Here is a 139,576-nt window from a genome sequence, read left to right as displayed (position 1 = left end):
CTCACAGGTTCACATACACACCGATACTGAGGCTCACTGAAACATCTCGCTCTCTCTCACATACACACACGCACACACGCACAACCACTCCAAACACCAGTTTACGGAGATCAAAACAAATTGATTTCACAAACAGAAACAGATCATTGACACTCGACAGAGAAGCGGCACCAGGAGATGAGCAGCGCTGCACTGATATATTCATGGCCTGACTTTGCCAGATGTGAAGTATCTCGTTAGAGTAGTCGATAGTGAGGAGGGATTGTGAGTGTGGGTCCTTATTAGCTACAGGATGTCCCCCCAGTAGGAGAGGAGAGGTTAGGAGGCCCTCATCGATGATCCAGAGTGTGTGTGTGTGTGTGTCTGCGTGTGTGTGTGTGTGTGTGTGCGTGTGAGGGTGTATTGGGTGTGAAGCTATCGTTCGGATCGATCTCTTCTCACAATCATAAGCTCCCATGACCCCCTTAGACAGCAGGAATTACACCAGAGGCCGGTGGACTCCAGGGGTGTGTGTGAGTGTCTGTATGCGTGGGTGTGGGTGTGTGGGGGGTCCTCTTTAATTACCACAGATGGAGAGGCTACCACAGGGACCCTCACAGAAAGTTGGATGAGAAGTAGATGTACTGTAAGAGAGACAGAGACAGAGACAAAGAGACAGGCAAATGGAGGGAGCCATTGTGTGTCTCCTCTCTCAGTTGTCCTCTGGTCCCCCTCAACCCCTGTCCTTCCCAGGCCTTCAGGCCTCCCAGTTCATTCTCCTGGAGAGGAAAGGTTAGAGTTATGTGAAGGTTGTCATATGAGTCAACTCATATATCAGATGAATGACCTTAGCCTCTGTGGCATGGAGGATAGAACTCTGTGTGTGTGTGTGCTCTCACAAATGGGAAGGGAAGGTTGTGTGTGTGCATGTGCGTGAGAGAAAGAGAACATGACCTCAGAGATGTCCCCCAGACCCCTCAGGCAGCTCATTCCCTCCACACTGGCAGCCATCTTGTCAACACCAGCGACGGCGATCCACGTTCGTGCCAAAACAAACAACAATCACACCAACAATGTCTCTCCGTGTCCTGTCCCCACGATCACCTCCACTTCCCGTCCACATCTGACGTGTGTCGAGATGACCGGTTCTGTGGGATGGTAAATCACCCGACCAGGAAGCCACAGTTTTCACTGAGGGTATTCTGGGGTTTGTTCCCACCGACGGGCGGTTATTATTATTGATTGGCTCCCAGAGCTGTCAATCATGGTTGGCTGGTAGCCGGGTCAGTGTGAGTGACAGGGACAGGGTTGGACAGTCAGCGACTAACCAGAAGAAACCATCTCCAGACTGAGCTGGGGAGATGTGAAGAGATGGACTGAGAGATAAGAGAGAAGGATAAGGGTAATTGATGATTGTTTCAACATGGTGGGAGGAGGAGGGGAGAGAGTGGAGAGAGAGAGAGAGAGAGACAGAGAGAGAGAGAGAGAGAGAGAGAGAGAGAGAGAGAGAGACAGAGAGAGAGAGAGAGAGAGAGAGAGAGAGAGAGAGAGAGAGAGAGAGAGAGAGAGAGAGAGAGAGAGAAAGAGAGAGAGAGAGAGAGAGAGAGAGAGAGAGAGATGGGAGATGTTGAAGGGGTGTCAGGGGGAGGGGGAGAGAGCGAGATTCCTTTGTGGCTGTGGGTGCAGATATTCTCTCTATAAGGATTATCTCCCTAGCCCAGCAGAACAAATATGCAGGACCTTCAGAAGGAAATGTCACTGTGTGTGTGTGCGTGCCTGTGTGTGTGCCTGTGTGCGTGCCTGTGTGTGTGCGTGTATTTCTGAATATTTGCGTCTATAAATGCATGCATGCACATGTCTGTGTCGACGTATGGACCTGCATGTGTTTGTGTGTCCCTGTGTATTTGTGTGTGTGTGAGAGTGTGCTTGTGTGTTGTGTTTACGTTGCATTGATTTCTCAGGCTTCCGGTGCCAGAGAGTGTATCCCAAAACAACCCCATTCAAATCAGCCAATATCACGCACCCCACATCTCCAGACTTCCAGACACGGTACAGTAGAAGACAACTCTCCTAAGTAGACCTGCTTTCATACACGCCCATCAACTGTGTCTCCAGTCTCTGTTTGACGCAGGCCTGTGGTCTGGCTCTGGTCTGGCATGGTCAGTTGCTTGGTATGACAGCCAGGGGTGTTCTGGGTCACTGGAGATGTCTGTGTTGCTGGCTGTGTGTTCTGCTGCCGTGAGCCTGACATGGGAGGGCAGACACAAGCATCTGCTCTTCATCTGCTGATTGGGAGTGTGTGTGATGCCGTGAGTCTTCCTCTCTGTGCGCGGTCCAACACACACACGCACGCTCGCTCGCGACGCTGAGAAAACCACTTTAATCAGGCAGCATTCAGCGATGAGCCCTAGCACTGCATACACAGGCAGAAACACTGGACCTCGATCAACACACACGCGCCCACACTCCCACACACGTGTTCGCAAACATGCTATTTCATCCACACACACATGCACACGCCCCCCCCCCCCCCCTCCCCACGCCAGCAAGGCGCCAGAGTGCACACACAGGCAGAAACGGGAGCTCTGGCGTTATTAGATATGGCACTCTGAAAACTCTGATGATTCATGTTTTTATTTGAAAACTATAAAAGTATAAGGTGTGACTGTTCAGCATCGTGCTGGCGTGAAGTGGTGTCAGAGAAGAGCGGGACTCTAATAAATGACAGAGGTGATTTCTGCTCCAGCTCTCTTCTAAAACACGTAAAAATATTAGTATTCACTAGTATGTGGAGGGATGAAGAATTGGAATATTGCGAGACTAACTGTGTGCTTTATTATGTGTGTGATGTGATCGTGTGAGTGTGTGTGTGTGTGTGTGTGTTCATGGCATCAGGAGGAATGGTGTCATCGGAGGACAGGAGATAGGAACACTTCTGATGCCTGGTGTCTGGTGAGAGAGAGACAGAGAAGGAAAGAGAGAGAGAGAGACAGAGAAGGAAAGAGAGAGAGAAAGAGAGAGAGAGAGAGAGAGAGAGGTAAAAAAATGGTGGTTGTTTGGTAGAGAGGTGTTTGTGAGTGAGTGTGGGTTTGTGTGTGTTTGTGTCTGTGTGTGTGTTGTTGGGATGAGTAGAAGTGTGTATTTGTCCAGGTTTTGACTCGCCCCATCTCGCACACATTATTTACGGGCAGCTGCTGGCTGTCAGCCACACCTAAAGGTGTTTCTGTCACCGCAGAGCACGCACACACACATGCGCACACACACACGCACCCAGACCACCTCTCTCGCCTTATCGCCCCTGGCACAGACAACCCCCACCTTCTGTCCCTGTCTCCTTCACACACTCGTCAGACCTCCCCTCCCTCTTTCCCTGTGTTGTCCCCTCCACCCCTCCACACCCCTAACCCCCCCCCCCCCCACACACACACACACAGCACTGTTCTCCTCCATCCTCCCCTCCAAGGCCTCTGTCTGTGAGTCCCTCTACCAGGGTGAAATATGGCTGCGTATATCAGGCCTGTAGATCAGCCAGTGGAGTCTGAAGCCTGTCCACTCCAGCCAGCACACATCCTTGGGGCCCCTGATGAGACTCACAGAGGTGCAGGTAGACAGACAGGCTGACAGACAGACAGACAGACAGACAGACAGACAGACACAGGCAGGCAGGCAGGCAGGCAGGCAGGCAGGCAGGCAGGCAGGCAGGCAGGCAGGCAGGCAGGCAGACATGGACATGCACTGCTAGTGGGCTCTGTGTGAACCGCTATGTGTGAGTGAATGTGTACTGTGTGTACTGTGTGTGTGTGTACTGTGTGTGTGTGTGTACTGTGTGTGTGTGTGTGCGTCGGTGGAGCAGGGAAGTGTCCATGTTCATACTCGTGTGTTTTGGTGTCTTGAGTTTCTATTCCTCTGTATGCATCCTTCTCATTTACACTACAGACTATGGGGGCTCTGTTCAAGAACACTTTACTGTTCGGGGAGCGTGAAACAGTAATGAGGGGGTTGCCAAATAATCTCCGGCATGTCGTACACAGACTCTCCTGCAGCGAAGCAATAGCTGGAAAATAATGGAGGAGGATCATGTAGAAAATAGGGCCACTCAGGTAGACTTCCAATCCTGTCTCTCCACCTGAAGGAGGACAGCATTGTAATCGGATCAAATCAATTACAAGTTAACACATTATAATGTCAGAGTGTCTCTGGTGGCTGAGATACAAACACACACTCAGACACACTCACACACACTCAGACACACTCACAGACTCCAGAGAGAGAGAGAGAGAGGGGGGGAAGGTATACGAATGTATGATCCCTTGTCACAGATTATTCTATATCGAAGGCAAGCTATAAAAGCCCCCCCAAAACATGTCCTAAGAAGCATCGCAAACACTCACTGTACACACACACACACACTCACTGTACACACACACACACATTCACCAACACATACAGTTCTCATTCTAGTGCTTCTAGATATCAAGCCAACGAGGTCTCTCCACGGACGTGTACTGAAACAGGACCTAGCAAACAGCCTCGGGCTGTAGTCTGTGTGTGTCTCTCACTGTGTGTGTGTGTCTCTCACTGTGTGTGTGTGTGTGTGTGTGTGTGTGGGGGGGTGTGCGCGCTTCTGTCTTACAAGGAGCTGTCTGAAATGTTGTTTGCCACGGCTTCTGTTGTTACACGTCGGTGATGCTAGAGGGCGCTGCATCCCTGCTCTCTGTCCCATGCAAAGCCTCCCGGCAGGTCCACAGCCCAGCAGGCCCACAGCCCCGCTCCCCAGCCTGCTGGGCCCCCATCAAGAAGCCCTCAGCCGGCCGCAGGGTCGGCGCTAGGGCCGGGTCAGGGTCAGGGTCAGGGTCAGGCCCAGTCCCCAGAGGCCATAGCTGCGGAGGTGGTCAGCTGCTGGACAAAGAGATGCTGGACATCAACTGACCCTGTCATTCACACAGAATGAAGGGTGGGGAGAGAGAGAGAGAGAGAGAGAGAGAGAGAGAGAGAGAGAGAGAGAGAGAGAGAGAGAGAGAGAGAGAGAGAGAGAGAGAGAGAGAGAGAGAGAGAGAGAGAGAGAGAGAGAGAGAGAGAGAGAGAGAGAGAGAGAGAGAGAGAGATGAAAAATCCTTAAGTTTGCACACGTGGAAATGTGATTGTGGATTCAGACAGAGAAACAGGGAGACAGAGAGACACAGATAGAAATACAGAGAGATAGAGAGACAGATGGAGAGACAGAGAGACAAAGAGAGACAGAGGGAGTGTTAGAGAGAGATAAAAAGAGAGAGGCAGATATGAAAAAAAAATCCTTAAGTTTGCACACGTGGAAATGTGAATGTGGAAAGCTTTTCAATTTGCTTTCTCTGTGGCTGTCAGTGAGCAGGGCCAAGGCCTGGGCACTGATGCTGTCTGGGCCCTGAAAAGCAGATTTCAGAATTCTGTTCTTTAAATGAGAGGAGAGGAATATTGATCTGGCTCAGCTGGCCCTAGCAATGCTCTGTTTGTGTGTGTGTGTGTGTGCACGTGTGTGTGTGCACATGTGTGTGTGCGCGTGCACGTGAGCATTTTCAAGCCTTTGTCTTTTTTGTACCTCACAGACCCCAGTGTGATGTGTATGTGTGAGTGAGGGAGGAGGGGGGGTGTAACCATGGATACTGCCTAACCCCCTACTGCCCCCACAAGCCCCTGCAACATGGCCCAGACGAGGTTGCAGTTGGGGGCTTTACACTCGAACACACACACACACTAAAGCAGCACAGCATATAGGCCTTGGTTACACACTCCCCCAAATCCATTGACACACACACACACACCTTCATGCAATCACAAGCTGTACAGGAAGCATGTTTTGAGACCCATTTGAAAGCCTCACAAAAATACTGTGTTTTTAAGTGTTTTTCTTTAGTCACAAATCAGGGTTCTCGTTTCATGTGTTGGTTTCACCTCCACAGAACATGCACACACACACAGTCTGAAATGAGGGGGACCAGTGAGACAACAGAGAAGCATGGAGAACTCCAGAATCACACTAATGCACAACACAGACTCATCCCTCATAATTTCCTTTCAATTTACCCTCTTTGTCTCTACCACCCCCACACTCCCCCTGCACACACACACACACACTCCCCCTGCACACACACACACACACTCACACACACACACCTCTAACATACACACCTCTCCTCCAGCAACTACCCACACACTCACACACACACCTCAAACATACACACCGCTCCTCCTCACACACACAGACACCTTCTTATGGGAATGAGACATGAGGCTGGGAGATCAGAGCGTTTTACTGCAGTGTAACTGATACAAATACTCCTCATTACCACAGTGACAGGCATTTCTCCTCTCGTTTAGGAAAATAGCATCATTACCCCACACACACACACACACATACACACACGATGCAGAGACACACTCATCTTCCTCTCTCAGCAAAGGAGGAAGACGATGATAGATGGCGGAGGGTTTCATAAGGTCGTTATTCGGCAGGAAGCCGCAGCGCTCACTGGCACAGGGGGAATCAATACGCCCAGGGTCAGTTACAATATTTAGGTCACATGATTCGTAGACCAAAATAAATCTTTAGTCTCTGAAATGTTGGTTCTGTTTTAGACTGCGGGAACTCGTGGACTAGGAAGAAGAGATGCAGGCTTGGTGTTCAGGCCTGTTGAGATAGTGGAGAAAGTGGAATACGTTTTCAACATAAAACAACAGGCCCAATGCACAGAACAAGTCAAGCTGATGGCCTTCAAAACCTCCACAAACACGATCAAACGCAAGATACACCTAGAGTAAATATACATCGGGCCGCTTGTCTACTTTTACTGTTACTTGCTTCTTGATCGTCTTTAGGTCTACGTCATGTGATTGTTTTCCATTTCTCTAACAGGGAGAGAGAGCAGTTTTGCTGAGTAATGCAGCCACTGTCTAAACAGATGACAGAAAATGACAGAGAGAAGACAGATCAGCAATGAAGGAGAGCAATTGCATTTCCGTTTCAAATCAAAAGCTTTAAAACTTTTAGCTGATTCAAACGGCCTTCCCCCAATCCCCTCTCAGTCTGGGTCGTAAGGATGGGTGGAGTGAGGAGAGAGTGATGGATGGAGCGAGGGAGGAGACGATTTAAATTAAAGGAGTGGAAGACACTCGCAGAGAGAACAAAACATGTGCCCAATCGTGTAAGACTGAGATTCAGTTCCAAAGTTGCCTCTCCGTCTACCCTGCTCAGAAGTGTGTGTGTGTGGTTTGTGCATGTGCATGTGTGTGGGGCGTGCACGTGTGTGTGTGTGTTATTAATTGAGGATTTTGGGGCCTTTACAAACCATCTGACCCTTCACCTCTTTAACAAGCAGCAGCGCCGCCCCCTCTGGTCCAGGGACTCTTAATCTCACACCGCGTTAGAGGGAATTAGTCACAGACACACACACACACACACACAAATACTTAACCAATGACTCCCCCTGATCATTGTTAAGTGGGACCAGAAGTGTGTCAAAGAGGTGTCATGGTTATTCTAAGTAGGTCTCAGCTTCAAGCCTCACTGGCAACACTCAGGTTAAACACGCCCCTTCAAAAGACGATAGACCCGAACACGACCCTTAAACACCCCCTTGAAAGTGTGTGTCTGTGCGTATACTTGTGTACGTTTGACCAGGCTGACTATTGATTATTTTAAAACGAAGTTGCTAAAAGTCTTGGTGATGAGTGGTTTGGTTTGACATAATATACATAAACTGGGTGAGATAATGACATGCTGAAATATTTAGTAGAATATTAGCAAGGTTAGACTCTTAGAGGTTAGGGAGGTCACTGTTAGGCTGTCTGAGAGATGCTCCTTCGATTACTGACACCCAGAAGTCTCTTCTTCATTGGCCCCAAGAGCTGGTGCCAGAAATCAACAGCTGCCTGTTTGAACACGCACACACACACACACACACACACACTCACACACTCACACACTCACACACTCACACACACAAAGAGAGAGCTAGAGAGACTGAAGAACACCTCTCAGTATTAGGAATTGGACCATTGATCGGTCAGCTTTTAAAGGACTGACCTTTTAGAGAGGGCCGTATTGGCCCTGATAAATCTGATCTGGGGCCATCTGTGTCTGGGAGGGGAGAGAGAGAGAGATATAGGACCCCAGAGGAACAGAGGAAAGGAGAGGAACGAAGGAGAGGAGAGTAGAGGAGAAGAGAGAGAGAGGAGAAGACTGTAGTGAGGGTTTGACTTGTATTATGCAAGCATTTGTAGTGAATGTGTCTCTGCTGTCTTAAAGACAACTGAACTGGAGTTTATAAGGCAGCATTAGAAGACTCATTTAATAGGCCATCAATACAAGGGCTTAATTGCAGAAGGACCATTGACAATGGCTTTAAACAGCTCTGAGTTAGCCAGAATGACCTAATGGAGATTGGATTGGCTAAGTTGCCACTTCCGCGGGTGTAAATCCTAGTCTTTCTGCTACTAACCCCAGGCAAAGGGCTGTCAGGGTGGAGGGAGGAAGATCCGGTCTTCCGTTCCCTGTCCTTCAACCCCTCCCATAACACGCCCATAATGCACCCTGCTCTATCGGGGGGGGGGGGGGAATTCTTATTATTTTTCTTTTGCCGCTTCAATAACAAGCTGGTAATATTGTACAGCTGCAGAATTGTGTTTCATTCCTGTCACCTGAGCCAGTGTAATTACTCTACTCAATAAGGGTCGGAGAATTCTGTGGAGACGCCTCCACATGTGATAATTAAATCTTCAAGAACCAAGCTTTTATTGTGTATTGTGGCAATAATGCCTTTCTCATAACTTAAACACATTCGTGTTTAGATCAAAAGCACTTAAACTCCAACTGTGGTGTGATTCTTTGATGCAAGATGGATAGGCAGTTGGAGTGAGTAGTGTTTCACAAATACAAACACAGGGGTTGAATAACATTTTTCTTGGGATGAATCTGCAGAACAATGGACAGAAGATGCTAAGCAACTATCTGCTTCTCATTCACGTTGAAAGCACACCTCAAACACCACAGATAGCAGACACACATACAAACACACATCACACTCACCTGCTGCAGATAAAACACACACTGCCGATAACAGGCGGTGCTCTGTGCACACACACACACACACACACAACACACACACACTGTTGACCAAACCCCCAACACAAAACGAGAGCCAGAACGGAAGATTAACCAGAATTCCCCCACACACACACACACTCACACACAAAAACCTTAACCCTGTGCTTGCTTTCACCACACACTCACAGACTATTACGCTTTCTGCATGTTGATGTTTCATTTGCTTTCAAAAAGACAGGGGGCAAACGTTGATTGAGCCAAAGCCAAATCTAGTTCAGGCTCTCAAGGGGAGTTCAGTTATAGAATCCTGCTTACTGAGATCGATGTTCAGCCAGCCAGCCAGCCAACCAGCCAGGTCCTGGTGGGTATAGAGGTCTAAAGCTCCCCAGCTGCAGATCCAGCCATGCTTCAATGAACCACACACAGCAGGGTAGAACCCAGTGCCAAGCCCAATCACGGCACCACAGAGGCCGGCTTCAGACAGACCAGAAGGGGTAACCGGCCTTCTCCACTCCCCTCTCATTCCTCCTCCATCCAACCCTTCTTTGTCCCCGCCCCCTCCTCCCCTCTTCCTCTCGTCTTCCTTCTCCACTCTGCACCATCTTTCTCTCTCAACGTGCTCCCTGCTCCTCATATCTCCCTCTTTCTCCCCCCCCCCCCTCCTCCCTCCCCTTCCCGCTTCCTCTCCCCTCTTTCTCTGCCCCATCCGTCTTGGAGCAGTTTGACTCTGGTCTCTCTCTCCCTAGCCCCAGCCTGAGTTGCTCTCCAGCCAACCACAGTTTCCTATTGATTTATTGATTGCTGTCTGCCCATGGGGGGAGCGGCCACAGCCTCCCCTTCTCTCTCTCTTCCTCTCTCCTCTGCATGGATTTGTCTTCCCTTTTTCTCTCTTTCTTTCTTCTCTCCCTTCACCCTTTCCCTCTATCCATCCATGTTAGGGGTTTGAAACAAGAATTAGAGAAAGCACAAGCCCAATTTACTGAGAGAAATCGGTCTCTCTCTTTCTGTCTTTCCCTCTCCCTGTCTCTCGCTGTTGTTTATCTGCTTCGCGGTCTTTCCTCCTCCCTCCTTCAAGCACCTTTTTTCCTTCTGCTGTTTCATCTATTTGCAGTGTTGGCATTTCATACACTGAGCCCCGATCTATACAGCTTCTGACGAGTCAGCTGTCTATCGCTGATTCGCCCTCATGCTAAATAAAAGACACCAAACCTCCTGTATATTAGGGTACCAACACATAACTTCATTCTACCTGCATTTTCAAAGCATTTCGGGGCGTTTTGTAGACCTAACCTGCAGGATTTGAATCTTCTGGTTTACTGTTGGTCAATCTGGGCTTGCGGTTCTGTCAGACAAATGCGGGGTGAGGAGAGCCTTCTCCCCCTCCCCCTCCCCCTCTTGCTCCTGGTCAGGGTGATTGGACGAGGTCACCGGCTGAAGCATATGATTATCTAACCTCTCAGGTCAACTGGCCTCTCTGTGGGTCTGTGGTAGGATCATATTAATACAGACCAGAGAATGGGAGAGAGAGACAGAGAGAAAGACAGAGAGAGAGGTAGAATGGGGAAGGGAGATGGACAGAGAGAGAGAGAGAGACTGAGGACAGGGAGGAAAAAGGAGAGGTTGAAAGAGAGCCTTGGTGCCTAGTTTGTTCTCTCAGAATTCATTGGTACTCCTTCCACCAGCACACACACACACACAAGCCACACCACACATTTGCGCACACACGGTTGAGTGCAACCCCCCCACAGAGACAGTGTTTCCCACCTCGGTTTCCCGGGTGTGGTGGAGGCAGGGCTCCGAGGCTCCCCCAGAGACGTCACTCCACACCTGGGACACGGGATGACACAGAGCACCCCCCCCCCCATACACACACACATGTGGACACACACATGAACAAACACACACAGCTCCTTTTTCTCTCTCTCTTTCTTGGCCTCTCTCTCTTGCTCACTCACAGACACACATGCATACTTATGCACACACAGCGTATCACAGCCCCCCTGTCTGACGCCAGCACCTAGCAGAGGCGGGGTGGGGGTGGGGGGTGGAGTGAGGTTAGGTGTCTGCAGGTCTGAGAGTGGCATCATAAGGACAGACGTTTCCCTGCCTGCCTGGCTGACGACAGGTCTGATAGATCAATACCCTGACTCTCTCTCTCTCTCTCTCTGTCCGCTAAAGAGGATGGCCTGTGGAGCAAAAAACACACACACACACACTCACAGTCCCTTTGTACGTGAGAGCACCATCCTCTTGCTCTCATCACCCTCTCTGGTTATATCACACGCACACAAGGTCTCACTCCACCACTTGCCCTCTCATAACCGTGCCTGGCTTGACTGCCAAACTTATTATTCCTCGACGCCCCTATTGAGTAGCGCAAGTACCTTCTCCACTCTTCTAATGATACAAACTTTTTTTTTTCTTCCTCTGGTGTTTTCTCTTTTCCCCTTCCCTCTCTTTGGCCTCCTTTGTTTTGACGTGACAAGGTGGCAACGGTTTGTCGTTCAGCTCGTCTTGTCCCATCCTGACACTTTGACAGGGCTTCCTCCGCAGCCTGGTTCCTTCCTTGTGTGTTTGGAGCAGGTTGTGAAGTCTGTCGTCAGGGGAGTGGTGCGAGGACGTCGTTAACAAGCATCCAAAACCACCACTGCGTCTGGCCCTCGTTACCTCGCACAGACCATGAACAAGAACCTTGGGTGAACCGGCAGGGGACAAAGTCACATTTAAGTCGTGAGGAGAGAATGGAGAAGAAGCAGGACATTTTGAGGTTTGAAGTGTATGTGTGTGTGTGTGTGTGTGTGTGTGTGTGTGGGTGTGAGATAGAGGGAGTGTAGATTTGGGATGACCTCACACTCTGAAATGTGCTCCTGTAGCCCTAATCTCTTTTAGATAGGATGTCTTTTTCCCATCATGCCTTTTCCTAATGGCCCTTGGGTAATAAATCTAATGGTCTTTCTTCCAAACTTTTACTAGGGCTAATCGCCATCTCTCAAAAAAACTATGTGTTTTATGTCCTCTTGAACTTAGTTAGAGCGGAGCAGAAAGGAATGATTTCACAGGAAAATGTATATTTTGCCTTTGGTTTTTGTCTGCTTTCTCGCAATGCGGGTCGGCTTTAGTGGGATAAAAATTGATTTTTAAGCTTTTTGTGCATTAGCTTTTAAATTTGAAATTGTATTTGCACAAGGCCATTTGTGATCAATGAGGGAAATCTAGATTTATAGCTGTGATGTAATAAAAGTGCCACAGTAAGAGCAGTTACAGCATCTCCTACCAGAATGTTTTGACCTTTCCCTGAGTACCTGCCACTGTCTCAACCCAATCGCCAACGCACCGCAACCTCACTTTCATATGGGTTGTAGGTACTCTTCCTGCTCACTATGGAGACTGTAATACTCTCACTGTCTGTCTATCCTCTCACTATTTCTCTGTCCTCTGGTTCCAGTCGTTTTTCCAGTTTTTCTAGCATTTTTACTTTCTTTTGTCTAATTATTATTATTATTATTGTATTATTATTATTGTACAGGTAGTCAGAGTTGGTCTACGTGCAATTGTACCTTGCTGACATTTTATTTAATATTATTTTGGTGTGTTTGTGTGTGTGTGATTAATGCACTTCCACAAACTCTTAAGTCTTAAGAAGCAGGATAGATAAAAGCCTTACATCCATTCCAGCCTCATCCTCCTCTTCATCCTCCTCTTCATCATCAACTTCACTTATCTATTGTTTATTTTCATGAAAGCCCCTTTAATGACTGAGTTTCATGTCCTCTCTGCCTCCATCCTCAAGATCCTTTGAAGACCAAGGCTCTTGGAGTGAATCGGGCTGTGTCCAAACACACACACAGCACATCCTGTCGGTCTGCAGGTTTTCTTGGCCTTGAAGTAACTTGAAGAGCATCTTAAAAGCCTGAAAGTGTGTTTAAGAGGGGACTCTGGTTGAGCACGCTCACACACACACACACACACAGGCCAACTAATGGCCCTCAAACTGTTGTCAAACACCGGCAGAGGACACATTCTCTCTTTCTGCACTCCGACATTCTTTCTTTCTCCTCTCCTCCGCGGAGTGCGGTTAGCCCATCAGAGGACATGGCCTGATGTTTCCTGTGTGGTTTCCCCCATGGGAGCCAGGACACATACAGTATGAAGGGGAGTCAGGCTTGTTCAGGTCTCCTCTGCCTTCCATTGGAGCCGGGCTGAGGTGGAGGAAGCCGCTGGGGCTTCAGTAAACCCCGGGGCTCTACTCCACCCACATCAGGACACGTGGAAAAACAAATCAGTTCTCTCACACTGAATGACAGAAAGAATATCTGTGTCTCTACAACAGGATTGGATTCTCTCGTAGCTGGGATGACACCCATGTTTACTTATGAGTACTGTTGTTGCTCTGTGTTTTGTAATTTAAAAAAATCAGTTCCTGGGTAGCTAACTCGGTCATGCAGCAGTAACTGAGCTGTTTGGTCATGGTCCTTTATTATCTGGTCCTTTATTATCGACTTCACAATATTTGGATAAATGCAAAATGCTGAATGGCTAACATGTTAATGTATAACTGTGCCTGTCTTTCCAAGGAAGGTGGTGTTTGATCTGTTGCGGTAGGGAAGAGAAGTAGGTATCTCAGGTATCTAATGAATGCTAACTCATCACTCCCATACATTCTTGTTCCTAACATCCTATTAACATATGTACTAAAATTCAACGTTTTCCTTTCTTTGGAAATATCTCATGACTGTCTCACTCTTTCTTGCTTTTTCCTTTGTCTGTATTCCTTTCTCCTTATTTTCTAGCAGTATTTACAGTCTTTTCTGTGTTTTACACTCTGTGTGTGTGCGTGTTTGCGTATTTGTGTCTTTTGTGTGTGTGTTCATGGCAGTAGCCTGCTAGGCCCGAGCTGTTGTCGGAGGGGGAAAACATTGATTTTTTCTCCCCCCTCTTATTTTCTCTAGGATTTTGACAGAATCATAGTGCCATGGAAACAAAGAAAGCGCTCTGCGACAGAGAAAAAGCTTTCATTTCAGTTTGAGCGAACATCGGCTCACCAATAGCTACATTGCGGATAATCACACACACACACAAACATTTACACACTAAAAGTCGGCTGAATTTTGTGAAAACGAACAAAACGAAAGGTCATGGTCATGGGGCCTCTTATTCTACAGGCACTAGCTTCTTTCCTAAGGAACGTGTTGCCAACCAAAATGCAAACACTGGATGCCTGACCAAGAAAAGGAGAGAGATGCAGAGAGAGAGTGAACGAGAGAGAGGGAGAGAGATGCAGAGAGTGAGTGAACGAGAGAGAGGGAGAGAGATGCAGAGAGTGAGTGAACGAGAGAGAGGGAGAGAGATGGAGAGAATACAGTATTTCCTATCAGATTGCGTGGACCAAGCCACAGACAGATTGCTCCTCATTAAAACATTTGACCCCGGAGATTAGATTTCAGAGATTCTATTGCATTTAGCATCTTTTTATCATTATTGAGATGGCAGGGAATCAAATCGATTCTGTGTCATATTAACTTGAGCCTCTCCAGATTGTCAGCAGTGTGTGTGTGTGTGTGTAACTCAGACCCACAGCTACAAAATACTGAAAAATGATGTGTGTGTATGTGTGTACTGAATTTGTGTGTATGTGCAGGCACATGTGAAAATGTCTGTGTTCGTGTCACCCTGGACTGGAATATGCTATATAGAGTTCATCTATCGAGCTGTTTCTGTAATTTGAAGAGAGTTGAGCTGAGAGTCTGTCAAACTGGACTGCTCCCATTGTTTGACTGGCAACCATTAGCCTTCTTTAGGTGTGGACAGTCAGTGGTCATTGAGGGCGGTTTGGTGTACACCCTCCATTTTGTCCTGGTCCCTCACTGCCCCTTTCAGCCAAATGTCCCATCTGCTAATATTTTCACGTCTCTCAGACAAAAATCAATAGCAATAATTTTCCTAAGTTTCTGACACATGCACACACACACACACACACACACACACACAAACACAGATGCATGAAAATGACTGAAAGACAGTCGTATAAAGTCAAAGACAATCAGATGTAAGGTATTCGTGTAATTTAGATCTGTGAAAATGTGATTACATAATTATTCAGTTTGGATTGAAGTATTATGTGTTTTAGATGTGTAAATGATGTAATTTGTAAATCATGTGAAAATGATGTGTGTTATGTATATAGCCCTCGTCAAATCTATGAGAAATGTGTTGCAGGCATATTGTTATGGACAAATATTACATTTAAAATATATTATCTGATGCTTCATTACCGTGGTGGTTAGTGCCGATGTGATCCCTCATGGCTAATGTTTAAGCTAACAAAGACGAGTTGAGACTTACAATCGCAGAATCTCTCACAGATTTACATTTGTGTACTAAAACCTAAATGAACCATGGAGTATCTTGTCAGTACCATTGCAAATACAATTCCCCTTTCAAAAGAGATAAACATCGTTATCTTTCATAGCCCACTTAACATAAATGCTGCTTTCAATTGGAATCTGTGCCGGAATGCTGTGTTAGTATGGAAAGTGCAATATTGGAACTACCATACTGGATGTTGAAACAAATGAATACGTCAATACATCGTTAACTAAAATCCGGGTTCTGGATGTCATCTTTCCACATCATCTGTCCTCTCGGAGGTTGGGTCCAGTGACATTCAGAGAGCAGCAACATGGCTGACTTCCATACTGCACATAGCGTTCTCCCTATTCCAGCTGTAAGACCAACACATTGGCTCAAAAATCCATTGAAGTCCACAACACACACGTGCACATGAAAACACGTATAGTACATGCACAGTGCGTGCTTTGAGATTTCTATTTCGAGGAAACATTGCAGAGCTTGCTGTGAGGGACAATTAATATAAATTCATCTGTCAGACCTTTCTGATTTCCCACAGTCAAACAGTTTGTTAAACATGCGTCAGGGATTATAATGCCAACTGGATTAATTGATCTTCTTTATACACACGGACACACTCCCTCAATAAACAGAAAAGTAATGGGCTAGAATTTGTGTGTGTGTGTGTGTGTGTGTGTGTGTGTGTGGAATCGACGTGTGTTGGTCAGTGGCCGGTTGGGACCCTGGCTGTTGACCTTGAGCTCAGAGGTCACAGAGCAGACGGTCAGCCAGCTGGACATTTCCATCTCAAAGACCCTCAGGACACCCCCCACCACCACCACACACACACACACTCAGAGAGACAGACACACTAACACACAATCTCAAATATCGTTTTTCGCCTTTTACTTATATCTCATTTTCTTCCCGCCTTTGTAGATGGTCTTGATGGTTTATGAGATGGGAGAAGACCCAGTCATTCATTTCTCTCTAACAGGAGGTCTAATGGAGAGGTCTGCACTGGTAACCTGAGCCGTTACTGAGTAATGAGTGTACGTGTGTATGTGTGTGCGTGTGTGTGTGCGCGTGTGTGTGCGTGTGTGACCAGCTCTCTGCGGCCAGGTTCTGACCCTCTAAATCATTGCCCTGCCTCCCTCCCTCATCTACTGCAGCCCTTGCAGCTAATGATGGCTGATCTCATCTAAGATGGCAGTCTGTTGCGAGCACAGCTGAGTACCATCAAAAGTGTGCAGGGGGCGCTATCGACCATCCTCTCAGGGAACCGTCACACCCAAAAAACCCTCCAACCAGTCCGTGCCTCGATCCCCTAGGAGGAGAAAGGGAGAAGGAGAAAGAGAGTGAGGGGTGGGTGGGTGGGTGTGGGGGGAGGGGGGGTTTGAGAGCGGATGGAGCAAGGCAGTGTTTCTCTCTCTAAGAGTCAGCCACTCCTCTGTCTAATGTGGTTATAGCCTGGCCGATCAGTCATCCAGACCAATACTAACCATGTCGCTGGCCCTATCCCCCATCTCCTCCACACACTGAGTCATTGAGAGCACCACTGTACATTTACCTGCAATTAGATTTACCAGAGTATCCTGGGAGTGATGGAAGCCGCTCAGACCAATCTATGGAAACCTCCTCCCCCCCAGTGTGCGTGCGTGTGTGTGTGTGTGTGTGTGCGTGCGTGTGTGCATGTGTGCGTGTGTGCGTGTGTGTGTGTGTGTATGTAGTAGTGTTTACCTGGCCTCTAGTGGAGGTGGTAGATGGGTAATGATTTAACTATTCAGGATTAGCGATCAGATCAGAATACAATGGAGAGCCTGATAGGTGATTCCATCTCTTTACCTTACTCCCTTTGCAAACATAACCCACACACACACACACACACACACACACATGGAATTGGTACTTTCCCAAGGAACATTGATACACTAGCTTGTCCCCTCTCCCAGCAGTGAATTTAATGCAGGCACGCACACAGCAAAGCTGAATTTATGGGGAGTCCCTGCCCATGGTTAATTGTCGACGGCTGATTTCTGTCAAAGTGTGTCAGCGTGTGTGACAGTGTGTGTGTTGGTGTGTGTGTGTGTACCATGCAAACACGACTGCAGTTTGCAGGCTGGGGGACGTGCCTCGTCAGAATGCACACACACAGATTCCATTCCCTCAGCCCCAGCCCTGCCCACCCAGTCCCCCCAGCCCCCCAGCCCCCCAGCCCCCCCCCCAGCCTGCATCAGATTTACAGCAGCCTGGCCCTCCCTACACCTGAGCAGCACATTAAGAGCATTTAAACTGTGGGCGATTACAAAACAGGGTCTTTATGGAGACGCAGATATCTAAAGACCCATCACATCTGCACAAAACCAGGATACCAATGAGTGATGTACAAAGGAATTGATTCTCCCAGATGTATTGTTGTTCGTGCATGCGTGTGTGTGTGTTTGTCTGCGTTTGTGCTGTACCCACCTTTACCTTCCACAGTGTGATTGTCCTGCTGTGCCAGGCTGGGGGCTGCAGCAGCCCTTCCTAATGAAGGTGATGTGCTGAGAGGAGCAGGATAAAGGTTGCGTCCTGTGTTGAGGAGGGGAATGGAGCCGGTGTGAATGCCTGTGGGTAATCCCATAAGAGCAGGTAGACGACTGTGAAACTGGTGTAATCCTCTTTTAACAGCAACTATTGGTGTCCCTTCTCAAACGAAGCTGCTTATCTCTGATACCCACACTGGTACTCACTGCCCCTCTGTATCTGTACTCATATACACAGTAAATTACCGACACAAGCCCACAAAATATAACACTATTTGTGTTTGTTATTTAAAATTGTTTTTACCGCAGACCTTCAGAGGAGAACGACAGAAGCGGTGACACATGCTTGCTCGGTAATAAAGGCCTCCATCTCATGGCTCTGAAAAGAAAATGGCAGGTGAAATGTATTGTCACAGAAGATGGCTTCCAATAACTGACGGGTTAGATTGGATGAAGCCCCCAGTGTCCATCCTGGCCCTTGATTTGTCCAGAGGAAACTGACCTCTGACCCCTGACTCCTGACCCTCTCAGCTGGCCAAACCCTAACTCAGAGACAGATGGGCAATGTCGTCTGGTAGCTTCTTATTTTCCCTATCGCCCAATTTCTCTTCTCCCCTTTTCCTCCTCACCATTATTCCATCCTCTCCCCTACCTCCATATCATCTTCACCCTCTTTAGCACTCGCTCAACGCGTCCTTCTCTCCTTACCTCTGTTCTCCCCTCCTCTTCTCCTTCTCTCCTTACATCTGTTCTCCTCTTCTCCTTCTCTCCTTATCTGTTCCTGTCCTCTCCTCAAACATCTCCTGTACCCTGTTTTCCTCTACTTGCTCTCCCTTCTTCCTTCTTTCTCTCCTCTCACTTTACCCCCTTGCCACCTGCTCTGCTTCCCTCTCCTTTCTCTCCGGTCATTTGTTGTGTGTAGGCCTCTGAGCACAGTTCGGTAGTAAAGGACAGGCTAGGATCATTTCTCTGAGTGACTGCTGACTGCCATTGCCCTGTCACTCACTGCAGCTAAATCCAGGGAGTCCGTCCTTGAACTAGGCAATAAGCCTCCTCTTAAATTCAATATTTATATCATGACATTTATTCAGGCAATGTTATGATGTAAAAATGTATATGTTTTGTGTGAATCTTGATGGTTTCATAGTTTTTTGACAATACATACATCACAAAAAAATTTGTTTTACTTGTTTTGACCCATACGTGTAAATGTATTATGCACACAAAGCGTAAAAAAAATATTCAACGGTTTACTGCTGAAAACATCTGAAACCCTCTGCACGTCGCACGTTTCACAAGTTTGCAAATAATTTTAGATAAGGCAGAAGCTGGCCATAACTTTCTAAAGTACACGATCTCATTAAAACGTGTATACTGAACGGAATCTTGAGCAGAGAGGGCCGACCCCCGCTTACGCGAGCCCGCTAACATGGATCGAACCTTTCGATTGAAACTGAAACAATTTGCATACTGATTCCCTTTCCGTCCAAGCAAGATCCATAACAACACGGGCAGCTATTCAAATGCAAGAGCATATCGAAAAGGACGGAGAGACCGGTTACTGAGAGCTGCATGAGCACACGGAACGGAAGGAATCGGGAGGTTTTGCCCTAAAGAGAGATTTGGTGGCTGAAATGGACGTAGCCTACACGGTTATCTTTACCTTGGATTGAAGAGCGCGTTGAAAGCTTGGTCTACCGGAGAACAGGGCGGGACATGGGATCGGGACATGCAGGCTTTTCGTTCGTCTTGAAACTCGAATGGAACTAAATACTTGTATGTTGATTGAGGCTCTGTTGTTTTATTTAACTGTCGTGTTTTGTAATGTGTTTGACAGGGGCTTGTCTGGGCAGCCGTACAGGCTAAAAGATGCATAAGAAAGTCTCGGATTCTGCGGTAAGGCGCGCGCGTGTAGGCTATGTGTGTGTGTTGGCTTCATTGCTCACGCACGTGCATGTGAACGGAACTCGACTGACTTTTTACCCGGGCTACAGTTATTGCACTCTTACACCTTGTTGAGGTTGGTCATATCAAACACGTTTTGTCACACAAATGTGACAGATTATTTGGTTGTGGCTCTTAATACTTAGGTTAGTTTATTTAGCCTGTCTGTTCTCAACATGATGTTCTTATGTACCAGCTTATTGAAGTAGGCTATGCATACATTACATCGGCTGGACAGGCCATCAATTTATTCACCACAATAATCTTTAGGCCTAAGTAATCATCTAAAATGTAAGGTTTGACGTAGAACTAAAGCAATGTAGGCCAATGTAAACAAACATTGGTTCTCCCTAATGTATAAAATGATCTAGGAATCATCCTGATTCTATTGTATTGCTGCATATGTTGTTATTTCATGTGTTGATACAATTAAATCTAGGTAGATAACCGCTAATTGACACCAATACGTACTCACCAAAAAGACAGAGGCTTTCGTATTTCTACGAGTCAGTAGGCATATTACTACTCATTTTTTTGCATATCAAGGTTTACATTTTACATTTACATTGTATTCATATAGCAGACGCTTTTTATTCAAAGCGGTATACACATGCTCATATAGTAAGAAGGTCTACCGTAGATAATCAAGGACCAGAAGGGCACAGTTCTAATAGTGGCTTATTTCAGTGGTTAATGCCATAAAACAGACTCTATTGTTTTTTTTTTCTTACCAAACACAGCGCAACAATAACATTATCTCAACTACAATATTACACAATTATGGTGATTTGACAGTGCAACAATAACAACAACATCATATCTCAAGTGCAACATGGCCGATTTGGCATGCATCTGAGAAACGCCCCTGTGAATAGGCCACATACACGCAAACACCTTCATACACGCTAACCTGCAGACGTAACCTCTATATATACTCTCAATAGGTCTATCTATATAAGGCAGAATTATATCTTCCGTTTAAAAATTAAAAGGCATGTACACGGAGATTATACAACTATTTAAAAAAGAATATAACCTGCAAACTTTCAAATTAATGTAAATAGGCTATAACTGTGTGACTGTAATTTCTCAATTGTGCTACACAGCATGAGCATACAATAAATATGTAGGCTTATTTTATAGAATGTTGCATAGCCAAGACATAATAGTGGTTATGAATAATGAATGCATCTTCAACTGTTAAATCATGCAATTTAACTAGGCCTATCAGTGGACACATTTTCAATTAAATTGTTAACTTCATCTAAACTAACTAATCGATGTCATCTAAAAATGATTATAGCTCTGAAACAAAGATGTTTGCTTTTGATATAAGAAGATTCTTACAACATCATTTAATAGCATGATGTGCCCATATCTCAGTTAACTACTTCTTTGAAACCAGCTGCAGCAAGCTGATAGGCTGTTGTCACCTATAAGCCTATGTCTTCTTTGTGTTGTGGGTAGCCTATAGGCTAGTTAAACAAAGCAAAGAATCATTCAGCATGAAATGTAAAAGTAGGCTATTTAATATTATGTAAAACGGACACTAAATATCTGCCTATATGTGTACACTTTCATGCATTATTACGTCAGTTTTAGCTTTTCCAGTGGAAGGCTGTTAGCGAATGTAAAATACAGGTTTGTCAGTATACATACAAATATTTTATTTGTAGCTATTGACAATTATATGAATGTATTTCTCATTACCATGGTATGACGGTGAAGGTAATAATATCAGATCTAAGGCTCCTTTGCCCACGAACTGTGGTCACTGGGCCTAAACATAGCCTACTTGTTGGTGAGCTTTGTGTAAATCATATTCCATGTCATTTTAACTTGGGTAGGGTATGTAGCCTACTAATGCAGCGATCTTGGAAAGTTTATCTGCAACGTTTAAATATTATTGTAGGCTAATATTAATCTGCAGTTACTGTGAAGTACAATAGAGCAAGTGTGGCCCCACCATAGTTGCCGAGTGACATGCGACATGACATATGGACATATGGACATATAATGTAACGCGATGCCAAATTATTTTCACATGAATGCACGATTTACAACAAGTGACGCGGAAAACAACTCGTGAAGAGGCAGTTAGTTGATTTCATCCAAAGTTGTGCAATAAGCAGATGTTTATTAAAGCCTCATGATGGCATTTTTGTTTCGTGGTTCGGTGGTCTTAAATTCCTCACTGGGTTAAATTAAATATTCATTTTCAAGTTATCAACGGCCAATAGTTTATATCGTAAATGTATTCATTAAGTTCGTTATATTTCACGAGCTTGGGTAGGCTACCACAGGCGCCTTTGGGTCTAAAACCTGTAGAAACGAAAAAAGATTATCGCCCTTCGGAGACATATAAAGATACTCTGGAAGCTTATTATTTACATGGTCATTTAAATGTTTGGATAAAGAGACGGATGAACTGTGGATTAAACTTTAAATAAAGTGAATAATATGCAACTATGGAAAATGAAGCTGGACCACATGACAACAAAGCGTTTGCCTATCAAATTTAATCAAATAAAGTCATGGCTTATTGAAACACTGTCCTCAATATAGTTAGGTTATGTTCCTATTAAATATAGGGTGATGTATGCCTCAATTTGTAAGATAACGATCAACCTAAATGAATGACTATTTTAACAATTTAAAAGACCTTCAGATTTTTATATTAATATCAAAGGACTGCACGTTTACACTTTGGAAAGTAAAGTAATAGTGTGAGGTCACATGCGCACTCATGCAGTTTATTCAAATAGCATGTCGTTCAAAACTGAGCCAAGGAAACTTAAAACATTTTGCCTAACGTTTGGATTTAGATCATGATATAAAGGGTACGTTTAAGATTTTCGTCTTAGCTTCCTCAGCATAGGTTTTCCAGTGAGTGATTGGTTGAATTTTATTTGGGGCCTAAATGTAAGCCTGTATTGTTAAATGTGTATTATTTAGCCTGTGGTTATGTCACTGGGTGCAGGGTATTGATCTATTCCTCCTCCACAACAGGCATTGCATCATTGCCCATTCCACACCGGATCTGCCTAAAATATTTGTCTTAACAGGACTGAGATCCGTAATGCCCATAAACCGGAGGCTTCTGATTAATAATCAGTGTGAAAAGTCGAACTGCAGCATGTTAATAATTAATAGGCCTACTGCGACTCTCTTTGGGAGCCGCCCCATTGGCCCAAGGACGGAGGGCATTTCCTTAATGACATATTGTGTCAGTTAACTTTGCTTTCTCCATATCTGCATTTACAGTAGTTATGATGGTCAATTACCAGTATTCTTTGCTTCAAAGGTTCCCTAGAGTAACTATTGTGAAGTGTGGAAAAATAGTCCTGTTGTAGCCAGAAACCCTGCATTTCAACGAGCATATTGTCTGCGTTACGAGTTTATTTAGCCAGCCCAATCCAGGTCCAAATACTATTTTTTTGTGAATTGCAGCCTGTCTGGCGTTATACGTCGACACATCTTCTTATCTTTCAGCGCACTTTGAAAGGAATGATGACTGTCTGGTGCCTATTATCTTCTCACATTTCCGACGTGTCCTGAACTGTGTTGAAGGAATATAAAATAGGTGTTATAGCCTATACAACGCGGTTTTCATATTGATGTATGTAGCCTAAATTAATGTAGGTATAACAGAGACAACAATGTAAGCAGGCACGCACAAGAATAGTCTACTCAACGCCCTTCAAAGTGAGGCGGCAGTGCGAATGAAAATTATCGATCTGTATGAGAATGTGTGCAGATGAGGATAGATGGCACATTTCCTCCATCCGCCTTAAAATCTCTCTTTTGAGCATATTGCCTACTTGAGTTCACCTGTATCATTATTTTCCTCACAGTAACCTATACCTTTTTTATTGCTTGAGTTATTTATGATTGAATATTCAATGTGTCTAATAATTGTCGATGCATATTGACACATTCATTGTTTAGCCTATATTCATCTTTAATTAAGGATACACCTTAAGTCGTGTCAATTCACGTGCTTTAGCTATACTCCATCCTTTATACCGTTGGAAAGCCACACGTTTTTAATTAGTTTGCTTTGTCATGGACACACGTCAAGTCACCACGCGCCATTGGCATTGACTTCACATCAGAGACAGTTTAACTTTTTCAGGCTTTTTTCCTTTAACTCGTTCAACCGAACAGCATTGTTGGTGACCCTGACAGATGCGGACCCGTGTCGTGGCGCTAGCAGGTCCGAACAGGGAAAAGTCTGAAAGGTTAATCTGTCCCCCGCAGCTGTTAGCTTTGGGAGTCTTGAAGCGTCACCTTTGACATGTCCCCTATTCAGCAGGGGGGTCCGGAGCAGGCCACTGACCGCTGCAAGCTGTCACCACGGCAGGGTGAAAAGGACGCCTGGCCCAGGCCCTAACTGTCCCCAAGATGTCATCTGAAGTTTGTCAGTCGTGCATGCATGCATTTAACAATTTTTGCAATTATGTATTTTGAGTGAAAGAACAAAATATGTGATTGTCGATTGCTGAATCTTTTACCATCACTGCTGACTCACATAATCCCAAAAAATTTTTTTATGTCATATGTTCTTAGGTACAGTAAATAATGAATAATATCAAAATGATATCAAAAGAATAAATCTGATTCTAACATTTAAAAACAGTTGGTTCGTTTTTTTTGACATATTCAAATTTTAATTTGATAAATGTAACTGTTACTGTTACTGTTATTCTTTCTTTTAAACACACACACACACACACACACACACAGAACCAAATTGTGCCACCCCAGCGTGTGGACGTACACTCGAATACACACGTACACACACACCACACGCACTGGCATACACACTCTGTTGAGCCTGGTTCGTTAAGCATAATGACTGAACAATAGTCACATCTGTCCATCCTTTATCAAAAGAGAATCTGGCCTACAGTCTAAAGTCTCTTGTTTGCTAAACTGACGCATTCTGCTAAGGTTGATATTTCATAATTAGTAATACTGCATTGTGCAAACTCATGCTGCAAAGACATGTTATGGCATATTCAATGTTAACGGCAAGTGTGTGATTTTGAGGTTTAATGCCAAGCCCCCCAGCAGATCAAAGTATCCCTCCCGGAAGTTCACTTCATTTGGACTTCACGATTTAAGGAGGCTCAGAAACATGCTTTTCAATATGCATAGACAGGCTACATTGCTAATGCACCTCGCTGTTCAAATCTTCTATTCGCACCTTTTTAATGCCAAAATATCTGTACCTTATCAAACTTGTGAGTAAGCTGCTGGATACACAAATACAGTCTAGTTTACAGCGGTAACTTCCTTAATATTTGACATCAGAATCAAGAGCGTTGAGCGTTTGTGTGTGTTTGTGTGTGTGTTTGGTGGGAGGGGACGGATGACTGCTATTGCGCATGTGTGGTTCGTGGGAGCTGCAGCGGTTGAGCACTGGTCTGGGGAAACCGAGTTGCTAGAGCCACGGCTAGAGAGATGGCGCGGGACCCGACCGGAGAGCGAGGACTGCTTATAGGCGGCGGGGGGGCTTGACTTGAAATCGAAAAAATAGAAAAATAGAAAAGAAAAGAAAATAAGAAAGGAAAATATAAGTAAAAAACGTACTAAACGACATCGAGGTTATGAAAGAAGACCAAGCGGAGGGACAGAATACAACGAATTTTAAGACATTTTGCAACCAAATAACACAACAAAAGGAAATTGAACTTTTCTTGACGTGCGGACTTCTCAACTCCAGTCAACTGCGCTAGGTAAGATAGATGGTTTGGTCACAGCGGTGCCCGGATCATGAACGCCCAGCTGTCGATGGAGCATATTGGGGACCTGCACGGAGTGAGTCATGAGTCAGTGACCGGTACTGGAGAGCTGCTGAGCGGCCACAGCCCGCATACCCGCCCGGGCCCCCGAGGCCTGTCCCATCGCGCTATGGGCATGGCGACACTGCTGGATGGTGGAGACTATCACCCCGGCCATCCCGGTCATCCCGGCCATCCCGGTCATCCCGGCCATCCCGGTCATCCCGGCCACCTGCACCCTGCCATTAGCATGTGCGAAGCCCCTCCTGGCATGAGCGCCAGCAGCACCTATACCACCCTAACCCCACTGCAGCCCTTACCGCCCATCTCCACCGTCTCTGACAAGTTCCCTCACCATCATCACCACCACCACCATCATCATCCACACCCGCATCCCCATCAACGAATTCCGGGCAACGTCAGCGGCAGCTTCACGTTGATGAGGGAGGACAGGGGTCTGGCGCCCATGAACAGTCTGTATCCATCTTACCATCATAAGGATCCTTGCATGGGGCAGAGCCTCTCCCCACTGTCCGGCTCCGGCCTGGCCAGCATACACACTTCCCAGGCTGGTCTACCCCCCTACGCTCATCCCGGCGCTGCCATGCCCGGAGAGAAGATGCTCACACCCAGTGGGTTCGAGGCTCACCACCCAGCCATGCTCGGTAGACACACCGAGCAGCACATGAACTCCTCGGTGGGTATGGTCCAGCTCAATGGCCTCCACCACCACCCGCACGCCCACATTAGCGTACAAGGCCATGGCCAAGGCCTAGGCAACAATCGGGAGCAGAGTCAGGCCCCAGGGCAGCAAGGTGTCAACGGGGACAGTTCGGGGGCCCAGATGGAGGAGGTGAATACCAAAGAGGTGGCGCAGAGGATCACCACTGAGCTAAAGCGCTACAGCATTCCCCAGGCCATCTTTGCGCAGCGCGTTTTGTGTCGTTCTCAAGGCACCCTCTCCGACCTCTTGAGAAACCCGAAGCCATGGTCCAAACTCAAGTCCGGCCGCGAGACTTTCCGAAGGATGTGGAAGTGGCTGCAGGAGCCTGAGTTCCAACGCATGAGCGCGCTCAGGCTCGCAGGTGAGCGAACCCTCGGTAATACCGTTTCCCTTTATTTCTCTTTCGAAACATTTTCTTGCTATTTGTCTAAAATGTGAAATTTGTAAACGTAGATCAACTGTAACTGTGGAAACAGTGATGAGAAATTCGAAAGAAAATGTGCCCCCCAAAACAGCAGAAGGCCACTTCATCTTCCTGGTGTTCCTTTTTACAGACTTGTTGGGTTATGTCAAACCAGAGCCCATGTTATTTTACCTCAAAATATCGACCGAGAGAATGTGTGCGTAAACTGATCCCTCGACCAAAAATCGTTAGGAATTTGTTTATTTTGGTGTAGATGTATCTGATCAGCTTTTGGTGTCGTTTTGGCTATAAACAGAGCGCGTGCGCGTGCGTATGAGTTTGACATGATGGCTGCATATGTTTATGTTATGCAGGGCTTTCAACCGTGCATTAGGTTTTGAAAAAAAACTCCACACAGTTATTAAATGGAGAGTTACTCTTACCAGCCCGCGTGCCTATCGTGGCTTTAACTAACTTACATATGTTTTGTAAGACAAAGGTAACTGCGTTGTCTTGCTGACTGTGCCATGAGGTCATTTGTTTTTTTGGCGCTGAACTCGTTTGGAGCTGTGACGTATATGGGTATGGTCTGGGTTTGCCTAATTAACTGATAGGTCTCTATTAATTTGTCCCTGGAGAACCCGAGTCTATCCGCGCGCGAATGAGGGGCACAGACAAGGAGCCACGTTCCCGCGAGCGTACAAAGGATTTGTTTTTTTTCTTCTAATCAATGACGCGCACATGGGCTTTTTGGCTTTTGAAAAGTGAGGCCGTATACTGTGTGGAAAGTGTGCTTAATCTCAATTGATTATTTTCAGTTGTTTCCAATTTCCCATCTGTTATACAGTGTGTAAGGGTGCGCTGTACAATATGTCTGTGTGTGTGTGTGTGTGTGTGTGTGAGTGTGTGTGTGTGCACGCGCGCGCGCGTGTGTATATGGACCTTTTTCTTATTATTAGGCAACTACGTTCACCTTATTGTTTCTCATTTCATGGGCTTTCTTTTCAAAATCAAGAACACGATTGATGAGACATGATCCACTCGTTGCCGTTACACCTAAAGCTTTTTGGTTCATAAAGCCTTATACATTTCTTGATCAACCAATTGAAACAGCCAGGACTTTGCAAGGACTGAATAGGAATTAACATTTCCCTGTCAGATAAAATCACATATTTTCTAACTAAGCGGTTAAGAATTCATTTAAATTTCTAGAGGCCAATTTGCAAGCAATTCAACAAAGAGAATGCAGAAAATTAAAATGTGACGGAAGCTTGGGATATTATTGATCCGTTTTTGGGTGAAGTGAATGTGTAATGACAAATATAGGCAGAAATGTAAATTTGATATTGATTATTGAAATGAATCCTGCTCAGTTCCTTACCCTTTTATGAAAGGCCTATACTGTCAGAAATGTGCTGAATAATGCCTTTCACGTAACCAATATTGTTCGGCCAATAGTTAGGCACATAATTTAGAAAAACCTCTAAGTAATGTTAGATTTTTGGGGGGATTCAACCATTTGACCACTGGTTTTAGCTATTTAACGGGATGGTTTGCAGATTTACCTCAGCTACTTTTGTTCACGGGATTTATTTTCCGTTTTTATCCATTTGATCGTCTGGGAGCTGCTCACTGACTTCAAATAATATAGGAAGGCTAATACAAAGGAAATGCAAGAATATGTGAGACGAGCCACACTGTTTCAATGTTTATAGATTTACATATTTTCCATCTGGCACGTATGTTTGTCTCTCTGTGTGTTTGTATGTTAGTGGTGTAATGGAAGTTATGTAAAGATAAGTTGTGAAAATTAGTAGCCTATAGTTGCGCTATCAGTTGTTAGGATAACACAGTGTATAGTTATCTGTGTGTAATTATTAGCCGGGAGCAGAGTCGAGTGATCGGCCGCAACAAGGCCGTTGTTATTTTACCTTATCCTGGGAAACCTCCCTACCTGGCTGGAGGTGCGGTGGTTCCTGCTGTCGGGGTGGCCTTCAACTCGATGATTTATAACCTGAGATACATGTGGAACCGCAGTGGTCTGTTAATATTTACCAGCACTGGAGACATCCGTGCTTGCTCTCTCTACAACTGCTCTCATAGAGAATGCCTAGGACGCTGACGCAAGCCTGGCGGGCCTTGCAATATGCCGCCTGGATAATTTGGGGGAGCAAAGGCTATCCCACTCATGCGGAGATTTAGTTATTGTTATTAACTGATTCAGTTAACTATTCAGTTCATTCAGAGCCATATATTCAAGTATCGTAAACAATGTTCTGATTTGTCTTTGCAATAGCTTAATTAGCATTTCTTTGTGCCAATAGTCTTTGAATGTTGGCTTTATACCTTGTCTAGACAGTAGATAAGTAGACAACGTTTTCTTGAACTATATGTTTGGTCTATACGTATACGTGTTATTGTAAGAAGCAAATGGAGTGTTCTAGGTTTATTGGGAACAGATCAAAGCCAAATAAGTTAAATCATTTGAATGGCTCACTTTGTAGGCAATGTAAGAGTTCAACAACCCTCTGCTGCCGCCTCGCGGTTGTCGCTTGTCATGGCGGACGAAGTGATGTTTTCAGAACCATGGACAGCGGTTTCTTTAAACGGTTTGTTTTGTGGTAGCACTCACTTTTAATTCCGTTCATGGTTGTGGTGTGATGTTGATAATCTATCTAATGCTGATATTCTCCCTTTTTCTTTCCTTCTTTGTCTTTCTGTCTCTGTCTCTCTTTCTCTCCCCATCTTTTCGTCCCTCCCAGCATGCAAGCGTAAGGAGCAGGATCATGGCCGGGCCGAGCACGGCAGTGGGTCTAAGAAGCCGCGGCTTGTGTTTACTGATGTGCAAAGACGGACGCTACATGCCATCTTCAAGGAGAACAAGCGTCCGTCCAAAGAGCTGCAGATCACCATCTCTCAGCAGCTGGGCCTCGAGCTGACCACAGTCAGCAACTTCTTCATGAATGCACGCCGCCGAAGCCTCGACAAGTGGCTGGACGACGGCTCAGGTCACTCTGCCAACTCTGGCCCTAATGCCTGCACCAAAGCCTGAAGACGGACGGAATGACTCGGTGGAAAAGCTTTACTACTAGGAAACAAGGACAACTAGACCTTGAAACAACGTTTTGCCCTTAAACCTGTACTATACTGATATTTATAGTATCCAAAGATGAAAAAAAAACCAAAGACTTCGTTGACCTGCTTTAAAGTTTGTTCTGCAACACATTTTAGTCTAGCATTCTGCAACAACAAAAAACAATTACTCCCTTATCACCGGTCTTACAGCTTTATACCCCCAATCCCAACCTGCCATCCACCGTCCTTATCTTTTATCTTATTGGTAGGTTTGGTCATCGGTGTCTGAATGGAGGTTTAATCAGCCTATCAGCAGTGTTTATTCTGCAGATGTCACAGGGGGCACTCCAGGTGCAAATACCAAAAAAGAGGACCTCCAGTGGGACTAGCCAATCAGCTTTGAGCAGGAACCCCACAGGAGTAACTGGAATGTTTGTGCAGTGGTATGGATTTATGGAAGTCTCTGCGTGTCAGGAACTCTAGGTGGATGTCTTGACCAACAAAAAGACAGAGACTGTCCACAACAGACCACAAAACCTGCCCCAAACCCTAACTGTGGCCCCTCCCTCTCTGTGGTGCTTTCTCCCTACATGCTGAAACATCAAACATGAAAACCAAAGCTTTCTACACTTTACAGCCACCCATGTGCGATTCAAGCATAGAATCTTAGGCTATCAAATGCCATGATATAACCAAAGAGAAGATATATTTTGTTGTTTATCATCTAAAGAGTATTTTTACTGCACCCCTGGACTGTTAAACAAATAGGTATATAAACATAGATTCAGACTAAAGACCAATATTATCTATGATAGTATCTATGATGTCATCCTTACAAAAACAACAATCTGATGGGTCAATGTAATGGGAATTGCTCTTCAGATTGAGGGACAGATTTTATTCAATGGAGACGGTTGCCTTATGGAGGCTGGCCTGGACTGAACAGTCAACCAATGTGGTTTGCAATCATCTTTAACAATATAGATGGAAGATTCTGCATTATATTTCCAGCATCTTCTGTTGAAATGCATTAATGTTGCTGAGAGGTATTTGATCATGTTTTCAGGGATAGCTTATGGATCTATAGTTCTAGCAAATACTTTGAAATGCCAGCAGCTACTAACCAAAGATAAATCCTTCAGTAGAAGCATTTCTCTGTGTCTGCGCTCTATAGTCGAGCTGTGAACATTTTCTTTACCACCCATGCCCGTTTAGCATTCCAATGTCAGTTTTGTCAACGTATTGCCATTACTTTTCTGGGAGCCCTTACAGACACTCTGTTAAGAACAAGGACTGCGACCTTGAGCCATCTCTTAGAGGACAAAGTGCAGCTCCATTCTGTAAAAGCCCTAAATCAGTCATGGTCTCACTTACCAGCCAAGGTGTTTATCTTCAAGTGCTTCGCTTAAAAACCGTTCTTTATAGCTCAAACAGTGACTCAGATATTCATCTTCAAACAAATCTCCCCTCCGGTCTGTTTCTAGCCCTCCGCTAGCCTGTAAACGTATAGAGAGAGGGGTGAATTCAATGCATTTCAGTACTTGGGAGAAAGCACTACACTGGGCTGGCCAAGGGCGTAGGAGCACTCAATCTATCAGCTGGCCTCCCACCCCCATCCGCCTCTGGGCGGGGTCAACGTCTTGATACATGGACAGCAGAGACAACAATGAAGGTAGTTTGAGACAGAAGAAACAAAAGAAAAAGAATGGAGGAAAAAATCATATGTGTTAAGACCTACTGATGTTTTATAGTGTGAACCAAAGATGCTACCTCACTCAATTTCCATTTGTGATCTCTATCACTTTGTTGATACCAAAGATAACCAAAGATTTTCTTAATGCACGGCCTCGACGAGTGATGCGGATTGTTTATGATGTACACCCCCCCCCCCTCCCTCCCCGCCCCCACCCCCTCCTCTCCTGACCCCACCTCCACTCTTCATTCCTGCTATGTGTGCTCTCACTTCATCTGTGCTCTGATACAACTCTGTTTGGCAGACATGCCGACTCAATTCTAGGTGGATATGCTGTTGTAACTAGAGAATAGGCAGACATCATAGCTGTAGGTAAACATGCTGATATGGCCATGGCCTTGACCAGTTGTATGTATCTATAGGCAGACATGACCCTGAAAACTAAAGGTAGATATGTTGCAATCTTTCTAAAACTCCCAGGACGAGTGCCTTGCTTGAACCAAAGTGTTAAACCACTGTTGACCTCTCACCTTTGACTCTGTGAATACCTCAGCCTGTAGAAGTGCCACTACTGAAGAAACAATGATGAATTCTCTCTCTCCTTCTCACCGTGGTGCTTTTGCCAGTGCAACCATGCAATGAAAACATACCAAAGGAATTTCTGTTGTCCACTTCTGCTGATAAACCAAAGCTCTTTTCTCTCCTCTCTTGCCTGCCCCCACCTTCACTCGCCCACACCTTCCCTTCCTCTCCCTTCCCCTCTCTCTCTGTATCGTGTAGGGAGGCCCAGCACTCTGGCCGTGCATGTCTTTACCAGTGTCTCTGAATACCTCATAGTAATAATTCCTTTGGGTTCTGCTTTTAAGAGTCTACTGTATGCGAGTAAGGCAGAACTGAACTAGTTTGCTAATCGTTATTGTTACTTCACACTGCTGAATGATTATTTATTTAGAAGTTTGTTTGTTTTGTGGAAGTGTTCTGTTTCAGTCATGGAAGTTTCAGGGTTGTAGTATGAAACTTGCAGAGGGAACAGATAAACTTTTTTTTATCAGACATTGACTTATGCCAATATTATAATGAAGGTAGACTATTGTTTTTACAGGGTAAAACCAATTGCTGTGATAATGTGTTTATATTTTCTCTTTTATCTACTTCTGTGTTGTGATTTGTTTTAATTTAATTGCATTTTGTATTGTTTAACCACTGCTTTAATTTATGCATTTGTAGTAAATCTAGATTTGTATATAGTAGGTTTTTGAAAAAACAAAAAGACAGTCAGTCAGTTTTATGTTATAGCCTTATTTCCCATGCTTAGATAATGAAGGAGCAGTTTTTATTCTTCTTCACGTAAATCTTAGCCGGCACTTCAATATGTGTTCTGAACACTGCCAGAAACCAAGACTTTTGGTTGTCTACGAAGACAGTTGATTTGCCAACAAAGACAAAGTTATACAGGAGTTACATTGTTTATTAGTTGGCAAAAAGCAGTGTGCGTGTTTTCTATTCTTTAAAACAAATTATTTTATGGGTATCACTGCACATCCAAAGATTTTTAAAACAAACCAAAAAGAGAAAAAAATGAGAAAATACGTATAATGTTAAAAAAGCACTGGCATTCGTGAGATAGACCTGTTGAGTTTTGATTTGCCATTCGCACGGGTATAGAATGTAGAAGGCGTAGGATTCTGTAGACGAACTTACTCTACCATGTGGGGAATCTCCTGTTTTAATGTACAATCTGAAGCATTTGAAACGAGGGCTGCAAGTCCCGCTCACTTTGCCGTCTCGTGCACAGAGTGGGGTGGAGTGAAGGCAGGGCAGCCGGTCTGCCAGGGGCGGTGCCACGGAGCTGGGTCTGTTTTTATTCCCGTGGCATCGCAGCCTAGCTCCATCAAGTATCTGTTCTTTTGGTACGTACTCGTGTAATGACAATGAGCAAAGTCTAATAAATCTGCAAAGAACCTTACTAAGGAATCAGCGTTCGAGTGTGTGCAAAGTCTCATCACCTGGACAGCTCTTCTCTGTTATGGTTTCTGTGTGTGTGAGTGTGTGTGTGTGTGTGTGTGAGTGCGTGTGTCGAGGTTTCTTTGAATTTTTAAATATCTAATTAATGCAGGGTTGTCACAGGCATGAGGTTAAGAAAAGTAGTTCTGATTCTCAGTGGAACAGAGGATTGAAGAAGTGTAAGCAGAAAACACCAAGACTCAGTCATATGCCTCCCTTCTGGTTTGAGATGGTTTCGTTCGTGTATCTTCTTGTGTATATGTGATGAGCGAATGTGATCAGTGAATGATTGCTGTCTTATCGTTTTTCCTATTATGTGACTGGTTGTTTATTGTATAGAAGGAGTTCCCATATGATTGGTAGCTTGGCTACAGGTCTCAGTACAATATGGCGGCGCCAAAGACAATCATCACAACCTCTAATATGAAGGGGCACTTAGTTTCTCAACCAGGGGGGGGGGATCTTCCAGAGATATTCATACAAAGAGGTTTGGAGGGTTTTGATAAACTGAATACATTTTAGAATCAGAGTACACTAGTTGATTGTGCATTTGTAACAGGATCACATGGTTGTAGTTCATCCTATTTATTCTCGTTTCTTTCTTCTTCTTTCTTTCTATTTCACTGTCCTACCATTCTTACGGCTTCTTCAGTTGTGTGTGTGAGTGTGTGTGTGTGTGCCTGTGTGTGTGTGTGTGTGTGTCTTGGTGCTGGAGAGGTGATGCATTAGGTGTTCCTCTCAGGTCAGTAATTCTATGTCTCAAAGGTTGATTTGTGGTGATTTATTTCTTCCCGGTTTCTGCGGCTTTGCTAACGCTCTCTCAGTGCTGTGCAATATCATCTGTTGTGTTTGCTAAGCAAAAAAAGAAAAAAAAAAGAAAGAAAGAAAAAACGAGAAGCAAGTGATGTTATCATCCAGCTTTTTCAGTGTTCAAATATTTCAGCATTTCTGTAGTCACTCAAAAAAGTAGATAATAAAATCTTGGTATTTCCATCACCTGAATCTTGTCTCTTGTTTTTTGGTGCTGTTTTTTGTATCAGATATATATTTAGAAGTCACCTAACACAATAAAAGAATATCACAAAGACACCTGTATATATGGTATTAAGAAAAAAGCACTTATGTTGAATAAATACAAATATCTCTAATGGCATATTCAATTATATTGTTTTCCTTTACATCTTTTCCTAGTTTTATTTCATTATTTTTTATAAAATGTTGGCAACAAAAAAAAAGCACAAATAAACTTGTGTCATGGCACATTGTGTCACTAACAATGTGGATTTCGACTTTTACGCCAAAAGGTGGCACTGTGTTTCTTTTCTAAAACTTGCTGGAAGAGACAAAAGTGCTGAAAGTGCTGTTGCTTTTGCTTCATCGACCATCTGCCCCTCTTTTCTCCCATTTGATCTCCAATATGATTAGATGAAAACACAGGTATGTTCTAGAAAATATCAATTAATCTTCCATCTCGTAAACGTGAACATAAATTATATGTCTAAATAACGTCTTATGACAAAAAGACAAAAACTTAATGGCTTGCTGTTTACAATGTAAATGTAATAATGCCAACATGTGTAATACGCCAATAACCAATGCTTAGAACTACAAACAATAGACAACATATCGACGATAGCATTTGCGAAGTACGTGTCAGTAGCGAAAGGTAGCAGCTGTATCACAGCCCTTAACACCACGCCATGCATAGCCTCACTGACGAGAACAAAATGTTCACGTAAAATAAAGCTCACGTGCCACGTGCACACAAGAGAACGCCGTCAACCCCACCATCCAATCCTGGCTCAGGCCGTTCTCCCTACGGATGTCCGACTGTATCCTCACCAACTTGCTGTGGGTGCATGTGTCAAGTCAGTAATGGGATGTGTCAGTAATGTTTTGAGGGTTTATCATTGACAAACATGTTGCCAAAAAGTTTAGATATGTTGATAATGTATGGTTGTCATGGCAGCAGGTTCACTTGAGGGTTGTTGAGATAGGAAGTGACCAAGAGCTGTTGTTGGGACACGTGACTTGGAGGCTGCACACTGATCTGTTTTGACAAGCAGCGGGGAGGTGAGAGGGGGACAGGCTTGAGAGTAGGCTGTAAGAGTTGGTGGCAAAAGCTTTGTGAGCAGTGATGACGAGAATACTCCGCATTACTTTATCACCGAATTTACATTGGATTGAGTTGGCAAGCTAGTTAACAGTGACTTTGTAGAGTAAACAAGACATTTGTTAGCAAGCTAGCGAGCACTAGCTATGCAGGCTGCTGCGGCCAAGTCTCGAAGATAGCCAGCTAACTAGTTAGCTAGCATGTTTCTGTAAAAGTTGTGATGGTATGAAGCGGACCAAAAGTGGGGGAGAGGTGGCAACCCAACCTAGCTCGCCTACAGTCATTGCTAAATGAAAACCCGGACGATATGTTTTTCATCAACGTCATGCGTTGACATTGTCATTCCAACAGAATGATTCGTTGAACAAGACTCGTCCGTCGTCGTGCAGCGGAGAGTAGGACATTCTGTACCTGCGTGGGGGTTGGGGTGTTTTGACACAAGGTCGTCGTCAACAGATGCCTAGCAAGCTAACTAGGTAGTTATGTTAGCTAGCTAATCATTGTTGAGCAAGCTTGCCACACAGGACGAAGTAGGTAGTTTACAGTCGCTAACATTGCGAGCAATACAATACTGAGAGAGGGATGCTTCGCGAGGTGACTGCTGTGGTTCTTGTGCTAATGCTCGATTCTGAAGTGTATTGTCAGGGTAGCTAGTTTGCAAGTCAGTTGAATTCGTGTTGGCGTATTGATTAACAACCCAATTGCGATAGTTAACCGTTCGTTGCAAGCTAGTCTTCGTCCACCAGTTTACAGTACATCCCGATGGACGTGTACAGTGGCGTGCAAACAAAGCAATGCTTTGTTGGATAGGGAGCAATTGGCAGCATAACGGCTTTTCAGCTGGCATTGTTGCTTAATATATTAAGTCAGCGAAATATTTTCGAGGCTTGGGGTCCATACAGAATTGCTGTCAAGGTTGTGTTTGTCGTGTGTCAGCCTTCAAGAAGAATAACAGACGAAAGACAGAAGACCCTGCGAGAGACGAGGAAGGCATCCCGATGACACTGGAAAACATGAAACCTGAACGAGGTAAAAGTTTAATTCAACATTAGCTTGCGACATCCCATGTTGTGGTCAGTCTCAATATTTCTGCGTGGAATTGCATTTTTGACACCATCACCCTTGACTCATACTGGTTCAACCATTGGAATCTGATCATCTCCTGGGAGAAGAATCGGGGACAGCAATGGAGTGATGTAACAGCTGGTTAACTTCATTGCAGCTTTGTTAATAACAAAGCCTATAACCCTGCGAGTACAAATTGACCGTCAAACATATGAGAGCCTTATTATCTTTCCAAGCACTTTTATATATCATGCTCCAATGTGTCTATGGCATAATATGATTTGAAACGAATCCCTCAGCTCCAGGAAAGCACAACAGCAGCGACAGACCTGAACAGCTGACTTGCATGCTGTGGTATGAGACAGTGTTCCATTGTGCAATTCTGCTCAGTGTTGTTCAGTGCATCTCTGGCAGGAACTGTCACCAAAACCTGTGAAGCTAAAATTGTACGTATGCTAATAACAGTTTGGGCTAAATATAGGCCTGGACAATTCGCATAAAGGATTTCCTACACACTATTTCCATTGTCAGCCATTGTACACAATGTACTGGTTTGTTATTGATTATTAAAAGCTTCAAAACTATGTAGACACTACCTTAGATTAACTATCATGTACCTTATTGACGTCTGCAATGACATAATCATTTACAGATGGATTTCGCATGTTTATCAGTCAGTGATTGAACAATAACCCATAGGCACCAGTCTGCATGGTAGACCTTTATCCTGTCGATCATACTTAGGTTTTTTTGTGATGAGATTATTTTAATCACTTAGAGGGGGTGGGTTAAGGTCATAGCTGTGTTAAAATATTTCTTCAAGTTTGTTCTCAAAGTGTGTCCTGTACAAATTGCACTGACTCTGTGATCCTGGTAACACGACTCCCTAGCACTGAGAGTAAACATGTACACAGGCTGAGATTTAACCCCTGCCTTGCCTGTGTTTGCACGCACTGCCTTTATATGGAAAGCCATGCTCAGACATCTGGGCTATGTGGCTGGCTGTGCTAAAGGGCACACTGACACTGTACACAGTAATTGAAGCTAGGTAGCATTCTGGGGCCAGTAGTAAACAACACTGCTTTTTGTTTTGGTATAAGATTGTCGTTACCTAGTGGCGTTTCCTAGCCTTTCCTTCCACCAATAGAAGCACTTGCAACCGTGGCACATTGACAAGATCCTGCGAATAAAAGATCATCGCAGTAGAGGCTGCTCTGGAGCAGATCCCATTATGACAGCTTGGTGCTCTGTGCTATTGTTATTTGAAAATTGGAACACACTGTTCCTCTAGTGGAAATAGCAGACTGCTCTGTCCAGGACACTCGCTCCTTGCCCAGGACTCAAGAGGGACTTCTACTGGAAGTGCAGCGCTGAGGAGACATGTTTATGTCGATACGCCAGCCCTGGTGCACAGAGCAGCAGTCGTCTGAGGGCCACATGCTGGACAATGGAGTGGAGACTTGGAAGTGGTGGTGCAGACAAGCCCAGGCATGCGCTTTGTTATGATGCTGCTGTGGCTTACTTCAGAGGGAAGATTTGGGTCAGGTAGGTGTCCTATCTGTAATGTGAAATAAAGTTGGACATCTTGCCACAGTTTAGCAGAGGACAGACAGTGGGGTCAGCTGAAGTTGGACTCGTATATGCAAGGCCTCTTTTGTAACCATCATTGCAAACATGTGTCTTTCTGTGAAAGAAAGATCAGGACACTGTTTTGCTCAGAACTAACTGAAGTCGTCTGACCGGTTTGTTTTTCTGTAGGTTGAAGTGATCAGTGTCTCGTGCAAGTGGAACAGAATGCTCAATCTAGATTAGGACTGTTTTCCTTTTAACCATAAAGCTTAACCAACAGCTTTCACAGTCCTCATAAAGGGTATGGAACACTCACAAGGGTGACGTATAGCTAGAGGAGGCCGTGTGGAGACGGGCTTCTGCCAAGAGCCAAGGAGAGTCAAAACCCTCACAGATGAGCTCAGAGTTAGTCAGTCGTACTGGAGTGGAGTGCCTGTTGGGGAGGCAGGGCTGCCTTGGTTTGCAACAGCAGCCTTGGTGCTTTGGCTTCCGCAGCCTGCTGTTATTCTGTTTGTTTGGAGGTTTCCTGCCGCAGTCCTATGTGGGAGTATGAGGGGAGATCCACCCCCCATCGCATGGCCAAAGTAGACTGTTTAGCTGCCTGCTCAGCCAACAGGGCGAGCAGTAGATCACAGAGTGGACTCTGACTGATCCAACAGGCCAGATTGAATGAAAACAGATTCTTGCCCTGGCCCCATATGGCACCTGTCCCCACTGTCTGAGGAAGTGAATCATACTAAGAGGCACAACAGGTGTTCTCTGTCACACCCTGTTTGTTGTAGCTACGACAACCATGTGTCATCGTCAGCTACGGTCATGTAAGGATATTTAGTATCGGCATGATTATTCATGGGCTTGTCTTTTGTTCTTTTTAAGCTGTAACAGACAGTGAAATTATTTCAATTAAATCACATTCTGCTGTAGTTTGAACTTTGCCTTCACGTAGCAAAGATGGCAAACACATCCCACTCTCTGTTGTATGGTTGTTTTAGTGAGACTTCAGAGAGCTATTCCAAAGGCGGTATTCCCTGAAATATTTAACACGTTGGTGAAATCCATCATGGGAACTCAGTACAGTCTACACTGGGCCTTGGGAGGTCAATCGACCCTCATCAAATGCTGTGGTAAAAGCTTTCACTGTAAGTAAACCTAGTGGCTGCACGTGATTCCTCTCCATTTCTCCCAGTAATGCTCTTACCTAACATTGGGGTCTTGGGGAAACACGCACACACACATGCACAGAGGAGGGCTGTCTGATACTTGTTCTGGCTATGGAGGGACATCAACCTGCCCCTGTTTGTCGTCATCTCCTTGACCCCCGTGGTTCATCACAGCCAACCAGCATCCAGCCCCACAGGAGCAGGGTGAACCATCTGGACCTGTTGGGTTTTTGCTGCTAGGAGGTAGAATTCTCCGGGAGTTCTGCTCTAATTCTGCCCTACATGCAGCTAGAGAACTGGCTTGAACTAGAAAAGTTCCCTGCGAACCTTGAATGAATGGGCCCTGAAATTGACAGGCTAGATTTGTGTGAGCCGTAATGGAGTAGGAGACGAGAACGTCCGCTAAACAATTCCAAAGCCGTCACGTTGGTCTCCTAGCTTTGTCTCCCTCCCTTCTCCTCTCCCTCCCTTCTCCTACCTTCTTTTCCTCCTCTCCTGCTTCCTTCTCTTTGTGTCAGCTAGGCAGTCGTAGTGCTCCGTCGGCACGGGGACCGCTCAATCTGTCCTCGGGACTGCGGTCACGAAGTTCAGCGCTCCTCAGAGTCACATCTCATTTGCCTCGCGTTACTGTACTACCTCAGCAGTAACGCCATAGCTACCCCTATCCGCTGATGCTATCAGGGATAAAGGGAGGAAACGCATCACATGTAATAGCCTCACCACGCCACATAGATGGATGGAGAGACAGTGAGCAACAGATTTCTTTTCAAACAAAGGGATCTACGCAACCAGTAGCAGTGTGCGGCCGCCAGTCAGGAATGGCTTGAGGTTGTTGTCACCAGACACCATGTATCTCTGTCTGCTTAGTTATATAAGCTGAGGACTGGGATCTGGTTTACAAACACACACACCTTAGTTTGATTTGTACCTCTAGTCACTACTGCTCTGTCAACTAATACCATCTGAGTAGCAACTCATTAGAAGATGTGTTTTTCACTGTACGTGTATGTCACGGTTGTTTTCATGTTTCCATCATCACTTTTGAACACGCTGTCCCGGTGCAGCCAAAGGCTGGTGACCAGCTGTGTTCTCCTTTTGCAGATGAAGCCGCTCAGCGTGGCTGGGAGAACGGCCACCAGACATGATGGGCCCTGGGCCGTTTGTGTCTGTCTTTTATTAGCCAAGAGCCAAACTCGTCTGTGGAAGACATACTCCAGTAACCAACCACAGCAGGACGACTGACACACTTGTCAGTGCCCTTTTGAGCCATGTTGAGATTGCTCAACCTGCTGTGTGTGTTTGTGTGTGTGTGTGTGTGTGTGTGCGCGCAGATTTTCAGGGGGAAAAGCTTTGTTTGACTCCATTGTACAACTCACCCCTTGTCCTTCTCCGTGTGTGTGTGTGTGTGCGTGTGTTCGTGTGTGCGTGTGTGTGTGTGTGTGTATGTACTCAGCGGAGTGGTTATGCATGCACTAAGGATTACTAGCCTGTGCTGTTCTCCCAAGCACCCGGTTATGCAATGAGCATTAGTGGGACAATGAGTGTACTTCAGCTCTGACGGCATCCCCATGCCTCGGGCACAACCAGGACCAATGAAACGCACTGGGGCTCAGAGCTGACAGGACCTGGTCAGGCCCAAGAGGCCTGGTCACGCCAACCCAGGAAGAGGTGGGGGACTGGGGGAGACGGCAAGGCTGACCATTCCCTTTCCCTTCAATCGGCTCATTGCAGCTGATGTGGACTGACTGCATTAGCACCCAATGGCAGCCAACCATGGGTGCTACACTTCAGTTGTGGCTGAGGTATGCATTTATGCAGTGTTTATCCAATATGTATCTGGCCCTGTGCTAAGAGACGGGTAAATTGTTGCCTTATTTATAGAACTGTCATACAGCTATAGTAAATATTATGGCGTCTCTCTCAGACTCGCAACAAAACATGCTGTTCCTAAACATCCAACAGAATGCATCAGAGCTTAGTTGAGAACTTGACCTTGAGCACCACGACTGACTAAGCCCAAACTTCTGGCCCCAGCGATGAGAACCTGTAACGTAAGAACGATGAAGCGGTGCTTCCCAGAGGAACAGCGTGAGCGTTGGGAGCCCAGCAGCTGTGTGTATTATTATTATTATTATTGGTATACAAAAGGGTATTAAAGATAAGCTTTTGCACCCTCTGAGACGGCTGTACTTTTTGTCAGCAGTTTGTGTGTGTGTGTGTGTGTGTGTGTGATGATGACTACTGTACAGGCTAGGCTACAGGCTGTAAAGGTTCAGTTGCTAATGAGTTTACGATGCCAGGTTTTTGCGTCCGTTGGTCGGTTGTGTCCGAGTTTGTGTCTGATTAAGACAATAGAAAGTTCACAGGAGCAGAAGGAGAGTTATTTTCTGCTGGAACAGTACCCATCCTCTCAGCCAATCAGCACCCAGTTCCTGTTGCTATGTGTGCTGTGAATCTGCCCCTTTGTGTGAAGAGAGCAGAGAGGGAAAGAGAGAGAGAGAGAGGGGCGGTGCAGTGTGGAAGTTAGGCTCACTCAAACAGGCCTGTGGAGTCTGGATAAATGCTAACAAGTGGGATTGAGAGGAAATGGGAAACTTTGAACATGGGCTGACTTCATATTCCCTCAGTGGCATTTGCTCCAGGCAGCCGAACATAACATCGGAAATTGTTCCTCCCTTTTTCTGTCAACAATATACTCTCTCTAAAGAGAGGACTTTATAAAAAAGCCATTTTGTTTAAGTTCTTTTTTTTCTTCTCGTAAACGCAGGGTGATTTACTTTCTGTTGCGAGCTTAAAGGATGGCTTGTTTGTTTGCCTGTCCATCCATTGTGTCTTGTGTGTTGACTGAGATGCTGGCTGAACAGGACAGGTGAGCAGATGAACACTGGAGTGATTCACATGCTGGAAACCAATCCTATCCTATCATTACACTGAATGGGTTGCACTGCTGTTGTGGACAACAAAGCCTCTGCATGATGCACACACACAAACACGTCACAGGACATTGACTAATACAGTGGATCATGCAATCCATCAGAGCCTCTTTGAGAAACATTAGCCTCAATTTACTCCACACACACACCCATCCCTAGCTCATTCCCACACACATACACACACACACACATCCCTAGCTTATTCACACACACACACACACACACACACACACACACACACACTGAATGTCCGTGACGGGGACATTAACGTGATATCTGTGTTGCCTTGGCAACCCTTTGTCCCCATGCAAAATGAATGTACTCCTATGACCAGACACTTAAGTCTGCTTCTCAGAGCTGAAGTGTTTTCGCTGATGTGTTGTACGTCTTTGATTGAGTCCTTGTCTGTTAGAGGGTAGTCTCAGGAGGCAGCCCATGAGAAAGGTTTGCTGATTCGATAGAGGACATTTGTTTCATAGAACTCACCTTAAACTCTCTGTCTGTTTTCTCTCCCTCACTCTCTTTCTGCCTCTTATTTTCTCGTGCTCAATCTCTCTCTCTCCCCTCCCCCCTCTCTGCAGCAGCTGGGTCGTCGTCTTTGCATCTCAACTTGGTTTTCTGTAGGTGACAAAAGTACTAAGACTATGACCACAGGGCCAGAGTGATGGCTCCAACCAGTGAGTTCTATTCACAAAGGATTTTCACTCAGAGAGAGAAAGAGGGGGGGATTAAAAAGGGAGCCTGTGAAGATGGACAGAGGAGAGAGGCACAGTATACCCTTACCATTGTTGTTCCTCCTTCCTGTGTTCCCAGGGGCTCTGCTCTGGGTGAGACTCGGAAACATCACAGGGCCTTACAGGCTGCATCACACGGCCTTACAGGCTGCATCACATGGCCTTACAGGCTGCATCACACGGCCTTACAGGTTGCATCACACGGCCTTACAGGCTGCATTACACGGTCTTACAGGCTGCATCACAGGGCCTTACAGGCTGCATCACACGGCCTTACAGGCTGCATCACAGGGCCTTACAGGCTGCATCTCAGGGCCTTACAGGCTGCATCACAGGGCCTTACAGGCTACATCACACGGCCTTACAGGCTGCATCACACGGCCTTACAGGCTGCATCACATGGCCTTACAGGCTGCATCACACGGCCTTACAGGCTGCATCACACGGCCTTACAGGCTGCATCACATGGCCTTACAGGCTGCATCACACGGCCTTACAGGCTGCATCACACGGCCTTACAGGCTGCATCACACGGTCTTACAGGCTGCATCACACGGCCTTACAGGCTGCATCACACGGCCTTACAGGTTGCATCACACGGCCTTACAGGCTGCATTACACGGCCTTACAGGCTGCATCACACGGTCTTACAGGCTGCATCACAGGGCCTTACAGGCTGCATCACACGGCCTTACAGGCTGCATCACACAGCCTTACAGGCTGCATCACACGGCCTTACAGGCTGCATCACATGGCTTTACAGGCTGCACCATGGGCCTTACAGGCTGCATCACACGGCCTTACAGGTTGCACCATGGGCCTTACAGACTGCATCACACGGCCTTACGGGCTGCATCCCACGGCCTTACAGACAGGTTCTAAGGGCCTCCTAACCAGCCATGGTCCTCTGTGTCTATGTGATGGTCTGTCGTGGCCTTGTATAAGAGGGGAGTAGGGAGGAGCCAGACAGACATAGTTACCATGCTGTGGCTAGGCTATATTTATCTCGCTGGGGGCTGTAGTAAGGAGATTTCGCATAGAGGAGCTGCTTATTTAATCTTCCTTTTCTGCAACTGTGTGTTCATGATTGTGCTAAACAAACATTTCTATGTGACTCTGTTTCACTGTCCTCAGCATGGTGCTGCGCTCAACCTTTCAGTGAGCAGACTGAACAAGATGTACTCTTCCTCTAAACACAGCACGACTGGGTGGGATTTCAATGTTTTGGGTTCCTTGGAAGCATTAGTGAAATGTTATATTTAGATAGTATTGTAGACGAGAGAGGGCACCCGTCAGCTGGTTGAGCGTGTCAGACTGGATCCAGGTTGGGTCGTGGGCCTGGCTGAAACAGGCGCAGGTTGGACCTGCTTGGCTCCCGTGACCAGTCCTATCTCTGTCTCTCTGGTATCTGGGTAGGAAAACGCACGCATCGCTGTCGTCACCAACCTGAAAGAACGGTGTAGTCAGTAGGGGTACATCTTAAGTGCTTTTGTGTAGGTCGCACAAACAAGTCTCCCCCGTGACCTCTGTGGTGTTTTGTAACAGCCCAAGCTGCCCGGTGGACTCTACTCTGTGTGGAAACATGGCTCTGTTGGAGAAACACTCCAGAGTGCGATCGCGGGGCCAAAGAGGCCAGATTACTGTGCCAGCTTATCTTGTCACCGTGGGACGCGAAACAGGCTGCGTTTCCTGTCGCAAATCTGATGAGAATGTCTATCACTGATTTACATGCAACGCTCTCAAACATGTTGAGCGAGTTGTCCTCATTGAATGTCACAGCCTGGAGGAGGCCCCGGGGGAAAGACCTTTGGTTTGAGCTGCAGTGGATCTGGTTCTACCACAGGTCTGGTAGAGAGGCAGGGTGTTTACGCTGGTCTTTGTGATGAAACACTTTTCTCTGCTCTCTCTCTCTCTGTCTGTCTCTCTGTCTGTCTGTCTCGTCTCTCTCTCATGCACGTGACACGACACCCGGTTGACATGCAAAACCTTGAGGTTACAAGGAGGAGACAGCTGATGAGAGAAGTGTGTGTTTGTGTTTGAGAACACCAGCTGATGTGTGGGCTCATCGCCAGCGCTACTCAACTGCTGCAGCACTATTAATACTGAACAAGTGCTTGCACATCTCTACTCTAAATCTGACCTGTTACATAATAACACGCAAACGCTGGGCAGAGTGCTTGGCAAGAGGGATAGCAGAACACGGACAGTAACATGAAACGGGGGGGGGGGGGGTCAGAAGAGGGAGAAGGTGAAGACTCTGTCTGGGAGGACTCGAGGCACGTCAAGTTAGGTCCCAATGTCTGCGTCACCCCAAAGGTTACTGCCGTCTTTTCAAATGATCGGAGGATAGCGAGGTCAGAGGGGAAGGGAGTCGTCACATTAAACACGGTGCTCGGAGACCGAGGCTTCACGTGAAGGAATGTTCCGTTGAGACCCACCGCCCTAGAGAACAGCAGATACCATCAACGTAAACACGGGGCCTCTCAGCCAATCCCAGACAGGGACCCTGACTGGCTCTTTTGTTCCTCCCGCATGCACGTGTGTCACTTTCCCTTATGGAAAACGGGGCAATCCGACCCCCTGAAACGTATGGCTGCTGTACCCTCTTTCTAAGAAATTCCTTTCTTCCTCTTAGCTCCCTCCGTCATCTTCAAGCGGGCCTCCTTTGTGTGTCTTCCTCCAGCTCATACCCTCCCTCCATCCGCTCAGTCTCCCTGTTTCCCCTCTCTCTCTCTCTCTCTCTCTCTCTCTCTCTCTCTCTCTCTCTCTCTGTCTCTGTCTCTGTCTCTGTCTCTGTCTCTGTCTCTCTTTGTCTCCCTCCCTTCCTCCTCCTCCGGAATCTGTTCCCTCCCTCGGGCTGCCCTTCCTCGCCCATCCTTCCGTCCATCCAGAGTGTTACCTTTAGCCCACATCCCTGGGAGCCGGTAGTCCACAACCAACTAACAGTAAACCCTAATCCTAGCAGGGGCTGTGCTAGGCCAGTGAGCTAGCCAGTCAGAACAGGCAGGGTTTGCACTTCCCCCCCCCCTCCCTCCCCCTCTCCCTTAGCTACAGCTGGCAGATCCCCCCCACCCTCCCCTCTCTCTCCCAGCTCTATGTTGTGCTGTTCTCTTTCCACGTGCAGCGCACAGCTCAAAGCATGTGGGAGGAGTTCCCTGGAAGAATGTGTGCGTGACTGCCTCAGACACACACACACACACAGTCACACACACACACCGCCTGAAACTGACACAAAGCACTCACAGTGTACTCACACCCAGAGAGCCAGCTGAGAAAGGCTCTGTTCGGTCTGGGCTAACTGTAACAAGACTGTTTCTATTGTGTGTGTGTGTGTGTGTGTGTGTGTGTGTGTGTGTGTGTGTGTGTGTGTGTGTGTGTGTGTGTGTGTGTGTGTGTGTGAGCAGGCAGCTGGGGGGACTGGGAGTCGTCGTGCATCAGCTGACCTCCTCAGGGTATTCTAAAGCTGTGTCTTAAGGAGGAGCTGTAGTGCAGCCAGGCTTTTTAGCCCCGACACATTGGGTCCTGCTTATACAGCACACTCCATACCATAGGCAAGACATGAATACCACTCAAGGAAATCAACCTAATTGGCACAGAATGACGTTTATAAAACATATGTTGTGCTATTTTTGGCACTTAAGGTTATCACGAACACTTAGGCATCCATGTTTGCAGTGACTGGGTCACCCTGTCTCTCCTGCATTGTGCAAACAGACTGATAGATTCCGTGCGGCAAGCTAATTACTCCTCCCTCTGATCCAGTCTGAGGTATTCCTGGGAGGATAGCTCGGCATGTAGAGGAGAATAAGGCTCTATTCTCTCTTGCTGGTGCTGGGTTGCCAGGTTTGCCCCACCCTAACCCCTAAGGCAAACCCTGCCTCAGCTGACCGGATGGTGAAGAACCAGAGCAGGGTTATTTCTGTCCTAAACTGGGGAGGAGGAGGGGGGGGACTGTGTGTGAGTGAGAAAGAGAGAAGTTAGTCTTGCAGTGTGTTACACCACGCCTGAGCACAGCTGACGTATCAGCGCTAAATTTATCTCCCAACGAGTACAACTGGAAAAGTTGTCTCATTTCTCCTCACCCACAAACACAGGCCCAGTTTAAAAACCAAATGCACGCGCGCACACGCACGCAGGCCTGAAACCCTACGTCCAGGAGATGGTTGTGTTTCGTCAGACCATAGCAGAGATGCTGGAAGTCTGAGCTTTGCCAGATGGGTAACTTATTTGTGTCCCCTGCAGCTTCTCCACTGTAAACATGTGGGGCCCCAAGTGTCCAGGTCTTCGGTCTTCTCTGCTGGCTCCGGTCTGAAAGGTTCCCCTGTGGTTCTAAGCGGTTCTTGTGGGTTCTCCTTCATGCAGACGCGGCCGAAGAGTTCTTCGAGTATGACGCCGAGGAGTTCCTCGTGTTCCTGACTCTGCTCATCACAGAAGGGCGGACTCCAGAATGTTCCGTGAAGGGTAGGACTGAGGGCCTCCACTGCCCCCCCGCCCAGTCCACCCTGCCCCCCCTCCACAAGCATGAGTGCAGCGACAAACTGCCCCAGGTAACACACACGCGCACACACACCCATCTCATTTACACACGGCCTCCATGCAAACCAGCACCAAGTGGTTTCCAGGCTTACATAAATACACACACACACATACAGACACACACACAGACAGGCACACATTAATCGTCCGTGTGTGTGTGTGTTTGCTTTGCCCAGTGTCGACAGGCCAGGCGGACCCGCTCAGAGGTGATGTTGCTGTGGAGGAACAGTATTCCCATCATGATTGAGGTCATGCTACTGCCAGACTGCTGCTATGGAGACGAGTGCCCCCCCAGCGACCCCATCAGTGACCCGGCCATCAAACAGGACGCTCTGCTGCTCGAGAGATGGACCCTGCAGCCAGTACCCCGACAGTACGTGCCCTCTCTCTCTGTCTCTCTCTCTGTCTCTCTCTTTGTGTCTCTCTCATTCTGTCTCTCTCTGTCTCTCTCTCTGTCCCTCTCTCTGTCTCTCTATGTCTCTCTCTGTCTCTCTCTCTGTCTCTCTTTGTGTCTCTCATTCTGTCTCTCATTCTGTCCCTCTCTCTGTCCCTCTCTCTGTCTCTGTCTCTCTTTCGTCTGTCTCTGAAACGCTTTTCTTATTAGTCTTTTTTTATAGCCAGAAAAGCTCAAAGATTTGAGCCAGGATCACTCATGTCGCCGCCTCTTCTTTCTCTTGTTTTCTCTCTGACAAATCTCTCTGTCTTTCTGTCCTTAATCTCTCTCTGTCTCTCTCTCTCTCTCTGTGTCTCTCTATCTCTGTAGGAGTGGTGAACGTTTCATCGAGGAGAAGACGTTGCTGCTGGCCGTGCGCTCCTACGTGTTCTTCTCCCAGCTCAGCGCCTGGCTCAGCGCCTCCCACGGTGTCGTCCCCAGGAACATCCTCTACAGGTAAAACACACGCTCTCCACACTTCACTCTTCACTGTCACCCCCTCCACCCGTCATGTCCGTCAGTAGCTGGGGTTCCCCCCTGACCCGTCCCTTGTCCCTGTGTCGTCTGCAGGGTCAGCGCAGCGGACGAGGAGCTGGTCTGGAAGTTCTCCCAGCCGCCCTCGGAGCATCTCTTCCCCGTCCCTAACGTCTCCCAGAGCGTCGCCCTGCGAGTCCGCGTCCAGTCCCTCCCCCGCCAGGCCATCTACCCCACCCTGGCCTGCAGCATCCACACTGCCCTGCCCCCCCTTTACAGCAAGACCCCCACCCTCCACCCCAGCCAGGGCCTCCCCTCACACTTCAGGAGGGGCCAGGACTCGAAAGAGAGTCTGCTTCACAATGCTCATTTCCCCCTTTATAGCAAGAGCTCCAACGCCCTAGGTCTCCCCATCGCCGGGCTCCCCATCACCAGTCTCCCCCTCTCTGGTCTCCCCCTCTCTGGTCTCCCCCTCTCTGGTCTCCCCCTCTCTGGTCTCCCTCTTTCTGGTCTCCCCCTCCACAACAAGAGGAGCCAGGAGTCTTCAGACAGCCATGGTCACATGTTTCAGAATGGAGAGCTCCCCCAGGTCAACACCCCGCATCGTCAGGGCTCCCCCCTGTTCTCCCGGCCCGCCCGCTCGCACTCCCCCCTCCCCCCAGGGGGCAAGGCCGTCAGGTGGCTGTACTCTGCCCTCAATGGGCCCTCCGACCCCCCCCACACCGAGGACTATGGTCTGTCGAACGGGGCGGACACCTCTCGGGGCGGGGGCTCGGAACCGCTGAGGGCCTTCAAGACCCTGTCCTTGACCGACCCACCACGCTGCCCCTCCCCCAGGCCTATCACCGCAGAGACCAACCCCCTGATTGGCTCTCTGCTGCAGGAGAGACAGGAAGTGATCGCCCGCATTGCGCAGCGCCTCAACTTCTGTGACCCCACTGCGCCGCCCCTACCGTCAGCCCTCTTTACGCCGGACACCCCTCCCAAAGCCTTCTGGGGCAGTAGCCATGACGACGCCACCCTCCGAAAGACCAAAGAGGCGGAGGCCCCGCCCCCTGAGCCCGCCCGCCCCTCCCCGTTTGACACGCCCGTTCACGACACGCCTCCGGGGAAGCGAGAGACGTCGTCCCCGAAGCCCGCGGCCTGCAGGAGACTGAGGCTGAGTGAGCCCGGGGAGGGGGAGAAGGAGAGAGAGCGCGAGAGAGACAGGGAGAGAGAGAACTCCCTCATCTCCCAGGCCGTGCACGACATCGCCAGGCTCATCCAGGACAGGCTGGGCGTCCCCTCTCTGTCCCCGACACACAGCGACGGGCGCAGCAGCAGCCCTCTGCGCCACACACACACCCAGACCCTCACGGTCCGCACGTACACACACACCACGCGCACCACTCACAGGACGCCAGACGTCAGCTGTAGTCCGAGCAATGGCTTCGCCAACGGCCACGCCCCCGGCCACAGGGACCCCGACGCCCCGACCCATGCACCTGTTTGCACAGATAAAGCCAGAACTAACCCGGAGGTAGACCTCTCTGTCCGATCTCAGAACGGCACCTCTGTTACACTTGAAGACCCTCCGATCAGACCCCAGCCCCACTGTTTACAGACCTTTCCCCCGGAGGTCCCCAGAGCCCAGGGCCTTGACCCCTCCAACGCCCCGCGCACCCTCAGAGAGAACGGCCCGAGGATCAGACAGACTTCCACAGACGCCTCCCCGGCCCACACCCTGAACCCCGTCAAGCTCCAGGCCCAGAGCCAGTCCACCACCCTGCAGGATGAGAACCAGGCCCCCCCAGGCTCTGGAGCCTCCGGCCCCACCACCCCCACGACCAAAGCCCCCGGCACACCCACCGTCCTGGTGAGTGACACGGTACATTGCCCCTCTGTGGCACCCAGCGATGCAGGCAGTGAAGAAATCTAATATCCTAGAGACTGGGTTTTTTTTTTTTTCCCACACATCGCAAAAGATCAGTCATTATCATAAAGCAAAGGGTGGACTAGGAGAGGTTAGGTCTAACAATAATCTGTTGAAAACAAATGGGTATCACATGTCTCAACTTCATCTTTCCTTGACTCTTATCTTTGTATCTGTCTTCCTCTTTGTCAGCGGGCCCACAGCCCCTCCCCTCTGCGACCGTGCAACAGCTGGAGGAAGCAAAACCGCCACTCACTAGACGCCACGGCAACCAAGGCCTTCCACCCTTGCACTGGCCTACCTCTCCTCTCCAGCCCAGTAAGATACACACACAAACACCTAATCTCTTTCTTTCTCCTTTTTCTTTTTATCTACTGTATCTTAATATCCCCCTATAGCACCCCACTAAGAACCATGACTCACAGTATGTTACTGTGCCATACAGTATGTGCGAGCAGGCTTTATGACTCGTGTCTATTTACACACACACACACACACGCACACACTCTTCAGACAGTCAGGCTTAAAAGCCATGTGACTCATCTGAACCACAACAGCCACAGATCTCTGACTAACTTCCTGTTTCCTGCCTGATGAAGCGACACTGTTAGAGAGCCCTTGGCTCCCAAGCCCGTTCACTGCTTCCCCCCCTCCTCCCCCTCCACACACACACACACACACACACAGAATGTAAACACATGCTATATGACATTATCCATAATATGTCATACAGCAACATCGCCAGGCTCATTGAGATTTAGAAATATGACTTTGCATGAAGCAATCAGTTTCCCCTGAGTTCACCCAGTTGTGGTGTGGCTGACATCATGTTTTGTAATGAAGTTGAGCTTGTCTCCGTCAGGTTCCCCAAAGGAGAACCCAGACTGGCTTCTTTGACCTGGATTCATCTGTGATCGGCTGTAAAGGCCTGCCCTGGACACCTGGAAAAAGGTACGCATGTCAACATATTGGAACATGACCTCCTCTTAGACCCATCACCGCCTCAATAGAAACACCCTTAATTAAATATATTCAAATAACGTTCCATGTACCCTACAACGTTTTGGATTAGTCATGGGATTAGATGTTAAGCCTAAAAACAGTAAACACAAATAGGTTAGAGATCACAATTATGTTTACTCATGGATGAGAGGTCAGATATAATTCTCATAGCAGTCTAGAGAAATGTGCCAGTCCTGTGGTGCTCTGCAGTGGGTTCCTTTCACACTGCCATCTGCTGGGCTAAAGGTTATACTGCACTCAAAGACCCACTGCTCAAAATGGCAGCCTGGACCTGCATCGTAAAGAATCAGGGCCAGCCCTTCTATAAGGCACAACAAGGTCAAGTTTTCATTGTGTACACATGAATTGAACGATAACGTATGCGCATTAAACAGAAGCAGTTATGTTAAATGAGGTATGGTGAATGAAGATGACCTTTTGTAGGGGTTGTATGTTATCCCTGATCCAGATGCACTGTAACAAGGTGGCTTGTGTTGCCCCCTCAGGGTGGCTCTGAAGAGGGAGGAGGACTCAGAGGAGCATCAGCAGGTCCTCAGTGCCAGCGCTCCCCCTGCCAGCCTCAGCCTCCTGGGCAACTTTGAGGTACATGGGGCGCACGCCATACATCTCTAATGCCTCCAATAGTGGAGCGAAATCAAGTCAATCAAGTGTGTGTGTGTGTGCGTCTCCAGGAGTGTGTGTTGAACCACCGCCTGGAGCCTCTGGGGATGATCGAGGGCTTCACGGCGGAGGTTGGCGCCAGTGGGACCTTCTGCCCCAGTCACATGACCTTTCCTGTGGACGTGTCGTTCTACAGCGTGTCGGAAGACAACGCCCCCTCGCCGTACATGGTGAGACCTTGTCAACCTTTTGGTTTTCCCTCGATTGGGTCAGAGAGGGTGCATTTGTGAAGGCGACCGCGCTTCTGCTCGCTCAGACTACTGGACGTCGTTTCCTGTTTGTGTGACGTTGTTTGCTGTTTGTGTGTCTCCCAGGGCGAAATCACCCTGGAGTCCCTGGGAAAAAGGGGCTATCGTGTACCTCCATCAGGAACCATTCAAGTGGTGAGGGAACACCTTATTTTGTTGCTGTATACGCTTTTGTGCAGAATGTTTTTATGTTCTGAGGAAGACAACAAAGGGCCGGCCGGGCCGTGGGGTCATGCGGTGCATCAGAGTCACCGGCAGGTTGGAGAACAAAGGGACGTGTCTGGGGACGAGCACAGGGCAGGGAGACACCTAGTGGGAGAAGGGAGAAATGCAGAGGGACGAGGAATTGAGTGATGTGGAGTCCCGACGAAACCGTTTTGTGTCCTTGTGAAGATTATTTACGTTCATGATAACATTACGTTTACATTTAGTCATTTAGCAGACCCTCTTATCCAGAGCGACTTACAATAAGTACAGGGACATTCTCCTCAAGAAAAGTAGGGTGAAGTGCCTTGCCCAAGGACACAACGTCATTTGCATGGCCGGGAATCGAACTGGCAACCTTCTGATTAATAGCCCGATTCCCTACCCGCTCAGCCATCTGACCCCCCCCATAATCTTTGCTTTCTCCCCCCCCCCTCGCCCCCCTTCAGACCTTATTCAACCCCAACAAAACCGTGGTGAAGATGTTTGTGGTGGTGTATGACTTGAGGGCCATGCCAGCTGGACACCAGACCTTCCTACGCCAGAGGACCTTCTCCGTTCCCGTCCGCCGTGACGGCTCGCACGCACACGCCAGCAGGAAGCCCCTCCCTCTGGGCCAGGGACGCACGCTGCGCTACCTCGTTCACCTGAGGTGAGACGCTCCACGTAGCTGTCAGCCAAACAAGGCAGCTGTCGGTCGAGACCAAACCCTGCAGAGCAGTTGGGGAGTCGTCACAATTCAACAAGCTTTAAAATCTCTCTCGCTCTCTCTCTCTCTCGCTCTTTCTTCCTTGTTTTCTGTCTCTCTCTCAGGTTCCAGAGCTCAAAGTCTGGGAAGATCTACCTCCACAGAGACATCCGTCTGCTGTTTTCCAGGAAGTCCATGGAGGTGGACAGTGGTGCTGCCTACGAGCTCCAGTCTTTCACAGAGTCCCCAGCCAACCCGCCCTTCTCCCCGCGCTGCTGAGCCGGCTCCTCCCCTACCAGCACAGGACTACTGAGGCCTAACACCCCAAACAACCCACAGGGCCCTGGAGCTAGTGGGGGGTGGTACCCACTGAAATGACAACCTGTTCTTTAGTGTGCCGCTGTGGGTCAAAGTTGTGAACCCCAGCCCACACATGGTCCCAGTTTGGAGGGGTGAACAGGGTGACATTTTGAGAGCCATCATTAGTTTACTTGCTCTACTATAGGTATACTGGGATACGTGGCTGTATGACTTGTTACAGTTGTTCTTCCCAGGGTCTGTCAGGAGAGGACTGGGAAAGTCTCTGGAGGTGGGACCCCCTTATCCTGTCCAGTCAGACAGCTGCGATAAGAGCAGGGGGGGGGGCTGAATGCAACAGGAAATGGGGGGGAGATTTGGTGCACCTCTGTCCCAGAGAAGTGCTGCTGTTTAACAAGCCCCAAATACAAACAACCTTGGACCACTGAAGTAGACTAGCAAGCAATCAAGCCAGAGAAAATACCAAGTTGACATCAGAAGCGCACTGTGTATTTCCACGATAACTGGAAATTGAAAAAATAGTAATATTCTAATACTTTGTTTTTGTACTGTTAAAGAACCACTTTATCGGAAGTGTTGCAATAGAAAGAGAGTAACCTTAGCTTAGTGTTTCTGTTTATTTACTTTCAGCATACCATCAGTTATTTAATATTTAAATTAATATTTCAGTTCTGGCTCATGTGACGTTTGTCATGCTAAGCATTATGATGTAGTGCAAACTCTGTAAATCATAGTATGTATTTTTGACATTAATAATAAGATCTGGAAATATAAATATATCTATATATCTTATAAAGCAATCTTAAAATCTATGTTGTCTTTGTGTTTTTATTATAAGCCAGACCCACCATAGTACTCTATTGACACAAAACACAAGTCCTTGTGCACGTGACAGACCTGCTCTGATACATGTAGATATGTCTACAAAACCCTCTCCCCCAAAAAATATATGTATTAGTAAAACTAAAACTATTTATGACATTAAATATTTATGTTAACCTTGTGATTATTCGACTATTGATATAGCATGCCATACCCAAAGCGTTAGAGTTCAAAAATTGAACAAAAATGGTGCCTCGTCTTGAACATTCTAAGTTTAAGAATGTCTTTAACACACATGATCAAATAGATTAAGAAACGAAATAACAGGAGTAGCAATAAACGATATAAAATAAAGAATGCTTCACGTTTATCATTTTGCTTTGGATAGATTTCTTGAAGTTTCTTTCTTTTGCAACAGTAGTGACGTAATATCTCTTGACAGCCATATTTGTGCGGGAGTCAGCGGTCGGTGAGGATTTGTACTGTATGGGGACAGAACACCGAGGCAGAGATTTTTGATTGCCTTCAGAATTTGCGCATTTTTTGCGTTTTCTTGGGGGTTAAGGTTAACCAAAGATGTCTGAAGAAATTGAAGGAACACGGACGGGTGAGGAGGCACTGGTTGAAGATAACAAAGTAAGTTTTAAACGCTTGTGCTACTTAGCTAGCCCATGTTAGCGAGCTAGCTAGGCTACCTAGCTAATAGCTTGCTATAGCGGAGCTACCCCGTTTGGGTTGCTAGAATAGCCATAAGCTATTCAGTACGCTAGCAGAGGTTAGCAAGGTAGCTAACTGCCTAGAACGCTATGACCAGAATGTCACCGCAACATTCTAACCTGGCATTGACATTGTAGGGTGTTGGCTCGTAATTTAGCTTGCTATGAATTTACTAGAAGAGGCAGATTGGGAAATGTATAGAAATGCTCGTAATATTTTGTAGTCGTTGTCTTTGTATCTGGAAACGGAATCCAGGTATGTCATGTAACGCTAGTTAGCTCTAGCTAGCTGAAAGAATTCGCCCCAGCAAAAAGAAGCAAGGCTGATTAGAATTAGTAATTGTTCTCAGTTATTGTTAGCTAAGTGGTTATTTTATCATCAACAACCTATCTGCTACAACATACGAACACAGTTTATACTTGTCAGTTTACGCGTCAGCCAGTCAACAAAAGTCCTGTTGATCTATTAGCAAGCGTCCGTTATCAATACCTACAAGCTAGTTTGGCATGTAGCTAGCTATTATGAGCCCGCTAGATACCTATCTAAACAAGAGGTAAGTGACGTTTACTATCATGTTTCTTGTTTGTTTTGGTGTGGTAGCAAGCTGCTGCTTGTTGATAAACATATAGCTTAGTGGTATATTTCAATATTCAAGATTGATCTGATTAACCCCTCGGGCGTTGGAAACTTGGATAGTAACATTGTGTCATCTCATGCTAACAAATAGGCTTGGTCATTACTACCAGATTACTGCCGTTGTAGCTGTCAAATCCTCCAGTATTTCCACATTTTCAGCCTATACACAAAGCCAGTAAACTCGTGTTGTTGTGTAAAGTCTCTACGGATCACATGAGAACTGTTACTCCCTAGGTAGTCGCAGTGCTAAAACATCGGTAGTACAGTAGGCGACTGCTCGCTATGCCTTGGAAATAGCGCAGAAGTGTGAATCTAGGCCTCATCATAGACCACTGTGACGAGGCTGTCCAAGCTACCTCGTTCACATAGCTCTTAATTTATAGTTAAACATTTACATTGTATTGCAGTGCTCCCTTTCACCTGTAATTATGAGGTATGTGATATGTTATGTATGTTTTTTTCAGGACATGGAGGATATGGTGATCCACCCTGAAAAGGCAGAGGAGGCCAAACTGAAGGCTCGCTACCCAAATCTGGGGCACAAACCTGGGGGCTCTGACTTGCTTCGTAAACGCCTACAGAAGGGGGTTAGTCAACCCACTACCGCATTATTTCAAACCTGTTATTTCAATCCTATTATCACATTTTTAAAGAACGCACACCGATTTCTCATGAATGACACTACATCCGCACATCAACCTCCCTCTCTTTCTTTTTGCAGCAAAAGTATTTTGACTCCGGTGACTACAACATGGCCAAAGCCAAGATAAAGAATAAGCAGCTGCCTGCCGCCACGACAGAGAAGGCCGAGATCACAGGGGACCACATTCCCACCCCCCAGGACCTGCCCCAGAGGAAACCCTCCCTGGTGGCCAGTAAACTCGCCGGCTGATACAAACATGCAGCCACTGTCCCAGATCCCTAAGTCTATATACATACTACCCTTCTCAGCCCCACCCCTACACTACTCCCTAGCACCAAGCCTTCCCTCCACTTTTAGCCCTGACCTTGCCCAAGAGGGCGCTCCCCCTAATGGCTACTGAACTGGCTGCCATTTTACCACCCCTAGCCCTGTCCCTGGCACTGTACCTGACCTCCCCCCCCCCCCCCCCTCCTTTTCCTGTATCGCTCTCACAGACTATTCTTCATCCCCCACTCCTCATCCATCCATTTCTCTGTTCCTTCTTTTTTTGTTTGTTTTTACACTGAAAGAAAGAACACCTGTGTGTTGGAAGTGAACCGACTATTATGACCCTGCTCCCCTGTCGCAGAGCACCGTGTTGTAACGCTGTTGTCAGTGGCTTTGGTGCGTTGATTGGCACAAGCTGCACCATCTCAGAAAGGTTTTCAGTGTCATCTACGGTCCCGTAGTTGAAAGTGTACATATTTACTAGTGTTTTGAGTGGAGGCAGAGTTTTAGAATGTTTTACATTAGAATCATTGTATTATTCACTGTATGTCCTCATCGAAATGATGCTGTAATGTGCTTGAGTGATTGAGTCTAACCCTTGATTATGGCAATGACCAGACTGGTCTGTTGGCGTGTTCACATGAAAGCATTGAGAGACACTGGTGGACCAACTGGTTAGGGCCAGAGAGGTGTATGAAAGTGCATGTGTGACTTAGGGCCCCTAAAGGCATTTATTGCTCCAAACTAACCTGGGACGTCATTCATTTTATCTGCCCATTCGTCCATCCATTCATTCATTCACACACGCACTCAGGTGAGATATGAGTCCACCAGGTGGTAGGCGAAAACTGGCTGAGAGAGGTCGTAGTGCAGGTGTGGTTGATGGGTTTTAAGCACTACATCGTCTGTCGAAGCTGTGCATGTACATGACTGCCCTGCTGTCACTTTGTGCCGTTTTGTTTTGTAAATAAAATAGTTTTGCACAAATGTCTTCATTGTTGTGTTCCTGTGTATTGACTATGGTATCTAGTTATCAGAATATGCTTACATTTTACACCTCTTAGTGCACGTTATTCCCCGTTTACTGTATAAGGTATGTGTAAATTTGACATGCCTTCAATTCAGGTTGATATAATTGTCAACACTTTCTTGCATGCAGAAACAACAGTGTCAAATGCAGACATTCTCACTGGCATGTAGAAATGCAGGAGTTCAAATAACTCAAACCATCAGAAAACCTATTTGGCATCCTATTGATTTAATCCAACATTGGGTACTAAAACTGCAATGACCTGCAAGTGAAAACTGGAATAATACAGATGAGAGCACCAGTGCCCTGATTATAATTTAGCTGTACCACAGCAGTGGCGTTCCGCGGCCACTGAGTGGCGCCGTTTTCTATGTTTTCCAGACCAATAAAACTGCCGTGTTTTACTGAGTAATTTTACCCATCTCATACCCAGAATGCACAGAGGGATTCCAAAATATTGAGCTTTTCAGGTATGATGCCGATAGGGGCTTCGCACTGAGGACTAACGTTGTCTGAAACGATTTTATATCCTGCATGTAAGCACAACTTTCATGCTTTGTGGTGTCCTGATATTCCAGTCGAGATTTGAGAGGACACAGCGACCATCATGGCAGCGTCGGAGCTGTACACAAAGGTAAAATCGAGTTGATTAAATCTATAGGCTACGGGGTAACTGATTCTGTAATATCGCTTCATTGCAGCACAGTTGAATGTCAATACTCGCAATTTCGTTCTGTCGAAACAAGAAAATAATATTTAACCAAGCAAGGAAATTGTCAGTCAAATCCTCGCCCACGGCAGTCTGTAGTTTGCTGGTGACTGGTAAAGAATGATCTTTGAATGAATGAAATGCATTTAAAACAGCGATCCTGCAGAAGATATACTGGTTGCCAAGTATGTTTGAGTGCAATGTCTAAATATAGCCTTCGGTTTAATGTTAAAATGGGTGCAGCTGACAAAGCGGCAAAGGCGCGGCGGTCGCCAAGGGGCCTTTCTTTCATATTCAGTATCATTAAAGATGACTTTTATGTAGCATGGACATTATAAGAAACTAACAGTAATCGTTACCATTTCAGTGTGTATAAATGAGTGGTTGTAGATATAGACTCGAGAAATATATTTTTGTAGCCTATAGGGAAAATCTAAAATGATGCAAAATGAATGCTGCGTGGTATGGGTAGGATTTGTATATTTCTTGTTACGATGAATAAAACATTAAGACATCGATGGCTATCATTAAAGCAATTAAGCCCATATTTTGTTTCCCTGAGGATGTCAGTACATATTAGACTTTAATCCGAGCTCGGTTCGTTCGTATGTTAGCTAGTCGTTTGGGTACCGCTGATGCAGAGTGAGATGCTGCGACCAATGGTGACGTCAGAGCTTCGCTGACGACACTGCTGGTTGTTTTGAGTTTGCGGTCTGATTCTGAAGCTCTAAACCGATGGAATGGTGTGAGCGAAGGAATATCGGTTGGTTGCGCAAATCCTTCAGCCCTAAATGGGGTATGGCATTCATTTTCAGAGTTCAATAGACCTATTAAACTGTCAACAATGAATAATATGTGTACATATCGTTCCACAAAGAAGAATGCATCGTTGTTGGCTTTTTTCCTTTCTTATCTTCAGCGGCATTTTCAAATGGAAGAAGACATTTGAAAGGTTGTGTGTGTGTGTGTGAGAGAGAGAGAGAGAGAGAGAGAGAGAGAGAGAGAGAGAGAGAGAGAGAGAGAGAGAGAGAGAGAGAGAGAGAGAGAGAGAGAGAGAGAGAGAGAGAGAGAGAGAGAGAGAGAGAGAGAGAGAGAGAGAGAGAGAGAGAGAGAGAGAGAGAGAGAGAGAGAGAGAGAGAGAGAGAGAGAGAGACGTAACACCCATCCCCCACGTTGCCAGCTGGTGTGTTCAGCCTGAATAGAGTTCATATAGAGATGCAGTGTGTGTGGACGAGGGAGAATATGTGTGTGTGTGTGTACATGCACAGGTCTCCTATATATGAGCTACATACAGTATATTTTTAATGGCTTTGACTGAGCTGCTTTGATATTAAAGCCTTCATATGCAAGCTTTCATCTCTCAGTCTATCACACTGGACTTCTGATGTCTTTGGAAGAGTGACGGGGGGGTCATTGTGGCCACGGTCACTTCTCTCAAGTCGTGTCACATGTTGGGAACGAGGAAGCAGGTTATTCGTTAAGGTCATGTTCTGATGTCAGTCCACTATTTGTGATTTTGCCTTCCGTGCACAAGGCCTGGGAGAACACTCTGTTCTTTGTGTGTCTGGCTCTGCCTAATAAAACTCTTCAGAGGGTCTCTGAGTCTGAATACTCAATACCCAGCAAACATACGCATGCTCACATCAACATGAATGCACTCAGTTACCACACACACACGTGGCGTGGTAGCTAGGTTTGACTCCTGTCTGCCCTCAACCCCCGGGAGAAAAAACACTATAGTGAGGGAGAAAGAGAGGAAGACTAAGATTGTTGCTGCTCACTAACAATAGTGCACTTATATAGGCCATACATTATGCTTTAGAAAATGACAGTACATAGTAGGAGACTAAGTATTTTCCACTCAAAAAAACGAACGTTCTTTAAATGTCCCCAATCTGACTGGATAGATGAGAAAGCCTACAAGTTGTCTACAAATCTGTCATTCCAGCAGGTGTTCAGTTGTTTTGTTGTCAGTTGAAAACACTCCATGCTTGACATGGGTTTACTATCCACTAGCTGTAACTGGCCCTGGTTGTCCTCTAAGGAAGTCATGTTTGGGCCCAACAGAGCCTGTCAGCTGTTTTATTCAGTGAATCAACAATTGGCCCTAAACAGCACTGGCTCCACACACAACTACGCAATCCCCTTTACTAAGTGTGGATCTGTGTGAACATGCGTTATCACGTAACTGTGTGTGTGTGTGTTGTTTTTTTCCCCTCTAGCACTGATGGAGAGCATGTGCATTCGATTACCACGGTAACCTGGTTATGGTAATTCTGCCACCATACTGCGTTTGTGTCCACCCTGGTATGTCTGTCACCCTCGCCTGCCCCCCCCCTGTTGCAGGACCACCACTGGCGTGTGTTTGTGCAACTAACTTGAGCATCTGAAGTGAAGAGCTGCATCTGTTTGTGGGAAACCACGACAATTTAAAGTCTGAGTTGCCTCAGGACTCATGTGACTGAGTGCTGTGGCGGGCTTAGGAGAACTGAGGTTTGATTGACATCAGGGTTGTCCAATGCCAGGGGCAGGCCGTTCCAGAGGGGTTGGACAGATGAGAGCAGCAGGGAATGCTAGGCGCTCAGCAGACACAATGGGAATGCCTCATCGGTCTGGAACTTAAGGACCTAGGCTGCTCAACGAGACCACCGGTTCTGTGGTGTGTGGTAGGAGGTGTGCTGGGAGCATGAGATAGAGGCTGACCGCCAGCAAAGATGAACCAGGAGCTGGATTTTATGTTTGTCAAGGTAAGCCTTTGGGTTCAGTCTTTTTAAAACTCTTTCAACTTCACAAACAACTTTTGAGGGTGACAAAGAAAGTTAGTGTTGATGTGCTAGAGGGGCTTTTATGTTGGTGTGGAAATGGGTCTTTCTGTCAGAGAGAACATGGATCTCCAGACGCGACACACCCTACAGCTCGGCGGGGGATGAGGAGGCACATGCTGGGATGACACGGCTCATTAGACTCCCCTTCAGGGAGAGGGGCTGTTTTGTGAGCAAGAATAAACATAAAAATGTCTTTCTTTAAACTCCCAACTGGTGGCAGAGACGAGGGGGAAGACCCAAGCTGAGTGGAGAACAGTTTGCGAGGAACTCCTGTAGGTAGATTAGGTAGTCAGAGGAAAGACAGGTTGTATGCAGCTGCTAATACATGTGTGACCATGGAACCCTGATTTAAGTCTAAATAGAAGGGGTCTGTGGCAGCAATTAGCAAGACTTTCGGTCTTTGTGTGCTGTTTCTGACATTCAGGTTGGATCTGGAAGACCTCCATTGAGAACTGTCTTTCAAGACTCAGATATGCTGTACTGGACTGGGCTGAACTTGACTTGCTGAGTCTTGGTGCCAGCTGCCAACTGGCTGTTTGCTAATGTAATTAGTGCCACTGTAGCATCCAAGGTCTTGGTAAGAGACTTTGCTCTGGTTTGGCACCGGGGCCACTGGGATGGTTCAGTCATCTAGTAGGAAACTGAACAACTCTCAAACCTTGATATCAAATCTTCTCATCCTCCCACAGCTCTCTAAGCCTCTGTGCTCAGCAGCAGAAGTGAACGAGCGCTTGGGAGACAAACAGCCGATTCTCACGAGTCCCGAGTCATGTGATGACCTCTGGTCATGTGATGAGGGGCCTGGCTTCGATGGGAAAGCTGACCAACATGCTGTTTGGGTTCCTCACCGTGCAATCAAACCAGGACACATCCAAGGTCTTCAGCCATAAGCGGAGATCTGACAAGTATGGATGATTTGCAAAAGGAATTACTCCTTGCCTTCTGGCAGCCTATAAATAAACTCGGATCTAGATGGCTACCTGGAGTCCCATGTTCTCACTTGTTTGCAGGCATGTTGAGTGTTAGGGTTGAGGTGAAGACAATAGTCAGTGTGAGTAGAAGAGTCCATAGATACAGTACAGAGGATAGCAGAGGTCTTGCCTCTGCCACAAGTGAAAGCCCCCCGCTTGGTGTCAGAAGGTTAAGTCTCTCTAATCTCCTGTGGGCTGTGAGCACTTCTGATTGCTGCCGCCTCGCCCCTTTCCCCCTCCTCGTCCTGTCATTGGTTCTTCTGCTCTGCTCTGTTGAACCCTCTCCTTACCTCACCTTCTCTCCTACGCCATCAATCTGTTGCTGTGGCCCTGTTCTAAACTAACTCGACACCCCCCCCAACTAACAATAGTAGCTCCACCTAGCCTTTGATCCCCCTGATCCTTTCAGATCTGCCCAAGAGCCTGGAAGGGCCACAGCTATGATTTGGAATTGGGTACATCGACATGCACTTCTGAGGTGTGACAGGGGTGTGGCTTTTGCGGCGGTTCATTCATGGTAGCTATGCTGATAGGAGCATGTCACAGTGACAAGGTTGTTCACCTGCTGGAGGGTTAGTGCCGTAGTGTTTACTATGCTGGTGTGTAACGAAGTAGAGCTGTAGATCACTGCAACAGGATTAGCCAGAGCCACTAGTAATCCTGTCTCTGATCCTTAGTCTCTTTAGTTAGGATCGCTTGTCACAACCTGAATGAATGCCCAGATTTGCAGTTTAGGCTCTTAGGAGGTTTGGAATTGCAGTTGGCATGACATGAATATTGTCAGAAATATATAGCTAGTCTGCATAAATCATCATAAGTCATCGGTCCTCTTGGGTACTCCGGCAGATGGAGGTCACAGAAGTGGTGTGTGTGTGTGTGTGAGAGATGATTGAGATACTGAGGCCTGATGGCCTCAGGCCATGAGGCTTGATGTCACAAGGAGGATAATCCCCCCTTTTCTCTCCTTCCTCCATCTCTCCTCCTCCTCCTCCTCCCGTCTTATGTGAACCACTCGGCCATGTGGCAGACAGGGCGGGTCTCTCTGACTCATCACAATCTCTCTCTCTCCTCTGAGTGCTTGCTTTTGACCGTGTGTGTGTGTGTGTGTGTGTGTGTGTGTGTGTGTGTGTGTGATGGCAGCTTGAATGTTACCCTTCAAGTCTCCTCTGTTCTCTGACCCAGGAGATGCACTGGTCTATAAATATGACTCAATCCCACCGCGGCTCTACCCAATCTCTCTCTCACACACACTACACACTCACACTCACACACACACACACACTACACACTCACACTACACACACACACTTACGTTCCACTCTTCATTTCTAGTTGTTTCCCTTTCCCCCTCCTCCTCAGCACGGTAAGGGAGGAAGGAAAGGGAGAAGGTTGTGACTACTTGAGGGGCAGCATATGTAGCTCAGCCAACAAACACATTCTTCTCCTCTTCTCCTCTCTGGTGTCTCTTCTCCTCTTCACACACACCCCAGTGTGTGAGGTGGATCGTGTGTGTGTGTTAGGAGGATCAGGAAGTGTGCTCAGCAGTGTTGTGATGCCTCAGTGGGTGTGATGTTACTCAGTGCAAGCTGTGCTATTTTTACAGCACCTCTCTCTCTCTCTCTCTCTCTCTCTCTCTCTCTCTCTCTCTCTCTCTCTCTCTCTCTCTCTCTCTCTCTCTCTCTCTCTCTCTCTCTCTCTCTCTCTCTCTCTCTCTCTCTCTCTCTCTCTCTCTCTCTCTCTCTCTCTCTCTCTGTGGCTAGGAGCCTGTGCTCGGGCCTCTCTCCATGAGGAACAGGTGATGCGTGTCTGTGAAGGGGCGTAGGAAAGAGAAGGATAGGCTGCATGACCAGATGGAGGAAAGCAGGATGGGTATCATTCTGAGAGCACACCCAGGCTGGGCATTGTGCTCCTGTACCCAGCTGAGCACGTCTGGTCCTGACCTGCACGTGGAGCCAGTCAGCTGGGCAGCAGGTGCTCGGCCTCCTGTAACCTCTGGTTCAAGTCTCCACCTGAGAGTACCCCCGACCCTCCCCTCCCTGAGCGCGCCCTCCCTCCCTCGCTTCAGCGCTCCTCCTCTGGGAAACGGGTAAATAAAGGGGGAGAAGGAGATGCTGCAGTGCTGCAGCTGGCTCAGCTAGGAGAGACCAGACCTGTGTTCAGGCTCCTGGAACCCAGTAAGAGCTTGGCCAATTGCTGCTCTCTCTTTTCACCTCAGTGTTAGTCAAACACACACACACACGCCACTAACAAGCCTTTTTCTTGAGGCTCTCCTACTCACACACACAAATGGTTGATTATGTCTGAGAACTAAGAACTTGTATCTGAAATGTGGCTCCTGGGCTGATATAATATGACGCAACCCGTCAAACTCTGCTGTACATTTTACAATGAAGTCTTTCTGTGCTCTTTCTGAACTCTGTTGCATTTACGCAACAGGATGAACGCCAGACTTTTCCACAGAGTATTGCTGTGAATGTTCATGGAGGGCCTTCTGGATGTTCTTGGAAGGTTAGCTGTGCCTTGCTATTGAACTGTGTTGGTCTCGAGTCATGGGTGAGTGTAGCGTTCTGAGAACTCTGGCTAACAAACACAATCTGACATAAGAACCCGGTTCTTAACGGTCAGATTATAACACTTCAGGAAAGGCTTTCCTACTTTAGGAACTTGTTTAGCGTAAATCCAGACTAACACTTTTCCCGTCTGTGTGACTTTCCCGGGGCAGCTTCTATAAACCGGGCCCCTGGCAGCCATCTTAACACATCCTACCAATCAGGAGACAGCTTGTTTTCCTTAGCCAATGCTGTCCCAGCGTTTACACTATGCTTGTGTGATGACAACCATGGCTACATTTCATTGTACAGTCATTCATGTGTCGCACACGTAGCATCATTACAGTGTGGCAAGACGTTGTAAAACAGATAACCACCACTTAAAATGTTAGTAGTCTGTACCTTCACATGATTTTGCTCTCTGATTTCCCATTGATACATAGATCAGTTTTCATTTTTAAACAAGGAAGTAATCTGAAATTAAACATTGCTTTTGAATGGTCTTCAGTGCCCTGTTCTGTTGGGATTGATCATAGACTAGCCCTTATGGCTGGCTCCATCCATTAGGGGCCTACATTTGATCCTGGGTTCAGTCCCAGAGCAGTGTGTCGCTTTGGAATAAAGAGTCTGCTAAATAAATACATGTATGGGCTCTTAATGGCACACCACTCCCCAGCACCCAGCCCAGGCTGATTGTGTGTCTGACTCCAGCCGCAGACTGTATGGATGAAGCTGATTGTGGGTATGGCCAGTGCTGAAGGTTAATGGAGCAGTTTGTAATGCAGATCATCAAACTGTAAACAGAATAGGATGATGCTGATTGGTTATTCAGCTGGGTGAGACGATCTTCTGGTTGCTTAAGTCCAGTATTGTGTGTGTGTGTGTGTGTGTGGAGGTTCAGACGGCTCACACTCACAGACACTCTTCTACACCATGTTGAGTGGAGCTGCTGTGTGTGTGTGTGTGTGTGTGTGTGTGTGTGTATGGTTGAAAGTTCAAACTGCTTCCACATACACCCTTTCTTCAACACCATGTTGAGTGAGGCTGCCGTGTCTGTGTGTGTGTGTCTGGGCTGTTCGCTGGATTCCTCAACCATGTGACTGAGTCTGTTCTCATCAGTGTGTTTCACATGTCTCTGGTCAGCTGACTGGATCTGGCCACGGGGCTTGCTGACCCAGAACCAGGAGGCGGCAGGGGCGTGGCCTATCGCTCCACATGGGTGTGTTCGGTGTTTGGGATTGTCCACCTAAAGTCTGGGGTTGATTCCTTTTAATGTTTTAACAATGTTGCCTGTAATTTAACGAGCAAAATTGTCCAGTACTTGAAATTCCTTAGGTTTGTTAATTTGTCACATTACTAATGATGTTTGTGTGTTGTCTGAACTCTGTGTTGTTTTCATGACTGGTAGGTTCAGCCCACCTTCTGAGATCATTATCTAAGGCCCAGTTTCCCCCAGACATGGATTAAGCCTAGTCCTAAAGTAAGAGAACATTTCCATGAAGATCTCCATTGAAAGTGTTTAATCTAGGACTAGGCTTAATCCAAGTCTGGGAAACCGGGTCTGAATGTTCTCCTGATGCAGGCCTGAGCTTTAAGACGTGTTTAGTGAAGATTCCCAAGTATTACCATTTATTGCGATGGTAATCGGTTTGTCTGCTGTTCGTTGATCCAGTGACCGGTCCACCGTTCTATCCAATTACACGTTGGTAACTTTAATGCCGATTTTACATTGGTTAATATTAGCTGTCAGTCAGGCACTTGTCTCAGGGAAAGTCAGAAGGTTTCCCAGAACATTAAAGTCAAGTAGAAGTATTCTTAGTTAAGACTGTATCAAGGAGCTGGGGGCGGTGGAGGGTGGCAGCAAATGCACAATAATATTATGTAGGTACTTTCCAACGCATGTGTGTCTGGGTCTGTGATCGCATGCAGAATTTAAGTCCCTTGTGGGGAAGGACAAGACCAACACCAGCAGTGATTGTGTGTCGTTAGCTGCCTGAACTAGCTTCGCCAATATATCAGAGAAAAGTTGGCTTGCTTTCTCGAAGTTGTGGAATTGGGTTTGGCAAGCAAGTCTTTTGTAATGTTGTGTAAGTGGAGTCGCGGTCGCCATGTTTAATGTGGGTTTTGAGTATTAACGTTGACTGGACAGGAATGTTTTGCAATGTGAATGTGTTTTTCCGGCTAAGTAGAATTGCTCTGGCTGTTCTAACGTCACTTTCTCTATATTCTTTGTAGTTTGCTCGGGTGTGGGTACCCGACGCGGAGGAGGTGTGGAAGTCCGCTGAGCTGACGAAGAACTACAACAATGGCGACAGCTCCCTGCAGCTCATGCTGGAGGATGGAACGGTGAGAGGGAGGGAGGGAGGGAGGGAGGGAGGGAGGGAGGGAGGGAGGGAGGGAGGGAGGGAGGGAGGGAGGGAGGGAGGGAGGGAGGGAGGGAGGGAGGGAGGGAGGGAGGGAGGGAGGGAGGGAGGGAGGGAGGGAGGGAGGGAGGGAGGGAGGGAGGGAGGGAGGGAGGGAGGGAGGGAGGGAGGGAGGGAGGGAGGGAGGGAGGGAGGGAGGGAGGGAGGGAGGGAGGGAGGGAGGCCTTCCTCTTCTGATACAGGCAAAGGTTGAGACGCACACACATACTCAAGCCAATCTCATTATTGCTTATTGGTTTCACCATTAGTACTCTCCACAGATTAAACAGAGCCTTTGTGAGGTGATGGCTGGGGGGGGGGGAGGGCTGTTGAAACCCCACTCCATGGAGACGTCTGCTGTTCCCCTACTAAACTAAACTGTTCAATGCTCACGTTCTCCTCCAGAATATTGAGCACAAGTTGGACCCCAAGACTAAGAACCTCCCCCACCTGCGGAACCCGGACATCCTGGTGGGGGAGAATGACCTGACAGCGCTCAGCTACCTCCATGAGCCGGCTGTGCTGCACAACCTCAAAGTCCGCTTTATAGACTCTAAACTCATCTACACCTACTGTGGTAGGTCTCAATGCAACAGCCCACACACACACACACACACACAACACAACATAACACACCCCAGTTTGCTGTGGTACGCCAGCATGCACACAATGACACATGATCATGCAAAATGTTGCTTAGATAAGTGTGCGGACAGCAGACTCGAACACATTTTGTGTTTCTCTAATCCTAGTTTGTCGGATCAGTCTGGCTGTGTATGGTGCGTGTCTCTCATCCCTGCTGTGTTGACCCGCAGGGATCGTGCTGGTGGCTATCAACCCTTATGAGAGCCTGCCCATCTACGGCTCTGACATCATCAACGCTTACAGCGGACAGAACATGGGAGATATGGACCCACACATCTTTGCTGTGGCAGAGGAGGCCTACAAACAGATGGCCAGGTGTGTGTGTGTGTGTGTGTGTGTGTGTGTTATACAAGTACAAGCTGTCGCGTCTCTCTTCCTGTCTCTCTTCCTGTTGCAGGACTCTCCTCCATCTCTCAGGTTTGTAGGTCAGAGCTGAGCTAGGATGGATCCAGAAATGCACTTGTGGTCTCTCTCTCTCCACCCATATCTATCTCTCTCCTCCTTGTAACAACTCTCCTTTAAAGTCCTTTAAACACACAAGCATTCACACATCACTCGCTTGCGGTCTGTGGGGGTCTTTCGTTTTGACCCCTCACTGATTTCTGTCCCCAGCTCGGCTCTACGATATGCATTAAGTCTGCTACACTGGAGAGAACCTGATAACACACACGCACACACGCACACACACACACACACACACACAGTCGTCTCACTCTGTGTGTGTTCCTTTGCGCCCCATCAGGGATGAGAGGAATCAGTCCATCATCGTCAGCGGGGAGTCGGGGGCGGGGAAGACGGTGTCGGCCAAGTACGCCATGAGGTACTTTGCCACCGTCAGCGGTTCAGCCAGCGAGACCAACGTGGAGGAGAAGGTGCTGGCCTCAAACCCCATCATGGAGGTAAAGACTGTGCGTGTGTGTGTGCGTGCGTGTGTTTAGGTGCCTGTGTGCTTACACATGGCGTGCCGAGCGCGAATGCAGACCTTGAAGCTCAAGACAGCCCTCCCACAGGCCCAGCCAGCTAATTGCTGTGATGAGGAGGAACCCGGGGGAACGGGACAAAAGAGAACGCTCCTCCTGCTCCTTCTCTCCTCCTCTCCACCCCCCCCCCCCTCCCTTCTTTTCCTGTTGTTCCCCTGCTGTAGGCTGCCCTCTGCTGTGTCAGTTGAGAGCATTCCCTGCAGTGTGTGAGTGTCTGTGTGTGTGTGTGTCTGTGTGTGTCTGTGTGTGCTCATATAGTCATAGGGGACGGGAAAAGATCTCCCCTGTGCCCATATGCCACCCCTCCCCCCTCCTATTTGTGTCTATGACATCACTTTTTCTACCAGCACTTCCAGCAGGATCAGCCAATCAGAGCACAGCTCACATGATGAATAGGCATCTTTCTTTCGGTCGTGTTGCAAAGACGGGATGTCCAATCAGAATAGAGAATGAATTAGTATGTGTGCCTGTGTGTGATTCAGGATTGCATCAGCTGGTCGTGACACAGTGGTACACACTGTGTTCCTCTATAGGAGTGTGAGAGAGAGACTGTGTTGCCTGTGTAAGGAGAGACTGGAATACCTGCCGGCTAGGCTGAAAGCCTCCTTGTCTGCAGTGAACAGTGAAAGTGTGTTTGCCCTTAGCTCAGCAAGCGCACCGTGTCCTCACACACTCTCTAACCCTCCTGCCAGAACGTTTGTGTGTGTGTGTGTGTGTGTTGGGTAAGAATTCCCCTGCAGTAAGGGAGTGTTTCTTGCATTTCAATTTCGAGCCAGACGTGTGTGTGTGTGTGTGTGTGTGTGCGTGTGTTGAACTCTGGAAGCTGATGACGTTCCTGCTGTCTCTGCCAACCTAGCAGGACTCCATCCCCCACAATGCTTAGCCTCACATCAAAGCCCACTTACCCACCCCCTTGGAAAACATTTGATAAAACCTCAAATTGCTAAATGCTTGATATTTAGTTTAAAGAGACCCCTGATTCTGTGTGTCCTGTCAGGCAATAGGGAACGCCAAGACTACCCGGAACGACAACAGCAGTCGTTTTGGGAAGTACATCGAGATTGGCTTTGACAAACGCTATCGCATCATTGGAGCAAACATGAGGACCTACCTGTTGGAGAAATCTCGAGTGGTGTTTCAGGTGAGCAACAACAACACACACGCAGAGATATAACCCACCATCCAGGGAGTCAGGTGGCTGAGCGGTTAGGGAATCGGGCTAGTAATCTGAAGGTTGCGAGTTTGATTCCCGGCCTTGCCAAATGACGTTGTGCCCTTGGGCAAGTCACTTCACCCTACTTGCTTCGGGGGGGAATGTCCCTGTACTTACTGTAAGTCGCTCTGGATAAGAGCGTCTGCTAAATGACTTGATGTAAACCACTGCGTCCAGGTTTGCGTGGGGCCATGCAGAGAGAGAAGCTGGCTTTTTTGGAGGACAAAAGGTCAATAAGGTTAACCTTTTCCGGAGGGAGACCAAAGGAGCTTTTCACACGTCACACTGTTCTGTCTGGTCCTTCTCTAGTCTGGTGTTTCTCTGGTTTTTCACTGGCTGTAGAGAGACTTCATCATGGGTTTGCAACTAACTTTTTCCTCACTGTCTCAGTACCGTCCCGAAGTGCAAAATTAACCGTCCCAAACTGAACTTGTCTTGTCCCAAAATGTAAGTTCTTGTGTGTTTGCATTTTGACATGGGTCTAGGTTATTTGCAACATTATTTAAGTAATCCATACAGTTATGGGGCTCAAATCAAATGTATTTGTATAGCCCTTCTTACACGCAAGCATGTCACAGAGGGCTTCACATACGCCTATAGAACTGCCCCTCAACCAACCTAAACAGTCAAGGAAATCAATGTCTGAATTTCAATGTGAATACATACACAATAGAATACACATTTTCTTGGTTGTTTCATGGAGGGGCTAACACAATTCTTGGTCAAAAAAGAGTTTGGGGAAACGTTTTCAAAAAAAGTTTCTGAATGTTTGAAAATTATTTTCTACAAAAAGTTATGAAAGGTTGAAAATATTATATTTTTCAAAAATAGGTTTGCATCAATGATGAGGACTCTGTACTCTGCTTTACTTTACTCTGTTTTAGGCTTCTCTGGTCTCCTCTCCCCTCTCCTCCTCTCTCCTCTCCTTTCACTGTGTGTGGAAAAAAAGTAAAAAAAAAAAAAAAAAAGTTTAGAAAGGGTGAAAAAATGCTGTTAAAAAAGTGGAAAAAAAAACTGTTTCTAAAGGTTTGAAAAATATTTTGTATGTCGTTAATTTCGAGCCCTTGACTCAGAAATGTTGCTTTTACTGTCAAATTGTTTTTTAAATATCTTCATCTAGAGCAGAGACCAAGAGTCAGTAGCTGTTCACACAACAAACACTCCTTGTATTCTCTTAACGCGACAACTACCAAAGAGGATTTGTAGTGAAGGTGTCACATTCTAGATTAGAATGGTATTGAGTGTTAACTCAGGGTTGGTAGACCTACAGTACATTGTAATTTGCTTACTCACTTACACTCAAAGCTATGTAGTCTGACCAGGTACATTCTGAGGTATCTTTTACAGTACACCAGACGAGTAAGCTGCACTAACTTCCTTCTTCCAGATACCCAGGTTTCTCTCCTTCCTGTGTTAGCCCTGTGACAATCCTTCAATGGCTTGGTTCTCCCCTGCCCCCCCCCCAGCCTGCTATGTTATCTCCCTGTCTCTTTACTCAGTGTCCTGCTAGTGCGGTTTCTGTTGAGGTGGAACAGGAGCTGGGAAACTCCTCTAGATCAGAGTAGTTAAATGTTACACCTGCACACACAGACACACACACCTTGAAAATCCACAGATGAGGAATGTGAAGAGGGTTTGCCTCTGTCACATTCCTCCCCGTGTGTGTGTGTTTGTGTGTGTGTGTGTGTGTGTGCCCGCATGCTGCCGGGGCAGTGTGGGGGTGAAATGTACAAACAAATAACTCGCTGATATGACAGAGTCATTTGATAAATGGATATGACGGGTATTGCTCGTAATAATGACTGATTTTTCACTGTGTGTCCTTCCAGGCGGACGAAGAGAGGAACTATCACATCTTCTACCAGCTGTGTGCGTCTGCCCACCTGCCAGAGCTAAAGGCGTTAAAACTCAGTAAGTTGTCCTGACAAAACCTGGCATTTGGTAACATGAGCCTGGGATTAAAACGTGCATGGTGTCTGGGTTTTTTGTGTCTGTTTTGTGTGATTGTTCAGTGGTTTCCTGGTTCTGGTGGCTGGATGTTTCAGGCCTGGCCTGTCTCTGTGTCTCTTAGTCATCGAGTTGTTCTGGCTTTTCCTCATCAGAAAACTCCCACTGAGAAGACACACCTGCTCCTCCACACACACACACACACAAACACACACGCACACACACACACACTGCCAGCCTGTGTCTTCTTTTTGCTGGTGCACTGATTAAGTGAGGCTTGGTAAATGGAGGGGTTGTCACGGTAATATTAGGCCCTCTGTTGCCAGGCAACAGACTATGGTTGCTTAAATTTGGGCTAAGGCTGTGTGTGTTTGTGTGTGTGTGTGTGTGTGTGTGTGTGAATGTGTTCAAGTGAGTGTTTTGAATAAGTGTGTTTTGTGTTTCCATTAATCAAACATGTCATTATCTGAGCCAGTCACCACTGTGACAGGTGTATCGGCCGGTCAGCAGACTGTGTGACTGTGTGACTCCTGGACATGGAGACCCGTTTCTGTCCTTTGCAATACCTCCTCCCTCCTCCCCCCTCCAGGCAGTGCGGATGACTTCCTGTTCACCAAGCAAGGACGCAACCCTGTCATCGACGGAGTGGACGACGCCAAGGAGTTGAGCACCACCCGCCATGCTTTTACACTGCTAGGTATGGCACAAAGACAGACCACGAACACACACACACACACATACACCAAGAGGTTCACTAGTGAAGATCCTTCACCTCAACTGCAAGGAAATGTCCCCCGCTCCCAGACTGATGCACACAGACATTCTGCTCTTTACGCCCATGTGGAGCAGAAAGGTCACCAAAGAGAACCCAGCAGTAAAATGTCAGTTGATTGCCTCATGCTCGGCCAACAACAATCTGAGATCTGTTTGCCTGTTGCTGCGTGTGTCTAAGAGACAGGATGTGTTTTCGTCATTCAATTTCCCACAGTTCCAGACGATTAGCCGGGGACTGAGAAGTGTGTGTGTGTGCGTGTGGCTCACCTCCCCCCTCCCTGCAGGCATTAATGAGTCCTACCAGATGGGGCTGTTCCAGGTGCTGGCAGCCATCTTGCATCTGGGCAACGTGGAGGTGAAGGACCGAGACTCGGACAGCAGCGTCATACCTGTGAGGAGACACGCGTCACACCTGTACCCCCCCGTACACCCCCCTGTCACACCTGTACACCCCCCTGTACCCCCACTGTACAACCCCCTGTACCCCCCCTGTCACACCTGTACCCCCCCTATACACCCCCCTGTACCCCCCCTGTCACACCTGTACCCCCCCCTATACACCCCCCTGTACCCCCCCTGTCAAACTTGTACCCCCCCCTATACACCCCCCTGTACCCCCCCTGTACACCCCCCTGTCACACCTGTCACAACTGTACCCCCCCTATACACCCCCCTATACACCCCCCTATACACCCCCCTGTACCCCCCCTGTCACACCTGTACCCCCCCCATACACCCCCCTGTACACCCCCCTGTCACACCTGTACCCCCCCTGTCACAACTGTACCCCCCCTGTCACAACTGTACCCCCCCTATACACCCCCCTGTACACCCCCCTGTCACACCTGTACCCCCCCCTATACACCCCTCTGTACACCCTCACCCACAACTGACACCACATTTACACATCGATTCATTCAGCGGACGCTTTTTTTTTTTTTTTTACCCCCCCCGAGCTTCAACTGTGTGTTCCCCTCCGTCCTTCCCACAGCCCAGTAACCAACACCTGACGGCTTTCTGCGATCTGGTGGGCGTGACCTACCAGGACATGTCCCATTGGCTGTGCCACAAGAAGCTGAAGACGGCCACGGAGACGTACATCAAGCCCATCCCCCGGCTGCAGGCCACCAACGCCCGCGATGCCCTGGCCAAGCACATCTATGCCAAGCTCTTCAACTGGATAGTGGAGCATGTCAATAAGTCCCTGCATGCCACCCAGAAGCAACACTCCTTTATAGGGGTTCTGGACATCTACGGGTAGGGTTGGGGTTCCTGGGTGGACGGGGACAGCTTCTTTTGTGTTTATCAGAGTGTTTTTGACGGCCTGTTCTCTTGTCTCGCACTCAGTTTCGAGACGTTTGAGATCAACAGCTTCGAGCAGTTCTGTATCAACTATGCCAATGAGAAGCTCCAGCAGCAGTTTAACATGGTGAGCTGTGGGGGGCTTGATTTTGTGTTGTGGTTGTGGAAGAGCACTTTGACTTTGACAGTCCAAATGCAACCGATCCCTGTGTGCGTGTGCGTGTGTGTGTGTGTGTGTGTGTGTGAGAACAGCATGTGTTTAAGCTGGAGCAGGAGGAGTACATGAGGGAGCAGATCCCCTGGACTCTGATCGACTTCTATGACAACCAGCCCTGCATCAACCTCATCGAGTCCAAGATGGGGATCCTGGACCTGCTGGACGAGGAGTGCAAGGTAAAACACGCAGACACAACCCCCACAGGAAGTGACCCGTCTTTTTCACCATCTGCACGCCTGACTCTGTGTGTCTTGCCCGGTCCAGATGCCCAAGGGTTCTGACGACTCGTGGGCCCAGAAGCTGTACAACACTCACCTGAAGACGTGCAGCCTGTTTGAGAAGCCCCGCATGTCCAACAAGGCCTTCATCATCCAGCACTTTGCTGACAAGGTGCCTTTTTTGCGATACCTTTTGGGCACAGCCCTGCCTCCTGTAGCCTCCTGGGCCTGTAGACAGAGTTCCTCTGTGGTTGTTGGGGAAAGGTTTTTCGTGGGTGAGAGACACAACTTGACTTCGGAGGACAGGGTTCATCGTGCACTAGAGAAGGGGTGAGACTTCTCTGTCAGAATGTCACCTCTCGTAACCAAATATACTGAGGGTGTACGAAATGTGTGTGTGTGTATTGCTGTATGATTTGTGTGAGTGTGATGTATGTTGATTGCTAGCCAGCTGAGCCGGTATTGCTCTGGCTGGTTTTAGACCAGATCAAGTTCCTAAAGGGGGACGTAGCATCCTTCTCCAATCTCTCTCCTAACCTCCTTCACGTTTGCAAGAGGCCATGAAGCCTATTCTGGTTATTGGCTCAAACACACAGTTTTCATCAAATCTTAATTTGAAAGTCTTAACGACAGGAAGATGTTATGTATGTGTATGCATGTAGAATACTCAGTGTGTCTGTTTGTGTGTGTGTGTGTGTCAGGTGGAATACCAGTGTGATGGCTTCCTGGCGAAGAACAAAGACACAGTGAACGAGGAGCAGATCAACGTTTTAAAGGCCAGCAAGGTAGGTCACACACACACACACACATGACTCCGCCAACCTGTCATCGACTCATCCACCCAGTCCAGGAGTGATGTCATCTGACAGAAAGCAAGGTGGAACACATTCTCTTGGGGAGGGGGGGGGGGGGAGGTGGAGGAGAAACAGCGCCCTCTGTAGTTCAGGATGAATATGGTGGTGCTATCTTCTGTCCCCGTTGAGAGGGCAGCCATGAGAGAGAAAGGGGTTGGGTTTGGGTTAGGGTGTCTGAGGCAGGACTGTGTATGGTGACTCAGCAGGGTGCATGCAGGGCCCACGCTGTGTAAACTGGACCATTAAGGGATTTGTGGTCATGTCATTCAATTAAGTTATTGGCTTAAACTGCAGCATTAAATCCTTTTTGGCGTAGTGAGCACATTCAGTCATGCCCCCCCCCCCCCCCCAACACACACACACACACACTGATGCTGCTCGTACATATACTTGATTATATCTGATTCTGCAAAAAAAAAACATGCTGTGTGTGTTTTGTTCCTGGGGAGGATAAACGTTGTACAACCACAAAGGCCTGAGCCTTTAAATCCTGATCCTCTGATAAGCATGTACACATACAGTACACACACACACACACACACATGTTATAGTAACACACAGGTCATCATCAGTGCTGCATGCAGGTCCAGATGTTCACTATGCCCTCTGACTGTTCTGTTATAGACTCCTGCAGGAGCAGAGTGGGGTAAGGGTTAAAACATGGTCTAATCTAACCGCTAACAGTCTGCTAAACACACACTTACACACTACCTTTCACTTACACATACACATTCAAGCGAGCACACACAAACACACACACACATCCACATGTGTCACATGTAAACATGTGTCCAACTCTACTGTAAGAACCTCCCATGGCATCATTAGCCTGTCGTCATAGACACCGGCCTGACTAACCATTAATGGTCTAGAAGTGATGATGACTCCCTGCTGGGCTTTTAATGAAGCTCTAGAAACATAGCTAGCCAAGCTCAACACATCATCTCTCATGTGGTGTGTGTGTGTGTGTGTGTTATTTATTTTCCTATCATACACCACTCCTCCATCAGATCTTCCTAATTAAGCACGGGTAGCGTGTTTGCCTTTTGATATGGGTTGAATCCCTTTTTTCGTATATTTCAGTGTGGGAATGTCATTAAGACTTTTGGTTGTTGTTAATCTTTGCTTTTCTCATTGTGCTGTCTGTCCCACCTGTTGTCCATGTATGTTTTGGTTTTTGTTCCATCATGACAACCCTCTCCCCTGAGCAGAAGGTAAATGCAGGCATTCTTACAATGCTGACCGACATCTCCCTCAGTCCTTTCTCCTCTCCCATCTTTCTTTCTCTACTTCCTGCTCACACTTCCTGTCACGAGGGCTCACGGTAGTCTAACCACCCAGGGTGAGGGTGAGAGGGCCCCTCAGCAGTCTAACCACCCAGGGTGAGGGTGAGAGGGAGTCGGGTGAAGGGATGCATGCGGGGCACTAAACAACCACAAAAAGGAGAAAGAAGTTTGAGGTTAAGAGGATCACGGATTGATTAAACCTGTATAGGGGAGGATAAAAAAAGGAGGCAGAGTTTTCCATTTCCAGCATGTGGCTGTGCTTGGGGGCGCCATCGAGACGGCCAGCATGGTGGCGGTTTGATCTGGAGGACAGAGGCCCTGCAGGACTGCACCATAATATAACCCCCTGGTTATATTCACATATACTGCTGTCTGTGCTGCAGGCATATGATCTATGGTGGGATATATACATGATGTATGCCATTACAGGAGAACCACTTAATTACACTGGATGAAATCATTGGATAAATGACATATGGAAGACTGGCATACATTATTATATATTTGAAGCTGTGTAACCATTTTAACCTCCTCAGATTAACCTTGCAGTCGGTTGTGAGAGATGTTAACCATTCTACCATGTACATATCGCTCTAAACCTTTTTAACTCCTGTTCTTGTCCAACCGGATCATCAACACTGTGTGTATTTGTCATCTTTAAAATTGTATTCCAATTCTGCAAGAGTTGAAAACAAATTATTTCACTTCTGTAAGTACTTGACAACTTGCCAGCTGTTTTAGATTTTGAGATCTTAGTTATTGCTCCATTGCCGGAACTGCTGTAACCTTTTCACACTTGTCATGTTGACCTGGCCTGCATTGTGCTGAAACAAACCATGTCAACGTCACTTCAAGTCTGGTTTCACATCCAGTATCTTGATCAGTTCAGTACAACTCAGTTCAGCTTGTTTCAGTCAGCAGTTAATCCCCAAACCCCACACATTTCCTCACTGCCTTATTCTGCTCATAGTCTGATTTGTGGCTTCAGCCTTGGCTAGCAAATACATGTTTACTGCACATCATATAGACCACAATTCTAAGAAATAGTCCAAAAGAAACGTGTATATATTTTCCCCCAAGACGGTCTCAAGTTGGCAGTGTAGTCTACGATCCCCAGGTTCTTCGTCTAGCTAGCTCCCTTCACTGACCGGGCCTTGGGCCTCAGCCCCATGCGAGGTCCCTGAGTGACTGTGTTGTGGCTGCCGCCCCCAGTTTGACCTCCTGATCGAGCTGTTCCAGGGCGAGGAGAAGGCCACCAGTCCCTCGGGGGCTGTCCCCGGTGGTCGCACGCGCCTCAGCATCAAACCCGAAAAGACCCGAGCTGCACATTCCAGCAAGGAGCACAAGAAGACCGTGGGCTGCCAGGTATGACACTGAAGCCCCTGGAATCTCTACAACTCGCCTGCTTCCTTGCTCCGGATGGAACAGCTGTGCTGTCGCTGTGGACTGGCAGTGAAAAGCTATTCTAACCCCCCCACACCCGTCTGTGTCCTGTTCTTTCGACAGTTCCGGAACTCTCTACAGCTTTTGATGGAGACTCTGAACGCCACCACTCCTCACTACGTTCGCTGCATCAAACCCAACGACCTCAAGTTCCCCTTCACGTGAGTGTGCATGGCTCCTTCTCTAAGGGAAGCCGTTGTATTGCCAGTGGAGGCTTGTGGTTAGCTGCTGTGTGGGTGCATTGATGATGGAGGGATGGTGTGTGCAGATTTGACCCCAAGCGAGCAGTGCAGCAACTCCGAGCCTGCGGAGTATTGGAGACCATCCGCATTTCCGCCGCAGGATTCCCCTCCAGGTACACACACACACACACTGTGCATTAAATAGCACACACACACAATATGCTGTCTGTATAAATGAGATGCACTTTTGACCTTTAACCCTCCTCCGGGTGTGTGTCTCAGATGGACCTATCAGGAGTTCTTTAGTCGTTACCGGGTGCTGATGAAGCAGAAAGACGTCCTCGCAGACAGGAAGATGACCTGCAGAAACGTCCTGGAGAAGCTGGTAGAGGTAAGGAGCAGGTGTCCGAGGTTGGGATGGAGGAGGGTGAGGTTGGCATGTAGGGGGGAGTAGGAGGGTGAGCATGGGATGGAGGAGGGTGAGGTTGGCATGTAGGGGGGAGTAGGAGGGTGAGGTTGGCATGTAGGGGGGAGTAGGAGGGTGAGCATGGGATGGAGGAGGGTGAGGTTGGCATGTAGGGGGGAGTAGGAGGGTGAGGTTGGCATGTAGGGGGGAGTAGGAGGGTGAGGATGGCATGTAGGAGGGAGTAGGAGGGTGAGGATGGGATGGAGGAGGGTGAGGTTGGCATGTAGGAGGGAGTAGGAGGGTGAGGATGGGATGGAGGAGGGTGAGGTTGGCATGTAGGGGGGAGTAGGAGGGTGAGGATGGGATGGAGGAGGGTGAGGTTGGCATGTAGGGGGGAGTAGGAGGGTGAGGATGGGATGGAGGGGAGTATGAGGGGGAGGCAAACAATCGCCCCAGGCCAGTGAGGCTTCTCGGTTGAAATGAAAAGTGCCATCTCGCAGACCTCCTCATTCTGCTCCTTCAGGACCAGGACAAGTATCAGTTTGGCAAGACCAAGATCTTCTTCCGAGCTGGCCAGGTGGCCTATCTAGAGAAGCTGAGAGCGGACAAGCTCCGAGTGGCCTGTATACGCATCCAGAAGACCATCCGCTGCTGGCTGGCTCGCAAGAAGTACCTCCGCAAGAAGAACGCCGCCATCACCCTCCAGAGATTCACCCGCGGATACCAGGCCCGCTGGTGAGTGGACCGCGCACCTGTCAGTCATTTCCCCCGTATCCAATCACATCGAATAAGAGGAAATTAAATGTTTCATGTCTGTTACTGAGCTGAAAGATGATATATCCCTAAATTGGATGAATCGGAACGGTGGGATATATATATATATATACACTGTATATCAGATTTTTAAATCACCAAATATTTGTATCGATATCAGCCTTAAAAATCCTTTATCGGTCGGGCTCTATTTTAAAAGTATTCTTCCGTTTCCTCTCTTCCACCCTCCTCTCCTCCCCCAGCCTGGCCAAGTTCATGCGCCGGACCCAGGCTGCCACAACCATCCAGAAGTTCCAGAGGATGTACATGGAGAGGAAGCGCTACAGACAGAAGCAGGCCGCTGCCCTGGCCATGCAGACCATCCTCAGAGCCTACATGGCCCGCCAGAAGTACCGCAGAGTAGGAGAAGCCCCTCCACACACACACACACACAGACACACACTCTGTCTTTAGCAGACAGACGTAAACACACACATGCTAGACTTGGCCAGCTCTGCTCAGTGAGCCTGTCAGTCAGTCGTTGAGTCTTAAAATAAACCCTGGCATAACACAGAGTCATGCCAGATATGAAGGAGAGCAGGGGGGAGTCTTACATACACACACACACACACACACACACAGAGACACACACACAGCAGGGATATGAAGGAGAGCCGGGGTGAGTCTCTCACACACACACACGTGACTGGGTGAGGGTTAGAGTAACCTGTGGATGCCCAGCGTGAGGACTGCGGTTGTGGTGTTGTCAGAAGTGGGACCCTTTGATGGACACATACAGCTGACCTTTGAACACTGCTAGTCCTGTCTCTCTCTCTTTCCCCTCGTCTCTCTCTCTATCTAGATCTTTCTGTCTCTCTCACTGCTTTGATTGAGTCCTTGTCTGTTAGAGGGTAGTCTCAGGATGCAGCCCAAGAGAAAGGTTTGCTGATTCGATTTGTTCCATTGAACTCACCTCAAACTCTCGATTTTCTCTCTCTCTTTCTGCCTCTCTTATTTCCTCTTGCTCCATCTGTCTCTCTCTCTTTCTCTCTCTGTGTCTGTCTCTCTAGTTACTGCGGGAGCACAAGGCCCTGTTGATCCAGAAGCATGTGAGGGGCTGGCTGGCCAGACAGTGGTACAAGCGCTCGCTGCGTGCCATCGTGTACCTGCAGTGCTGCACCAGGAGGATGGCGGCCCGGCGTCAGCTCAAGAAGCTCAAGATCGAGGCGCGCTCCGTGGAACACTTCAAGAAGCTCAACATCGGCATGGAGAACAAGATCATGCAGCTGCAGAGGAAGATCGACGAGCAGGTGAAATCCCTCCCTGTCGTCCGTGTGTGTGTGTGTGTCTCTTCTTTGGAAACGGAGTCTCTTTTGTATCGTTTGGGCTTTACACCTTCTCAACTCCCTGTCTCTCTGGGTTTAGAACAAAGACAGCCGTGTGGTCAGCGAGAGGCTGAACAGTCTGGAGAGTTCCCACGCGGTGGAGAGCGAGCGCATGCGTACCGAGTTGACCCGTCTGCGTGGCGCCGAGGAGGAGGCCAAGAACAACGCCAACCGCGTGAACACCCTGCTGGAGGAGCTGGAGAGGCTGAAGAAGGAGCTGCACACCACCCAGAAGGAGAAGAAGACCATCGAGGACTGGGCCCAGAAATACAGGGACGAGATGGAGAAGGTGGGTGGCTCCTTCTTCTCTCCCTTCTCTCCTCCTATCCGTGCCTCTCCTTACTGCTCTTGTCCTCTCCTCGTTTCCTCTCCTATTTTCCTTTTACGTTTAGTCATTTAGCAGACGCTCTTGTCCAGAGCGTCTCTTCTTTTCCCGTGGCCTCTTCTCTCAAATGCTCCTCTCTGCCGCTCCTCTCTCCTCTCCTCTCTCCTCTCCTCTCTCCTCTCCTCTGCCTTCCATTCTATCTAGATATTTAAATACAGGTGAGGGATTTCTAGTAAGTCTGATAAGACACCTTTTCCGCTCCCCAATGAAAAAGTTTCCCATAGTGTCCCTCAGAGAGAGAGAGAGAATTTCATTGGAGGTTTGCTCCTGTGGAAACGCTGTATGTCATGATTTAGGGCCCTGGGGAGCCTGCTGAAGGAGGGGTGCATGAGGGGCTGAGTGGTCATGACCCTGGGCCAGGTGAGCGCAGGTAGACTACAGCTGTGTGTCTGTCTGAGAAACACCTAGAAGTCAGGTAGAATAGAGGCAGTAGTGTGCAGCACAGTCTTTCAGTAGTACTGTTAAATAAATGGACTTCTTGATGGTAAGCAAAACGTGTGTGTGTGTGTGTGTGTGTGTGTGTGTGTGTGTGTGTGTGTGTGTGTGTGTGTGTGTAGATGGTAGCAGAGCTGAAGGAGCAGAACGGACTCTTGAAGAACGAGAAGAACGATTTAAACCGAATGTTAAAGGAGCAGAGCCAGCAGATGACAGGTACGTCGTCTAAAGACCAATCACATTGACTGTTTCTTTCATAACGTCCAATCACATCAACCTTAAGTGTCTTTGCAGGTGCACATCTGTTATAATGTACCAGCTAGCTTTTGAACTGAAAGGATATGAAATTGATATAATATACGATATTTCAAAACGTACCTGCTCCCTCTTCAACCCCCACTGTCGCTTTCCCTTTCTTTCCCTCTCTTTCCTTCTCTTTCTCTCTCTTTTAGAGAAAATGACTCGCGCTCTAGCCGAGGAGACTCAGCAGTTGGAGAGCGATCTGAACGAGGAACGCTCGCGCTACCAGAACCTTCTGACAGAACACTTACGCCTGGAAGAGAAATACGACGACCTGAAAGAGGAGATCACGCTCTCCGTGGTAAGACACTCACACACACACATACAGCTGCTCAGGTACGGATGAAGCAGGGCCTGTTCAGTTTATTTACAGCCTGTTTTCCTTCTAGAATGTCCCCAAGCCCGGCCACAGGAGAACAGACTCCACTCACAGCAGCAACGAATCAGAGTGCACATACAACTCAGAGTTCGCCGAATCAGAAGAAAGCTCCCGCGCTACAGAGGTAAGAGGCAGGCCAGCTAAAGTTTGACATGAAACGTCTTTGTGATATCCAAATTCTTATTCTTCTTTTTTTTCACTTCCTGTTCTGGCAGGATGTGACCCGCGGCATGGACACGTCTCTGACTCTGAAGCTGCAGAAGCGCGTGACAGAGTTGGAGCAGGAGAAACAGTCGCTTCGCAACGAGCTGGAAAACAAGGAGGACCAGTTCCAGCGGGCTAGAGCCAGGGTACTGCTAAACTACCACTGTACCACTGCAATACTACCACAGTACTAATACACCACTGCGTTACCATACATGTCCTCTACTATAACAGCTCACCTGTCTGTGTGGCAGGATGACGTGGAGCATAAGAAGGCTCGTGGAGCAGAGCTGGAGTACGAGTCTCTTAAGGTAAAGCCATCTGAATGAAGGATCACACGTGCTAATAGTGTGGGCGAAAGGAAGGTGAACTAGTAGTGTCCTAAACCAGAGAGATCTGGTCTACTTGGTGTGTGAGAGGTGGGTTGCATAGCGTGGGTAAGAGGAATGAGGTACCTCTTTCATGAGGGTACCAATGTTCCCATTTCGACTGCGGCCATTTTGTTTGTCCCCTCAGCGCCAGGAGCTTGAGTCTGAGAACAAGAAGCTGAAGCACAACCTGGCAGAGATGAGGCAGAGCCTTCTGGGTAATGCAGGCGCAGGGACGGGGGCCCCGGGCTCCCCGGCCTACAAAGTGCTCCTGGACCAGCTGAACTCCTCCTGCGAGGAGCTGGACGTGCGCAAGGAGGAGGTGCTGATTCTCCGCTCCCAGCTGGTCAGCCAGAAGGAGGCCATGCAGCACAAGGTAGGGGCCGGTCTGGGTCCTCCCTCCCTGGGTCCTCCCTCCCTGGGTCCTCCCTCCCTGGGTCACCCCTCCCTGGGTCCTCCCTCCCTGGGTCCTCCCTCCCTGGGTCACCCCTCCCTGGGTCCTCTCTCCCTGGGTCCTCCCTCCCTGGGTCCTCCCTCCCTGGGTCCTCCCTTCCTGGGTCCTCTCTCCCTGGGTCCTCTCTCCCTGGGTCATCCCTCCCTGGGTCCTCCCTCCCTGGGTCCTCCCTCCCTGGGTCACCCCTTTCCTGGGTCACCCCTCCCTGGGTCCTCCCTCCCTGGGTCATCCCTCCCTGGGTCATCCCTCCCTGGGGCACAGGAGGGTCTCATATGGGGGTCACTTCTGTCCAGTTCTTGTGTGTGTATATTAACATAAAGTACCGTTCTTGGATCTGTCTACTGTGCTAACTGTGTTTTTTAACTCTCCTGCCCCCTCCCACCTCACACATGCCCTCCCCACTCAGGATGAGAAGGTACTGAGAATGACAATCTGAATGCTTTGGAAATGATCGTTTATTCATTTTAGATCTCTCTTCATTTTTATATCTATGCTTCGCCACCTTACCAGTAAAATGATAAGACCCCACTAACCAGTCTAGTGTTGCATCTAGTTCTGTACCAACCAGTGTGGCCGTACGCCTGTTCTAACACATGGTCTGTACCAACTGGTGCTGAGGAGGTGCATTGAACAGCAGAGGGCAGTGTCACGGTAATAATCACCCTGACCGCGTCATAACCAGTGGCGAGGGGCAACCTGCAATAGCCGTGATGTAGTTGACCTTTACGGCTGTGTGTGTAACCGCCCGTGGTTGTGGTGATGGGGCACTGTTATGCAACATTAGCCTTCATGCCAGAGTGTGACCTTCTGACATGAGATTAGATTCAACTTTATTGTCATTGTGCACATTACAGTGCCAATAAAAAGCAGTTGGTCTAACCAGAAGTGCAAATCCTATTGGCTTTTAAACAGAAGTGCAAACAATGGTAATAGGATGTCCTGAAGTATAGAGTAAATACATAAAGTACTCTGCCCTTATCATTGCTCATTACAAATGTATACATGTATTTACGTGTGTGTGTGTGTGTGTGTGTGTGCCTCAGGAGACCATGACAGACCCTGTACACCATGTTGAGGATGTTTCCAAGTTGAAGGACTCTGGTGAAATCAAACAGGCTTACATAGGCCTCAAGGACACCAACAGGTACTCACCACTGTTTCTTCACCTCTTCCTCTGTCTAAACCTCTCTCCTTTCTATCCCCAACACCACTGGTACTTGTGTGTGTGTGTGTGTGTGGGGGGGGGGGGGTTCTGGGAGGTGTGTGTGTGTGTGTGTGTGTGTGTGTGTGTAGTTGTGAACCCCTCTGTTTGTTCTGTGCAGATCACCCAGGTTCTTGCGTATGCCGCTGGAAGCCAATGAGCTCCTGAGTAAGCTCAGGTAACCAATCAGGTGTGGCCTATGCATCGTGGGGCAGAGCATGCATGGCCACACTGACCAATTGTAAGAGGGATACCAGAGGCACATTAGTCTTCCATAGAGAAGGCTGATGTAGGTGATGAAGCTAAACTAGGCCAGCCTATGTAGTGACATTCATCTAACTAGCATGGTAATGAAGCTAAGCTGTAACCAAAGCTAGCTTGCTCTAACAGCATGAGGAATGATCTGCCAAGTGCTATGTGCATTTGTAGGGACTCAGTAGGTTACCTAGAGTCCAGTGACTGATGCCAAATTGAATGGTTTACCTCAAGAACACAATATCTTTAGATGTGTGTCATGAATTAAATCATGTCATTTCAAAGAAATGGGAGCCAGTCTAGCAGGTGGTTGTGCCTGCTGTTGGGGTTATTTGGGTGGGCATGCTTGTGTTTAAGACCCGAGTCAAGTGCTGGTCTCTGAGCTGTGGAAGGGTTTAACAGCCTCGCTGCATGACAGCAGCATGGAACCACAATGTCAGCGGTACAGGAAGTGATGTCACGATACAAGGAGGGTGCAGCCAATCAGCCTCATGGAATGACTTGGCATGAATCCTGCATGCATCATTTGTTTTCCTTCTTGTGTTCCTTTCCTCCCAGTGACTTTGATGTTCCCCGCTATTATGTCAACTTTTGCTTTGAATATCTGTGTTGTCCAATCATCCTCGTGTCGTCCACCCACACCTTGACACTAAGCTGTGCACATTAGAATCAATACGGAATCCATTCAGGTGCTTCTTACAGGTACACAGTGGTCTGGATAGCAGCTGCACATGCTCAAACACACAGCCACACATCGAAGCAGCACTGGGCTGCCTTCCTACCCATCCACAGCTAGCTCAGTCTGAACAGCACTCACATTGTCAGCACCTTTTCCTCACACACACACACACACACACACACACCCCCATCCCCCTCTTTATGTTGCCTTTTTTTCTTTTCTTTTGTTCTTTTTTTTGTTCCTGTGTGTGGCTCAGATCCCCCACTCCAGACTCCCACAGGCTGAATGAGGACGGAGAGCTCTGGCTGGTTTATGAAGGGTTAAAGGAGACCAACAGGTTATCCGTGTTTTCCGAAGGCCTCTGTGCGAGCATGTGTATGTCAGGTCGCAGGGGTGACTTAGGTCTCTGTGACTACCGCTCCCTCTTTCTCCCCCGAGTCCTCCCCCCTCTCCCTCCCTCTCTCACTAACCTCCTCCCCCCTCTCCCTCCCTCTCTCACTAACCTCCTCCTCCCTCTTCCCTCCCTCTCTCACTAACCTCCTCCCTCTTCTCTCCCTCTCTCACTAACCTCCTCCTCCCTCTTCCCTCCCTCTCTCACTAACCTCCTCCCTCTTCTCTCACTCTCTCACTAACCTCCTCCCTCTTCTCTCCCTCTCTCACTAACCTCCTCCTCCCTCTTCCCTCCCTCTCTCACTAACCTCCTCCCTCTTCTCTCACTCTCTCACTAACCTCCTCCTCCCTCTTTTCTCCCTCTGTCCAGACAGAGCAACCATGCTACACATAGTCCTAGTAGTACACACTTGTCTACTAACGCGCTGTAGGTAGTTGGTGTGTGTGTGTGTGTAGGAATATATGGACGCCCTAGACGGTGATCTGCTTGACTCCCATACTGTATGTGAAGTCTACAGGTCACTGTATCTCTGCTTGCTCTCCTCTCTGCCCCCGTCACCCACTAAAACAGCTGGAAGTGTGTCAACAACATGCAGCATGTACATGCACCTGTCCTGGTGGGGAAGGGCTGAAGCCCCTGTGGGCCTCGTTCTGAGGAGGCACAGAGGAGAGAGGGAGGCCGGTGACTCGCAGCCCAGGGAGAGGCAGTGCTTGGGAAGCAGTGCTTGGGAGGCAGTGCTGGGGAGGCAGTGCTGGGGAGGCAGTGCTTGGGAGGCAGTGCTGGGGAGGCAGCCCAGGGGGAGGCAGTGCTGGGGAGGCAGTGCTGGGGAGGCAGTGCTGGGGAGCCAGTGCTGGGCTGTGTCACCGGCTGACAGCATGCCGCTGAGAACGGACGACTGCGGTCGTGAGAGTCCTTGCCTGCTGTGCCCCCGGGACCACCTCACCCCCGGTGCTGATTTGCCTCCTTTGTCTCTCTCTCTCCCTCTCTCTCTCATGTCCCTCCCTCTCTCTCTGTCTCTCTCTCTCTGTCTCTCTCTCCCTGTCTCTCTCTTCTTTTTCATCTCGCGTTCCCTCAACAACCCTTTTCACCATCCTTCATTCACACACACACCTGTCCCCCTTTGCACACTCGCAACCTCACCACCACCCCCTCCCTCCCCCCAGGTTGCTGGAGTCCCAGCTGCAGTCGCAGCGGCGTAGCTATGACAACGAGGTGGAGGTGTTGCGCGGCGAGCTGCAGAGCGTGAAGGAGGAGAACAACCGGCAGCAGCAGCTCCTGGCCCAGAACCTCCAGCTGCCCCCGGAGGCCCGCATTGAGGCCAGCCTCCAGCACGAGATCACGCGCCTCACCAACGAGAACCTGGTACGTGTCTGTCTCACCTGAGCCTACAGAGGAGCGCTCTTCCCATAGGGAGGCTCACACTGAAGGAAACACACCCAAGCCAGTTGAACAGCACATGATCGCGGGACCCCCTCCCCCCCCACACACACATAGCCACATAGAAAACGCTCACACTTGGAATCACACTCGCACAAACGCTCGCACGCTCACAGCGTGGGGTCACTCTGATACACCAATGACAATTTGGCTCAACTGGAAGACATCCTGCCAGAGAAATGATAGGCACACCATTTGAGTGTGCTTTGGTTCTGTACAGTGTGTTTGTGTGTGTGTGTGTGTGTATCCATCCTGTGTCACACACTCACCCGTGTGGCTGTCACCTGTCAGGACGTGCTGAAGACAGACGACCCCACAGAATACCGCGAGGCCCGGGTCATCATTTTACGACGGATGGTTGTATGTAGATAAGGCACTGCCTGTGTGTGTGTGTGTGTCGAAGATAGATATGTTATGTCCTTGCACACGTGTGTGACCACTAACACAGGCTGGTGTGTGTGTGTGTGTGTGTGCGCGCTTCACAGAGCAGTGTTTAATCTGATCTCTTAACTCCCCAGCAGTGTGTCCTGTTCTAACCCACAGTGGATCAACACCCTTTTCCTAAGCCCCAGCTGACCAACTGCACCCCTCACTTCCGTCCAATAAACAAGCACCAAATCAGCACCCCTCTTCTTTTAATCAGACCCCTTCTTTCTGAAGGCACCCAATGATGGAGACACAGTTTACAGAATCCACATATACTGAGAAAAACATAAATACATAAATTAATAGCTAAGAATTGAGAAAGTGCTTAGCTGACTACTAATAATGACTTGTAAAAAAAATTACAAATAATATCTGCAGTACTCTATAGACCCAAGCAGGCCACATGACCAAAATGATTCTCCTGAGTGTGTGAGGGTAGCGTTGGGACCTCCCCCAGAGCAGGAGAGGCTGCCTGGCCCATTCAGGCAGTACTGGGACCAGAAGCAGGGAAAATACTTTGTCTCCATCACCAAATCTTTTCTGACTTTCACGAGCTGTAGCAGATGGTGTTGTTGTGTTGTTCTCTGCCACTGGGGGGTGTCAGTTCTCTATGATCTGAGCTTTCTGTCTGCTCCCAAAAGCACACTGTGTGGAAAACCAGGATCCACTGCTTCCCTCACCTCTTTCTACTTCCTGTCTGTGTCTCATCCTCTATCCCCATCAGGATCTGATGGAACAGCTGGAGAAGCAGGATAAAACTATCCGCAAACTCAAGAAACAGCTCAAGGTCTTCTCCAAGAAGATTGGGGAGATGGGCGGTAAGACGCTAAGTGTGTGGTGCTGGTGTGTTTGTGCAGGCTGATCTGGTTGAAGGTGGAGTGTGTATGTGTGTGTGTGTGCGCGCGTTGGCGTGCATTGTGTCTTGGCACCGTCTTGGTGCAACCTGTTACAGCAGGGGTGACCCAAATTTCCCCATCTGGGGATTAATCAAATCTTAATCACAAATGTGTGTGTGTGTGTGTCCACAGCGGGTCAGATAGAGGGCCAGGTGTCTCCAGGTCAGATGGTGGACGAGCCGATCCGCCCGGTGAACATCCCTCGCAGGGAGAAGGACTTCCAGGGCATGCTGGAGTACAAGAAGGAGGACGAGCTCAAACTGGTCAAGAACCTCATACTGGGTCAGTAACCCATCCTGCTCCCTCCCTCCTCCCCCAGCCCAGACCCCCTCTTCCCCCAGCCCAGACCCCCTCTTCCCCCAGCCCAGACCCCCTCTTCCCCCAGCCCAGACCCCCTCTTCCCCCAGCCCAGACCCCCTCTTCCCCCAGCCCAGACCCCCTCCTCCCCCAGCCCAGGGCTGTTCCCAGGCTGACTCCCCCTCTCTCTCTCTCTCTCTGCCTCCTCTCTCCGCTGGGCAGAGCTCAAGCCCCGTGGCGTGGCCGTGAACCTGATCCCGGGCCTGCCGGCCTACATCCTGTTCATGTGTCTGAGGCACGCCGACTACGTCAACGACGACCAGAAGGTCCGAACACTGCTCACCTCCACCATCAACAGCATCAAGAAGATCCTCAAGGTGCGGCCCGTACACAAGGGAAGCGTGTGTGGGTGTGTGTGTGTGAGGGAGAGAGAGTGTGTGTGTGTGTGTGTGTGTGTGTGAGGGAGAGAGAGAGAGTGTGGTTAAGGTCAGCAATGCTCCATTGATATAATGAAGAGTCACTCGTCTGTCTTTTATTGAAATAGGTATTGTTTGGAAACTCAACCCATTTCTCTTTCCTTCCAGAAACGGGGGGATGACTTTGAGACCGTCTCTTTCTGGTTGTCCAACACCTGCCGCTTCCTCCACTGTCTCAAACAGTACAGCGGAGACGATGTGAGACACACTACAAATGCACGCAGACTTTCCCTCTCACCCCGCCTCTGTTGTAACCTGCCTCTACTGTTACCTGCCTCTGCTGTAACCTGCCTCTGCTGTAACCTGCCTCTGCTGTAACCTGCCTCTGCTGTAACCTGCCTCGTGTCTCTGTCTTGTGTGTTTTCTCCAGTCGTTTATGAAGCACAACTCCCCAAAGCAGAACGAGCACTGTCTGTCCAACTTTGACCTGGCAGAGTACCGGCAGGTTCTCAGCGACCTGGCCATCCAGATCTACCAGCAGCTCATCAAGTGCATGGAGAACATCCTCCAGCCCATGATCGGTGTGTGTGTGTGTGTGTTGTCGTTTTATTACACTACCTAGTGTGTGTATGTTGATTTCTCTGTACTTCCTAGTTAGTAGAGAGAAGTTAAACCATTTCTCTATACTTCCGAGTGTGTGTGGGTGGGTGTTTTTTTTTAGCACTTGTTCTGATGTTGTGCGTGCGTTTGACCCCCCCCCCCCCACCCCCACCCCAACAGTCTCTGGCATGCTGGAACACGAGACCATCCAGGGCGTGTCGGGGGTGAAGCCCACAGGCCTCCGCAAGCGCACGTCCAGCATCGCGGACGAGGGCACCTACACCCTGGACTCCATCCTGCGACAGCTCAGCGCCTTCCACTCCATCATGTGTCAGCACGGCACTGACCCGGAGCTCATCAAGCAGGTGGTCAAGCAGCAGTTCTACATCATAGGAGCCGTCACCCTCAACAACCTGCTGCTGCGCAAGGACATGTGCTCCTGGAGCAAGGGCATGCAGATCAGGTGGGTGTGGATGGAGATGGGTGGGTGGGTGTGGATGGAGGTGGGTGGGTGTGGATGGGACAGGTGGATGTAGGTAGGTAGGTAGGTTGGATATGGATGGATGGATGGATGGATAGGGTTATTGTGGAAGGGTTAGGTAGGTGTGGGTGGGTGTGGATATGGATGGATGGGGTGGTTGTGGAATGGTTAGGTAGGTGTGGGTGTAGGAGGCTAGATGTCGGGGTGGTTGAGGTGGGTTGTTATTGTAGGAGTGGGTTTTTTACGGGCGTACATAACATTGAACGCGAGGAGTCAGGTAGTTGAGCGGTTAGGAAATCGGGCTGGTAATCAGAAGGTTCGATTCCCCCGCCATGCCAAAAGACGTGTCCTTGGGCAAGGCACTTCACCCTACTTGCCTCAGGGGGAATGTCCCTGTACTTACTGTAAGTCGCTCTGGATAAGAGTGTCTGCTAAATGACTAAATGTGTGTGTGTGTGTGTGTGTCCAGGTACAACGTGAGCCAGCTGGAGGAGTGGCTGAGAGACAAGTCCCTGATGGTGTGCGGCGCCAAGGAGACCCTGGAGCCTCTGATCCAGGCGGCGCAGCTGCTGCAGGTCAAGAAGAAGACCGACGAGGACGCCGAGGCCATCTGCTCCATGTGCCTCGCCCTCTCCACCGCCCAGGTGAGGCAGCGGCCAATCGGACGCCGGGTGCCAGACCGGGGGGGGTGTCTCCCTAGAGGAGATTGAACCTTGACCTCTTTTTTGTGTGTGTGTGTTTCTCTCAGATTGTGAAGGTCCTGAACTTGTACACTCCGGTCAACGAGTTTGAAGAGAGGGTGTCGGTCACATTTATACGCACCATCCAGGTATCCTGTACTGCCCTGACTTGGTTTGATATGTCTGTGATTATGTACATGTGTGCGTAATGTGATATCTATACTGTCTACACTCCTCCATCTCCTCCTACCGTAATGTCTCATAAATGCTGTCCTCCGTCTCCACTTACTAGACTGTGTCATAAATGCTGTCCTCCGTCTCCTCTTACTAGACTGTGTCATAAATGCTGTCCTCCGTCTCCTCTTACTAGACTGTCTCATAAATGCTGTCCTCCGTCTCCACTTACTAGACTGTGTCATAAATGCTGTCCTCCGTCTCCTCTTACTAGACGCGTTTGCGGGACCGGTGTGAGACGCCTCAGCTGTTGATGGACACGAAGATGATCTACCCTGTCACCTTCCCCTTCAACCCTTCTTCTCTGGCGCTGGAGACCATCCAGATCCCCAGCTCCCTCAACCTCAGCTTCCTCACTCGCGTCTAGACCCTGGCACACACACACACACACACACAGTCACACCTGCGTTCATGTTCAAACCTTCACTCACACACACACACACACACTGCCGTGGGTCCTCTCGTCACACTCTGACACGTCATCCATCATCTGCGTGTAAAAAGAGCCCACAGTTCTCAGAGAGAATGCAGAAACTATCCAACATGTCCTGTACAGTACATCCCTCAGTGCCCTCCCCCCCCCCCCCCACACACACACACACCTCCCAGTTATCCCACATTCCCTTTCCTTCAGCCCAGACACCCTGGGCCTGTCCCCTCAGTTCTTGGTAGTTGTGAGTGTTCTAGCAGTCCGGTTCTCCAATAGGAATGTAACTCGCTGAAGTCAAGTCTCTGCACATAGGGTTAGCTTCAGTTCTCCTCTATTGTCATGTTGTCTTCTCTCACTCTGAACAGTCAAGCCAAGACAGAACTCCCTTGTCTGTACCATACTACTTATACATATATAAATACATATAAATATGAATATATATATCACGCTATTATATTTTATTTATTGCATCTTTTCTTCCCCTCCTTTAAGGAAAACTTGAGTTTCTTTGCAGAAGACATGGATGTCTAAAATGAGTGAATATTAGCTCATATTAGGGATTTTATTTTAACTGGCAAGTTAAGTAAGAACCTGTTCTTATTTTCAAGAAGGCCTGGCAAGAGACAAAAATCCTCTCATGGGGACAGTAATTGAGAATTCAAATGAAACAGGAAATAACATGATAGACAGAACTATATAGACGCACCAAATCACAACAACAAACAGACAAACCAGCACATCACAACAAGAGTAATTACAATTGGGGAGACAGTTACAGCAACACCACTGTTATTGAAATCAAATTCGGTGGGACAGAAAGGATGTATAGACAATTAGACTAGTGCTGTTATATAAAACTTTTGTCAATACCAGATGTAGGATTCTTTCATGAACGCTACAGTAGTTTTTTGGAAAGTAGATGTTTATTTGTGAATGTGTCGTGCTTTTACTCAAGTAGCTTTGTCATGTATAACCTGCCTCGTCTGCAGAGCTCCAAATCTAGCCCAGGTAGAACTGCTAGTCTGTTTTCTAGCACAGATTTAATCGGCGGACTAGCTTCCAAGTGCAGGTATAACCTAACTTCTAGCTTTTCAGGACTAGACAGATTTTTATACTGGGCATGTCCTGCAACCCCCCCCCCCCCCCTCCCCCCTCCCAGTAACCCACTCCCTCCAGAGCCTCAGATCTCATTCAAACTCTGCTGTCACACACTGATACACACACACACACACATACATACACACACACTCAGCCTACTGCTGTGTTAAACCTGCTGTATCATAGGGGTCTAACTGCACAGAAAAACACTGGATACATCCTGTTCTTTCCAGAATATATCCTCCCTGCTGAACTCTGGTCAAGTTTACGATAAGCGTGTAATTATTTATTTCAGTATTAAGATTTTTTTGTGAAATGGAGGATACAAGTACTGCTGATTCATGTTTCACTGAGCAGTGCTGCCCATGCTCCTGCCAGGCTGTAGAATATCACTTTCATTTCTCCTCCAGAAGCGTAATCCAATTTTATGGACCAATGCCCTGGTCTAACTACGCTCCCTCCTGTAGTAGCAGAGAGGTGGCAACATTGGGCCGTTTTATTATCCCCGACCATATTACAGGAAAAAAAATCTAAACGAGAATTATTTTAACTAGCATGTAGTGCTGTCATTCTCTTTCATGCATGGGCTCAGCTTTACTGCTACATGGCTTAACAGGGATGTCAGCCAAATGTGTGGGTTGTCGGCTGTGAACTGGAACAGTTTTTAAAGATGCATCAGTTTAGTAAGATGTGATGACAAGTATACTGAGGACGTTACCCAGTACCTTGGGTCTTCCGTAACAAAATAGAAAAACCTGATCAAGTCAAATATTTTTGCGTTAAGTTGCCTCTTCGTTCCATTGGCTTGCTCCTCCTGTGCCATCAAAATGAACCCTGGAATCTTACTACTTAAAATTGAACCTTATTTGCCTGTCAACCTTAACCAGTGTCAACCTTTGACCATGACTAAACCATTCTCTCATGGAGGAACACTCTAATGAAAATGTGTCATCAGTGATGTAGAAATAAAGTCCTTTTCTTGAATTATTTTTGTGGTGCAATCATGATCTGTAATCATATTATTATCTTTGGGTCCACAATGAGGGTACAGTATCTGGGAATTTGCCTTTTTGTTCGATTTGACATCATAAGGATGATAAGTATTGACTGTATAGAGATATACTGAAGGTCATACATAAACTGGGAAAACAACTGGATAACAATGCAATACTGAAGCTTACCCATATGAATGTTTAAAAGACATTAGATTTTATTGTCACTTATCGTTTTAGACAAAGCCTTATCTGTTTGACATTCGCACAGTTAGATATCTTACATTGTTTCTGTTTACAGTGTATGTGCAGTATATATGTTGAAACCACTTTTAAATGTGTTCTTTTTTTTTTTTTTTTACTAATTTGTGTTTTGATAAGGTGTCAATAGTTGAATTCATTGTTTATCCGCCGTCTGTCAAAAAGCATTTTTTAAATAACACAGAAGTCAAATAAATGCCAATCAGCCATATTGAATATCCAGTTCTTCAGCTTAACTCATGAGTCCTGTAACCCTAGCTTTGGGATCTTCCACTGCTCCACACAACACTACAACTCCCAGCATCCTGCTGTGTTTGAGCTCTTGACAGAATCTCATCTCTCAATTCACTCAGTAACTTGTGTTAATTAGGCACATTCCTGAAGACTGTCATTGTCCATCACCAGCACCACCATTCATACAATCAGACTGTTCTGTGTTCGAGCGTCTCATTCGTGGTCTGACTGCTCATGGCCTATTTTTAGTCGGATAATTATATTTGCGCGATTTCCTCTTTTAAGAGCTGGTGTATGATACTCAGAAGTTGTCACTTAAGTGTCAAGCTGTAGATTTGGGTGGCTTTGAAAACGCAAACATTTATCACGCCTTACTGAAATGTTGGAATTAGTCTGACAATGACATCATCAAACCTGATACCCTTTGCCCTCCTCTTTTCTGACCCCATGTGTACATGAATAACTGGACTGTTTGTAGTTCCTGGTAGCTGTGCTTCGTGAATGTGTTCACCCTTAAGAAACTTGGAATAAGTTGAAATTGTAATATCTGTAAACGACAAATAAAGGAATTCAGCACTGTCGCTTGGCTCAAGTTTGGTTTTGTATGTGAGTGGGGATGGAGTGAAGACATGAGGATGAGATCATTTCCTAAGAATAAGGGGCCCAGTCTGGTATCTAAATGTCTGTGCACATCTAAAGAGTATGTTTACATCCAGGTTCCATGCTGTCACTTCATGGGTGATGTGTAACCTTTCAGTGTTTGTTTAAGATTATTGTAAGACCATTAAGTATTAGTTATTGCCTACCTGCAGTAGCCAATGCCTTTAGGGGATTATTTTAGTATGAAGTGGCTCTGCACCACACCAGTGGACATTAATGAAATCTAAATAAGCCGATGATTGATTTATGTGTAGTTCTTTATTTTACCGACTTCACAATGGCACCTTCATGAGAACCAGCCTGAGATCCATGTGCCGTGAAGAGATACAATCTTCCAACGCACAATATCAGAGCAGCCATCTAGCCTTGGCTTCCTGTCTCTATGATCCCAGGCCTTGTCTCTCCAGTTCCGAATGGACCAGGATGTAATCGGCACATATCGGAGAGATCAAAAAACTATTTTGTAATGACATAGTCAAATGGACTACTTAATAATATCTCCAGGCCTCTTGTGTGTCTGTCACATCCATAAAATCAATTCAACCAAATTCAACAGTGCCTATATTCTCAGAACATTGACAGAGGGAGAATGAGAGGAGGTACGACTGACAAAGTTGAAGCCAGTCCTGTCACCACACATGAATCCACCCAGACCTCTAACGTGTCAGTTCAGACTGACATGTTTACATGCCGTTGTTTGTTGTTTCATCTTGGGTTTTTTGAGTTTACATACATTTGAACCCTTCTGACCCCTATCCCTCATCCTCTTGTGAAAGGGTGTTGCCGGGCAGGTTTCAGGTGACAAAGTCAAAACATGCTCAGCTGGATGGGCAGGGGATTGGAATTATTGGCCTCAAAAAACAAACTGGATCAGTGGTGATGTCACAGACCCCAGTCCATCATATGGATTTATATCAAAACAGAACACAAGGCTCTGGCTTTACCCCTCCCAATACCACCATCCATCTCCACTCTCTGGTCCGCTCTGCCACTACCCGTCTAGAACTAAAGTTCATGTCATAATGTCATAAACAAGCTTATTCGGAACATATCTATCATATCTTATGGTTTTGTAGCTCCAGCTGTTACGCTTGAGCCCCTTGAGCTGATTAGAGGAAGCTGGAATCCAGAGTGCACTTCGCGGGATCCGTAAGCTCCATAATCCTCAAAAGAAAAACCCAGACGAAACCAATAACTAGGATTTGAGTGCTGGTCTGTTTTTGAAGTGACACAGTGGTTCTACTGGGTAGAAAACACATCAACAGGAACCACTCGGATGTGTCATTACACAGACAGTCATGGTACTGTCCCTTCCAACAATATCAGCTCTCATCTCCTCCTGCTGTGTAAGGGGTTCTCTGGCCATGTAAAAGGATGACACATGGGGTCCTATATGGGAGTCATGGCAACAGTGTTCTGATATACAATAGGCTTATTACAGTGACCCTTGACTGCCTCGCCTTCCTCACTACCCAAAGACCAGTGGTGTCGTGACTCATGACACAACCACTTTCTCCCAGACCTCCACACTAAATGGGATGGCATCACAGTAGAAATATCAAAGTTAAAGATAATACCCAAAACAACTTAATTATTAGTGTTATGGTGATATTGTGAAAGGAGCTTTGTACAACATGAAGGCTAACTGGGTTCAGATTCCAAAGCTTTTTCTATGAGGCCCATATCACTGGATTTCCTTTTCCCCGATCCAGCGGAATTATTTGTATTGTTAAGGCCATATGAAGAGTTGTGTTTGTGTGTGTGAAACTGGGTTTCTAAAGCCCAGGGGCTGTAGAGTAGTCTCCGATTTGAGACTATAAGAAATTATTTCACTGCTTACATCATGTCTTCTATACGTATGAGAGCTCTAGTATATATTTGTGATGGCCAACCATCAAGGGTGACATTGTTGACGTGGATTTAAGGTGAGTGGGTCTGAAGTGAGTGCATGTCTGTCTGGGTCATGGAAAAGACGTATCTATTAACTGATGTCCCTATCAACAAGGTAGAAATCCAAATAAGCACATTAAAAACCCCAAATAAATCGGTCAAAAGCATATTTAATATTTGCAATTGATCTGCTTGTGTCAGCCAAAAGGAGGGCCCATTTGTTAGCCAGTTATGATAATCTCAGGATTGTGTGATATTTTAAATATAAACCTAGGTCTGAATAATACATTTTCAAATATTCTAACCAAGTGGATTAAGTGGAAAAATGGTGTGCCTTGCCAATCCCTGGAGAATAGCTGCTTTGTTAAGTATATGTTGGTTCTGCATACGAGAGATCTAATATTCAGTTTGTAGTGTCCCTGACAGTAAGTGGATTTCCCACTCTCATCTTCCACTTTCATCATTCATCTTGTCATAATCTCGTTCATTATCTAGGCAATGCGTCACAAAGAAACTGATCACATGTGGGATATGTGGAAAGTGTATTCTGATAGCAGCATGTCATCATTTACAAATACAGACAACTGCACTTAAGAAGTGTAACAGGATACAAGTCAGCGCTTTAAATTTCAGCAATTCTGAGAAACCAGTCGAGTACGAGGATGTGGAGAGAGGCCTGCTGCGGCAAGCCTGTGATATGGGAACGAGACAGCCGCAAAGGCGACACCAAGCTTACGACATCAGTCGGAAACTAATAGAACAGCTTGTCTACAGTCTCAACAAAAGACAGTAACTATGATTACAGTTGTTGTTTTGTTTTTTTTTTATTAAGAAATTGATAAATAAATAAAACCATGTAAAAATATTGTGCCAAAAAAGTCATTTGTAGGGGCATGGCCATAGGAATAATTTTTTTCAAATATGGTCATAAAAAAAGTTGTCAAATTGGTCCCTTTGTAACAGACAGCTTGATAACACATAGCACCACTGTCCAGTCACCCACACACCCACACAGCCACAATGCTCATGTAAACAAACAGAAGGCATAGGACAAAACAATGCAGATAACCTAACTAATTCATTTGGGTAAACCCCAAGAATGGAAATTGTCAACATTTTCTTATAAATATAATATATTAATTTATGTGTATTTCACAACCCAGGTCAGCATATGAAGTTTAAAGGCAGAGAAAACAAATTAAACAATGTCACATCGGGGCCTGCACAATAACACGGTTCAGATCAACCCTGTTCACTTCAGAACAGATTTTACACCTACAGGTCATCTCTAAAGGCATTAGATTCGTTCTTACAATCTCCTTGATTATGTGTCATAATTAATAATATGTGCAAACATTGTGGATGACCGGAAAACAATCCATTGACACACAAATTAATAACCGACAAGTTAGTTTCAAGACAAATGGCATAAACTAAAAAAAAAAACTTAAAAAAAAAAACTTCTATGTGTGATATGAAAGATGGTGGCTAAGAGGTGATTGACGCTGGCTAGCGCCCCAGGAGAAAGGTTAACCCTGCAATGCCCACGCCAGCAACAGCAAACAGGGCTGTCTTCATGGAGGAGTCTTGGTTCATCCCTCTGGCACAATCTGAAAACTTACAAAGCCCTTCCTGCAGAACAGACAACACAGGAAGAGTTACAACCTGAACAGGAAAATATATGAATCTGATGAACATTAGGATATTAAGAACCTGTTCAAGATTTTGCTAGAAATGTGTTCTCAGACAACGTCATTCTGAATTAGGGTAGACCACACCAAACAGAGTAGACTATGCTTCTGATGGATATAACTGTCACAAACACATCCATAGTAGTCAATTTCCATCTTGTATTTTTTGCATTTTTTTTTTTCCTTTTTTTTTTCTGTCTATAGCACAGTAACACATTCATACTATCAAGTTTTACCCCTACAAAATACTTAGCAACCAAATTGAGGAAGTGCTCAAAAAAAATAAAAAATACTGCTTTATTTCCTCCACACGGTATTTACATTGAAACCATGGTGTGGGGACAGCACCTGTCGTCAAAGCATGGGCGGTTCTCACCCTTTGTTTTTCTAGTGAACTACCAACTTATGGGGGTTGGGGATTCCTTTGAGGTCACTAGAGTGTTGCGATGAAGTCCATTTGGCACAGTGGCACAAGTTACATCAGTCTGTGAGGACCAACTCACAGTGAAGGAGAGATGGTATAGTGTGTGTGTGTGTGTGTGTGCACGAGTAGGGAAGGTATCCATTCACAAAAGTATAAACGTTTTTCCAGTTGCAACAGTGCTACTGTAAGCTTGCAAATCTTTATCTTCTCTGAGTCTAAAACATTTCTGTGTCTAAGTGTTTAGGCTTTCCAGAGTCATATTTCAGCATTTGATCTATGAGGCCTGTATAAAGTCCATTCATAGTCACCATTTAAGCCTAGCCACATCACAAGATTGCAGCGTAGGTGGAATGAACTGGTTTCGCTATCAAGCAAGGTTTCATTATGAAACAAAATTTCCCCCCCTGTGATGTTTTGGGGGGTTTCTAGGTGGTAAGTTTAGAAAACAAGGCTTCACTTGTGTCCAGGTACCCTGAATAAAAGTACCACTGACAAACAGTAAGTTTAGTCTACAAAATTGCTAACCTACAATCCACCATATAAGACAGCTTTTCTTTATGAAATCCTTGTGTGTAGGCCTCAGTGCTGGTTTGAGCCTACAGACGTCAGTTGTTAACTTGGAACATTAGTCTACATTCCACAGATTCTTGGCAATAGCATTCAAATTCCCATAATCAGCCACACTGAGGAGGGTGCATAAAGGCTTTGAGCTACACCTAAAAGAGACATGATTCACAATGACCACACACACACACACACACACACACACACACACTCACAGACTTGGGTGTCGGTCTAAGAGAAGGAGATAATGCTTACCCAGCCTCCATTCTCCTGCAGCCAGTCTTTCTTCTCCTCTCCCAGGAAGTCAGCAATGGCCTCAGCCAAGCCCCTGCATTTGTCAGGCCCTTGCCCAATGTCCTGCCCCTTTGACTTCTGCTCTTGTAGCTGTCTGGCCAGCACACCAGTAAAGGTGAACATACAAACTACCCTTCCCCAGTTCAGTTTTCCATCCACAACTATCTCTATCAGCACTTTCCTCAGGCTGTTACAGGGGTCCTGTTCAGAGTGGCACAGGAGTTTCTTGGAAAGGGCTTGGAAGGAGACGCTGTTCAGGGTCTCCATGTCCTGTGCCAGACGTCTCATGGCAGCAGCCGGCTCGCTGGGAGGGGGAGGGGCTAGCCTTGGGCTTGCACAGCAGAAAGCCAGGTAGTCCTCTGCCAGAGCCAGTGTCTCCTTCCACAGCCTACACGACATATTCTAGAACAAGTAAACCCAAACAAGACATACTTTAGATACTTCCAGCTGAAAACAAAGGTCTTCAGACTATGCAGATTCATTCCTGACAACGATTCATGGAGTGAGCGCCATCATGTCATAGTATACGTAAGCATTCAGGCCTAACACATCCACAGTAGCAACCTTGGTTCTCAACCGAAATGCCCTTTTACAAGAATGGACCCAGTTCAGAATTGTATCGTAAGCGGCAAACGTTAGCAAGCGTGCTCTATTAGCTAAATAACAAGTGTGTCTACACTGAATTGTGGCGAACTCTTGTAGTTGAAGCTGTAATGTTAGTAGCTAGCATAGTAGTAGTAGCGTAGTCTACCAGTACAGAGAATGTCAGACAATACTAGCTAAATGAGAAGCTGTTAATCTTTCAATAAAAGCTAGCTTGTAAACCACAATAAAACGCCTTAATACTGGGAGATTGTTAATATATGTAGCCTAGCCGTAGGCTGACCACTTGTGAGCCAGCTAGTTAGTTAGTTAGACCAACCTTAGCTAGCTAACTGCTGTCTACTACGAGCATCTGTCAAATCTAGCAACACACAAAGAACCCGTTGTGCACCGAGAAACCGAAGCAACAAAGCATACATTGAGTTATTTGTCAGACAAAACACATCCGTCAATTTTAACGGTAAGACTCTGAGCTTACCTAACATGAGCCCGCGTACAAATAATTGCAATTATTTACACATTTCAGGATAGAAATTAAACAAAATCTTACCCTCCCAGCGATGTCAGCTTACGTACAGACAACTGAAGGACTGCACGTCGCTGCTACGGCTAGTTCCGACTATACACCCAAGAGTCGACGATTTTGTTACGTCATTACACCGGTAGTTCCCCCACCTTCGTTTTCTTAAAACATTTGATCCACCATACAATGTGTAAAAAAAAATGGTTATGGTTAGCATTACGTTCGTCCTTGTACTTAACTTTTGCTCCATCATCAAATGTCGCAGTTAATATGGTGAACTAATGACAAAAGACAACACCGACAATAATATTTAGGAATTCTTTAAACAACATTTATTTTTTGTCATTACTCAATTGTCTGTGTACATAAGAACCGATAAATATTACAAAAAAGAAGAAAGTCTAGACAACAATACTGCAAGTGGTCCAACTCAGTCTCTGCAACAGGTACATTGATTATAAACAGTATTGTACATGGATCTGAGAAGGAGCTAAGTTTCACTCAGGGAATACCTGACCGATAAACTGCCTATCTATCACAGATAACAGTTTAGAAGGGGTAACAGAACAGTCAAAAGTGGTAGAGTAAATTTACAAGACAATCTGAAATACTGTACATGGCTATGGCCCAAAGGCCAGTATGCATGCTGCTGGGTCTGAAGAAACATCAGAGCTCTAAGGGTCTGACACGGGCCTTTAGAATGGCTTCCACTTCATAGAATATACTAAATAACAGCAATGCGAACGGTATTATTACTAGCACAATATCTGTAATAATCAATCTAAAAACAACTACATGTTTAGGAATAGAAATGAATACGTGGTTGTCCATTCAAATAGCATTCTGTTGCATTTGACAAACCTTGATTGCTTGGATTGTTGAATTTATTGTCTGACATTGCTAAGATTAATAAAAGCAACAATAACATACCTTTGTGTGCATGAATGTGTGTTTGTGTTTTATGTGACTGTTATTGTATGTGGATTGCATTTGGATAGAGGTTGGATATCCACACTCTGTAACAGGACAAGGGAAGCTGTATGAATCCCTTTGTGGTTGATAGCAGAATTTTGGAGAACTCTGACCCCTAATTCCGATGACGTCAGAAGCTCTAGGCCCAAATCTGTAGGAAAGAGAAAAGTATCAATGAGAGGAAGAAAAATCCAGGAGGAAGTGAGACCAGCAAAGTGCTTAGTTTTTTCCGTAACACCCCGAAAGCAGAACAATGCCTGAGAGTCATGCGATCTGAAAGTCTACAATTGTCTCTCTTATGGGCTGTGTTTGCAATGACCGGATTCCATATAGCATATACCGTACTTTCTCTACCTGTTTCTCACTTTCTTCACCTCCAACCTCATCTCTATGGTGGACACCAACCCTGAAGTCCCACCCCCACTCACCCGCAGGGTACTGTCCCAGGAGCCGGAGCAGAAAGAGGTGCCGTCGGGCGAGACCCGGACCGAACTGACGCGGTTCTCGTGGCCAAACAGGACGGAGACTCGTGTTCCCTTCAGCACATCCCACACGTTGATGGTGTAATCGTTGTAGCCAGCTAAAAGCAGGCGACCTGAAGGGTGATAAGCACAGATGAGGTTCATCTGAATATCATACTGTGCCATTCCCCTAGAATTCCCCTAGAAGCTTCAATCTTTACACAGCCATCTAATAATTATATTGCACTTCTTGTGTTGAGGACATCAAACACTTAGAGTAAATTGTCTTTAATTGTGATGACTTCTTACTTAGACATTCAGTGTAAAGTAATAAAAAAAAACAGATTTTAAGCGAGAGCTTGATTAATTACCTTGGTACTCAATCACCACTCCTTAGAAATACTAATAGTTTCAGCAAGGGGCTGAAGCATTCACAACACAGTCTGTCTTCAAAACACATGTTCATTGATTGATTGATTGATTAGATTACATTTAACTGTTACTTTTTAAGTGGTTATTTTTCTAGCCTGCTTTGGGGTTAGAGTTGAAGCCAATGTTACCACATCATCTCACAAGTTCCAGTTTGAGGAAAAGCATCCATTAGCACTAACACAATCAACAAACTGGCATCCCGACATGAACATTTTGTTGATCGTCATCTGTCAGCTCACTAACAACACATGGTTGATCAAAGTAACAACGGAAGTAGCGATTACATCATGTTTCTAAACTAAAAAGAAAGTGAATGGTCACGTGACAGATGGAATGGCAAAGCGCAGGGTGTGTCTCTGCTGAGTCTCACCGCTTAGAGAGAAGTCCACACTGGAGGCTCCGAATATTATGCTGTCCTTCTGGTAGACAGACACCTCGCGGTCCGCACGCAAGTCAAACAGACGACACTGACAAAACCAAAGGTAAATCTGTTAGTGATGTGACACCCATTTGTTGGGCAGAATAGAGAGCTACTTGTGGCATATTCTTCTGATGGTCTGGTTAGGCCACTGGCTAGAACAATGGAAGGAAGGCAGAGAGGGTTCATTAACAAGGGGAGACAAAAGCAAAGGCGAAAATCTGCTATCAATTTCGGGGGGGACAATTATAGGACATTTTCTCAAGAGCAATTCCTGTGGGGGACACTAAAATTACTTCTGTAACACATAGCCAACATTGTAAGAAGTTAAATAGATACTATTAATATTATTTAAATTTCCTTATGTTTACAGCGATTTGTTTGAGGGGAACAAATAATATTTTTCCAGGATGGGGGGGTCGTGTGTCCCCCGTCCCCCTCGCGATTTCTGCCTATGGACAAGTCAAATTGGCAGGTTTTAGATGCAAAAACGCACAAGGTCGATATCGGAATGCGTGCACGTGTGGGTTATTGTTGCCTGGAAGGCCGGCACGAGCGCACGGCTATGCAAAAGTTGCAGCCTAGCACACATGAAGCAGTCACATTAGTCAATGGTAGGATGGCCCAGGTGTAATGAATGATCTTTGACCAGTGTCATCATCGAAAGATAACAAAGTCAATAAGGTCAGTGTCCTTCTGGGACACGTTTCAGAGCGGCAACACGGATCAATGAGCTCTGTTGATTAGTCAACAGACAAATTCCTCAGGACAGGACATGTCATCACATGCAGATTAAATGAGTTAACTTTGTATTTTATTGCTTGATTAACGACGTCATCATGTGTTAACTCACTGTAGCATCGTCAGAGCCAGAAGCAAAGGCATCGCCACTGGGATAGTACCTGGAGGAAGAAGGAAACGAGGGGAGGAGAAGAGGGAAAAAACACAGAGATAAAGGGAGGTTAAAGTATACTATGACTGAGCTGTATAGCTTGGCCAAAATTTGTGGTGGGAAAAAAATGCTTTTCAGTAGGAAATAACAAACCATGACCTCATAAATTCTGCATGTCCCCTGACCCATCAACTGAAAGATATTTCCCACAGACCTGGAATAAGGGAGATGGAAATAAAGAAATGCCACTGAGGGGAGCCTAACTTACTTGACACTGTTGATGTCAGATTCGTGAGTCTCAAAGGACTGGATGTTCTGGCCAGAGCGCATGTCCCATACATTAGCCTTCTTATCACATCCCTGGAACACAGAAGCACACACACACACAAGTTAAGGGAGATACAGAGATGGAGGAGAGGGGGGGTCTACTGGGGGGATTTTGTGTCACACTCTCACCCCAGAGACGAAGGTGTTTCCTGTTTCGGAGGGAGCTAGATCCAGGGTGAGGACGTCAGCTGTGTGACCATGGAAACTCTGGAGCAGCTGGCCGCTTTCCACGTCCCACAGGGCACATGTACCGTCCCCACTGGCAGTAAGGATCTAACACACACACACACAAACACATTCATATTATACAACTCGTATTGTGTGGATAAGACATCCCATGTTGCACTGGGTCTTCCATTTCTTACTGACAATACTGCCCTCTTGTGGTCAACTGAAGCAAGTATAGGCCATATCAAAACACTACAAAAGGTATTTTGCCTTTTTACCCCATTAGCATTCACCCACACAGACTTTGATTGTCCATAATTTTGCTTTTGTGGTGCAGTCTGAGATTAAAATAAAATTATTCAACCAAGTAAATCACGTCTGACTGTTGGTACTAAACCAAGGAAATGTGAGACATACTGCCCATACTGTCTCTGCCTCCTTCCTGTATTAACCTTTTAGCACAACCAGTCTGTCTTCCTACACTTCCCCTTCCATCCCATCTGATGTTCCCTTTAGAGTATTAATGGGGCAATGACACACACACGCACGCACACATTGATGCACACACACACCATAAAGGGCTGTCACTAGGCACTTTCACTGACACAAACACATAGAGGGCACTTACACATGCATCCACACAGCTGTGTGCTAACCACTACTCCAGCTCTGGTGCATTAGCGGGTAAATGTGAGCAGGTCTTTGGCCTATGGCTCTTTCCATGTGGTGATTGGTCAATCTCTTGCATGATTAGTTTAACACATAGACACAGAGATTGTTCTAATAAAATGGGACAGCATGTGTAAAATGTATGTGAGAGTGTGTGTGTGTACGTGTGTGTGTGTGTGTGTGTATGTGTGTGTGTGTGTGTGTGTGTGTGTGTGTGTGTGTGTTAAATGCTGGGCCCTTAGGTCAGAAAGCTCAGCTCTTTTGTAGATAAAGTCCACTCAGAGTCTATAAATACACGACAATGGATGGCCATCACTTTCTATTCTCCCCTCCTCTATCACTCTCCTCCCCCTCTCTCCCACTTCCATCCTGCTCTGTCTCACCTCCCTCTTCAGATTAGAACAACTGAATATGGCCTGGCTCAAATGAATTATTAAAAGAGCCTAATATCTCCAACCATCCTGCAGTCCTCATCTCCTTCGGCACACCACGGTACCTCAAAGCCAGCATTGAGTCACCCTGATGGCTACTCCACCATCTCAACTACTCAATACAATTCCACAGAGTAAACAGTTGGTTCTCTTGTAGTTTCAAGTTTCATGGTCATGGAGGCCCAGATCAAGAGAAAAATAAGAGGAAGATGATCTTAGTGTCTGACCTGCATGTCGGAGTTTGTAAAGCTGCATGCGGACAAGTAGTTGGTGTGCATGGCAACCGACTTCTTCTTGGAAGCCAGGTTCTCGTTTTTGTCCAATGACAGAGGGTACACGGAACACTTGTTATCCAATCCACTGGTAGGGTCAGAGGTCATGTAAAACAAAGATATGGGGGGGGGGGAACGGTTCCGTTGATGCTAATTTCTGTTGGTAAAATACGTGTTTTTACACATTTTTAGTCATTTAGCAGACGCTCTTATCCAGAGCGACTTAGAGTAAGTACAGGGACATTGCCCCCAAGGCAAGTAGGGTTAAGTGCCTTGCCCAAGGACACAACGTCATTTGGCTCGGCCTGGAATCAAACTGGCGACTTTCAGATTACCAGCCCGATTTCCTCACCGTTCAGCCACCCTAAACACATATGTAACAAGATTTCTCCAGAACTTACCCACAGGCCACAGCACATCCAGATGGGGCATAGGCGCATGCCATAACCCAGGTACATGGCATGGTCACTGCATGCTCCTGAAACACACCATAACATCATCAGTACAAACACACACATGTATGACCAAATGTGTACACCCATACACAGACAGATAAGACAGAAACGCGCGCACACACACATTAGTAATCTGACAGGAATGCTCTTAGATGAAACTACGTAAAATACAGAATTAACAAGGCAGTGAAACCAGGCACCCATTAGAGTGCGCGCACACACACACACACACACAACCGATATTATATTCTGTCCAATCTTTTACACCCTCTCTCCAGAGAGCACTAGTTGATAACTAAAGGAGCAGTGACACAACCCATTGTTTTATCTTACCTTATTGGTGGTGAAACCATCCCAAACAATCACCTTCCCATCCTGGAGGAGAAGGACAAAAAATCATTTAAAAAACAACAATGTCTATATAAAATGCAAAACAGTGAGGAACTAAATATGCCTACTGTTGAATAAAATGTACTTCCTTTGAGTATTGGTTAATGGGACCTTTATGACAGAATGAGTAACGGAGGAAGGGGTTAGGCTAAAGGGAAATGGAGTGATGGAGAACTAGGAGGGTGGCGTGTGAAGCATAGGAGTCAAGACGAGCGGGTGATCAAACAGCTGTCTGACAGATCAGCACCATGGACAGCGGAAATAATTAGCAGACCCTCACCACTGCACAGCCGGGGAGGGCTCTTAAAGGTTTAGGGATGAATGCACAGAGATATACGATATAGATACAAACCAAGGCCCATGTGTATACACACCTGTGAGGAGCTGACGAGGCGGCGTTTGTCTTTGCACCAGTCCATACACAACACCTTGTTTCCATGTCCCTTCAATATGCGACGGGTCTTCATGTTAAATGCACCAAGCACCTCAACCTTCTCAGCCACCTGGTTGACTGACACACACACACACACACACACACGCACACTTAGGAATTTACGGTGCAAAGTCAACCAGTAGAGGTTTAAACCTTTACTGTGAGACTGTTTCTTTCCAGATAAAATAATATCAGACCGATGAGATTACTCTAATTCGGACACCAATTTTCCATTTGACCGGTTATAGCACCACAGCGAGGACACACGAGGACAGCGGGCTTCCCGTAGCCTACACTACTCGCGCATCCATCCTTGTTTACTATCACAAATGATCATAGTTTGCCTGAGTAGTTCAGCAAATAGTCCCATGGACGTGTTAATGAATCCACGTAGTATCGGTACAAACCGTACATAACAATATTATAAATGAATGAATCATTTCGTAATTTAAGAAGAAATGTGAAAAGCGTTATCAATGCTCACAATTGTCTTACAATGAACCCGAAGTAAACTAAAAGGGCAACACTTTTAAACATTATTTAAGTATCTAACATTAACATTCCTTTCTGTACTTCCAAGACCCTGGTGGTTCCGTTGGCTCACAGAATTATTATAATCATGCTACAGTTCCGCGAGGCCCCTCTCCAATCCCCAACACTCACGCTCCACATCATGCAGCTTTGCCCGCTCCTCCTCGAGCTTCTTCTTCAGGGCATCGCTCTCAGTCTTCAGCGATACCAGGCTCTCGCCCGACTGAAGTCCCTGACACGCCATCTTTAGAGGAAGAAGAAGGGAACGGGCAAAGGGGCGGTGGGTCTCAGATGTTAGTCGCGCGCTACGCCTGCTGCCCGGGCTATCTGCCTTGCTACAGCTGATGCTGCTCCTGTGACGTCACGGAGAAGCTGCTGACCCCCATCGTAAACATGAAAATCGGTTTCGTAGGTTTCAGTTACAATGTTTCAATAGGAAGTTGAGTGTGCTTGTTAGCTGAGAGATATTGACATAGTGATCATATGTTGCCTGTCAGTGATGAGTCGCCTGCTTCTTCCGAGAAGGACAGGTCTGAAGAGGTTTCTGGGTTGTGCTGGCATGTGACTTCCATTATCTTTGTCTAAAAAATACCTTTGTGTGTGTGAGTGTGTGTGTGTGAGAGAGAGACACACAGAGAGACACATAGAGAGACAGACAGAGAGAGAGAGAGAGAGAGAGAGAGAGAGAGAGTGTGTCTGTGTTTGCATGTGTGTGCTGTCAAGGACATATCTTGGGACACCTCTCACTGGTGATATGTGGCGTGTTGTCTGTCTGCATGTGCGTGTATCTAGAGGGGCTCAGTGCTTTATCGGACGCAATTCCTCTGTAGCATGTAGTGTGTATGATGTAGGGCGTGAGGTCAAAGGTCATACCGTCTCCACACATAGTGAGCAGTAGTTGATGGGGTCCGTCTTGATGTAGAGGTTCATGAGAGGTTTGTTTTCGGTGCAGTTTTCGCAGGGGCCAAAGGTAATGGCCAGGAAGGTTTGGTCACACATGACTGCAGCAGGTCGAGCACACAATCTGAGGGACACGTGGAACCAAACACACAGGAATGTCATCAGCCGTCACGCTGGTGCGCTACAGTGTGTGTTGACTCTACCACGCGGCTGGTTGAAGGAGTTTCTACTGATGGAGTTGACAGTTGGAGTTTGGAACTCGTTGGTGATGCTCTAGAGCAGGTCTATAGGTTGCAACATGTAAGCAATAGGCTGTGTGTGGGTGTGTGGCTGGACAGCTGTATAGGGGATAAGTAGTGGGTAATCTCCCTACTGCCTGATCCTTCTCAAAGCAGAGGAGAGCAGTAGGACTATTCTGGGAGCCACTGATGCACACTTACTGGACGAGAAACCCTTTACATACACTGTATAGATATGCCATACTGATACAGGGTAACTGGCTCTCTAGTACAGATGTGTATTCATCGTATACCTTGGGAACAATAATCCATATTGAGAGTGAAACATTACACATTAAGTGATTATAACTGACTATTATTTTAGAAGATAGCTCTAGTATAACAATGTCATACTCTTATGAAGATACTTTGCCATCAGACCTACAATATGCTGTCTTACAATCCGCAGTAAAAACCTGGTATATAGCCTGAGTATAGTTTTTTTTCTACTTTTTATATTTTGAAAATCAGGATTAGTCACAAATACGTTTGTCACAGTGTTTTGCCATCTGAAGGTACTCAAGTTCTTAGATAAGACATTTTAGCCTTCTCTAATTCACATCTCCCTCAAGATAAGCAAAGTGCTCTTACATTGCAGCAGAATGTGAGAGTGTAAATCCATGAGCATTATTAGCCATTAGCCGAAAGTACAGTCTCTGGCTAAAAATAGCTCTTCAATTTGATTTACTCGAGTTTTTGTGCTTTACGTTCTGTATTTGAACAATAAGATAAACTCCTAAGCTGCTACATTTAACACCACATTGCAAATACATTTTGATCAACCATTGCTACATTGTGAAACTGCTCAAAAGGGCCTGCTTTTGCAGTCATCTCATAACAGTAAAACACAACTACAAATAAAAACAGATCCTAATAGTCCTTACCTAGGGAGAAGTTCTTTATGTAGGTGTTCTGTCCACCGGGACTAAGTTGTGTGTCAGCTGGTGAACAGGATTGGAACTGAGACGGTTGGTAAGCTCCTTACAGAAGCATTAGAGTTCTGACACTGTTGCAGTATTACCTGCAGGCCTCTGTATTACCTGGGGAGGATACTGGTCCTTCACCGAAATAGTAACCAGCCCCGGGACAGGCCAGACACAGGAATAGACGTAATAAACTCACCTTCATGAATTGCGATATTACAAAAGAGATGGATAACTAGTTGTGACTCAATAAATTCGTATTTTTCAAGAATAACAGTTAATATTAAGACTGACATGGTAAGATAGTGTATTGACAGGAGAAACTTGTAAGACAATTAAGTCAATAGATCCAAGAAGGAGAATAGGAAGCCTGTATTGGTTCTATCCTAACTAAATATACAACAGACATAACTGTATATCAGACATTATACACAACTGTATACAACTGTAGTGTTTTCATCACCCTGCTTTCTCCAGGCCAGGCCGATGACATCAACTCAGAACAGGGAGGAAGGACTCAGAGAAGCACCCAAGTGAGCTTCCTTCACCACCTCTCCTCTGGGTCTGACTACTGTGCACCTTCACTACCAGTGAAGAAACACGAGGAATGATGACGATCATAGTTAATTATAAATGAATTATAATAGTTTAAGCTTAGGAAACTATACATTTTAGCAATACAAAAGGGAAATTATAAAATGGTGTAATCTTTATTCGCTGGGCCATCCAAGAGACCTCTGGATGTGTGTGTAGAATGTGCGCGTCTCTGAGACTCCAGTATGATTATTCACACGACATGCAAGGCAGGTGTAAATGCAGGTCATCACTACGGTATCCAAACAACATCAGTTGTTTGAGTTTGAAAAGCGGTGTGTGTAGCTCTGATTCATATAAAGGATTTTTTTCTTTTTACTTTTTATTAGTTTAAAATGATATACAGTAAAAAAAAAAATGTATACAGTAATATACCCATAAGTGTCTCACTTCCCCTGCATAAAATATCATTATTTCATCTGTTCAACTCGTGCCAGATAATAGTATCTATAAGATACACTAGATTGTAATTTGCTCATACAATACTTGATGACAAAGAAATAAGAATAGTACCTTTGTAACATTAAAAACTCTATCAGCAATTTTTGGTGGACACACTTTAAAAGTTCAACACATAAAAAGGACATATAGTGTACTGTACAAGTTGCATTGCAATTTGCCCATATTTTACAAGATTTTCAAATCCAGGTTTTTTTTTTTTTTTTTTTTTTTTCTCCATTAAGTTTGAACCACAAATGCCATAATACAATGACACTTACATAAAATAAAATAAAGAAATCTGATGACATTCTGCGTAAAGTCTTACAGACTGCCTATCAGCAGGAAGTCCCTTTCAAAACTGCTGCAACTGACAATGCACTTAAAATTGCTGAAGTTCTTTACAAGGCAACACCTTATTGTTCATAATAAATACTATGCCCTCTCTATTCAGTGATATTGTACCTGTTGATAGCTATTTATATATACTCATTAACATACAAACTTGTAAAAAACATTTGTAAAAGTACCCCCCCCCCCTCCCCCCCCCCCCCTTCTCCATTTACATATCTTAAAAATAGAATCATGTTTTATGATTTGCGGCGTGTGGTGGGACAAACAAAAACGTAACACAGTCTGCATGCATCGGTCTCCATGGAAACACAGGCGTGACTTCTTCCAGTTGAGGTGTGCGTACTAGCACCCTCTGAAGCCCCCCCACCCCCCCCACTGTGAGGACAAAGCACTGGCCGTTTGTGGTGGTTCCAGGTCACCTACAGCATCTGCCTCATGGACTGGCGGGACTCCCTGAGGCCACCCCCGGGGTCGTGAGCGTCATCCTGCTGGAGGGTCAGTTTGTCCGGTGTGTAATCATTTCTCTTCAGATCTAACCACAGGAGAATGGAGGAGAGGTGGTTTGCGTATATACAACCAGTTAGGGTTAGGCCCGGTGGATTCTTGGAGCCAGTCAAGAAGGGAAGGTAAACACTGGGAACACTCTTACCTGGAAGTTTGAGTTTCCGGCAGCAGGAATTGCAGTGGTGCTTTGCTCGGAAATTTCGAATCGCGTCATCCCCTAAGTTGGCAGGTCCAAATATCATATCATAGGATCTGCCGGGGACAGAAGCCAACATTACTTTAAATGGCACCCAAAGAGGTACAGAACAGACAGATGATTTCCTTTCATATAGTATACAGTAGCATGAAGCATTCAGTTGTAAGAAAAAGACACTCACCCTTTCTCGCCACTCTTTATAACAGACGGATCAGTCAAAATCTCCCCGACTCCTACGGACACACAGCAAGCCACTCACAGGTCAAGTCTGCTGGTTATCACTGAATGTATTCCTGTATACCTGGTAGCTCGAGGTATGGCGGGAGGGGGGGGGGGGGGGTCTGAATGAGTGGTTACCTTGCAGGTCCAGCACTAGAGGTATGGCGGGAGGGGAGGGGAGGGGGGGGGTCTGAATGAGTGGTTACCTTGCAGGTCCAGCACTAGAGGTATGGCGGGAGGGGAGGGGGTCTGAATGAGTGGTTACCTTGCAGGTCCAGCACTAGAGGTATGGCGGGAGGGGAGGGGGGGGGGTCTGAATGAGTGGTTACCTTGCAGGTCCAGCACTAGAGGTATGGCGGGAGGGGAGGGGGTCTGAATGAGTGGTTACCTTGCAGGTCCAGCACTAGAGGTATGGCGGGAGGGGAGGGGGTCTGAATGAGTGGTTACCTTGCAGGTCCAGCACTAGAGGTATGGCGGGAGGGGAGGGGGGGGGGTCTGAATGAGTGGTTACCTTGCAGGTCCAGCACTAGAGGTATGGCGGGAGGGGAGGGGAGGGGGGGGGTCTGAATGAGTGGTTACCTTGCAGGTCCAGCACTAGCAGTTCTCCTCTAGTGTATTCATAGGTCCAGTGGCTGAAGGCCAGCATGGTCTCCTCCAGCAGGTTGGTAGGGACGATCTCATCTCCATTGTTGTTGTTGAACTTCCTGAACTCTCCTGTGATGCATTCCTCTATAGCGAACCACTGGCCAGCAGAGTGACAGTACAGCAGGAACACTTCCAGAAACCTGCAAGAATGGTGAAAGGGTTTATAGGTGCAGATGTGACTTCTCACGTAGGCCCATGGTGTACAATGTACTACTGACACAAAACCTGAATTTGATGTTTAACATTTAGAAAAGAGCACAGCATGAAAGTGGCCTACATTAACAACTTATTGCGTTTTACTGCGTGTATTAGTAGCTCAAGAAAGCAGCATGCAGTTTAGGTTTGTGTGTGTGTACCTGGGAGAATATGGGATTGTCTTTGGCCTCATTTGGTTGAAGGCAAACGTCAGCTTCTGAGCTGCTCTCTGCTGCTGGATTTCCTGGGAAGAGATAAGGAAGAACGATCGTGACGCTGCCATTTCCCTATCAAATGATCGTGACGCTGCCATTTCCCTATCAAACGATCGTGACACTGCCATTTCCCTATCAAACGATCGTGACGCTGCCATTTCCCTATCAAACGATCGTGACGCTGCCATTTCCCTATCAAACGATCGTGACGCTGCCATTTCCCTATCAGACGATCGTGACGCTGCCATTTCCCTATCAAACGATCGTGACGCTGCCATTTCCCTATCAAACGATCGTGACGCTGCCATTTCCCTATCAGACGATCGTGACGCTGCCATTTCCCTATCAGACGATCGTGACGCTGCCATTTCCCTATCAGACGATCGTGACGCTGCCATTTCCCTATCAAACGATCGTGACGCTGCCATTTCCCTATCAAACGATCGTGACGCTGCCATTTCCCTATCAAACGATCGTGACGCTGCCATTTCCCTATCAAACGATCGTGACGCTGCCATTTCCCTATCAAACGATCGTGACGCTGCCATTTCCCTATCAAACGATCGTGACGCTGCCATTTCCCTATCAAACGATCGTGACGCTGCCATTTCCCTATCAAACGATCGTGACGCTGCCATTTCCCTATCAAACGATCGTGACGCTGCCATTTCCCTATCAAACGATCGTGACGCTGCCATTTCCATTCACAAGCCAAGTTTCCCCAGTTAAGAGATCAGACGTCCGGGACAAACAGTGACCGAGGAACTTCCCAGCACTTCCATTTCCTGTACAACACAGGAGTGTGTGTGTGTGTGTGCGCGTTTTACCCTGAGACATAGGTGCAGCACAGTGTCCTCCTTGTAAATGCTCTGCCAGGTTTGGATGACCTCCGGCAGGAAGGACTTGACGATGTACAGGTGTCCTGGCTTCAGCATGTCGTACTCTGACCAGGTACAGAGCACCTTGAGGGCCCGTCGCAGACCCCCGCCCATCTCCTCCTTGCTCAGGAACTCGATCTTGGCACAGAGACCCCGCTGGGCCCAGGAGGACATGCTGTTGTTGATGGTGTTGGGAGAACTCTCTTCCAGGCGGTACACCGTCACGGGCTCACCTGCAGGGGGCAGCGCAGCAGAGGGTGAACTGGTCAGAAAGATACCTGGCTGGAGACTTGCTTCTCTGGCTTTAATGCAACAGAGAGGTGTCAGCCTAGGAATGCTAGTGCCAGCTATCATCTCTCCTTCTAATTCAGAGATGATACCAACCCATGAAAATAACACAAATGATGTAATATTGCAGAGGTTCATTGTTTTGCTGGTATACACCGTTCCTTGGTACAAATCACTAAAAATACTATTGGACTAACAGTATACTAACAGTTCAGATGTACCAGCAGTTGCCAGGTGTAATACTGTGTCTCACCTCTAGGGGGAACCGGGGTGAAAGGGATGCTCTGGGACAGCCTCATCAGGTTATTACGCTCTACAGCTGCAGGAAGGGGGGGGGGGGGGGTGATTAACATCCTCAAACACACCAGTAATGTCAAATCACACACCAACAGAGGTAACGCAACTACCTACACAACTAGGTGTACGATTTCAGTGTACTCCATGTGTAATCTACAAACACACAAAACCGACCTGAATACTGGTAGCTTTCCATTGGCTTGAAGGGGGATCCAATGGCTGTGTGGTAAACAAACAACAGGAAGTCAATCATTTCTTCCTCTGTGATACTTCGCAGAAACGGTTAATGGTTGAATGCATTCGTTTAAAAAAAACAAAACAACAAAAAACAGAACAGAATGTAAGTCCCGCCCTGCAGATGCAGGCGGAAGCTTCCTTCTGGCTGTGGAGGAGGTGGGACTCACAGTCTTTCCGTGGCCCGAGGTGAGCATGCCTGGATGTGTAGAGACACGCCGCAGCTGCAACCAAGTAAGAACACCAGGGCATGAACACCCAACACACTATCAACAGAGCCCTGAGGGACACACAACGTGCGGGAAATGTCTCAAAAGCTCCTACCATTCAGAGAGTCTTCCCCTGGGGCCCTGCTCAACACACAAGAGAAGAGACAAGTTCACTTGGTGTTGTTATGAACCTGTTGGGTGTTACAAAAGACCTGAGCACATATCCTGCCTCCCACCTCAGGTTCCTCTAATACAGGCACACAGAAAACAAAAAGGTCAATTTAGAGCCAAGCTGTCACCATGGTAATGCTAAGCCAGGTTTGGCACAGTGTACCACAGTGGTGGTGGGGGGGGGGGACTTTGATACAGGATAAAGAGAGAGGGGAGGGGGGGCGTGGGGAAAGGAAGGGCAGGGAGGGTAAGGAGTTAGTATAGGTTGAGAATGTGAAACCTGGACAAACGCCAGGCACTAGGATCCTACTACACCCACCCACTTTTAGCGACAGAAAGTTTGACGTGAACGTGTGGCGGTGTGGGTGATGACAGAGAACAAGTCGGTGAAGTGATCTGAGAAATGGGCAAGAATGTAACATTGCCACACAAAGTATATGGCAATGACATGACATGTGAGCGTGTTCATGCCTCAACATCGTGAGAGAGACACTTACAGACTGCTGGCTTGTGCTGACTTGACCTGCACTCTTTCCTGGAAAGACAAGAAAACAGATGAGTTGACAACAAAGACAGGTGTACTCCGAAGTCCAAGATGATTGACTATTTCCTACTATGACTAATATTTACGTTTGACATGAATTCGCAATTAAGCAGATGATTTATGCAAAGCGACATACAAATACTGCTTACACTGCTTACACCAAGCACAGATATACAAGGACCAGAAGTGCAAAGTTCCAACAGTATTTCAGACGCTGCTGCCAAGTAACAGCCTGTGTTCTTTTTGATCAGATAGTGCCACAACAACATCACCGCATATTGCCCAGTTCTGGACGATAGGGCAGTGGAACAAGACTAAACACACGAGGGGAGGGGGGGGGGGGGATGTGACAGCAGCCTCTCACCAGCAGCAGCACAGCCCTGTGGTCCTCGTGGATCCTGATGTCCTCGGCCGATACTCTGTTCCTCTCCCTCTTAGTCAGAGCTGCTGAGAGAAGCAAGGCAGGGACGACACTCACTATCTTGCAGTTCATTTCAAAGGTGTTATTTTTATTTGTATTTATTTGTGTAGAGTCTGGCAAGTCCAATACGGTTTCCTTAGTAACACCGTAACTGTGCCAGACTCAGGCAGATGGTGCACAGGACTGACATGGAGGATGTCACTGAGAACCAGATGACTGTTGGAGTCTTTTATCAGTAACGGCCCCCTCGGATCAATCCAGGACTTGTGGACGCAGAAGAGGAGGACTCGCTGGTGTGTTTGGTGTGTGTAGAAGAGGAGGGCTCGCTGGTGTGTGTAGAAGAGAAGGGCTCGCTGGTGTGTGTAGAAGAGGAGGGCTCGCTGGTGTGTTTGGTGTGTGTAGAAGAGGAGGGCTCGCTGGTGTGTTTGGTGTGTGTAGAAGAGAAGGGCTCGCTGGTGTGTGTAGAAGAGGAGGGCTCGCTGGTGTGTTTGGTGTGTGTAGAAGAGGAGGGCTCGCTGGTGTGTTTGGTGTGTGTAGAAGAGGAGGGCTCGCTGGTGTGTGTAGAAGAGGAGGGCTCGCTGGTGTGTGTAGAAGAGGAGGGCTCGCTGGTGTGTTTGGTGTGTGTAGAAGAGGAGGGCTCGCTGGTGTGTTTGGTGTGTGTAGAAGAGGAGGGCTCGCTGGTGTGTTTGGTGTGTGTAGAAGAGGAGGGCTCGCTGGTGTGTTTGGTGTGTGTAGAAGAGGAGGGCTCGCTGGTGTGTGTAGAAGAGGAGGGCTCGCTGGTGTGTTTGGTGTGTGTAGAAGAGGAGGGCTCGCTGGTGTGTGTAGAAGAGGAGGGCTCGCTGGTGTGTGTAGAAGAGGAGGGCTCGCTGGTGTGTGTAGAAGAGGAGGGCTCGCTGGTGTGTTTGGTGTGTGTAGAAGAGGAGGGCTCGCTGGTGTGTGTAGAAGAGGAGGGCTCGCTGGTGTGTTTGGTGTGTGTAGAAGAGGAGGGCTCGCTGGTGTGTTTGGTGTGTGTAGAAGAGGAGGGCTCGCTGGTGTGTTTCGTGTGTGCAGGAGTCTTACAGGCTTCTGGGGGGAGCAAGGCCGGGCTCCTGTCGAACTCGGTGAAGCCGGCATAGGAGTTGACTGTCCTCATGGGCCCGTGACCTTCCAGCTGTGACTGAGGGGACACACAGACGAGACGCTTTGAGAACCAGCCAGCGTTTTTTTTTTTTTTTTTACATTCTAGAAGTTTAATTTCACCTCCCAATGGCTGGTCAAAGGACCATCCGCACAGGCCAGATTGAAACAGCAGTGTCGAGGGCAGATAACCATGGGTCTCAGACCCTCTACATCAGAGCTGCAAAAACCCTCTTCCTAGACAACCACAATCCTGCGCGTTTTCTAATAATAATTAGCCGGATCTTAAGCCGTGTCAGGTTAGTGAAAACATACAGGACGATAGCTTTCCAGGAACGATGATTGGTCAACCTTGCTGTTTCTACCTTGCTGTTTCTACCAAGAGCTTGGAGATGAGTCTGAAAACAGCAGGCATGGGCAGGTCTATTATGGAAAAGAGCCATTGTGGAGGTCTGGTTTGCCATGGAGGGGTTTTTATGCAAATGGCAGAAACACGCAGAGAAACTGCCTTTGTTTCCTGTCCTTTCATTTTAAAAACAGGGATACAATAACAGCCAGCCAACTTCCCAATAAAGAACCATCTACATAGTGTGAACAACTGCATCAGTCTTTAGGCGAGGGTGAATGGGAACGCACACACAGACACACACACCTGTTCTCTGATGTGCGCGGTGGGGCTGAGCTGTCTGCTTGGAGACAGCGTCTCTTTGGGGAAAGAGCACTGCAGCTCCAGGTTGTCTTTATGACCTACGTGACAAAGGAGCAAAATGAGACAATCCCAGACAGGGTCAGGGGCTGGCTGGCTGTAATAGCCACCACAGCCTCACTAATACCAGGACCCAGTCAACATCCTTTCATGAGACAATTTAGAAAGAAAACAAACAAACAAAAAAACAGTGTGGCACCACAGTCAACCAGGTAGCTTGACTCAGGCCTGTTACTGATGAAGACAGAAAAACACCTCCACCTTTCACCTCCATGTAACAAGTCCTGAGCCCAACAAAGTGATGGTGTTAGCATCCTGTCAATCATTCCGACAGTCATACATTGTCTTGATGCAAAAAGGTTGTAACCATAGAAAAAAAAAAAAAAAAAAAAACTTTCTGACATATCAGGTAGAATTTGAGTATGCTATACAATTATTATTTTTGAATAAATAAAACAAAAACATGGTAAAGTTGGTACATTGGAACAAGTAGTCAGTATAAGACAATTAAAATTGTTAATTGAACTCCCAACACAGTCCTAAAAAAAAAATTATGTATTAGTTTCTAACCAAAGAGAGGGGGAGAGGATTCCATTAGTCCTTTCAGATGAGAGAGAGAGAGAGCGCGAGAGAGATGGAAAGATGCCCAAGCACCCTGCAGCCACAATCCCTGTTCCTCGACTCAGACTGAGACTCAAACCTCTTGGATTTCTGGTTGTGTTCCATCTGTACAGCGGGCCTCCGTGCCAGCTCTGCCCCGGCGAGGAGGCCTTTCGAGGGGCCACAGGCCCCGACACACTCCCCTCACTGCTCCTCCGGTCGTGGGGTCTCCTGGGCACCACAGCAGGGGCCAGGGCACAGCCAGGTAGGGGGCTGTTTCTGTGCCCGTCGTCCGGCTGTGAAGGGGCCGGCTTACCTGCCGCCTGAGAGCCCAACACACCTGTGTTCTGCCGCGCTCGATGGGATCGACCTTCGTCGTCGCAAAACGCTTCGTTCACGTAACCCTCCCTGCCATCCGTCAAACACCTCTCTACCCTGTCGCTTATTCTAACCCTCTTTGAAGGAGCAGGCAAGCAAATAGGGGCAGCTGCAGCAGAAGCGGTAGACACAACGACAACAGTAGGATAAACACATGCCGGGCACTCCTCCTCCTCCTCCTCCTGCTTCTTATCGTCTCCGTGCTCACACTTACCCACAAACGCCCCAAACTCTACAGTGACACTATCTGTCTGGATGGGGTCCACGTGGGCCCCTCCCCCCAGGGTGAGCTCAGGGTGGCTCGATCCGCTGGGCTGAGAGGGGGTGCTGACGTAGAACTGGGCGTCGGGCGAGGGCACGCTCGGCAGGCTGGAGGGGGAGTCGGAGAGGCCAGGCTCCTGTGGACGGGTGAGCTGCCTCTGGGTGAAGGAGCGGCCCCTGTGACGGAGGCCTGGGGGGGACATGGCCATGGCACTGAGGGTGAAGGCACTGGCGCTGGGGCTGCTTGAGGAGCCAGCCTCTGCAGCCAGGTGGCCCAGCCCAGTCAGGCCCATCCTCTCCGGGCTCAGAGCTGGGCTCGGGGAAGGGTCCAGCGCCGGCCCTGGTCCAGGCCCTGCCCTCCGGCCGAGACCCAACCCATCGATTCCATCCACGCCACTCCCGAAGAGAGAGTCGGCCATGTTGGCGGGCGGCTGGGCGAAGGAGGAGCTGAAGTAGGCTCCGACACTGCGCTTGCCCAGGACGGAGGACTTGGAGAGGGGGCCGGCGTCACCGGGCGTGGGGCCCAGACTCGGGCCCACGTTCTTGGAGAGGCTGAGCTCGCGGGTGATCTGGTTGTGGACCTTGCTGGCCTCGGAGGCCCGCTGGGCAGTCAAGGCCTTCAGGGTGTCTACCGTCAGAGCCGAGAGGTCCTGCAAGTGGCCAATCTGAGAGTCCAGAGTGTGCAAAGAGCGCTTGATAAAGTTAACCCTGTTCCCGACCTCTTTCAACTGGACGCACATGGTCTCGACCCTGTCAGGGGAGAGACAAGAACGTCAGTTTACAAAATGACAGCGCGGCACAATCGGGAAGACGGCTGGCTTCTGTTCACGACGCGGCGAGCCCACCTGTCTGAGGTAATTCGAATGCGCTCCTCACTCCCAGAGTGAAACTGATCATCCTTCTCGTGGAAGTACGTCTCGACACACTGCTCCTCAAAGTCGTGGAGCTTCTTCTGGTCCTCCTCTGTCAAAAACAACTCTGAAAAGAAGGAGTACCCGATTAGCTCAATGGGGTCGATTCTAGTAGATTCCAGCGGGATCTTTTCAGGCCCGAGAAACACAGAGGGGATTTCTTGCTGTCTCATACTTGGTCCATGTGTGCGGTTCTCCCTCTTCCTCCTGCACATGCAAGAGAAGAGAGTCACCAGGTGGCTGAGGAAGATGAGGGGGGGAGGAAGGACTGGCTTCTCATGGTACGCCATGATGAAGTGGTAGCGTTGATATTTCCACACCAGGCTTGAGATGGACATCACTTGCAGATACACATTACTGGGGGGGACAAAGAGAAAGACCCCGTGTAAATGTGCTGTCACACAAGACCGTGTAGAGCTGAGCACATTATCTGTACTTTGAATAAAGACGTCCGCTAAGGAATATTTCTTTTTTTTAAAGTATTGTATTTTTGTATATCTGAAAATAGGCTAATTCGACGAAGGGTGCAAAGGTGGTCTTACTTGAAGAAGGCGATGAGAAGGTTGACCATGAGTATATACTGTACAAAGAGGTAGACTGCTTGTAGGAGGGGTGTCAACCACACCCCGGCCGCACACAGAGGCTTCATCTGGTTCTCAGAGCTGTTGGAACACACTGCGGAGAAAAGGTTACACAATGAGACACACACACACACACACACACCGCACAAATGTGCCCCAATACCATCACGAGACAAACAGCCTGACAGTGGTCTGTCACAACCCATTAAAATATTACACTGATACGGACTGTTCAGTATTTTTCTTATAATTAAAATAAATAAATAATTGAGCACAGTTTTAGCATTATTCTGGTGGCTTCTGCTACACAATATGAATTAGACAACAACGTGTGAAGGACATGTAGCCAGCTCTGATCCTGGTCAGGGCAAAAGGCAGGCTGTTTGGTTCCACTCCAGCATCAACACACCTCCTTACAGGCCGCTACGCTCAGAACCAGGTGAGTTAGAGCTCAGGGAGGGGGAACAAAAAGGCCCTCAACAAGACCTTTAGCCCCACAGGTCTAGAGCTGATCAACCCTGGTGCTAATTGTGACTTGTGTGAGTGCGAGCGTGTTTGTGTACACCGGGGGGGGGGGTGAGGGGGGCGCGATGATTAGGCCAACGTGGGGTTTGATTTCCAGTGCTTTTCCGGTGACAAATCAGCCTCCATGCTGGTGGTGAGAAGCTGTAGGAAAACTGTCCTTACCATCGTAGTCTTCCTTACCATCGATTTCGTACGCGTACACCTCCCCGTACATCATCCAGTAGGGCTGGAACACCACGTCTTTGGCCAGGCTCCAGCTGGGCTCCTCGTTGGGGTAGAGGATGGCCTTCCTGGGCACGCCGTAGCTCAGAAGAACCACGGCCATGATCACCACGATGTAGAACATGTTGGCCACCTGGGAACGTGCCACACGCGCAACCGCTTTACACAACGTCGCCTCCTCTGAGCCATCTCGAAGTGCGCTGAAACTTGATACTATATACTGTAGTCTGGGTATACTGTCTACCCAAAGTCTAAATTTGATCCATTTTCCTGTGGCACTGGTTTTGGACTTTGGGTGTAGTACTTAATGGTCTGTTCATGACGGTTTAAGCATTGCCCAAATTATAGTTAACCTCTTCAGGTAAAAGTTTTCTCTGCGATAATCATTTGAAAAACGCTCTTTTTCATGGAAAGCGGTTTCTTTATCATCATTTAAGGCCACTGCCAAGTGCTTAAGAGACCACTCACCATTTTCCCTATCATCATCACGTAGGGTCCTGCTTGCTGGTTGACCGCCAAAATATCCAACAGCCGCACGTACCAGAAGATGATGTTGAGGCAGTAGACGATCCTGCCTGGGATGAACACGTCGTCTCCTCCCAGCCTCAGCCCAAAGCCCACGAAGAAGGTGACGATAGCCACAAAGTCAGAGAGGTTAAAATAATCGCCAAACCACACTTTGATCTTCTGACTGATCTTCCCTGCTTCGGACATGAACATCTAGGAAAAGAAAAAAACAACAAAACTAAAAACGAGGACAGTGATTGGTGGGGAGAGCCATGGGAGCTGAATGTGACTGGACATCCTTTCGGGGATGGGACTGGCATTCGTGACGTGACAAACACGGCTCCCTTATGGAGGCGGGTCAAGGCCGAACGCAGACAGATGATTGGTAGAGCAGTGCTGGTTACCTCTCTGATCTTCTCGATGGCGGAGGTGAAGATGTAGAGGATGACGACCCATTCCTGAGGTGAGGGCCACTCTGGCATCTTCACCAGGACCACGTAGGAGTAGATCATCAGGAAACCCAGGTACGCCATCTGACCAGGAACAGCACAACCCAGCACATTCAGACACAAGCTTGCATACAGAACAGTTAGACGGTCATTTCAAAAACGGTCCCCCCCCCCCTCACCTCCTCGCTCTCTAAGCTGGGGAAACAGTGCTACGACTTGTCATGGCACATTTTGAAGCACACAGCATATTACGAGGCATGACATGGGGCTCCCTTTCTCCTGGGTATTTTTAGGAGAGGTCAACAGTGCCTCCTCCTCAGAGACTGGACCTTGTGACATCCTGAGTCAGGAGCAAATAGGCCTTCTGGCTTTGTCCAGCCTGAGAGCGGAGCGCTGGGCTCTCAGAGGAAGAGGGGTGGTGGTGGTGGGGTGACTTACAGATCCACCCGTCAAATAGTTCCAGTGCTCTCTCTCCCCTTCTGCCTGACTGACCCAACTCTCCTTTGTGAAAAAAGGACAAACTTTATAGAAAGAACCCCATCTAACTATATCTCTAAAAATCTCTGTGTTTGAGAGTAGGTTTATTGATTATTGGCACGTTGCTGTCGCACGTCAGCAGGTGTCTTGGTCAGGACCCAAGGATGTGGAGTTGTTGCGCGGACGAGCCGTTTGTAAAAAAATCAATAGGTCTAAAAGTTTACAAGTGTTGCGTCACGGGTACTTTATGTCTCTGCTACCAAACACATCTCTTTTATGAGAATGGGCGCACACACAATCCAATTAAGTTGGAATCAACTAACCAACGTTCCTCTTCCCACTGCATCATGGGCAATGCACCAGTCCTCACGAATCCGAAACTGTGAGTGAACCAGCTAGCAGGAATGTCAATGAGAAAGCACACAGAGCCAGGTGAGAAACAAACACTGACTCAAGACATCCATCCAATCTGTCCATCTGAGTTCAGATCCATGCAAGCGCTAGTGCTTGACACATTAACTGCTGGAAACAAACACAATGAAAACACCACCCTCCCGATCGTTACTCATTCTAAGTGTTTCCCTGGGGGCCTGGGTGGTGACTGGGCTGAGACTGAGGCCCCATCAGGGCTGTGATCACGGCTGAGGCAGGAACAGCAGGTATGGTAACAGGGCTGATAAGCAGTGGAGCAGGGGTAATTATATGGTCCAGCATTTTACTGATGGTATCAGCTTCTGAAAGGCTGGACCTGGCCAAGGACTAACCACACAATTCCCTCCTAGGAGATGCAAATGAGGCCCGGGGCCCTGGAAACCACCCTGAGGGCAAACGTGGTTAGTTTTGGGGCGGTGGCTCACAAGGGTAAGAGCAGGGGTGAGCAAACTCGTGAGCCACAATTGGTTAAAAAAAATTGACAGAGGGGCCAGGCCAGGAGCAAATGAATGTTTGTGTGAACTAATATAAACGACATGTAAAAGCCATTACATAAAAGGTTTTTGGTTACAAGTAGCATGAAAATGCAAGGCTTATTGTGCATATTATTTTCCAGGTGCATTTTTTTTTTTTTTTACAGTAGAGAAACTCACGATTCAATTTTAGTGGGAATAGTGTTGTTGGTCTCTCTTATTTGCCAGTGCATCAAAGTCTGGAGTTAGTTTGGTTGTGGCAATCCTCAGGATAGATCTGAGGTGTTGGTCAGTTCACTTGGATATGTGACGGGCTTTGTTGATGTTCATGACGCTGAACGCCTGCTCACACATGTAGGTCGAGCCAAACAACGGCAGCATCTTTTGTGCTTTCCTCCGGAAGTTTGGAGTTTGAAGTTTTGAAACGTGGCTTTGTTAAGTGAAGCATAAAAGTAATTTAGTTTAAGAGAGTTGAACTTCTCTTTTAAGACGGAGTCACACTGAAGATCGGTCTGTAAATTAGCCACCAACCCCCTGAGCAGTAGCCGCCTGTTCTTGGGTTGTGTGCTTGCTAGCGTAGTTAGCATGCTTCGTGGCAAAGTGACAGCTGATATTGTATTCTTTGAAAGCTGCAACAGTTTCTTGGCTTTTACTATAAGTTTGGCGGGCCGTATTAAGAAGCCTAACGGGCCGGATGTGGCCCGCGGGCCTCCGTTTGCCGCTGCCTGGGTTAGAGCGTATGCCATGAGCAGGAACCTGCGTTCCAATCCGGCTCAGGCCATTACCTGCACGTCTTCCCTTCTCTCTCCCTGCTTTCCTGTATCTCTGCAACCGTCCGATCAACAAATAAAGCTGACACAAAAAAGTCAAACACACACGCACGCACACACAAAAGAAAACGTTTGTGTGTGTATATATATATTTTATATTGTTTACAGAGGGAGGGATTCATACCGTGTTGAACCAGAACTTGACGATGGGCGCGTGGTAGAAGGCGTAGAACTTCCTGGTGAGGGGTAGTCTCCTGGAGCGGACATGAGTCTCCGCCTCGGTCTTCACCTCCACGTTGTCTTCCCCCCTCGCCTCCTTGAACACGTCCTACCAGCAGAGAGTTCAGGACAGACATGAGCACACGCTGCACAGCGCTCGGCCACACGGGGGGGGGGGGGGGGACGACAACTGCTCAAACTGGTCAGGGTCAGATGGCTGAGCAGTTAGGGAGTCAAGCTGTTAAACAGACAGTTGATGGTTCGATGCCCGGCCGTGCCAAATTACGTTGTGTCCTTGGGCAAGGCCTTTCACCCTGCTTGCCTCGGGGGAATGTCCCTGTACACACTGTAAGTCGCTCTGAATAAGAGTGTCAGCTAAATGACTAAACGTTAACTTAAACAGAAATGGGCGACAGTGTTTTGGCTGTGTTCAGACCATCTGGATGTCGTCAGACGTGTGCTGGGAGTTGTGCTCGCTGTCCTCCATCTGGTGAGCGTCCTGGCTCTGGGGGATGTGGGACATCTCAGCCTTGGACTTGTACTCCAGCAGCAGGATGGCAGGAGGAACCAGGATGCTCAGGATCACCTGGAGAACACACACACACACACACGTTACAAAACGGAGAGCTCAGGGTGAGCTCGCACCCGACTGTACACAGTGTCCGTGTGACATGACCGGTGAGGTGGGTCACCTTGTACCAGGAGTTTTTGCGCATGTTGAGGCGTCCCATCCACATGTCGGACAGCAGCATCTGCGTGCAGGTGTGGGCGATGAAGGGGCGCAGGCGCGACGACACGGCCAGCTTCAGACAGGTGGAGTTGCTCCAGTTCTTCAGCTCGTAGGTCAGCAGCTTCATGGCCATGGTCTCGTCCTGCCTGAACGACTGCTCCAGGAGGTCCACGGCCAGGGTTCCAAACTCACTGCAAACATCATCATCATCACCATCATCATCACCATTATCACCATCACAAAAACAGACATTCTACAGTCAATAAGTACAGAGATTCTGGCAACTCTCCAGCACTGATCCTGAGTGTAAAGCAGCCTCGCTCCTTCGGGGCACCAGGGACGTGTGCAGGTCTTACTTGGAGTAGTCCTGGAGTTCCTCCGACGTGTCGTCCACCACGTCGCTCTTCTTGGCCTCGTAGCTCATGGAGCGGCACAGCTTGCAGGCCACCAGGGCCTTGGCCATGTTCTCCTCGCCATGCTGCCAGAAGAAGAGGGACATCTTCTGCCTCTTCATCAGCACGGCCCACACCAGCAGCTCGTTGAAAGGGTAGGGGAACCTCCTCGTCTCCGGGTCGTCGATGTCCACGATCTCCTCCTTGCTCTTCTTCTTGGACTGTTCATTGGTCGACTCCAACTGGGGGAGAAAGGTGACGTGTACAAAGGTAGTTAGTGAGGTAGTGAGAAGAACTGCATTCGTCCCTCATATGGGCCAATTGGGTGTGTGCAGGGGAAGGGATAGCTCAGTGGTTTAGAGGACTTGACAGCAGATCAAGGGGTTGCAGGTTCAAATCTCCGCGTATTCTGTCACTGTGGATAAAGGCGTCTAGATGAATCTACACTGGGGGGCTTTACCTTGGGTTTGTAGGGCTGCGCTGTGGTGATGAAGTGGTTGTGTCGGGTCTTCTCCTTCTTGTCGGCCTGGATGCTGAAGGCCTCGTGGTTCTTCCTCAGGTGACCACCTGACCCTGCAGCGTGGCGGCCAGACCGCTGCACCCCCGGCACCCCCCCCCCAGAGATGTTAGACACGACAGCTCAAAACGGGTCTCACGTTACAGCAGCCGTACAAGTGGGAGCTAACCTTGCGGAGGGATGTTCTGATCTCAATCTCGGAGAACAACCACCATTGGTTTGGGAAAAAGGGTCAACTGAAAATGGATTGAGGGATGTAAAACGTCCCCTTCGATCTTACCCTGTTGTTGCCGTGGAGGTTGTTGTAGATGATCCTGAAGCGCTTCCTGGTGTAGTTGCACCTGTAGGTCCCGCCCATCAGGTACTCGATGACCAGGCCCACGTCAATCAGGGTGATCTTGTAGTTTGGGGGGAGGTTACCCTGGGTCGAACCACAAACAAAGACGTGAACCATGGGAACAACATTACGGGGATGGATGTCAGCGCGCAGTGTGTGGATCTGGGAGTCTACCTGTTTGACATCCCTCACAAGGTGGAAGAGAGTAGGATTGGTTGGAGATTGTTTCTAGAACAGAGAGAAAAATGCAAAGGGGTTTGAGATGAGATGTTACCCGCTAACGGAAACGTCCCAACCCTCGTCTAGGCGGAGAACCAGCCATGTGGCTTACCGTGTTGTACAGCTCCTCCAGCCATGTGACCTACCGTGTTGTACAGCTCCTCCAGTCATGTGACCTACCGTGTTGTACAGCTCCTCCAGTCATGTGACCTACCGTGTTGTACAGCTCCTCCAGTCATATGACCTACCGTGTTGTACAGCTCCTCCAGCCATGTGACCTACCGTGTTGTACAGCTGCTCAAGCCATGTGACCTACCGTGTTGTACAGCTGCTCCAGCCATGTGACCTACCGTGTTGTACAGCTCCTCCAGCCATGTGACCTACCGTGTTGTACAGGCAGCCATGTGACCTACCGTGTTGTGCAGCTGCTCCAGCCATGTGACCTACCGTGTTGTACAGCTGCTCCAGTCATGTGACCTACCGTGTTGTACAGCTCCTCCAGCCTGGTGATGGTGAGGAAGCGGTGCATGCTCACACCGTTCTCAATCAGCAGCTTGACAAACTCCACCCGGTCCATCACCAGGGCATCCAGCATGGCCTGCTCCAGGGAACCCACCTACACACACACACACACACACACACACATGTTCACTAAGCTAATTTGCTGAAAAGCACTCTACTTCTCTTACATCCATTCAGAGAAAGGATGTGACATTTATAAATGATTGTATTATTAAGTGGAATTTAAAATGTATAATCATTTCAGTTTAGACAAACAAGGTCCCAAAGTCAGGCAACTCTGGCTGGCTCTGGGCATGTTTTTTTGTGTTGACTATTAAAAGGATGTCCAAAGTCAAGTTGTGCAGGCTTGCCAACAGCTGTTGCCTGCACACACGTACCAATAGCTGCTGTCCATAGACAAACACATGATTCTTGGCAATGTCCACCCTGTCCCAGGCCAGAGTTAGAACCAGCTGATCGAACGCAGATGCATCAGTTCCTGGGGAGGGCAGAAGAACACACACACACACACACACAGTTAACCAGCAGGACTATAACCTTTTTCCATCGCTATAGAAAAGGACAACAAGAGATATTCATTAATATCCATAGGCCCATCACAGATGATCTTGTTACATGGTCCAATCCCAATTTGGATTTGAAGTTCACTCCCATTTTAAACTGGCTGTGAGTGGATTCGTCAGCATCCTGAAAGACTAAGGCCCGATGAAGAAGTCTTTTTTTCTGTTTAACAACTTTGAGGCCTTTGCAGGAGCTGAGTTTAAGACAGCCAGGTTAATGCGGGAGATTAGCATTGCACATTTACACAAAACGGTCAAACACAACACTACCATCACAGCCGGGGAAGTAAGGTTCGTGGATTGATTTATTCTATTGCATTTACTTGAGTGGAAACGCCAGCACATTTTGGTTGCTTTAAAAGTATCAAATGAATTTTTTTGTAGTCTTGGAGGATTCTACAGAATGTGCCAGTGTCTTACTGGTTCACCAAGATGATTACTGGGTTAACAGCCAAATATATGCCTGGGGAAAACTCTTGTCTTCAGGCCAGATCTCTTAACCTGACTCAACCCATTATTTCCCAGAATCCAACAGCTAGGAGGGGTTTTCACCAGGGTGGGTGGACCACGAACACATTCCTGTCTGAGAGGAGCAGAGACTGTACAGGACTACGGCACTCAGACACAGGGAGGGAGGTGAGCACGATTGCTTCACACGAGTGAATACCTAGAAGCCTCTCCCCCTCTCTCTGACAAGACTGCAGAAGAAGAAGAAAGGCTAGGAGAGAGGCTTGAGATGAGGGGGGGGGGGGGGGGGGGAGGAGGAGGGGCGTTGGAAGAATAGCGCTCTGTGAACGCTGGTAACGTGATCTCTCAAGGAGCACGAGAGCAGAGACAAGAGGATGACGGACGCTTCTCAAAACACATCTTAGGTTGACGTAGACACGAAAAAAAAAGAAAAAAAAGAAAGAAAACATTTTACTCGACAAAGGAGGCCTGACCCTCTCTCTCTGGAGAACGTTCTGTCCTCAACCTGACATCTGGAGGACAGACAGAGATGCATGCATTGGAAGACAGATTTGACAGAGAACAAAAAGGGAGAAAAGATGGAGAGAGACGCATGGGAGGTTCACCTTTTAGCAATGCTTTCAGGATGGCAACATCAATGTCCTGGTAGTCCTCCGAGCCGATGTGGAACACAGTGATCTGTGGTTCAAAGAGCAACGACCAACAACATTAGACACGTAAACAGATCACACGGGTCTTCATATCTCGCAGGTGTCCTGGTTGGCTGGTTGCGTCAGCTGGTTGTGTCTACGGGGATCCTGAAGGAGAGGCATTTACCAGTTCTTTGCTCTTCATGCACTCCACCAGTGTCTGGAAAAGATGGATGGCCTCGTTGTGGCTGAAGTTAAAGGTTTTCTTTATAGTAGCAATGATTTCAGTCTCCACACCGTCAGGTAGTCCACTACAGGGTCGAAGGAAGCTGCAGTTAGTACCGTTTGGGTGGGGGTTTCGACACAGAGGCTTTGTATGCATTCAGAGATGTGTGTGTGTGTGTGTGTGTCTCACCCTCCCTCCTCAGTCTGCTTGTGGACGTAGGCTAGTATGTCAGCAGCACGGCCGGTCCCCTCACACACCACGATGGGTACAGGGGGGCTCTCCTGGAGATACTCGAGCACAGACAGGATGACGTTGGGACCCCCCTCCAAGATCAGAGCCACCACCGGGACGCCCTGGCCAATTCCTAGAAGACACATCCAAATGCTTGTGTTACAAACGCACAGGTTTTGCTGACAGGTGTCAATCAGGAAAATCATGACATCACAAGTTTGACGCCTTATATTTTGGAGGTAAGGGGGCCCTCTCAGAGACTCCAACGCCCACACCCTAATAACTGTGGAGTTACGCTTCAGATGATAATAGCTTGCGTGTTGTTATCTTCTTCTGACAGACTGCACTGAAGACCAGAGAAAAAGACAAAGTCCCCAATTCAACTCTATGGGACAACGTGACCCGAATCCACCCAAATCTCAGCCCCCAAAAAAGTAAAAAAATATTTTAAAAAAAAGTCATTTAGCAGACACTCTTATCAGAGCAATTTACAGTAAGTACAGGGACATTCTCCCCGAGGCAAGTAGGGTGAAGTGCCTTGCCCAAGGACACAACTTCATGTGCACCAGCCGGGAAACAAACTGGCAACCTTCAGATTACTAGCCCGATGCTCTACCCGCTCAGCCACGTGACTCTTACGTGCGTGTATCCTCTGGAGGTTGATGTGTTTCTCCAGCTCCCTCCTCAGCTGCACCTCTGCGCCATACTTCCCCACCGTGCCGTCATCCACTAGCAGGAAGTGGGAGTGCAGGTTGTTGAGGACGTTCAGCTTGCTGAGGGGGTTCAGCAGGGTCTGGTAGGGAGCTATCACCTGGAGCCGTGGGAAGGAGGAAAGACAAAACGGGAGAAAGAAAATGAAATAGGAGATTGGGGGGAAAAAACAAAATCAGGGCTTGAGTCAACTCCACTGGTAATGCGGGAGGATAGCAATTAGGAACATATGGTATAACTCCAATATGAAAATCCCCTCAAAATGAATGAGCAGGGTTGAGATGTGAAGCATGGATGATGACTAGTGAAGCAGGGATGAGAACATGTGAAGCAGGGATGAAGACGAGAAGCAGGGATGAGGACATGTGAAGCAGGGATGAGAACATGTGAAGCAGGGATGAGGACATGTGAAGCAGGGATGAGAACATGTGAAGCAGGGATGAGGATATATGAAGCAGGGATGAGGATATATGAAGCAGGGATGAGGATATATGAAGCAGGGATGAGGATATATGAAGCAGGGATGAGGACATGTGAAGCAGGGATGAGGATATATGAAGCAGGGATGAGGACATGTGAAGCAGGGATGAGGATATATGAAGCAGGGATGAGGACATGTGAAGCAGGGATGAAGACGAGAAGCAGGGATGAGGACATGTGAAGCAGGGATGAGGATATGTGAAGCAGGGATGAGGATATGTGAAGCAGGGATGAGGATATATGAAGCAGGGATGAGGATATATGAAGCAGGGATGAGGATATATGAAGCAGGGATGAGGACATGTGAAGCAGGGATGAGGACATGTGAAGCAGGGATGAGGATATATGAAGCAGGGATGAGGACATGTGAAGCAGGGATGAGGACAAGAAGGGATGAGGACGTATAACCCGTGTCTCACGTCTCTCCCGATGAGGTCGTTCCTGTTCTCGATGACCCCCCAGGGAGCGATCCCGATAGTGCAAATTTTCCGTGAGGATCTGGAAGAGTGTTCTTTTAGTGCATCACCTACGTGTTTCGCCACACCTGGGATGCAACGACATCCACCAATCAGTATGGATCGCAATAACCAGGAAAAATAACTGCATTGATGCCCCATCAACAAGAGGGTCAAGAGTGCAGGTTTGTCCAACTCTGCAGGTAAGTCTGTAGGGGGGGGGGGGGTCACTTAATGGAGTAAAGACCACTCTGGTTAATTGACCCACTGAGCAATGACTTAAACACTATGATTGGAGTTGCACGCCACACCTACGCTATGACACAAAATACAAATCACCCCCTTTAACCTGACATTAAGTCTCTTCTGCCAAATCAGCACACTGAGGGAAGGAGTGTGTGTGTGTGTGTGTGTGTGTGTACCTGTGTTCACCCCTCCAGTGAGTATCCACGCCCCGGTGGTGACAGCAGCTTTGATCAGGCCTTTGCCCACCACTTGTTTGATCCGGGGGTGCAGATCAAAGTTCTGGATTCCTCCGTGGACAGAGATGAGGATCTTGGGAAGCTCCATCTGCCACTCTTTCATCATCAGCCGCAGGATGCTCTCCGGCCGCGAGTCATAGGACAGCCGCACATACTGCACGCACACGGCAGAACAGGGGGTTGAGGAAGCAGGCAAAGTCCATTCTACTGTTAACATGAAACGAATGGTGTTGTAGCCCTTCAGCTAGCAGGGTTAGCTGAGCCGATCAGCAGGAGGGGGGGTTTCCTCATATTCTTATAGATTAGCTCTCATAACGCAACGTGAATGTTACCCAGTCCTGGATCTCACATTTCCTCCGTGGAACACTAGGTTCCAGTTTATGAAAGAGGGAAAGACAAGCCTCCCCCATACAAACCAGACCTAACTTGTCCTTTGTTGACAGTAAAACCAGCCCAGTCTGAAGTGTGTGTGTTTTCTACCTTGGCTCTGTAGGAGTGGGACCCTCCCTGGAAGTTGACGATGCCGTAGGCATCAGTGGGGCTCTCCTCCGTGTGTTTGTCCACGGACCACTCCTCCAGCTCCGGCAACGAGGCGTTGGGGTTTTCAACCAGCTTCACGTCCGAGTACTTCATAGCCAGGCTGGCCGTGAAGCCTGCGTGCTGCCTGACCAGGCGTCCACAGCAGCACCTGAGGGGGGAGACGAGAGACGGGATTGGACGGGGGGGACAGTAGGACAGACACACGGGCTGGTGGGGTCACACCCTTCCGGAATGTGAGCCAGCCAATGGCTGGGCCTATCCCAAAGCTCCCATTCCCTTTCCCAGCCACCTCAGGCTTAGATGTGTATCCTGTCCCACAAAGCCTGGAAGCTAATTATTTCCTGAGAAGGGGTGGTATAGGATATAAAACACTTCCTCATTCCAGGATATCATTTCAAGGTTCATTTCACTCAAGTCAACAGTGTCTACAGCTATCATTTCTTCAAAGGACGATAGCCTTGAGACGATATCGCTAATAACAGATCAATATTTGAGCTGATATACTATAGTGCCTAATAATAGCACATCAGTTTTTAGTACATCCTGTACTTATGTGAACCTTTTCGACTTTGAACATCCAACATAGTGTCTTGCTGTATTTAATTCCTTCTTTCTTTTTTTTTTTCTTTTCTTTTTACTTCAAATAGTAAGCTTGAACCAGGAGAGCACAGTTCAGTTGTAATTCAGTGGTTGGTGCCAAGGAGTGATCTGTATTTTTACCATACAGAATGTAACAATAACAATCTCAACTGTAATTTATCTGATGCTGGGACTGTGTTCCAATAATGACACTTACCTGACCAACTGCTGACAGATCTGGCATCCTGGAAGACATCTGCAAAAGATCAAATAACCCCATTTATTGAAATCTGTTTAAATAAATCTATTCAATGAAAAGAGCAAACTAGGAGTTTTCATTCAGATGTTTACCAACTTATTTCAGGTTGAATCTAAAATGGCTTGTCAGGAAAATCTGCTGGGAATCAAGTGTGCTTGGTGAGGTCTGGCCTTTACACCTCTGTGGCTACTAAACATGCCTATAACCCTCCTCTCCCTCAACAAAATCACCTAAACAAATTTCAAACAGGGACTGACTTAACAGACTTGCACTGTGACAAGAGAATACAAACGGAAAATAATGAGTGCAAAAATACATACAGGACAAAGTAACTCAGTAACTGCGAGAGATGACAAGACAGAGGACAGGAAGCTTCGGCCAATAAAAGTGTAACTAAGAACAACAGAGACATGGCTAAACATCTAGGGAACAGGGAACACTGAACGACAGTTTGACAGTAACAGAGGTCTATAGGAGAACTAGATGATTATACGGATGTTGGCAACCTATGCTACATTGTCTACTAGTAAGCAGGTTACTACCGGTGTGCTTTCGCAAGAGCTGGCTATTTTGGAGCGTAGCTGTAAAGAAAATGTAGTGTGTGTCCCTAAACTGTGACCTGCTCATCCTCTGCAAGCAGGCACCATAGAATTCTAGCCCTGTCTTGTCAAATTCCAGAAGTTTAGCCCTAAGAAAGTACTCATAGGACATTCATACGACACTTGACAAAAGACATCGACAGGAACAGGAAATGGATCTTCCACGCACCCCCCCCCCCGCACCATGTGCAGCAGACACGGTGCAACCTTTCATAGCAGGCACAGCCTCTCACTTAAAGCCAAAATTATAGTAGTAGACATAAACAATATGATCATGTGGGAACTGGCTTACTGACTGTTGGAGAATGTAATTAGGTTATACCATGACACACTATACACTTAGACTATAGTCCCATCAGCATGCAGCCCAACTCCAGACGCCCATGACACACAAACACATACCTGTGGGGATCTTTTGACACTGGAAGTATGTACACACATTCCCTCTTGGTGAAAGTGCTTTCTATCCAGGATTTCTGGGACTGCAGAGAAAGAAACCAGAAAACAAATGTTAATAACAGAACTAAGCATTTATCAGTAGTTTCAACGGTAAATTAGGAATAACCTGAGAACAGCATAGCCCATGTGGATTGGTGAACCATCTGTGGCAGTATTAAACAGCAGTCAAATACAATAGTAGGATCCTGGTCTCTTTTTAAAAGGCATTAATTATACAAACCTTCAGTTTAACCAATGGGGATTTTAACCAATTATAAATAATAAACGTCCCAAATGTTAGTGGGAACATCAGCGTGTTAGCTAGTACTTCCGCGCAAACAGCATCGGCATGGCAACAACAAGGATTTATGTCACAAGAATTTCCAAATTAAAATTTTCGATAACGATAATACCTTTTTGTTCCTCCTCAGCTAGTGCTCCCAGGGCCCCGTGAACGATTAGCTACAATAATCCCCTTCTTCACAGGGAACAAACCCTGAGAGTCCCCCCCAGAACAAGGCTCACCCACCACCAGTAAACCCCCGCACAAAAACGAGGCCACGGACCCAAAGACCACAAAGACATCAGGCTACCAACTGAGGGATTACGCAATCCAGAACACCAAAACCTCCGGCCTCTTCACTGAGGTCAACCACAATGATATCATACGCGACGCATCATCACCACACACACACACAAACTGGTATGAAAAACACGGGAGAAGAAAGCGCAGGTGTGGAAAGGCCGGATCGGTACCTGCACATCCTCCTCCTCGTCTCTGTGTTTAAGGGCTTTGTACAGGAACATTCCAGAGCTCCTTGGTGCATCTCTTGTTACCAACCACACAACCACCAGCGGCCCCCTTCTAGATCTCTGGATCAGCAGCGAGATCCCCCCCCCTTCTGAGTCTCACTCCGGTCACATCCGATTTCCGCGCACTCGCTGAAATCTCAAAGTTAATGGCAGTGATGTTTGGAAGTTGGTCTCTGTTAAAGGCTGAGTGATCAGTGTGGGGCTGTGTCCTAACTCTTGGCACTGTTAATCTGTAAGAAGCCACAGAGAGGCCTGATGAATGTGTCTGAGAGACACCTAGATATTACAGTGGGTGGGGTGCAGAGAGAGAGAGAGAGAGAGACAGAGAGAGAGACACACACACACAGAGAGAGATTGAGTGAGAGAGTATGCGCCATATGGAGAGAGAGGCAGATAAAGGGCAAGAGAGTGGTAGAGAGGCCTCAGCAATTTATGTCCACACCACCTGATGTGATTAAAACACTCATAGTCTTCCAAGCCAAAACCTCAGTTCAGTTTATCTGAACAAGATCTCTCAGTGTGCTCCAGGGACTCCTAGACTGTTGAGAGTTAACGCCAACCACAAAGAGACATGCCGCTAGGCCTATATGCTGCTAAACCCATGTCGCTTCTACAAGCCGTCTGCATGGCTGATCACTACATTGTTGCCTTGCATTGGAATGTTAGTGGGCTAATTTTCTGCATTTGTTGTGATATACCTAATAATGGGAGATTGTATGAGTCTGAATGGATGCATTTGATCATGGTTCTATTCATATCAATAGAGAGGGTTGTTACAGCACGCCTGGTCTCTGCTAACCTGTGACCATGGTACCTGAGAATGTCAGCCAACAAAAGAATGCAGTGCTTTAACTAAAGCCCTTGTAAGAAAAACACACACACACACACACACACGCACTCTCTCTCTCTTTCTCACCCACTCTCTCCCTTACTCTCTCCCTGTTTCTCAGTTCCTGTGTAGGAAAGGAACCAGGCCACAATTTCCATCAGACAAATTAACTATTTTCCTTCCGACAGAATTCTGCTGGAAGTGTACTGTATACAAGCCACTAAATGTCAAAGCCATCTTCAGCACTGACTGAATAGGCATCTTCCCCAACAGCATTTAAAAACTTCTCCCACAATCTTTGTACTCTGGTGTGAACAACACATTAAAACAGTACCCGTAAAATGTGCAGTACCAGTACATTAACCTCATCACCCCAAGTTATCCTGTAAGATTTATGTTCTTCTCAGAAGTCACACCCAAACCAGATTTACAGCATGTGTAAAACAGAAACTGTCTGAGAGGTTAGGTAAAGTTACAGAGATCAGGCCAGACAGTCAAATCGATTTCCTAGAATTTCGGAGTTTAAAAGCCTGCACATGCCTACAGTACAAGTAGTACCAAAAGCAGAATACAGTGGCAAGAAGTTATAGCCCTGAACTTTGATACTTTGTGCCTGTAATTCTCAATATGAGAAAGTTATAATACTTTACAGGGTTGACCTGTTAATGTCATTGTGTTGATTTAGCATACTGTAAATGTGGTCCATCACTCATTATATGACTCAATAAAATGTCATTAAGTGTATATGGGTCTTTAAAATGATCATGACATCTAAAAGCCTATCCCTGGATCCCTGGCATGGCTTCAACGCACCGCGGTAGAGGTCTTTAGCTCAGCACCATCGCAGGGTACCATTTACCATATTAACAGTCACTGGCGCTATCTGAGGACGGATGCCTGAAGCTGGCTGGAGTGTGGGGGCTCATGTGAAATGTCACAGGATCGTAGTCTGATGATGTAGAAGAAAAACTGGATGCAGAACTCCCAGTTCTACCCTCAGGATACGACTAGATCTGCACGCTTCCGCTGGCACGCTAGCCCGCGTAAGTTCAACCAGACTAGCATCTGTCGTATTCTGCTTTTTCTCTTCACATCTGGTAATCCTAGTTACATGAGCCTACACAAACACCAGGCGGGGCAGGGCAGGAATCACAGGGGGTCCGTCCCCCCCCCCCGTCCCCCTCCCGTCCCCCCCCCAGGTAATGACTGACCTCTACGGCTGCAACTGAAACAAAAGGATGAGGAGCTGAGAAATTGTAAATCATTTGACGGATTTTTCCGTGACATTCATGCGAAAACCCCGGCTGCTAATCGTTTCCGCATACCAAATAACTGCCGAAATGTTTCTTACATGAATAACGCAGTGGCCGTCCTGTTCCCTGAGCTCAGAGATCTGCTCCGGAGCAGGAGCCAGCACTCCGGAGCAGGAGCCTGCACTCCGGAGCAGGAGCCGGCACTCCGGAGCACTCCGGAGCAGGAGCCGGCACTCCGGAGCACTCCGGAGCAGGCACTCCGGAGCAGGAGCCTGCATTCCGGAGCACTCCGGAGCAGGAGCCTGCACTCCGGAGCACTCCGGAGCAGGAGCCGGCACTCCGGAGCAGGAGCCGGCACTCCGGAGCAGGAGCCGGCACTCCGGAGCAGGAGCCGGCACTCCGGAGCAGGAGCCGGCACTCCGGAGCAGGAGCCGGCACTCCGGAGCAGGAGCCGGCACCCCAGGGAGGCCACCACATGAGAACTACGTGCCAAAACAATAAACTGAAACTCTTCTCATTCTCTTCTCGTTTTCCTAGCCCAGCCATTGGAAAACCCTTATCTTACATCTTCCACTGAGCCTGTGTGTGCTGAAAGTTGATGTGTTTGGCAGATAACAGGGTGCAGGGAACCATGGCACAGACTGCGGAGTACACACTCGACCACGGAGCGGTGCTGGCATATTATTTCCGGACCCCGTGACATTTTACTTTGGAACACAAAGCAGAGGTCAACCGACAATCACTAAATAGACAACCGTTTCACCATCCATGACACAAATCACACAACACTGCAGATAGACTACCTCAATCTCAATGTAAGGGGATACGGTGTTACTGATAGCAATGGTATTAGGCCAGTTATATAACCAGTATGAGCATTGTTCCAAACCCTCTTCAGCTCTCTCCTGTCCAGTCCAGGGGCTGCTTGAAGCAACAGCAGCAATGTCCCTTCGCAGCAGGGGTAAGCTTGGGCATGTGACTGGATCAGTCTAGTACTGTGGGAAATAAGACCATTTTGCAATGAAGCCTGAGAGAGGGGGCCAGGGCCCCTGACCAAGTGAGAACACAAATAGACTCACCACCCCGGCCTTATTTACTGAAGCCTGCATACAGACATAGCTGCCGTTAACATGGGCTTAGCTTCTCTGACTTCGTTGAAAGGAATAACCATGTGTGAATTGACTGGTTGAGACTCTTTTTCGAAATCTATGAGAAACAAAAATATATCCACCAAGTCTGGCACAATATATGGAGTTTTAATACAACACTGTGTGGTATTATCTGCAATGCAGGACATTCCCATCCAGATACGTTCACTTTAAATGGCGGGCAGGTCACGGAGACAAGTGAGGAGTACACGCTACTGACTGGAAATCACAATCGAACAATTTGAGAGGACACATCTTTTTAACAAGCAACCTACTCACAAGACACCTCACATTTTAGTACAGTTATTTTTGTTTCAATGGATCTATTGGTGTAGAATTATATGGTTACAAGTATGTCTAATCGTGCGGCCAGGCTACAAAGAGAGATGGTTAAGTTATCTGGCCTACGTTACCTGTCCGATAAGTTATCAATGAAAGCTTTACCACACTGACTCACAATCAACCATCACGAGAGAAACGCTGTCAGCCCAACTATGAAAACAAAAAGGTCTTCTCGTACAGGCTATACGTCTCTAGCTAATACATTAAGAATTGCTACTGTGATGTACAGTAGACCTTTACAAAAGTTAGCTGACGTGGGCTATAGCCTTTTCTAGCAAACGAACACACTACAGTAGTAGTGACTTAATTGTATGTGGCAAAGCGTCGCCAGTCACTGGCTATACTGGCTAGCAAGCTAGCCTAAATTAAACATGATAGCTCGACTATTTAACAGAACACCTACCCCTTGCTTAAGTTGTTGACTAGTCTTATTAGCACCAAATAACCATGTACGAGTTGGCACTGTTGTGGATACGCCTTGACATCTACCTTTTATGTGTCAATGTTGCATTGTCCAGTCAAGATAGCTTGCAATTACAACTGACCACAGAGGCTGACAAATACCTTGCCTTAGCTAGGCTAGCTGCGTGCCCATTTAGCTCGCTGTTTAGCTAGTTATCCAGCTGTAGGTTTAGCCCTGTTAGCTAGCTAGCTAGCTAGGCTAGCTAACGCGTTATGCCTTTGCTAGCAGTGAATCGGCTGGAAGATTCGGCGAATATTAGATTGCTAGGTAGCCAGCTAGCCAGCCTAGATTATATGCACTTCTGATGCCGTTGTCAAGCTACTGCACAATGTTGTTTATGATGTTGACAGTTGTTAGTCAAGTGGCAATCAGGCTTCTCACACAA

General features: G+C 47.4%; 7 protein-coding genes across 12 annotated transcripts in view; 4 read left to right on the top strand and 3 right to left on the bottom strand.

The window, feature by feature from the left end:
- The first annotated feature begins 25,653 nt into the window (after positions 1–25,653).
- onecut1 (one cut homeobox 1) lies at positions 25,654–30,212 on the top strand. 3 transcript variants are annotated; one of them, XM_084682568.1, is made up of 3 exons: positions 25,654–26,761; positions 29,293–29,397; positions 29,551–30,212. In XM_084682568.1, exons 1-3 carry the CDS (start codon positions 25,654–25,656, stop codon positions 29,838–29,840), a joined length of 1,503 nt encoding a protein of 500 aa, XP_084538694.1. In that variant the 3' UTR covers positions 29,841–30,212. The 3 variants fall into 3 exon arrangements, with proteins under 3 accessions (XP_084538694.1, XP_084538696.1, XP_084538695.1); XM_084682570.1 differs by lacking the exon at positions 29,293–29,397 and having other exon boundaries at positions 25,654–26,746; XM_084682569.1 differs by lacking the exon at positions 29,293–29,397.
- A 5,405-nt stretch (positions 30,213–35,617) lies between these two features.
- Positions 35,618–54,442, top strand: atosa (atos homolog A). Of its 2 annotated transcripts, none has more exons than XM_084682669.1 (12): positions 35,618–36,702; positions 47,497–47,681; positions 47,847–48,043; positions 48,434–48,559; positions 48,674–50,432; positions 50,682–50,807; positions 51,352–51,440; positions 51,998–52,094; positions 52,184–52,342; positions 52,487–52,555; positions 53,074–53,276; positions 53,438–54,442. In XM_084682669.1, exons 1-12 carry the CDS (start codon positions 36,672–36,674, stop codon positions 53,589–53,591), a joined length of 3,195 nt encoding a protein of 1,064 aa, XP_084538795.1. In that variant the 5' UTR covers positions 35,618–36,671; the 3' UTR covers positions 53,592–54,442. The 2 variants fall into 2 exon arrangements, with proteins under 2 accessions (XP_084538795.1, XP_084538794.1); XM_084682668.1 differs by lacking the exon at positions 35,618–36,702 and adding an exon at positions 37,965–38,283.
- Positions 54,443–54,890: 448 nt separating this feature from the next.
- On the top strand, positions 54,891–57,706 carry arpp19a (cAMP-regulated phosphoprotein 19a). The gene is made up of 3 exons (XM_084682671.1): positions 54,891–55,088; positions 56,270–56,392; positions 56,527–57,706. The coding sequence occupies exons 1-3, from the start codon at positions 55,029–55,031 to the stop codon at positions 56,695–56,697; spliced, it is 354 nt and encodes a 117-aa protein (XP_084538797.1). The 5' UTR covers positions 54,891–55,028; the 3' UTR covers positions 56,698–57,706.
- An 86-nt stretch (positions 57,707–57,792) lies between these two features.
- On the top strand, positions 57,793–92,901 carry myo5aa (myosin VAa). Its single transcript, XM_084682672.1, has 42 exons — positions 57,793–58,379; positions 67,035–67,145; positions 67,607–67,778; positions 68,017–68,161; positions 68,589–68,745; positions 69,824–69,967; positions 71,869–71,950; positions 72,576–72,683; positions 73,045–73,151; positions 73,752–74,017; positions 74,108–74,189; positions 74,315–74,455; positions 74,544–74,669; positions 75,199–75,282; positions 77,850–78,002; positions 78,144–78,241; positions 78,349–78,435; positions 78,545–78,653; positions 79,192–79,403; positions 79,685–79,841; positions 80,492–80,731; positions 80,847–81,095; positions 81,749–81,842; positions 82,079–82,227; positions 82,316–82,429; positions 82,521–82,655; positions 82,764–82,820; positions 83,026–83,253; positions 84,375–84,475; positions 84,654–84,710; positions 85,723–85,803; positions 87,021–87,219; positions 87,586–87,654; positions 88,445–88,538; positions 88,749–88,898; positions 89,136–89,290; positions 89,498–89,587; positions 89,760–89,910; positions 90,110–90,392; positions 90,880–91,054; positions 91,159–91,239; positions 91,539–92,901. Exons 1-42 carry the CDS (start codon positions 58,353–58,355, stop codon positions 91,689–91,691), a joined length of 5,673 nt encoding a protein of 1,890 aa, XP_084538798.1. The 5' UTR covers positions 57,793–58,352; the 3' UTR covers positions 91,692–92,901.
- A 4,787-nt stretch (positions 92,902–97,688) lies between these two features.
- On the bottom strand, positions 97,689–101,151 carry bcl2l10 (BCL2 like 10). The gene is made up of 3 exons (XM_084682126.1): positions 101,016–101,151; positions 99,824–100,264; positions 97,689–98,521 (listed from the first exon to the last, which is right to left on the bottom strand). The coding sequence occupies exons 2-3, from the start codon at positions 100,259–100,261 to the stop codon at positions 98,399–98,401; spliced, it is 561 nt and encodes a 186-aa protein (XP_084538252.1). The 5' UTR covers positions 100,262–100,264; positions 101,016–101,151; the 3' UTR covers positions 97,689–98,398.
- A 146-nt stretch (positions 101,152–101,297) lies between these two features.
- On the bottom strand, positions 101,298–108,101 carry gnb5b (guanine nucleotide binding protein (G protein), beta 5b). The gene is made up of 11 exons (XM_084682127.1): positions 107,972–108,101; positions 107,250–107,386; positions 106,819–106,860; positions 106,432–106,508; positions 105,986–106,118; positions 104,620–104,763; positions 104,432–104,523; positions 104,125–104,173; positions 103,224–103,320; positions 102,389–102,555; positions 101,298–102,111 (listed from the first exon to the last, which is right to left on the bottom strand). The coding sequence occupies exons 1-11, from the start codon at positions 108,081–108,083 to the stop codon at positions 102,100–102,102; spliced, it is 1,062 nt and encodes a 353-aa protein (XP_084538253.1). The 5' UTR covers positions 108,084–108,101; the 3' UTR covers positions 101,298–102,099.
- A 3,427-nt stretch (positions 108,102–111,528) lies between these two features.
- The window catches only part of trpm7 (transient receptor potential cation channel, subfamily M, member 7), a 28,384-nt gene continuing 336 nt past the window's right edge, over positions 111,529–139,576 (bottom strand). Inside the window, exons 2-40 of one of the 3 annotated variants that reach the window (XM_084681800.1) lie at positions 134,308–134,387; positions 133,265–133,303; positions 132,409–132,616; positions 131,869–132,082; positions 131,411–131,535; positions 130,440–130,611; positions 129,759–129,933; positions 129,531–129,654; positions 129,320–129,392; positions 128,064–128,164; positions 127,646–127,780; positions 127,120–127,173; positions 126,889–127,029; positions 126,552–126,686; positions 126,056–126,333; positions 125,662–125,890; positions 125,406–125,555; positions 124,935–125,078; positions 122,554–122,682; positions 122,111–122,362; positions 121,601–121,775; positions 120,857–120,989; positions 120,490–120,671; positions 120,249–120,381; positions 119,357–120,153; positions 118,111–118,205; positions 117,402–117,498; positions 116,286–116,368; positions 115,875–115,912; positions 115,322–115,347; positions 115,168–115,221; positions 114,938–114,982; positions 114,720–114,785; positions 114,128–114,411; positions 113,247–113,329; positions 112,825–113,030; positions 112,208–112,259; positions 111,976–112,082; positions 111,529–111,858 (exon numbers count right to left, since the gene is read on the bottom strand). In XM_084681800.1, the coding sequence (XP_084537926.1) occupies positions 111,746–111,858; positions 111,976–112,082; positions 112,208–112,259; positions 112,825–113,030; positions 113,247–113,329; positions 114,128–114,411; positions 114,720–114,785; positions 114,938–114,982; positions 115,168–115,221; positions 115,322–115,347; positions 115,875–115,912; positions 116,286–116,368; positions 117,402–117,498; positions 118,111–118,205; positions 119,357–120,153; positions 120,249–120,381; positions 120,490–120,671; positions 120,857–120,989; positions 121,601–121,775; positions 122,111–122,362; positions 122,554–122,682; positions 124,935–125,078; positions 125,406–125,555; positions 125,662–125,890; positions 126,056–126,333; positions 126,552–126,686; positions 126,889–127,029; positions 127,120–127,173; positions 127,646–127,780; positions 128,064–128,164; positions 129,320–129,392; positions 129,531–129,654; positions 129,759–129,933; positions 130,440–130,611; positions 131,411–131,535; positions 131,869–132,082; positions 132,409–132,616; positions 133,265–133,303; positions 134,308–134,387 (5,727 nt within the window). In that variant the 3' untranslated portion in view covers positions 111,529–111,745. Of the gene's footprint in view, positions 111,859–111,975; positions 112,083–112,207; positions 112,260–112,824; positions 113,031–113,246; positions 113,330–114,127; positions 114,412–114,719; positions 114,786–114,937; positions 114,983–115,167; positions 115,222–115,321; positions 115,398–115,874; positions 115,913–116,285; positions 116,369–117,401; positions 117,499–118,110; positions 118,206–119,356; positions 120,154–120,248; positions 120,382–120,489; positions 120,672–120,856; positions 120,990–121,600; positions 121,776–122,110; positions 122,363–122,553; positions 122,683–124,934; positions 125,079–125,405; positions 125,556–125,661; positions 125,891–126,055; positions 126,334–126,551; positions 126,687–126,888; positions 127,030–127,119; positions 127,174–127,645; positions 127,781–128,063; positions 128,165–129,319; positions 129,393–129,530; positions 129,655–129,758; positions 129,934–130,439; positions 130,612–131,410; positions 131,536–131,868; positions 132,083–132,408; positions 132,617–133,264; positions 133,304–134,307; positions 134,388–139,576 lie in introns of those variants that run through there. The other 2 variants (XM_084681802.1, XM_084681803.1) reach the window with 2 other exon arrangements.

This window comes from Hypomesus nipponensis, chromosome 19 (genome assembly GCF_054491055.1).
Source record: "Hypomesus nipponensis isolate SF chromosome 19, ASM5449105v1, whole genome shotgun sequence".
In the NCBI taxonomy this organism is placed as follows: domain Eukaryota; kingdom Metazoa; phylum Chordata; class Actinopteri; order Osmeriformes; family Osmeridae; genus Hypomesus; species Hypomesus nipponensis.
Note: the sequence above shows the minus strand (reverse complement) of the source record. Positions and strands in the feature narration are given on the sequence as shown.

Bases quoted from the DNA above. Each gene is read 5' to 3' on its own strand.
- atosa (XM_084682668.1), top strand. From the start codon at position 38,229: ATGCGCTTTGTTATGATGCTGCTGTGGCTTACTTCAGAGGGAAGATTT. The intron at 38,284-47,496 runs GTAGGTGTCCTA...TCCTTCATGCAG, and splicing joins AGAGGGAAGATTTGGGTCAG to ACGCGGCCGAAGAGTTCTTC. The intron at 48,044-48,433 runs GTACGTGCCCTC...CTATCTCTGTAG, and splicing joins CTGCAGCCAGTACCCCGACA to GAGTGGTGAACGTTTCATCG.
- onecut1 (XM_084682568.1), top strand. From the start codon at position 25,654: ATGAACGCCCAGCTGTCGATGGAGCATATTGGGGACCTGCACGGAGTG. The intron at 26,762-29,292 runs GTAATACCGTTT...CTCACTTTGTAG, and splicing joins CGCAGGTGAGCGAACCCTCG to GCAATGTAAGAGTTCAACAA. The intron at 29,398-29,550 runs GTTTGTTTTGTG...CGTCCCTCCCAG, and splicing joins GACAGCGGTTTCTTTAAACG to CATGCAAGCGTAAGGAGCAG.
- myo5aa (XM_084682672.1), top strand. From the start codon at position 58,353: ATGGCAGCGTCGGAGCTGTACACAAAG. The intron at 79,842-80,491 runs GTAGGAGAAGCC...CTGTCTCTCTAG, and splicing joins CCCGCCAGAAGTACCGCAGA to TTACTGCGGGAGCACAAGGC. The intron at 82,430-82,520 runs GTAAGAGGCAGG...CTGTTCTGGCAG, and splicing joins AAAGCTCCCGCGCTACAGAG to GATGTGACCCGCGGCATGGA.
- bcl2l10 (XM_084682126.1), bottom strand. From the start codon at position 100,261: ATGTCGTGTAGGCTGTGGAAGGAGACACTGGCTCTGGCAGAGGACTAC. The intron at 98,522-99,823 runs GTAAGCATTATC...TCTGTTCTGCAG, and splicing joins TGCAGGAGAATGGAGGCTGG to GAAGGGCTTTGTAAGTTTTC.
- arpp19a (XM_084682671.1), top strand. From the start codon at position 55,029: ATGTCTGAAGAAATTGAAGGAACACGGACGGGTGAGGAGGCACTGGTT. The intron at 55,089-56,269 runs GTAAGTTTTAAA...TGTTTTTTTCAG, and splicing joins CACTGGTTGAAGATAACAAA to GACATGGAGGATATGGTGAT. The intron at 56,393-56,526 runs GTTAGTCAACCC...TTCTTTTTGCAG, and splicing joins GTAAACGCCTACAGAAGGGG to CAAAAGTATTTTGACTCCGG.
- gnb5b (XM_084682127.1), bottom strand. From the start codon at position 108,083: ATGGCGTGTCAGGGACTTCAGTCGGGCGAGAGCCTGGTATCGCTGAAG. The intron at 106,861-107,249 runs GTGTGTATACAC...CTTCTCCTCCAG, and splicing joins GCCTCGTCAGCTCCTCACAG to GATGGGAAGGTGATTGTTTG. The intron at 106,119-106,431 runs GTAAGTTCTGGA...TGACCCTACCAG, and splicing joins GGATGTGCTGTGGCCTGTGG to TGGATTGGATAACAAGTGTT.